At 39.0% G+C, this 144,179-nt stretch overlaps 1 protein-coding gene across 1 annotated transcript; it reads left to right on the top strand.

The window, feature by feature from the left end:
• Nucleotides 1-28,234: 28,234 nt before the first annotated feature.
• On the top strand, nucleotides 28,235-95,727 carry MLNR (motilin receptor). Its single transcript, XM_053705553.1, has 2 exons — nucleotides 28,235-29,009; nucleotides 95,417-95,727. Exons 1-2 carry the CDS (start codon nucleotides 28,235-28,237, stop codon nucleotides 95,725-95,727), a joined length of 1,086 nt encoding a protein of 361 aa, XP_053561528.1.
• The last annotated feature ends 48,452 nt before the right edge of the window (nucleotides 95,728-144,179 follow it).

Below are 144,179 nucleotides of genomic sequence, written 5' to 3' on the forward strand. Positions count from 1 at the left end.
TTTATTTTTTTTAAACTCCACAGCCGCCAACTTTAGCCCCCTAAAAAATAAAAGATGCTAGAATTTTTTTATTTTTGAAAGGGCACACTACACTTTTTTGGGGGCAGTTTGGTCACTTTTAAAAAATTAACTTTTAAAAAGCTTGTGGTAGCAATAACCATCCACTTGTAATGGCTGGTAATTTATTGCGCCTGCAAATGGTCGGATTTGCCCATGGGATCACAATGATCCTGTTAGATCACAAGACAAGTCACTACCATGGTGGCAAACTCACCTATCCTTTTTTCAGGGGCATTCTTTTCTTTACCCAGTGTAGGTGGTTGGGGTGCAGTCTGTGAGTCTTAGACAATGCAGGGAGTGTGGTCTCCTCAGGAGGTGAGGTTACCAATAAAATTTTGATGCTCTTAGCAATCTTCAGGGCTGTCTAGAGTTGGCCTGACTTCAAGCAGGAATGTTCTTCAATTCCAATCAGATAGTGTCACAGCAGTGGCTTATGTCAATCACCAAACTTGCAGTAACCTGGCAATAAAGGAAGTGTCCTGCATTATCAGTTGAGAAGAACGTTACCATTGCAGGATTGTATTTATCCACACCCTAGGTGTGATCAATTGGGAGGCAGACTTTCTCGTCTCCAGGGGAGTGATCCTCCAGGAGTTTTTCAACCAGATAGTGAGGCATTGGGCTTTGCAGAGATCAATCTCATGGTTCTCGCCTGAATCACAAACTGCCCCAGTATTGTGCCAGGTCTCGGGATCCTCATGAGGATCTTATTGATGCCCAAGGGGTTCCCCAGTATTTCAACCTGATTTACATCTTTCTTACATTTGTGTTACTATCCAGGGGGGATAGCCACAATCAAACCAAGAACAAGCTTCAGCAATTCTGATTGCTCTGATGTGGATCTTATTCAAATGCCCTTGTGCCTACATTGGTTGCTTCCTATCAATCAGAATTCTTTTTCTCAAGTGCCTTTCTTTTATTAGAATCTCAAAACTAAATTTGATGGTCTGGTGATTAAATGCCTAGTGCTGTCCCAAAGAGATTTATCTTATAAGGTTATTGATAACTTGATTCAGGCCGTTCTCCAGGTGTATTTATCATAAAGAATATAAAGCACACAATGCAGTTATGACACGCTGTAAATCCAATCACTGTCTGTGTAAAAGAGTCACTGTGTAAAGACAGGCTGTTAACGTGTACGAAACAGTACCAAGCAGGTTATAACATGTATTCAGTGAATGTAGTAAGTCTTTACTTCCTAAATATGGAATATAGCAGCAATCGAATACTGGTGATGCTGGTGTTCGGCAATTTAGTGAAACAAGTGTATAAATTGGGGCTATAAAGTAAGCCAAGTAATCTCTCCGCTCTTGCCGCTTTCAAAACTCCACCTCGGGACGTCCTATTAGCAGGTAGGGGAAGCGCTCCTCTGATTCCCGGATTCACAGGCAATGAATATAGAAGAAGATCACCTGTAATAGGACTGAACACAACCGCAGGGCTTTGGTGCAAGTAAAAAGATAGACTTTATTGTAAGTCATACAACAATTACAGGGTGTAAATAAGCTCAGAAGTAAACTGAGAACAACTGAAACGTCCGACGCGTTGGACGTTTCAGTTGTTCTCAGTTTACTTCTGAGCTTATTTACACCCTGTAATTGTTGTATGACTTACAATAAAGTCGATCTTTTTACTTGCACCAAAGCCCTGCGGTTGTGTTCAGTCCTATTACAGGTGATCTTGTTCTATATTTATCATAAAGCTTTGACAACCATTTTTTTTATCCTGTTGTGCACACAATGGATAACGTAGGAATTCTTTTATAATTCCTAGAATTCTCAAGCTCCTACAGGATGGTTTGGAGAAAAGCTTGTCAGCTAGTTCTCCTAAGGGTCAGATTTTAGCTGTATCTATTTTGTTCCAAAAGAGGTTTGCCAAAATTCCAGATATCCAAAAGAAGGAAACAACACCAACAAATTTAGGCAAGGAATCCAGGAATTGAGAATACCAAAGATATCAGCAAAAATCAGAAAGTGATTCCAGCCTCTGATTTAAAAAAGGACCTTTATTCACATATATAACTAGGTCCAAGGAAATAAAGACAATGTTTGACCAACTATTTGTCTCTTTGAGCACATATTAGTTGTATTTATACTTAATTTTAGCTCCAAAAATCACATCCTGTTTAACAATAGCAACATTTTGTAGTCATATATTACAACTACAAAAATCCTATATGTAAAATATCTCTTAAAAATGTAAGGCACTAATGTTTCTAGTTTAAAAATCCAAAATATTTCTCTCATCTTCAGAAGATGCTTGTTATCTCTTCCTCTCCTTGGACTAACAATCCTTTCTATTACTTGAAAAAATGAGAGAAGACAAACACATCCTTATTTTTAGGCCTAATTTTGCATTTGGTTGTTCAATGATCCTTTCTCTTATTTCTCTACACATCTCTTCTGAATAATTAAATCCACAAGGACATTTTATTTAATAGGATAAACGTAGATTTACATGTCAAGTACTCTTTGATCTTACATTTTGTTCCCAATGCTGGATGATAAAAACAATCCTCTTTTATCATTTAGTTACAATTGTTGCGTCCAAGACAGGGAAATATCCCGTTCTGGATGCACCAATGGTTCTCTGTATAGATATGTTATTACTTCCAAAATCTCTCAAAGAATCTCTCAAATTTACATTTCTCTTATAAACCAGCATGAGCAATTTAGAAAATGCAGTTATTTGGGGATTACACTCCGTCAACACATACCAGTGTTTCCTTAAGATATGTATAATGTTTGGCACTTCACTGTAAAATGTAACCAACACTATTTTATCCATGTTCCCTCTTGTTTTGATTTAATATCCACATTCTTTTGTTCTATCTCTTTTGTTTGCATATTTATTGTCATCTAGATAACACTATCTTTATTTATTTTTGCAATTTCTTTAAATCTCTTACTGCATTATAACTTTCTTAACCAGTGTAAGTGGGCTATTACATAAAGCTTTAAAAATACTGGGTGCATGTAAACTATATTTAAATGTTATTTATATCTGTAGATTGCACATATAAATCCGTTTTCAATTCCCCATTTTCCTTATATACCAGTGTATACATTGTCCACTAGCAGATAATTGAAAATTAAAACCCATCGCGATGAGATTGAAATCTTCTACAAGTTTTGAGACTCCCAATGCCATCAAAGCATATGCCAAAAATGTAATCTATAAATCGCCACCAGGAGGCACCATAGAGACAATACAAGGGATGAGAATACACAAATTGTTCCTCAAAGCTGTTCATAAAAATATTGGCATATGTTAGGGCAAGATTTTAGTTATTGCTGTGCCTTGTTTTTGTAAATAGAAGGCATCATGAAAAGGAAATAACTATTATCCAAGATTATCCTCAATAAATCCAATTAGCCAACCTTGGGGATTCTTAGGAAGGATATATAGCACTGGTCTTATGGAATTGTTGACTAATAATGTATTTACTTATTAATATAAGGAGAGTCCACTGCATCATTCCTTACTGTTGAGAAATACTGAACCTGGCCACCAAGAGGAGGCAAAGACACCCCAGGCAAAGGCTTAAATACCTCTCCCACTTCCTCCATCCCCCAGTAATTCTTTGCCTTTCGTCACAGGAAGATGGCAGAGTAGTGTCAGAAGATTTGGAGTAGTTCCTTAGGAAGGGTATCTGCCCTTCAATATGGGACTGGAGTTTTAAGTAATCTTGTCTTTTGCAAACCCATCCTGACTGCCTGCTAACAGCTCCTAAGCAATCAGTGTTGACGAATTTCACTGCCTGCTTGTTTCCACACTCAAGTCCATGTCAGGAGCAAAGCTACAAAACTGTCACACTTGAGAGACTGTGTTTCTGTTCCACAGCATGGATTCTGGTAAGATCGTTTAAATTTTTACTTATGTTGAAAACGCTAGAAGACAGGGTCACAGCGTGGCTCCTTTTAACTTAATAGAATTATTACTATTGCTTCTGCGTGCAGAGTATCTGAGATTGGAACTTGCAACGTGAGCCTCCTTATCTGGTGTTCCACTCTGATAAGGCTATCCTACGTACTAAGTTAGGTTTTCTTCCTAAGGTCGTGTCAGACCGCAACATAAATCAAGAGATTGTGGTTCCTTCCTTGTGTCCAAATCCTTCTTCTTCAAAGGAACGTTTGCTTCATAATCTGGATGTGGTTCGCGCCTTGAAGTTCTACCTTCAAGCTACTAAGGATTTTAGACAAACTTCGTCTTTGTTTGTTGTCTTTTCAGGGAAGTGTAAGGGACAGAAGGTCTCTTCGACTTCCTTATCTTTTTGGTTACGGAGTGTTATCCGCCTTGCTTATGAGACAGCAGAACATAAACCTCTTCAGAGAATTACAGCTCATTCTACTAGAGCAGTGGCTTCCTCTTGGGCCTTTAAGAACGAGGCCCCTATGGATCAGATTTGTAAGGCGGCTACCTGGTCTTCCTTACACACGTTTTCTAAATTTTACAGGTTTGATGTTTTTGCTTCGGCTGAAGCAGCTTTTGGGAGAAAGGTTTTCAGGCTATGGTGCCCTCAGATTAGGGTCCACCTCTCTTTTTGTCCCTCCCGTTATCATTCAGTGTCCTCTAGACTAGAGTCTAGAGCTCGGTTATAAGCTTCCCAACAGTAAAGAATGATGCAGTGGACTCTCCTTATATTAAGAAGGAAAACATAAATTATGCTTACCAGATCATTTCATTTCCTTCTGTATAAGGAGAGTCCACGACCCCGGCCCGTGTTCTCCGATGGGCAGCCCTCTAAATTATATTTTTCTTCTGGCACCATTTATACCCTGATATTTCTCCTACTGTTCCTTGTTCCCTAGGCAGAATGACTGGGGGATGGGGGAAGTGGGAGAGGTATTTAAGCCTTTGGCTGGGGTGTCTTTGACTCCTCCTGGTGGCCAGGTTCAATATTTCCCAACAGTAAGGAATGATGCCGTGGACTCTCTTTATACAGAAGGAAATTAAATTATCTGGTAAGCATAATTTATATTTTTTAAACACTTTCGAGGATTACTTTGCTTTAGTAACTACAATTCTTCAATTTCCTTTTTAATTTCTATTGTTGGATCTCTAGTTCGTTTTTGGTAAATCTTTATATCAGTTAATTGATGTAATATTTCCTTAACATAGTTTTTATTCATTATCACAGTAGCTCCACCTTATCTGATTATTTAATAACAATATATTTGACTTCTGATAGGAATTATACCAGTTATTCATCAAATTCCTCTGTAGAATCTAAATCTAGTTTTGAGGGTTTCTCAGCTTTTAGCTTTATTTCACAAACCTCCTTTCCTAATTTTTTTCCTCAGGACTAAGCTTTTCTTTGCACTAGCTATTGTATTCTTCTCAAGGTGGTATCTACAGATACTATCAACCATGAGATTGTGGTTCCATCTTTTTAAGTCCAGCTCCTAAGAATTCTAAGGAATTACTTCATAACTTGGATGTTGTGAGAGCTTTAAAATTCTAAGTTGAAGCTACAAAGGATTTTTAACTTTCATTTTCTTTGTCCATTTTTCTGGCCCTTGCAAGAGTCAGAATGCTATGGTAGAAACCTTAGCCACTTGGCTTAAGGCCTTAAAGGGACAGTGTAGGCAAAATTAAACTTTCATGATTTAGATAGGGTGTTTTTTTATGCCTCCTCCTAGTTGCCTAGAGTGTCTCATGGACTCTTGCCATCACGAAAAAAAATAATTTATAAAGTAAGCATACATTGTGTTTTCAAGCCATACTTATTCCTCAACTGCCCACACTTTTCAATTTCCTTGATGGAGGAACTTCCTTTACTCCAAATATGTTAGAAGCCCATATAACAGTGCTGCCCAAACTGGGAAGACTGCCAGATTACCCTCAAAATGTCAGACCCAATTTCCTATTAAAGTTAGATCTAAAAATGTATGCCAAGATTTCAGCCTTTCTGATATTATCCTTTGATGCAGAGAAGCTTCCCTGTCACACTTTGAATTCAGTCATAAATTTCTTACTTGAGTTTTCAAATGATATGCTTTTTGTCTTTAAGGGACAGTATACACCAATTTACATATAACTGCATGTAATAGGCACTACTATGCACAGCAGATTCTGATCTAAAATTCCAGTAAAACTTACTTAGAAGCTCTCAATTTAGCACTGTTAAAAAGCTTAGACTGGGACACCCACTGAAATGGGCTGGAAAGCAAAAAGAGCAGACACTCCCCCCCTCCCCTGCATACGAAAAGACCCTTTACACAAACAGAAGCAAGCTGGAGAAGGTAAGTCTGCTTCTAAAACTTTGGGGCATGATCTGAAAAATTTAAAAATAAGCAAAACTATAAATTGTTACAAAAAAAAAAAAAAACTTTATGGGCTATATAAATGGATTATCTACAAAACATTTATGCAAAGAAAAATCTAGTGTACAATGTCCCTTTAACTACTGAAATGTTGGCTTTAAAAAATAAGGGATAATGCAAATATAGAGAGTACTAGTGTTAAAGGCCATGTACACGGGTCAAAATGTAACTGCAGCACAGCGGTCCCATCTGCCCTCCCCAGCGATGGCCCGCCAAACCACCTCCCTCCTTACCTTCCCATGCCACCACTGCCCAATACAGAGAGGGACACAGAATGTTCCTCTCTGCTTCAGAACCTCTGCAAGACTATTTCTGCACTACCCCACTCGTGGGGCATGCAGAAATAACGCAATCTTGCTACTTATAGCGAGATTGCGGCAGAGAGAGGCCCAGGCCAGCAATGTCATACAGAGCAATGCTGGTCCTTAAGGGCTTAACGACCAGCGCTTTTCTCGCACAGTCTCTACTGCGCATCAGCGCTGGTCATTAAGGCCAGGTATGTTTGTCTTGCGCAGTCTCTAATGCGCATGACTGCATCAGACAAACATACCTGGTCTTTTATTATATAGGATATGCAACATGAAATACAAAATAACACCAGTTGCAGATGATATTCTATTAACACATTCACCTACCACCTGACCTCTGTCCTTGTACTGTTAGAATTGATAGGTAGATATGGTTCATTCTCTCATTTTTAACACATTTGCATAAGTCAGAATTACTGAATATATCTGTACCCTTTAATAACCATAGACAAGTAGAGGAGTTATCTCCTTTCTGTGTGTCTCTGAATTAAATATTTAGGAATAAAACAAACTCTACCATTGGCAATCCCATTTGTTGCTATCATGGCTGGGTTGCAAACTTGTAATAAAAATGTCAATATTACAGAATATCTTATGCCTCATACCATATCTAATCTACAAGCCATAACAAACCATTTTATATGGGGCTCAGAACAACCGTGCATTAGCAAGCAAACCTTATTTAATCAAAATAAATATGAGTTGGTAGTTCCTAACTTTTGGCCCTATTATATAGCCACATGGTCTGCATTATTCACTGGCACCACAAAACTGACCCCAAACAGTGGGTGACCATGGAGGAATGTGATACTACAATCAAATCCAATGACTAGTTCCTCTAACAGTGAGAGATTAAAGGGACACTGTACCCAAAAATTTAATTTCGTGATTCAGATTGAGCATGAAATTTTAAGCAAACTTCGAATTTACTCCTATTATCAAATTTTCTTCATTATCTTGTTATCTTTATTTGAAATGCAAGAATGAAAGTTTAGATGCCGGCCCATTTTTGGTGAACAATCTGGGTTGTCCTTGCTGATTGGTGGATAAATTCATCCACCAATAAAAAAGTGCAGTCCAGAGTACTGAAACCAAAAAAATGCTTAGATGCCTTCTTTTTCAAATAATGATAGCAAGAGAACGAAGAAAAATTGATAATAGGAGTAAATTAGAAAGTTGCTTAAAATTGCATGCTCTTTCTGAATTACAAATGAAAACATTTGGGTTCAGTGTCCCTTTAAACTCTTTTCCACACACCTGGGATATCCACTATCCCTTCACCATTCTCTTATTGTATTCCTGCTTATTTGTCTATGCCCCTCATAAAAAATGTTTAATGAATAATATAGTCTCTAACCTTTCAACCATTTTAGTATTGACCAATGAGAAACTTTAAATGTATAATGGCCTGAAATGCGATATTGGCTATGCTTTTCAAAACTTACTTCCAACACTTCACTTAATTCATTTATGAGACCACTTACAATGTTCAAAAGTATCTGCTTAAGTAGCAACATTTGTGCAACACCCCCTCCCCTTTTTAAATAGTCACCTTAATAAACATACTGTATCTACCCTAACAACTCTTCTTATATAAAAAAAATGAGAAGCCGATTTAAATACTTTACATACACAGGAACAAAAGCAAAGTATACTCACTTCTTCCTTTAAAGCCTTATTATCAATATCCACTATAGAAAAGAAGATTACAATTCTTACAAGATGGTAACTCAGAACGCAATGATCACATCAAACTTTCCCTACAGTTATCCTTCATGTTGGAGTGGCTGTGGGGGGGAGAGTGACTGTGCTACATATCTGGTGGCAATGCCCCGTGATACAGTCTTCCTGGGATAAATTATTACACAAATGGAAAAGGTCCTTACAGGGACATGAAACCCCATATTGTTATTTTGTGATTTAGATAGAGCATACCATTTTCAGCAACTTTCTAATTTACTTCTATTATCAAATGGACTTTGTTCTCTTGGTATCTTTTGCTGAAAAGCAAGGAAGTAAGCACAGGAGACTAAAGCAAAGAGGATGCAGGCACTACTGGGTGTACGTTAAAAAGCAAGAAATGGCTTTATTGTGCTATTCCAAAAATTACAGGAAAAAAGCAGACAATACAAAAAACAATACCTTCAAATACAGGGCAGACACACAGACTAGCAAGAGGGACAAACTGCCTGATGCGTTTCGCGTCCCCTAGTGGCGCTTAATCATAGGCTAACATAGAAGGAAACAGTTATCCCTTATATAGGGATTTGTTAACCCTTTCCTACAAAAACTATTGATTTAAAAACAACAGTTAAGTGTAAATAAAAATTTCTTTCAGTGGGTCAATAATAAACATAGGAAGAATCTGTAATCTGCGTAATCAATTTCATAACATTATGCAATATAATATCTATACATTTCTTACCCCTGTTAGACTTTGACAGTCTTATATGTACATATCCCAGCTGTTGGGCAGTGCTATAATAAATTATATATACTGTACATACAGCGCATGGTGGTTCATTTTTACTGGAATGTACTTATAAATAAAGCTGTAACCAATCACTATGATATTTAGAATACTCATTTGGAAATATATTGAATTATAAATGTAGTAAGCACAGGAGCCTGCACGTCTCTAAAGCACTATTTGGCAAAAGTTGTGCACAAATGTTACCCATTTGCAAGATCACTAGAATGCAGTCACTATTTCCTGCCATATAGTGTTGCAGACACCTACCCAGGTATCTCTTCAGCAAAGAATCCCATTTTCGTTTGGGTTTCATATCCTTTTAATGTCAGTTTAGATGAAGCACCCTTGGCTGTGTAATCAAATAGACCTATGCAAATGTCATGGTGATACAGGAAATCTGTATGTAAAATCATAACTAGTTGTGCCAAAAAATAATTCCCAAATATTGGATGCAAACCGCATGACTGAGTGTCCTTTACTATTTCCACCAAACGCACCATTATATTACTTACCTGCTATACCTTCTCTAGCTTTTTTTGTCTATACTGGGCATATATATATATATAATACATTGTATGGGCTAAACCTACCTTAGTTGATGTGCTAGAGTGTGTCTTGGCTATACATAGCCATTTAATATGACTCCTGAGACAATAGGTGTCACCTGCCGAGCCTCTCTTTCATTTACAAGTTATCATTTACTGTTCTGTTTTTTTTTTTTTTTTTAGGTATTTTTTGTGATTTGCTACCATAAATATTTCATTCTATTCTTTGTGTGTTTACTATTATTTAAAGAGTGCAATTAAAGATAAGTTTAACCCTTTCCTGCCACTGTTAAAGTGTCTACATCGGAACAACTGTTCAGATGTAGACAAATTGAAATCATGCACGATCGCGAGATTTCAATTATTGGATCGGGTCTGGGGGGCGTCCCTATAACCCTAGGAACGCCCTCCAGACCACGATCAAATCCAGGAAGCGCAGCGGAGGAGAGTAGGAGGCCATGAGCAGAGCGAAGGGGATGGGAGGTAGAGAATCTGGAGACAAGGTCTGAGCTATAGGGGGGAGCAGTGCAGTTGAGGGCTTTGTATGTCAGAGTGAGAATTCTGTGTTTGATCCTAGAGGCAAGAGGAAGTCAATGAAGGAATTGGCAGAGAGGTGCAGCAGATGAAGAGCGACGTGTAAGGAAGATGAGTCTGGCAGAAGCATTCATTATGGATTGTAAAGGAGCTAGGTGGCAGGTGGGGAGACCAGAGAGGACAGAGTTGCAGTAATCGAGGCGAGAAAGAATGAGAGAGTGGATTAAAATCTTTGTTGTGTCTTGTGTAAGGAAGTGTCAAATTGTTTTTAAGGTGGAAGTGGCAGGCTTTAGCCAAGGACTGAATGTGAGGAGTGAAAGAAAGATCTGAGTCAAATGTGACCCTTAGAAATCGTGCATGCAGGGTAGGGGTAATGATGGAGTTGTCGACAGAGAGGTTGGGGTTGGAGATTTTGGAAGAAGGGGGGAAAATAAGGAGCTCAGTTTTGGAGAGATTTAGCTTGAGGTAGTGAGAGGACATCCACGAAGAGATGTAAGAAAGACAGTTAGTGACACGGGTTAGCAACGAAGGAGATAGGTCTGGTGCAGAGAAGTAGATTTGGGTGTCGTCAGCATACAAATGATATATCTTGTTATTTAATCACTATATGTACCTATATCTCATCTTTACTTGTTTATATATTAATACCAGGGAATTCAGTGCAGACACTGCGGGGTGGGGGGGGGAACTTAGTAGCACAGCACTATATATCAACATCACCACAAAAGGGATATCAAACAAAAATAAAATATAACCTTTATTACTCTTATTTAAAAATGTGAAACATTATTAAAATTTAACATGTTTCCCATATTTAAATAGGAGTAATACAAATTATATTTTATTTTTGTCTGATAGCCCTTATGTGGTTATGTTGATACAGGGCTAGATTACAAGTGGAGTGCTATTTAGTATTTTTGCTTGAGCTCAAACTTCACTAGAAGTAAGCTTTTTGCGTACATCTGGTAGTGCATGTATTACAAGTTGAAAGTAAAAAGGATTGAAAACCAACACACACTAACCAAAGGACTTCTAATATAGCAACCACGTTAACTTGTTCTCCCCCATAGAGGCTTATTTATCATTGTCTGTCCGACATGATACGCTGTAGCGTATCATGTCTGACAGACATCGCTAAATGCTGACAGCATACGCTGTCGGCATTTAACATTGCACAAGCAGCTCTGGTGAACTGCTTGTGCAATGCCGCCCCCTGCAGATTTGCGACCAATCGGCCGCTAGCGGGGGGTGTCAATCAACTCGATCGTATAGGATCGGGCGGATTGCAGACCGCAGCCTCAGAGGCAGAGGACCAGTTATGGAGCAGCAGTCTTAAGACCGCTGCTTCATAACTGCTGTTTCCGGCGAGCCTGAAAGCTTGCGCGGAAACAGGGGCATCGGGGCCATTAGGCTCTTGATAAATCGACTCCATATACTTTCATGAAGAGTGCAGAAGAAAAACTAACATCTTGCATGCTAACCCAACAGGAGTTATGAATATTTTACATTACAATTTTTATTGTAAATAAATATTCCTGTATAAATATCTCTATATACCTATACCTATATAGCTATTATTATAGCTATATAGACAAAGATATCTAGTTTACATTAACATTATCAGATCTATATAGAAGTATATATTTAAAGAGACAGTCAACACCAGAATTTTTGTTGTTTAAAAAGGTAGATAATCCCTTTATTACCCATTCCCCAGTTTTGCATAACCATCACAGTTATAATAATATGTTTTACCTCTGTATTTACCTTGGATCTAAGCCTCTGCAGACTCTGTATCTAATCAGTGCTCACTCCTCGGTAAGTTCATGTGCAAGAGTTCAATGTTATTTATATGAAACACATGAACTAACGCCCTCTAATGGTGAAAAACCATACAGATTAGAGGCAGCCTTCAAAGTCTAAGAAATTAGCTTATGAACCTCCTAAGTTTAGCTTTCAACTAAGAATACCAAGAGAACAAAGCAAAATTAGTGATAAAAGTAAATTGAAAGTTGTTTAAAATGACATGCCCTATTTGAATAATTAAAGTTTTTATTGGACTTGACTGTCCCTTTAATAATTAAAATTAAAATAAATTCTATGTGAATAACATAGGAATGTAAATTATGCGTAACGCAATTTGTGTTTCGTGCTTTAGGTCTAACGGGGTGTTGGGTTAGTGCACGTAAAAATTACTAATCTTAAAGTGCGTTCTTGAAATATTAAAAATAAAATATTAAAAAATATTAATAATAAAAATTATTGTACATACTGTAAAATATATACACTCACCGACCACTTTATTAGGTACACCTGTTCAATTGCTTGGTAACACAAATTGCTAATCAACCAATCACATGGCAGCAACTCATGCATTTAGGCATCTAAACATGGTGAAGATGACTTGCTGAAGTTCAAACCTAGCATCAGAATGGGGAAGAAAGTGGATTTAAGTGATTTTGAATGTGGCATGGTTGTTAATGCCAGACGGGCTGGTTTTAGTATTTCAAAAACTGCTGATCTACTGGGATTTTCATTCACAACCATTGCTAGGGTTTACAGAGAATGGTCAACAAAGGGAAAATATCCAGTGAGCGGCCGTTGTGTGGACAAAAATACCTTGTTGATGTCAGAAGAGAATGGGCAGACTGATTCTAGATGATAGAAAGGCAATAATAACTCAAATAACCACTCGTTACAGTCAAGGTATGCAGAATATCATCTCTGAACGCACAACCCATCGAACCTTGAAGCAGATCAGCCAATAGAATGAGAGCTGCTTGAATCCTATTGGCTGATTTGAACAGCCAATAGGATTTTAGCAGCCCTAATTCCTATTGGCTGATTCAATTTTTTCAGCCAATAAGAATGTAATGGTACCCCCAGTATAAAAGGGGTACCTTGCATTTCAAGCCTCGCATGAAGAGGACCTCCACATCGAATCAATGGACCTTTGCCTGGACTTCCGGCCTTGGACCTTCGCCTGGACCTCCGCCTCCGCGCATCGCCGCTCCGCCTCCACAGGGATAAAGAAGAAGATGGAGCCGCCGGGATTAAGATGGAGCCGTTCAAGATCGTTCAAGCGGGACTTCAACAACTGTGAGTACCTAAAGAGGGGTTAGTGTTAGGTTTTTTTAAGTTTTTTTGGGTGGGATTTTTTTTAGATTAGGGTGGGCACTCTTAAAAGAGCTGACTGCCCTTTTAAGGGCAATGCCCATACAAATGCCCTTTTCAGGGCAATTGGTTGATTAGGTTTTTTAGATATTTTTTTTTATTTTGTGGGTTTGGGGGGTGGGGGTTTGTAATATTAGTAGGTCTTTGTATTTATTTCTGAGCAAAAGAGCTGTTTTACTTAGGGCAATGCCCTACAAAAGGACCTTTTAAGAACCATTGGTAGTTTATTCTAGATTAGGTTTTTTATTTTGGGGTGTTTTTTTTTTTTTAAATGGGCATTAGAATAGGAATAATCTTTATTATTTTTGATAATTCGCTTGTTACTTTGTGTAATTTTTTTTTTGTTTTGGGGTGGTTTTTTTTTTAGATTACGGTGGGCACTCTTAAAATAGGCGCTGAATGAGCTTTTAAGAACAGTAAAAGAGCTGAATATCCTTTTAAGGGCAATGCCCATACAAATGCCCTCTTCAGGGCAATGGGTAGATTAGGTTTAACTTTATTTTTATTTTGTGGGCTTGGGGGGTGGGGTGGGGGTTTGTATTGTTAGTGGGTCTTTGTTTGGGGGTTTTCTAGCAAAATAGCTGTTAACGGGACAGTCAAGTCCAAAAAAAACTTTCATGTTTCAAATAGGGCATGTAATTTTTTTTTTTATTTTTTTTTTATTTTTTTTTTATTGACAAGCATCAGGAGTTTTATTACAACATAATTTCATGTAGAGATGAGAGAAAAATAGAAATCAAAAAAGGAAAAGAAAAACATCGAGATCAGTTCTTATAATGACAGAACCTGGTCTAAACTATAAAATACATTCCTGATTTTAACTCTCATCAATTACACAACATGACACTTTAACCCTGTCTACCTGATGCCCCTTTTTTTCTTTTTACCTCTTTTTCCTTTTTCCATTTAATATCTATTAAATATCTTAAACCATAAAAACTAAAAACAAACAAACCATATAATTAAAAAAAAAAAAAAAAAAAAAAAAAGGGAAAAGGGGAAGAGAGAAAGAAACCAGGCTAGATAGACAGAGAGGATCAGAGCCTTAATGGTCCATTTGTTAACTGCAAAGATCTAACAAATTCCCAGGAGAACCAACTCCGTATTTCTAAAGGGATAAATTAAATGTTCAGTTTCATTTGTGGGCAGAGCTTTAATAAAGTCCGACCACTTAGAGAAGAAACTCCTCACCTCTTGGTCATTCTGTAGGTTGGTATCTAATTGTTCTATTATGCACTTTTTTTTCAAACAATTCTTTACCTCTAATATACTTGGAGTTTTCAGCCAACAATTCCTTATTTTTGGACAATACCAGAACATATGGATAAGGTTAGCCGAAGGGTACAAACATTTTGGACATTTATTAAAGGTAACACTTCGGCATTTAGTTCCCTTCTCTGGGGAAAAATACGTCATAAATAATAGTTTAACATGTGTCTCTCTCCACGTAGCGGAGAGAGTGGCACGTGCGATTGCTTGAATTGATAAGGTAATTACAGGAGTCTCTCCTAGATCCTCTGATAGTATGTTTGTCCACTTAGCCTGCAGATTTTCTAATATTTCTGGGCCTTTAAGAGAGGCCAGTCTCTGGTATATATAGGAATTCGATAGTAATCCGTTCTTGGCTAATATAATCCAGTTCTCAAGTAAACCTAGGGACCATTCCCAACCAAAATCATTTACTAATTTAAGGGCAAAATGTCATGCTTGCAGATAAGCGAAAACGTTTTTATTAGGAAGATGGAAGTCCTTTTTAAGAGAGTCGAAGGTTTTGATACATTTATTTTGGTAGTCAAGTCAAGTAGTTGGGAGATATTCTGAAGGCCCAGGGATTCCCATTTAGAGAAGAGAGCAGATTGTATACCAGCTTGGAAATGTGGATTATTTAAGAGAGGTAAATATCGCGAGGTTCTAGGCTGAATATGTAACATTGAACATATCTTTTTCCACATCTGGATTGGATTGTAGATAGACTTAATTTTCTTTAATATAGGCGGGATTATATTTTTATCACAATGTAATAGGGCTACCAAAGAACATGGATAGGCTATATTTTTTTCAAGATCAAGACTTGTTACATAGTTAGCATTGGTTAACCAATCTATTGCTACCCTAGTCTGAAAGACTATGTTGTACAAACGGATATCTGGCAGAGAGAGTCCTCCCTGCTCTACAGGAAGCATTAATTTAGATAAGGAGATCCTAGGTTTCTTATTCTGCCACAAAAAGGAACGAAGCGCTGAATTAAAAGATAAAATATCTTTTGTTTTTAGGATAAATGATGTATTCTGAAGTACATACAGGATTTTGGGAAGGAGAGTCATCTTATAAAGTGCAATGCGACCTGACAGAGATAAGAGGAGTTTTTGCCAATTTTTAAAGGATTCTCTGACTTTTTTAATTACCGGAGGGACGTTTAAATCGTACCAGGCATTAGGGTTGGAGGAGATCCATATACCAAGATACCTAAATGCATCTTGGACTATAGTAAATGGGATATTTGCACAAGAATCTTTGGTATGATTAAGCCAGCAAAGCTCTGATTTTAAAACATTTACTTTGTATCCAGAAAAGGAGCCAAATTGATCTATAATAGAAAGAAGTTTTGGGATATTTCTAGCCGTATTAGAAATATAAAGCAGTACATCGTCTGCATATAGTGCGATTTGCAGTTCTTTCCCCTTAATTTTGATCCCTTCGAGTTGATGGCGAATCTGGATAGCAAGTGGTTCGATAGCCAAGTCGAACAAAAGAGAGGAGAGTGGACACCCCTGCCTAGTCCCTCTCCTCAGTCTTATATCGGAGGTCATATCCCCGTTAACTAAGATTCTTGTAAATGCATTACTATATAAATTGTTAAAGGAGCGAAGAAAATTACCTCCAAGGCCAAATTGTTGTAACGTGAAACACAAATGGTCATGATGTACCGAATCAAATGCTTTTTCAGCGTCAATAGATATAATTGCTTTATCAGAAGTGTCCTCCCCCCCCCGTCCCCCCTGAATCCAGCAGGTTATGGTATTCTATTGTCATGAATACCTCTCTTATCTTAGCAGATGAGTTTTGCTTTAGGAGGAAGCCTGCCTGGTCACTGTGTATAATAGAAGAAAGCAAAGGTTGGAGTCTGTTTGATAAGATAGATGTAAAAAGTTTATAATCTGTGTTCAGGAGCGCGATGGGTCTGTATGACTCCTTTTTTTCTGGATCTTTCCCCTGTTTCAAGATAAGAGTTGTATAGGATGCAGTAAATTCCTTAGTTGGAGTATTACCTGAGATGTATATATCATTAAAAAGTGAAGTTAAGTGCTTTATTATCTCGGGTGCTAATATTTTGTAAAATTCATTTGGAAGTGCGTCAGGTCCCGATGCTTTATTAGAGGAGAGATTTTGAATCGTTGTGGCAATTTCTGCTTCGGTAAGGGGAGATTGTAACGTTTCCAGCGAGTCAGGAGTCAGGGTTGGAAAGATTATTTGATTCCAGAAGTTTTCCCTCTGTGAGATATTAGAGTTTTTAGAAGAGTACAAAGACTCATAATATTCTGCAAATATTCTGGATATTTCTTCGGGGGAGTTAAAGCTTTTATTACCACATGTTATAGTTTTTATTATAGATCAGCCTCTTTCAATCTTCACTAAATTTGCCAGGAGCTTCCCTGTTTTATTACCATAGTGATATAGTTTAGCCTTCAACCTAAGATCTCTTTGGGTACTTTTGTAGAGCAGGAGGGAATCTCTCTCCGCCAATGCCGCGCTATATCTAGACCAATTTTCAGATGTTTTAAATAAAATATAACGGTTATATGCATTCGTGACGGCCTTTAGTGCCTCGGTCTCCCTTTTTTTCATTTTCTTAGATCTAGAAATAGTATAAGCTAGTATTTCCCCACGAAGGACCGCCTTCGCAGTTTCCCAAAACAAAGCAGGTTTAGAAGTATGTTGTTGGTTAATAACTGCATACTCCCGAAATCTAGAGATAAGCCAATTTTTAAATTTTAAGTCATTTGCTAGATAACGAGGGAAAGAAAAACCAAAATTCCTGTTCCCCAACGGGATTAAGTCAAGTTCGAGAGTAATCGGGGCATGGTCCGAGATAGTAATAGGTAGAATATTGGCAGCTACTTTTGACTTACAGAATCTTTCATCAATCCGGAAAAGGTCGATTCTTGAAAGCGATTTATGTGCTTTCGAATGGCACGTAAAGTCTCTGAGATCCGGATTTTGAATCCTCCAGATATCGCAAAGCTTTAGGTTGCGGGAAAGTTTGAGAAATAATTTAGACTCTAGGTTGTCTCTTTTGGTTTTAACTGTGGCAGAGTTCTGTCTGAGCCTGTCAAGGGGATGCTGAGGAGCCATATTAAAGTCGCCAACCAGCAGTAAATAGCCTTCTGCGAATGAGAGAAGCTTGTTTTGCAGTGTTTCCCAAAATGGGAGGTTAAAAACATTTGGGGCGTATACGTTACAGAGTGTATATAGCACTTTTGAAATTTTAATTTTTACCATTAAATATCTACCTTCCTGATCCGTGTCTACCTGAATAACCTCATAGAGGAGTTTCTTCCCCAAAAGGATCGTGACCCCGCTCTTTCTTTTTACCGTGGAGGAAAAAAAACCCCATCTTTAACCCAGGAGGATTTAAGTTTTAAAATTTCTTCAGATTTTAAGTGTGTTTCCTGTAGGAAGGCTATATTGGTATTAATCTTTTTTAATTGAAGAAGTATTGCCTTCCGTTTAATCGGAGAAGTGAGACCTCCAATATTCCATGAGGTCATTTTAAGTTTGTGCCCCACAGCCATTTTTTTTTATATGAGAGAAAGAGAGGTAAAAGAAACATGAGAAAGGAAAAGAGAAAGGAGAAGAGGGGAGGAGGGGGGAAGAGAGGAGAAGAGAAGGCAAAAAAAAAAAAGGAACATCCATGTACAGTAAAAAGTAACTGTACCACCCATGGCGTTTATTACCCTAACCTGAAGAGGCCCGGACATTAATTTCTTTTAAGGGGGAGAATTCATAGAGTAGAACTTTTCTGCTTCAACAGCTGTATCAAAAAAGTGTGTTGTGTTGTCAATCACCAGTCTGAGTCTAGCAGGATGCATAATAGTAGCACGAAACCCTTGTTGTATGAATTTTGTGCACATTGGGGCCAGTTCTCTTCTTTTCTGTGCCGTTTCTGCTGCATAATCCTGAAAGATAAAGACTTTGACACCTTCAACCATTAGGGGTTGATGTTTGCGATATTGTTATAAGAACATGATTTTATCCTGGTAATTCAGGAATTTAGCTATGATAGGTCTTGCCCTCTTATTAATATTGGCAGAAGAAATTGGTCCTATCCTATGTGCACATTCTATTATTATTTTAGGATAGTTCTCGGGTATCTGTAATAAACATGGAAGAGTATGTGGAAGTAGTTTGTTAAAATCTTCTGGCTGTTTTTCCTCGGGAAGACCAATTAATCTTAGATTATTGCGCCTTGAGCGATTCTCAAGGTCTTCAACTCTATTTTGTGCTTTAGTAAGGGCCAAAGATATAGTTTCTAATTTATCATTCTGGGTTGAGACCAGGTCTTCAAGATCCGAGACTCTTTGCTCAACCTCAGAGAATCTTTCAGCGAATTGTTTGACTTCTGAAGTTAGACAGGCGGTGTCTTGTTTGAGCTCCTTTTTTAAAGAGTCAAATTTAGGGGTGAGGGCGTCAGAGATTTTAGAGACTAAAGATTGTACATCAATATGTTCTTGCAAATTTAAAGGGTCACAGGGGGGTACCTGTGTCTCTGCTTGGACCTCGGGAACAGATTTATGTTTCTTATCTCTTTGTCTGACCGACATGGCCGCTGGTGAAGTTTTACCGTGAGGGTGAAAATATTTATCGATAAACTATAAGTGAACAAAGTGAAGTGAGAATTGTTTATTATATTAAGGGGAAGAAACCCAATCGAGAAAAAAAAAAGAGGGGGGTAGGGAGTGCGGGGCAGATGTGAAGGTGAAGTGCAGATGTGAGAGAAAAAAAAAAAAAAAGGTGAGTTAAGTGTATCAGGCAGCCGTGTCAGGGAGACAGGGGAGTTTTTTCTTCAAATCTGTAAAGGTGTATAAAGCGGCCCTTTTACAATTACCCTTAAAATCTATGCAAATTTGAAATTAAAGACCCCCCCACAAAGATGTAAGGAGTTCCGTTGAGCCTGAGTATCGATTTTAAATGTATTACCAAATGTGGGATAAAGTCAAAAGTAATTTAGCCTCTAGAAAAGATGTAATAGTATAGCGGTATGTGGGGAAGTATAAGCTACTAGGGCTAAAAATATTTTGAAAAAGTTAGTTATGCAATAAAGTCCAGTTATCTTTTTGATACTATGAGAGAGAAAAAAATAAGTTTTTAGGGTACCTTCTACGTCAGTTCTTCTAAATTGTACTAAGTAGAGTGATAATGAAACCTAAATATTAGATTAACAATTAAATCATCAAAGGAAGAAAAAATCCTATGCAAAAAGCGCCTTTTACAGATATTGATCAAAAGACATGTATTTTTTTTCTCTTTTCTTCCCCCCTCCTTCCCCCTCCCCCTCCTCTCTCTCTCTCCTTTTTAAGAAGTTTACAATGCCCTGTTTTCCCTTAGTTCTCTTTAAAGTGAATTCAGTAGATATAAGGCTACTCGCTATATGACAGATTTCTACAGTGAGCTGGCCTTACAAGTGTTTTAAGAGTCAAGTGTAAAGGTATATTAGTGCAGATACTAAATAGGAATCTATTTGTCAATCCTAGTCGACCGCTTTACCCCAGTTATCTCTTAATCTGGGGTATCAGTAGCCAAAGTGAAAGCAAAAGGAATTATAACAGTTAGAATTGGTAGAACTACTTGTATAGTGTAGTTTTAGAACATGTAATATGTTTTATAAAGCTCATAGACTGGAAGCCTTTTAAAGACTAAAATAGTTTTATGGTGAGCTTTTGTCCCATCTAATGTGGTAATCCAATTCTGACTGTTAGGGTTAGTTCTATTGCTCTTTTTCTCTTTTTTTCTTTCCTCTCCTTTCTTTAAAATAAAGATTTAAGGTGGTTTATAGAAGGATTCTAGGAAAATCTATAGACTTAATATTTAAGCTCACAAACCTCCTTCTTCTCCTTGGTTTTGATAGCGGTATACTCAAGGGGGAAGAAGATAGAAATTAAGTAACAAATTTTAAAACAATTTCCCTTCTAAAAAAATAGAGCTATACAAAATGAAACATTAACTGTTTACAGTTTCTTGTACTCAGCAGAAATTAGATCTATACAGTCCTGTGTTCTCAGAATGTATTGGACTATATATTAAATATGCAATACTTGTGAGTTAATAAATTATTTTAACAAAATAGCTTTATAGTCCCCAAGTGTTGATATAGGTTGAACCAGTGCTTATGTAACTTTTCTCCTTTTTTCTTCCCCTCTGTCTTCCTCTTCTTCTTTCCTCTCTATCACTCCTCTCCTTCTCCTTCTCTTTTATATTTCCTCCAACTTAAATGGGGAACTCAGATCTTGATTCAATAGCACAACTTTCCATGTATTGGGCCTTAGAAAGAAAAAGTATTTTTGTGCCAAATTAATTGTAATCCTTAATCCAGTTAAGAAGTGTCTTTTACCCCAACCTGGTATGTCCTTGGCAGCCTTTAGCTCAAATAACAAATATAGAAGCTGTAGAGCTTACCTTTTCGCATGCCGCCCCCCTGCAGTGGTTGAGTGTCTGGCCAGGGAGTACTCACTGTGCCGCAGGCTAGTTCGAGAAGAAACAAAGCAGGCCTCCAGCTATATGCCCCTGCGTGTGACTCAGGGTGCATTCACCTCCTCTCAAGCAGATGGTATAGGTGGAGGAGGGAAAACTCGGGCAGATGTAACCCACAAAGAAAAGGTACGATTTCAAAGCCGGCCCTCCAGCCCTCTCTCAAACACTATCCAGGAGTTCACCTCCTCCCACGCAACACCAGTGGGGGGGGAGGCGAAGCAGCTGCCAAAGAAGAGTCGGACCCGGGACCAGTCACAGGAGGCATAAGAAGCCCAGGCAAAAGGCGGCCAGCGGCAATTCAAATCCTGCCGGAGCAACCAGGTGAAGCAGCCAGATGCATCAGAGAACAACTCGTATGCCAGCGATGCCGACTCACCTCCTCCCACGCAGCACCGGTGGGGGAGGAGGGGGGGGCAGATATTGAGATGCGGGCAGGTCGCGGTCCAGCCAAGAGAGCAGCAGGCAACTCAGAAAGGCAAGGCTCAGCGTCTATACCGGGGCCGGCCCAGCGAGCACAGCGGTGTTCAGGAGAAGCAAGCAGGTAAGCAAGGTAGTGGTTTGTGGCTGATCCTACAGGTGTAGCTTCGCCTCCTCCCGCGCAGCACCGGTGGGGGAGGAGGGAATTCAGGCAGCAAAAAATGAGTGGGTCCCGCTCAAGCCAGGGAAGCCTCAGGTGTCTCAGGGCTAATAAGACTTAGGGCCAGAGCCGGTTCAGCGAGCACAGCAGTAGCCAGGGGGGACAAGCAGGTAAGCTGGAGATTTATATCACTGTTATGGGTTCCCGAGATGATGTCTCAATCTGTCCAAGAAAGCAGCCCCAAACATGGGGTAAGGCGCGAGGATTCACCGCCAAGAAGCTATGGGACTGGAGTATCGAGCCAAGCAGCAGCTGCAGCACATACTTTGCTCCTCCTCCACCGGAACCAGGGCATGTAATTTTAAACAACTTTCCAATTTACTTTTATCACCAATTTTGCTTTTTTCTTTTGGTATTCTTAGTTGAAAGCTAGACCTAGGAAGGGTGATATGATAATTTCTAAGCCCTTGAAGGCCGCCTTTAATCACATGCTTTTTTATTTTTCCATTTCACAGCAGGGGAGAGCTAGTTCAGGTAAACCCTATAGATAACATTGTGAGCACGCCCGTGGATTGTAGCAGACACTGCACTAATTGGCTAAAATGAAAGTCAAAAGATAATAAATAAAATGTCATGTGATCAGGGGGCTGTCAGAAGATGTATAGATACAAGTTAATCACAGAGGTAAAAGGTATATTATTATAACTGTGTTGGTTATGCAAAACTGGGGAATGGGTAATAAAGGGATTATCTATCTTTTAAAACAACAAAAATTCTGGTGTTGACTGTCCCTTTAACTTTAGGGCAATGTCCTACAAAAGGCCCTTTTGTATTTATTTTAACTTGGTAGTTAGTAAATAGTTAATAACTATTTTTTACTTACTAGTCTACCTAGTTAAAATATCTATTAGTTATATTGTAAGCTATCTTAGGTTTTATTTCACAGGTAAGTTACTTTGTATTTAGATTTAAATAGGTATTGTTTAGTTAATAATTGAAACTTTAATATAGGTATATTTAAATTATGTTAAAGTTAGGGGGTGTTAGGTTTAGGGGCTAATATAGTTTAATTTAGATTGTTGCGATGCGGGGGCCGGTGGTTTAGGGGTTAATTAATAGATTAAGTTAGTGTTGGCGATGTGGGGGGTTGCAGTTTAGGGGTTAATAGGTTTAGTTAGTATTGGTGATGTTTGGGAATGGCGCTTTAGGGGTTAATAGGTTTAGGTAGAGTTGGTGATGTGGGGGGAAGCGGTTTATGGGTTAATAGTTTTAGTTAGTGTCAGGGAACGGCGGTTTAGGGGTTAATACTTTATTTAGTGATTTATTTAGTGTTGGCGATGTTTGGGAATGGCGGTTTAGGGTTTAATAGGTTTAGGTAGTGTTGGCGATCTAGGGGGTGCGGTTCAGGGTTTAATAGGTTTAGTTCGTGTCGGCAATGTCGGGGAACTGCGGTTTCAGGGTTAATAACTTTAGTTATTTAGTGTCGGGCGATGTGGGGGTGGCGGTTTAGGGGTTAATAGGTTTAGGTAGTGTTAGTGATGTGGGGGACGGAGATTTAGGGGTTAATACCTTTATTTAGTGGCGGCGTGGGTGGCAGCAGCGGCGGCGGTTTAACATCATTTTGTTTCGGCCATCGCCAGACCATTAGTTAGAAAAATGATTCGGTCCGTAATAAAGATTTGGTCCGACATCCTATATTATAAAAGGCCAAGTGTTTGTCTGAAGCCGTCATGCGCAGTAGAGACAAACACTTGGCCTTGAGATAGGGAGCGCGAGGTACACAGCATACAAGCAGCTGTGAGATAGGGAGCGCGAGGTACACAAACAGCTGTGAGGTCTGCTGCGTGAGAAGCGGCCACGCGCTCCCCAGACCTCACAGCTGTTTGTGGCCGACGGGAGCGTTGCGATGGGGGCGTGGGCGGGTGTCGCCGCGATGGGACGTGGCCGGGCGGGGTCCCGCGATGTGAAGACAGAGCCAGAGAGGGAGCAGGAGAGGGGAGGAGAGAGCCAAAGGGGGGGGGGAGGAGAGACAAAGGGGGGGGAGAGAAACAAAGGGGGGGGAGCCAAAGAGAAGGGGGGGAGAGAGAGAGCCAAAGAGGGGGGAAGGAGAGAGCCAAAGAGGAAAAAGAGCCAAAAAGGAGAGAAAGCCAAGAGCCAAAGAGGGGGGGGGGAGAGCCAAAGAGGGGGGGGGGGGGAGAGCCAAAGGGGGGGGGGGAGAGCCAAAGAGGGGGGGAGAGAGAGAGAGCCAAAGAGGAGAGCAAAAGAGGGGAGAGAGCCAAAGAGGGGGGGGGCAGAGCCAAAGAGGGGGGGGAGAGCCAAAGAGGGGGGGGAGAGCCAAAGAGGGGAGAGAGAGAGCAAAAGAGGGGGGGGAGAGCCAAAGAGGGGAGAGAGATAGCCAAAGAGGAAAGAGAGCCAAAGAGGAAAGAGAGCCAAAGAGGGGAGAGAGCCAAAGGGGGGGGAGAGAGCCAAAGAGGAGAGAGAGCAAAAGAGGGGAGAGAGCCAGAGGGGGGGGGGGGAGAGCCAAAGAGGGGGGAGGAGAGCCAAAGAGGGGGGGGAGAGCCAAAGAGGGGGGAGAGAACAAAAGAGGGGAGAGAGAGAGCAAAAGAGGGGAGAGAGAGAGCAAAGGAGAGGGGGGAGAGAAAGCAAAAGAGGGGAGAGAGAGAGCAAAGGAGAGGGGGGAGAGAAAGCAAAAGAGAGGGGGGAGAGAAAGCAAAAGAGAGGGGGGAGAGAAAGCAAAAGAGAGGGGGGAAGAGAGAGCAAAAGAGAGGGGGGAAGAGAGAGCAAAAGAGAGGGGGGAGAGAGCAAGGGGTGGGACCGCTGTACTGCAAAAAATGGCCCGTGTACACGGGCTTTAGTACTAGTTAATAATAATTCGGTAACGGTTTCAAATGCATCTGAATTTCAAAATTCGGAATGACACAAATAAATTACGAAACGGAATTACCGACACATACTGAATTATTATGAATGTCTCGAACCGGCCCGAAACGAAGCAAACCTAATTTTTTGATTGCGCATAAGTCTAGTATCTATAGGAATTTACAGTATATGTACAATAAAAAAAATTCCTGTATGTGAAGAACATTGGAATGTGGAATATGTACATTAAATATACAGTAAAACATAAATACATATGTACACACATATATGCACATGTAATGATTAATAGGGGAAACAAAACTAAAAAAAAACTAAAAAAAACACAAATAAAATATATATAATATAATGGTGAAGATAGAGTGTGTCTGTATACTTTCTGCTTTTAAAATTGAGTACTATATTTATTTATTAGCTCAATAGTATAGATACAGTCATGGTCTGACGTTTTTCCAGGAAGTTAACATCACACAAGTGACAAGGATACTGAAAGTCAATCAATATACAAAGGGTTAATTAGACATGTTGTTTTTAATTCATTACTTAATTGATCTCACTTATGTTGGACCTGATGTGAACACACTCCAGTCTATGATTAAGGCTGACAAGCTGAAGCGCGTCAGTCGGGTCGTGCTGTTCACCATGTCTTAGGACTTTTACCCTCTCAATGGTTTTATTGCAACCTGGAATAAATTAATGCTTTTATATTTACAGTCCAGCTCTGCGGTGTCTTTTCTTCCCTTCTGGACTGTGTTGTATTTATGTATATATACACTATAGCCCTTTACAGACAAACACCTGTCATATACAATTAAGCCCTTATAACATTTTTTTATATATATATTTATATAACTAATGTTGATCATATATTGTTTATATGAGTGTAACTGTAAATTTGAATGTATTTATGTTGTGTTTAGTGCAACTTTTTTAACGCACTACCCTTTATGCAAATTTCTCAGTTGTGCTAACCCGACGAGCTTAAATGTGATTGTGCTCTCACGATCGATTCTACTTTCAAATTGTAATACGATCGCTATTTCCACCACCAGCAGTCAGAGCACCACTTGTAATCTAGCCCATAGAGTTCTATAATATACTGTTTTTTCGCAGTGTCTACACTGAATTGTATTATAGATACAAACATTTCAAACATACTGTATGTAACCTATTCATTAATACTCCACAATACATTGCAAAATGCAAGTGATCTGCGCAGTGTCTAAATGAATGTATGACATATACCTTTGTACGTCACAATTTTCATCCAATCACAACTCAGCAACAGTTTTATCAATATCAGTAAAATCACAAACTAACAACAGATCCTAAATAAAATGCATCTGTTGTCAGTAATCACAAATAAATATATAAATAATCTTATATATAATTTATTAGAAAAATCTAAATGAAATCAATATTTAGTGTGACCACCCTGAGTTGTCAAAGCAGCATTAATGTAGGTACACTTGACACAGTTTTTAAAGGAACTCGACAAGTAGGTTGTTTAAAACATCTTGGAGAACTAACCACAGTTCTGTAGATTTAAAGGGAAAGTCTAGTCAAAATTATATTTTCATGATTCAGATAGGGCATAGAATGGATCATCAAATTTGCTTTGTTCTTTTGGTATTCTTTGTTGAAAGCTAAACCTACGTAGGCTCATATGCTAATTTCTAAGTCTTGAAGGCTGCCTCTTATGTCAGTGCATTTTGAGTTTTTCACAGCTAGACAGTGCTAGTTCATGTGTGCCATGTAGTTAAGTATGCTCACTGCTGTGGAGTTATTTATGAGTCAGCACTGATTGGCTAAAATGCAAATCTATCAAAAGAACTGAAATAAGGGGCAGTCTGCAGAGGCTTAGATATAAGGTAATCACAAAGGTAAATAGTATATTATTATAACAGTGTTGGTTATGCAAAACTGGGGAATGAGAAATAAAGGGATTATCTATCTTTTTAACAATAAAAATTCTGGAGTAGACTGTCCCTTTAAAGGGACACGGAATCCAATTTTTTTATTTCATGATTCAGATAAAGCATGAAATTTTAAGCAACTTTCTAATTTACTCCTATTATTTTTTCTTCGTTCTCTTGCTATCTTTATTTTAAAAGCAGGAATGTACATCTTAGCTGCCAGCCCATTTTAGGTTCAGCACCATGGATAGCGCTTGCTGAATGGAGGCTTACATTTACCCACCAATAAGCAAGCATAATCCAGGTTGTCAACCAAAAATAGGCCAGCTCCTATGCATCACATTCCTGCTTTTTAAATAAAGATAAAAAGAGAACAAAGAACAATTGATAATAGTAAATTAGAAAGTTGCTTAAAATTGCATGCTCTATCTGAATCATGAAAGAAAACGTTTGGGTTTAGTGTCCCTTTAAGCAGCCTAAATTGCTTCTGTCTCTTCATGAAATCCCAGACACTCTCAATGATGTTGATACCAGGGCTCTGTGGTGGACATCACTTCCAGGGCTCCTCTTTATGCTGAAGATACCTCTTAATGACTTTGGATGTACTGTATGTTTGGGGTCTCTGTGATGCTACAGATTAAATTTGGGGCCAATCAGACACCTCCCTGAAGTTATTGCATGATGGATAAATATCTATCTGCCTGTTCTTCTCAGCATTGGGAAGACCATTCATTCTGACTAAATCCCCAACTCCATTTTCAGAAATGCAGCCCTAAACTTGCAAGGAACCTCCATCTTCACTTCACTGTTGCCAGCAGACACTCATTCTTCTACCAGTCTCCAGCCTTTCAGCAAACAAACTGCCTTCTGCTACAGACAAATGTATTTAAAAAAAATGACTCAAGAATCCAGAGCATGAAATTATAATAAGGTTTATTTTAGTGCATAAGACAAGGTTTAAAATGTTACATTGCCATTAATTGCTGTTTGTCCTGGATGTGTTTATAACATTCTTATTTAATAGTTCATTTAGTCCCTATAGAATTGTAATCACTAACAATACATATGCAATATGATAAACCTATACACAAGAAAAGTTATCAAATCAACAAACATCAGTTTGATTAACACTTTAACAAATAAATATTACAATAGAATCACTATGCACCATGTAGAATACCATATGGAATTAAAAAGGAATTCTTATTGCAATGACAAATTTTAACATTCTGTAATATTTGGTGACATTATTGAAAGTGTATTACATTGCAGAGATTTAAATTATGCAAAATATCTAGCCTAAAAACCCCTCACACTGACACATTTAGAGCGCCAATAGCTGTATTCTGTGGATTGGCACCTTTATTTAAAATGAGGGGATTTTTTCTTCTACTTACTGATGCATCATGAAAACGAGAGAACTCTGACTACAAATCAATAGAAATTTCTGATACGTTTTCATCTGCAGATCATCATATTTAGCTCTACAAATTAAAAATAATAAGCAACTTGTATATTGAAGGCAGCCAATCCAATGCGCTCCTGGTTCAGCCAGTTGATGCACAGATAAGAAGCTATCAGTGGTACAACACAGTATCCTCAGTAGTGGAGTTTCCAGTAGCTGTTTGATCAGAAGCAAAATCAGATGGACTCTGCTCATTTGTATATTTCTGGTTACTGCTTGACTTGATCATCATGAAGAATAGGTCCAGCAGTGAGATCAGGTGGGGTGACTATAACTATGATCTGCCCGAGTGTGGAGAAAACATCTGCTCCTATTTCACTGTAGCTACTCTGATCCCAGTGACCGCTGTCTCCCTTGTTCTAATGATTGTTGGACTACTTGGTAACGCCATCACTATCCTCATCATCAGAAGATATAAAGAGATGAAGACAACCACTAACTTCTACCTGTCCAGCATGGCTTTGTCTGACCTGGTCATCCTGCTCTGCATGCCCTTTGACTTGTATCGCTTATGGAGATCTACACCTTGGATATTTGGAAGCTTCCTTTGCAAATTTCACACTTACATAGGGGAAGGATGCACTTATTCTACTATACTGCACATCACAGCTCTGAGCATTGAGAGGTATTTAGCAATCTGCTTCCCTCTACAAGCAAAGGTGTTTATTACTAAGGCACGGGTGAAGTTTGTCATCATCTTGCTATGGGCTATAGCTTTGCTGTCTGCAGGTCCATTTTATGTTTTGTCCGAGGTTCACCAGCCCTATAATAACACCAATTACTCTAAAACTCTCTTGGAATGTAGATATACCAGTTATGCCCTGGAATCTGGTCTCCTCAATGTCATGTACTGGGTGACTACTGTGTACTTTGTTATCCCCATGTTCTGTCTGAGCTTCCTCTATGGTTTCATTGGGAGGAAGCTGTGGAAAAACAAGGATAAAGTGAGGGGTCCAAACACAGCTAACAGAGAGAAGTGCCACAAGCAAACGGTTAGGATTCTGGGTAAGTAGTCAAATGCACAGATGTAAAACAAATGTGCACTACAAGCTGTAGAAATATGAACATTCTTCATCAGCACATTTGTTTATGACATTATTTATGAATAAAGGAGGTGATGTTTCATTTACATGTTTGAATCCAACAGTAAAAAAAAATCTGGAACACAAGTATAATTTTTCTGTTTCTAAGTGGGGTGAAAATGTTTTTGGTTAGGATTTTGCAGCAATGAAACTTGCTGACACCCTAACCTCTGCAATACCTAATTCAGTAACCCAAAATTGTTAGACATTTTCCAGATACTGACTAGAGAGTAAGATTCCATCATAAATTGCTAAGTGTTGTTTTATGCTTGTTACATTGTTTTCCATTTTACAACAATTTATCAAATAGATACAACATTGCCTCTTTTCAATGTATTCCATTTAATGTCTGTAAAATTAGGTTCCACTTAATGTGTTTCCAGTTACTTATACTAATTGCAAAGTATAATGTTTATGGCAAATAGCTGTTTTAGGTTTATTTCTTTATATGAAATAGCTCAAGGTGGGTTTGCTCTTTCAGATTACAACGCTATAAAAGGAGCTGAACCTGCAAGGAAATCAGACCTTATCTTTGTATACACTCAAATGCTTTCTGCGTATAGCATCTTACAGGCGCCTATATTTTCGTTTGCCTGTGCTTTTCTATTAGGGTTATAAATATTTTTAGTGTTTTGAGAAAATCTCGCCACCTTTTTAGTTTGCTAGAAAATTGAGATCTGTAGTGTGAAAATCTTTACAGAATTACGCTGGGAATAGAGAGACAATTTCATATACGCCCAGGGAACGCTCATGCTCAGCCCATTTTACAAAAAAACAACAATTATACTTTGTATTTATAAGTACAAATTTCTGTGTGTTTTTGTGCATCCAGCGCACTTAAATTATGATTTACGCTGTGCATGTTTAATACAATTAATTCTTGTGTAATTTACATACAAATCTTACGTTTTTGATAGATACAATTTTTGATGTACTGTACCTTAACAATAAAAAAATTTCCTGCGTATTTTTGAGTGAATAGTTAAATTATTCATTTTGTAAGATTTTTACAATAGTAATTTTATTGTGCACTTTTGTAATGTATGATATCCTCCCCATACGTAGATGCAATGTACGCCCCTTACTTAGACACCACATTTTCAGGGTAAAAAGTGGCTTTCGATCCTTCCCCAGGAAATAGAAGTACTGGCGACCATTCTTTAATAATCTTGCTAGCCTATAGACCTTTAGATCATCGTGTCCTTAGAGAAAACCATTCAAAATGATAATTTTAGCTCTTATCTCTTCCACCTCCCATTGGGAGTGTAATTTCTTCTGCTGGATGTATTTACATAGCTTTTCTCTAGCAAATTCCTAGCTATTGAAATATTCAGTATACGTGGGGAAATAACATGCAAAATCAGCTATTTCAAATGACATAATAAAGGTAAAGGAATAAACCATTTAATATGGTCCCGAGGGTATGGATCATTAGGAATACATTAAAGGGGATACATTTTTTACAGCACACTGTTACTTAAAAGGGTCATAAACATGCAAAAATCCACTGCATTTCTCTAGCGTATTATTGCTTGTATATAACTATGTGTTAAACATACAGACAGTTAAAGTCAGATCTAAAGCACTGATGCACTACTGGGAGCTAGCTGAGCAGATATGGTGAACCAAAGGCAAGAGGCACATTGTGTGGCCACTAATAATCAGCTAGCTCTCAGAAGTGCATTGCTGCCACTGAGCATATGTATATATGCTTTTCAATGAAAAATACCAAGATAACAAAGTAAAATTGGTTATTGAAGAGGATTTTAAAGCACCTAAAAAATGCATGATATATCTGAATCATGAAAGTTTAAAGTAGGGCTGTGCATTTGGATCCTTTGTGCGGATCTGAATGCGGAGGTAAACGATGACATCCTGCCCTTAAGATATTTTTGTAGCTAGATCCCCACTCTAAGATCTGTATTTTGCATTTATTTGTTTATTTATTTAAAAAAAAATAAGAACATTTACTTCCAAGTATACATATATGCACAAATACACCCATACACATATTTAGACATATATATATATATATGTATATATATATATATATAAACATATAAATTATAGCCCTTTCCAGTCAAATACCCTGTCATATACCATATCACTTTTAACCCTTATAAAAATGTGTTATTAATATTGATATTAATAATGTTTATCACAAACTGTATATATGTGAGTAGCACTTTATTTAAATGTATTTTTTTATGTGTTTGGTGCACATTTTTTTTAACTCTTATCCTTTACACAAGGTCTTCTTAACTATTGCTAACCCAACGAGTGCAGCTTTTCTTTCAACTTGAAAAACATCCGCAATATAGCACGATCATGATATTGCTTATTGTGTTCCGCACTAATAATAGCGCACCACTTGTAATCTAGCCCAATATCTTGCTCCAAATAAAAAATAAATATTGTTTTCTTAACAGTTCATCTTGACATGAAATCTAGATAAGAGATATGCTTTTCGTGTTAATTATAAATGTGAACAATTACAAGAAGCAATGTGTTATTCGTTAACATTTTCTGCATTGTGTTTTTAATTTTTGAGTGAGATTTGAGCAAGAATCAGCAAATGGCTATTTTAACAAGTTATTAATAAATCTTCATTCAGCAAATAATGTGTTGAATTTGAATATTTTATATGCTAATATATTTTAAATGGTATAGCTATACAAACCATGATACATCAACTGTTTTTCAACCTTAGTTAAAAAATGTCATTAGAGCTTTTTATTTTAACACTAGTATTGCTTGCAAACTATTTTAATACATGCAAAGTGGTTATACAGATAACTACAGTCCCCTTTGCAACAATCAAGACACCACCAGTGATTGGTGGTTACATTTGTATCAAATAATGAGTCAGTACAGCCACCAAATTTAAGGTTCAAATAAAATTCAAGCCAGTGATTGGTTGTTAATCATGACACAGTTAAGGGTCAATGGGTGGCTTGAAACGTTGTCAGTTGTAGAGGACCCAGTTAAGTGAATAAAGGCCCATTTTATTTCAAATTTAAATTTGGTGGTTGTACAGATTCATTGTTTGATGTTTATGGGGATGTGGCAGTCCCTGTATGTCTCTAGAGCAAATCAATTTGAGTTTGGTGCTGTTTCAATTTTTGTAATTTTCACATGTATGCTAATCCTAATTTGTTTACCTGCTGTGTCCTGATCAGGAGCTGCAATGTGTTGTGACATCCAATGGGTCTTTAGCTATGTTTTAACCTCTTTGCTGGTGTGAAATATACAGGGCCAGATTACAAGTGTAGCGCTAAATATCACTTTCATAAGAGCGATATTTGCGCTGCACTGTGTAATACCAGCACACACTAATGTGCCCTGGTATCACAAGTTAACAGCAATGCGAATGCGAGCTTGCATTCACATTGCTGGGGAGAATTGCGCTCGCGAGAGCGTGCTTCCATAGGTTCCAATGGGAGCCTTGTTCTGATGACGTCCTTCTGATGCAGAGAAGGAGGTAAGTAGTGCAGCGATGGCAGCAAATTTTTAAATATATATGTATATGACTATATATATATATATATATCACAAAGTGCAAAATAGTGCAATCTGGGTCCTTAGGAGCTCCCCAGCTAGCTCAGTACCAGTCACAGTCAACAGCCAAGTGCAAGAAATCCCACAGCAAATAAAAATCACCATACAAGATTTAAAAGGGCTGAAACACTTCCCAAGCTAATCCTTGGAAGTAAGTTTATTAAAAACAGATTAAAATAATTTCCTGACGCGTTTTGCAATGAAACCTGTATGGTGCTTTTTATTTGCTGTGGGATTTTCTTGCACTTGGCTGTTGACTGTGACCGGTACTGAGCTGGGTGGGGAGCTCCTACAAACCCATAATGCACTATTTTGCACTTTGTGATAAGTGCCTACAGATTGTGTGTATTCTGCACATAATGGGGATTGAACACCTGCGGGGCTCCTACCCTGAGTTACTACGCCATTGGAGCGACCTCTTTTCTTCTTTTTTCTGTATCCAGATACTCATATTCATGTAACTAAGATTATGAGTCCAAATCATGGTTTTATGAGAAACAGAACATGACAAACTAGTCTAATTAGATTATATGAGGAAGTAAGTACAAATATAGATAATAAAGGGGAATCAGTTGATGTGATATAGTTGGATTTTGCTGTTGATACAGTGCCACATGCGAGATTATTGCTGAAAATATTAGCTCATGGATAAATAAATGGATAAAAGAAATGAAGCCACGAGTAGCAGTAAAGGAATCATACTCAGATTGGACAGTGATGATTGGAGTCCCCCAGGGATCAGTACTAGGCCCTGTTCTTTTTAATATTTTTATTAATGACCTGGAGCAATGATTAAATAGCAGCCTCTCTATTTTTGTAGATGGTACAAAGTTGTGTAAGTCATTAGGTCAGTGCAGGATATAATTGCTTTTCAAGGGGTTTTACAAAAAAATGGAAGAATGGGAAGGTAAATAGAAAATGAGACTGGAAAGAAAAATGTTAACAGTCTACCTATTATTTATATGATAATAGACTTAGCAAACCAAAGTAGGAAATGTGAGTGTACTTATGATACCAAGCTAAAAATGGTGGGCAGTGGCTTCTAAGGCTAATAAGATACTATCATGTATTAACTCCTTCACTTCCGGGAATTTTAGAGAAAATCTTGCTCAGAGTACCAATGAATTTAAAGCATTTTTGCTATCACTTCATTTAAATAGAAATTAATCCTTAGTTTTGTTTTTTATTAACCTATGAAACCTAAATATATATATATATATATATATATATATATATATAGAGAGAGAGAGAGAGAGAGAGAGAGAGAGAGAGAGAGAGAGAGAGAGAGAGAGAGAGAGAGAGAGAGAGCTTTTAGTGGATAACAGTTTCCACTAGATACCTAGTCACATTATTAAGAAATTATTCTAAATTTACCCAAAAAGTATATAAAATATTAATTATCACTGGATACAGATGGAGGGCCATCTAGCTCAGACTGACCCCATGAGAGACCTCCCCTGGATTCCTAAAGAATCCAGACCTCGCATTATACAAGACAATGACTATATCAAAGCTACCTTAGATGTGTGGTATGACGTTCTCACTCACACAAAGGGAATCTCTACTGAACTTTCCCCCCTGACCCCCCTCCTTCGATATCACCTCTTTCTTTCATGTAATTAACAAGAGTCCATGAGCTAGTGACGTATGGGATATACATTCCTACCAGGAGGGGCAAAGTTTCCCAAACCTTAAAATGCCTATAAATACACCCCTCACCACACCCACAAATCAGTTTTTACAAACTTTGCCTCCAAGGGAGGTGGTGAAGTAAGTTTGTGCTAGATTCTACGTTGATATGCGCTCCGCAGCAAGTTGGAGCCCGGTTTTCCTCTCAGCGTGCAGTGAATGTCAGAGGGATGTGAGGAGAGTATTGCCTATTGAATGCAGTGATCTCCTTCTACGGGGTCTATTTCATAAGGTTCTCTGTTATCGGTCGTAGAGATTCATCTCTTACCTCCCTTTTCAGATCGACGATATACTCTTATATTTACCATTTCCTCTACTGATTCTCGTTTCAGTACTGGTTTGGCTTTCTACAAACATGTAGATGAGTGTCCTGGGGTAAGTAAGTCTTATTTTCTGTGACACTCTAAGCTATGGTTGGGCACTTTATTTATAAAGTTCTAAATATATGTATTCAAACATTTATTTGCCTTGACTCAGAATGTTCAACTTTCCTTATTTCCAGACAGTCAGTTTCATATTTGGGATTATGCTTTAAATTATCATATTTTTTCTTACCTCAAAAATTTGACTTTTTTCCCTGTGGGCTGTTAGGCTCGCGGGGGCTGAAAATGCTTCATTTTATTGCGTCATTCTTGGCGCGGACTTTTTTGGCGCAAAAATTCTTTTCCGTTTCCGGCGTCATACGTGTCGCCGGAAGTTGCGTCATTTTTTGACGTTATTTTGCGCCAAAAATTTCGGCGTTCCGGATGTGGCGTCATTTTTGGCGCCAAAAGAATTTAGGCGCCAAATAATGTGGGCGTCGCTTTTGTCTCCACATTATTTCAGTCTCATTTTTCATTTGCTTCTGGTTGCTAGAAGCTTGATGTTTGGCATTTTTTTCCCATTCCTGAAACTGTCTTATAAGGAATTTGATCTATTTTGCTTTATATGTTGTTTTTTCTCTTACATATTGCAAGATGTCTCACGTTGCATCTGAGCCAGAAGATACTACAGGAAAACCTCTGCCTGCTGGATCTACCAAAGCTAAGTGTATCTGCTGTAAATTTTTGGTAGCTATTCCTCCAGCTGTTGTTTGTAATAATTGTCATGACAAACTTGTTAAAGCAGATAATATTTCCTTTAGTGATGTACCATTGCCTGTTGCAGTTCCCTCAACATCTAAGGTGCAGAATGTTCCTGATAACATAAGAGATTTTGTTTCTGAATCCATAAAGAAGGCTTTGTCTGTTATTTCTCCTTCTAGTAAACGTAAAAAGTCTTTTAAATCTTCTCTCTCTACAGATGAATTTTTAAATGAACACCATCATTCTGATTCTTTGGACTCTTCTGGTTCAGAGGATTCTGTCTCAGAGATTGATGCTGATAAATCTTCATATTTATTTAAGATGGAATTTATTCGCTCTTTACTTAAAGAAGTACTAATTGCTTTAGAAATAGAGGATTCTAGTCCTCTTGATACTAATTCTATACGTTTGGATAAGGTTTTTAAAGCTCCTGCGGTTATTCCAGAAGTCTTTCCTGTTCCTAATGCTATTTCTGCAGTAATTGCTAAGGAATGGGATAAATTGGGTAATTCATTTACTCCTTCTAAACGTTTTAAGCAATTATATCCTGTTCCGACTGACAGGTTAGAATTTTGGGACAAAATCCCTAAAGTTGATGGGGCTATTTCTACCCTTGCTAAACGTACTACCATTCCTACGTCAGATGGTACATCGTTTAAGGATCCTTTAGATAGAAAAATTGAATCTTTTCTAAGAAAAGCTTATCTATGTTCAGGTAATCTTCTTAGACCTGCTATATCATTGGCTGATGTTGCTGCAGCTTCAACTTTTTGGTTGGAAACTCTAGCGCAACAAGTAACAAATCGTGATTCTCATGATATTATTATTCTTCTCCAGCATGCTAATAATTTTATCTGTGATGCCATTTTTGATATTATTAGAGTTGATGTTAGATTTATGTCTCTGGCTATCTTAGCCAGAAGAGCTTTATGGCTTAAGACTTGGAATGCTGATATGGCTTCTAAATCAACTCTACTTTCCATTTCTTTCCAGGGAAACAAATTATTTGGTTCTCAGTTGGATTCTATTATTTCAACTGTTACTGGTGGGAAAGGAACTTTTTTACCACAAGATAAAAAGTCTAAAGGTAAAAACAGGGCTAACAATCGTTTTCGTTCCTTTCGTTTCAACAAAGAACAAAAGCCTGATCCTTCGTCCTCAGGAGCAGTTTCAGTTTGGAAACCATCTCCAGTCTGGAATAAATCCAAGCCTGCTAGAAAGGCAAAGCCTGCTTCTAAGTTCACATGAAGGTACGGCCCTCATTCCAGTTCAGCTGGTAGGGGGCAGGTTACGTTTTTTCAAAGAAATTTGGATCAATTCTGTTCACAATCTTTGGATTCAGAACATTGTTTCAGAAGGGTACAGAATTGGTTTCAAGATGAGACCTCCTGCAAAGAGATTTTTTCTTTCCCATGTCCCAGTAAATCCAGTGAAAGCTCAAGCATTTCTGAATTGTGTTTCAGATCTAGAGTTGGCTGGAGTAATTATGCCAGTTCCAGTTCCGGAACAGGGGATGGGGTTTTATTCAAATCTCTTCATTGTACCAAAGAAGGAGAATTCCTTCAGACCAGTTCTGGATCTAAAATTATTGAATCGTTATGTAAGGATACCAACGTTCAAGATGGTAACTGTAAGGACTATATTGCCTTTTGTTCAGCAAGGGAATTATATGTCCACAATAGATTTACAGGATGCATATCTGCATATTCCGATTCATCCAGATCATTATCAGTTCCTGAGATTCTCTTTTCTAGACAAGCATTACCAATTTGTGGCTCTACCGTTTGGCCTTGCTACAGCTCCAAGAATTTTCACAAAGATTCTCGGTGCCCTTCTGTCTGTAATCAGAGAACAGGGTATTGTGGTATTTCCTTATTTGGACGATATCTTGGTACTTGCTCCGTCTTTACATTTAGCAGAGTCTCATACGAATCGACTTGTGTTGTTTCTTCAAGATCATGGTTGGAGGATCAATTTACCAAAAAGTTCTTTGATTCCTCAAACAAGGGTAACCTTTCTGGGTTTCCAGATAGATTCAGTGTCCATGACTTTGTCTTTAACAGACAAGAGACGTCTAAAATTGATTACAGCCTGTCGAAACCTTCAGTCTCAATCATTCCCTTCGGTAGCCTTATGCATGGAAATTCTAGGTCTTATGACTGCTGCATCGGACGCGATCCCCTTTGCTCGTTTTCACATGCGACCTCTTCAGCTCTGTATGCTGAACCAATGGTGCAGGGATTACACGAAGATATATCAATTAATATCTTTAAAACCGATTGTTCGGCACTCTCTAACGTGGTGGACAGATCACCATCGTTTAATTCAGGGGGCTTCTTTTGTTCTTCCGACCTGGACTGTAATTTCAACAGATGCAAGTCTCACAGGTTGGGGAGCTGTGTGGGGATCTCTGACGGCACAAGGAGTTTGGGAATCTCAGGAGGTGAGATTACCGATCAATATCTTGGAACTCCGTGCAATTTTCAGAGCTCTTCAGTTTTGGCCTCTTCTGAAGAGAGAATCGTTCATTTGTTTTCAGACAGACAATGTCACAACTGTGGCATACATCAATCATCAAGGAGGGACTCACAGTCCTCTGGCTATGAAAGAAGTATCTCGAATTCTGGTTTGGGCGGAATCCAGCTCCTGTCTAATCTCTGCGGTTCATATCCCAGGTGTAGACAATTGGGAAGCGGATTATCTCAGTCGCCAAACGTTGCATCCGGGCGAATGGTCTCTTCACCCAGAGGTATTTCTTCAGATTGTTCAAATGTGGGGGCTCCCAGAAATAGATCTGATGGCCTCTCATCTAAACAAGAAACTTCCCAGGTATCTGTCCAGATCCCGGGATCCTCAGGCGGAGGCAGTGGATGCATTATCACTTCCTTGGAAGTATCATCCTGCCTATATCTTTCCGCCTCTAGTTCTTCTTCCAAGAGTAATCTCCAAGATTCTGAGGGAATGCTCGTTTGTTCTGCTAATAGCTCCGGCATGGCCTCACAGGTTTTGGTATGCGGATCTTGTCCGGATGGCATCTTGCCAACCATGGACTCTTCCGTTAAGACCAGACCTTCTGTCACAAGGTCCTTTTTTCCATCCGGATCTGAAATCCTTAAATTTAAAGGTATGGAGATTGAACGCTTGATTCTTGGTCATAGAGGTTTCTCTGACTCCGTGATTAATACTATGTTACAGGCTCGTAAATCTGTATCTCGAGAGATATATTATAGAGTCTGGAAGACTTATATTTCTTGGTGTCTTTCTCATCATTTTTCTTGGCATTCTTTTAGAATACCGAGAATTTTACAGTTTCTTCAGGATGGTTTAGATAAGGGTTTGTCCGCGAGTTCTTTGAAAGGACAAATCTCCGCTCTTTCTGTTCTTTTTCACAGAAAGATTGCTATTCTTCCTGATATTCATTGTTTTGTACAAGCTTTGGTTCGTATAAAACCTGTCATTAAGTCAATTTCTCCTCCATGGAGTTTGAATTTGGTTCTGGGAGCTCTTCAAGCTCCTCCGTTTGAACCTATGCATTCATTGGACATTAAATTACTTTCTTGGAAAGTTTTGTTCCTTTTGGCCATCTCTTCTGCTAGAAGAGTTTCTGAATTATCTGCTCTTTCGTGTGAGTCTCCTTTTCTGATTTTTCATCAGGATAAGGCGGTGTTGCGAACTTCTTTTGAATTTTTACCTAAGGTTGTGAATTCCAACAACATTAGTAGAGAAATTGTGGTTCCTTCATTATGTCCTAATCCTAAGAATTCTAAGGAGAAATCATTGCATTCTTTGGATGTTGTTAGAGCTTTGAAATATTATGTTGAAGCTACGAAATCTTTCCGTAAGACTTCTAGTCTATTTGTTATCTTTTCCGGTTCTAGGAAAGGCCAGAAAGCTTCTGCCATTTCTTTGGCATCTTGGTTGAAATCTTTAATTCATCTTGCCTATGTTGAGTCGGGTAAAATTCCGCCTCAGAGAATTACAGCTCATTCTACTAGGTCAGTATCTACTTCCTGGGCGTTTAGGAATGAAGCTTCGGTTGACCAGATCTGCAAAGCAGCAACTTGGTCCTCTTTGCATACTTTTACTAAATTCTACCATTTTGATGTATTTTCTTCTTCTGAAGCAGTTTTTGGTAGAAAAGTTCTTCAGGCAGCGGTTTCAGTTTGAATCTTCTGCTTATGTTTTTCGTTAAACTTTATTTTGGGTGTGGATTATTTTCAGCAGGAATTGGCTGTCTTTATTTTATCCCTCCCTCTCTAGTGACTCTTGTGTGGAAAGATCCACATCTTGGGTAGTCATTATCCCATACGTCACTAGCTCATGGACTCTTGTTAATTACATGAAAGAAAACATAATTTATGTAAGAACTTACCTGATAAATTCATTTCTTTCATATTAACAAGAGTCCATGAGGCCCACCCTTTTTTGTGGTGGTTATGATTTTTTTGTATAAAGCACAATTATTCCAATTCCTTATTTTATATGCTTCGCACTTTTTTTCTTATCACCCCACTTCTTGGCTATTCGTTAAACTGATTTGTGGGTGTGGTGAGGGGTGTATTTATAGGCATTTTAAGGTTTGGGAAACTTTGCCCCTCCTGGTAGGAATGTATATCCCATACGTCACTAGCTCATGGACTCTTGTTAATATGAAAGAAATGAATTTATCAGGTAAGTTCTTACATAAATTATGTTTTCTCAAGCATGACCTATACCCTCATAACCCAACTAATAGACTTCATAGGTCCCTACCAATTTAGTGTCTGACTCCTCAGGAATCAAAGACAGACTTACCCTTAATGAAGAACTAGGCCCACCTTTCCACCGTTGGTACTCCTATCTACAGATCAGGCACGCGATCATCCACTGCCCGCACAAAAAAATGATACTTAGACCCCTGACCACTTTTGAACAGTTATGTATCAATCCGAATATAAATAGAGCACACATCTCTCTAGCGTATAGAATGCTCAGGGGCTCTTTCCCCGAAAAACGACCCACATATCTCACTAAGTGGGCAGTTGAACTCCAAAATGACCTAGATACTGAGACCTGGAGACAATGCTTTCGACACACACATTCTGCCTCTCTATCCTTGACCATATCTGAATTAAACTACAAAATACTAGCTCGGTGGTACTTAACCCCTCAGCGCCTGAGGATCATATACCCTACTGCCTCCTCCAGCTGTTGGAGACGATGTGGTGAGGAGGGTACCCTTACCCACATATGGTGGTCGTGCCCCCTCTTACACACCTTCTGGAACCAAGTAGAAAGACACATAGCTAATACTCTGGGTGTACCAATCACACTTTCCCCATCAATTATAATTCTTAATCTCATCCCTAAAATCGCTTGCGTTTATCGCAGGAAGCTACTTCTCTTAATGCTCTCTTGTGCTAAACGCTTAATCCCTAGGAAATGGAAGACATGTGAGATACCGACTGTTGCCCAATGGAAATCTGAAGTAGCTCATGTCCTCACGCTAGAAAGGATGCATTACTGTTATCTAGGTAAACAAGACACGATTTGCAATATTCAATTCATATGGGATCAAGGTTCTTATGATGACCACACTTAAACAGTTCACCCAACACTTTATACCCAGACTTTAGAGAAGATAGACCAGACGGGACACTATCTCCCCCTCTATTCCCCCTCTTAACCCCTATCTTCCTAACCCCCGCTTACTTTCACCCTCTATATTCTTTTATATCTTCCAATGATATGTTATGACTCTTTTCTTCCTCCAAAAAATTTCAAAAATTCCTATGGAAATTGGATTAATCATTAATGATGATTGTCTTTGCAGTGAACTGCTATGATGCTATTGTTATGTAACTGAAATTATATATCTTGTTCATTTTCAATGTACCAATTTTCAATAAAAATCATTTAAACAAAAAAAAAAAAAATATTAATTATCACATGCCCCAAAAATCTGTAGCTTTATAACTAGAAAATAATGTGATCATTGGCATCCTCTGATTCAGCTAAGACCACACACATATATATATATTTTGCATTATTATTCTCACTGAAATTATTTACACGACATGTGCAGCCATAAGACAATTGCTTGCAAAAGCTATTCTAGGATTCACTGTGTTCAGAATTAGCAGACATGTATGGGTTTACAATTGCTTTTGGTAATCAGAAGGCCACTAATTGCAGCTGCGCACCGCACTTCTGAAAGAGGATTTTTAGAGATGCTGGGCTCCATTACATATGCGTTGTCGCCCGCAAAAGCCGCCGCCGCCGGTTTTTACGCAATTTTGGTATCCTGTATACAGCGCCGCATATAAATGCGACACGTATATTTCAGCCGTCGTCCACAATTTTCACTCCCATAAGATAACATGGGGCCGCGTCGCAAATCGGTATCCAATATTCAGCGCAAGAACTTACATGGCGAAAATGGAGACATTTTACTCCATTTTCACCTCGTCACACAAAGGCAGTATGAGTATGTGAGCACCGTAACTCCCGTAACTGCATGAAAATATAAACTAACACCTAACGCATGCGCAATATCTAGCTACCTGTCAACCTCCAGCCCCCACCGCAATAACTAATAAAGTATATTAACCCCTATATCCGCCATCAAACCCACACCGCAAGTAATAACTAAAGTATTAACCCCTATATCCGCAACATTGCAAACTACCTAATAAAACTATTAACCCCTAATCCGCCATTAACCCACAATGCAATAAACCTATTAAAATATTAACCCCTAACCTGCCATACCCACACAACGCAATGCTAATAAACCTATTGACCCACAACGCAAATAAATAATTAAATTACTAAGCCCCCTAACCTAACACCCCCTAACCTAACACTCCCTGCATTAACCCAGATTACCTACTAAAGTTACTAACTATTAAAATAAAAAACCTAACCTTACTTTAAAAATAAAAAAACTAAGTTTAAATTAATCTAAAATGACGGAAAATAAAAAAATCTAATATTACAGAAAATAATAAACAAATTATCAAAAATTAAAAAATTAAAACCAAAATAAAAACACCCCCTAATCTAATGCTAAACTACCAATAGCCCTTAAAAGGGCTTTTTGTATGGCATTGCCCTAAGTTAAGCAGCTCTTTTACATTCAAAATAAACAAAATAAACAAGGGCGTTTAGCTATTTTACAAAGTGCCCACCCTAATCTAAATTAAAAAAAACCTAAGTCTAACCTCCAGGTTGGTACTCACCGTTCCGGAAGTCCGGCGGAGAAGGTCCTGTTTCATGTGGTGAAGTCTTCTTCCAAGCGGTGACCTCTTCTTTCTTCCTCCAGGAACAATCCGGTAGCGGAGGGCGGAGCTGAAAACCGATGACCGCGGAGCTGAATACCGGGGACCCTGGAACTGAAGACCGGCGACCGTGGAGCCATGAAGCGTGGAGGATCCTCTTCGTATGATCTCCGCCGTACACTGAATAGTGAACTCAAAGTATGCGATAAAAGATGGTGTCCCTTTAATTCCTATTGGCTGATTTGACTCTTCAAATTCAAATCAGCCAATAGGATGAGAGCTACTGAAATCCTATTTGCTGTTCAAATCAGCCAATAGGATGAGAGCTACTGAAATTACATTGGCGGATTTGAATTGGCTGATTTGCCAACAGCCAGATTTTTCACTCATATTACAAGTTGAAAGTAAACGCAATTGGTTGAGCGCAATTGAAGTTAATGCATGTCGGAGAACTGCATGATCGATACATAGTAAATTGGTTAGGAAGATGAAGCATATGAAAAAAAATCTTTAGACATAAAAAGCATTGGGCGGCTGGCGTTAACTCACTGCAAGTAAGGTTAGCGGACAGTTTTTTTGAAAATTTATATATTAGAAATAGTTTTTAATTGTGAAATGCAGCTAGATTGTGAAAGTTGCATGAATCATTTTGAAAAATTAAATGAAAAAAACTATGTTTACTGTCTCTTTAAATCAGTCACCTTTTTAATGGCATATATTTAACTCAATTGGAGCTTATTTTTTCTTTTTTTGCAAATCAAGTAGGATCTGTATAGATTGAACTTGATGGACTTTTGTCTTTTTTCTTAAAAATATATGAAAGTTAGATGCGTCTAAAAAAAGTGTCAAGAAGTGTGATAATTACACTTGTGTGGAAATAAAACTGATTATATCGTTAACATAAAAGATATATAATAATACTAATGATACAGTGCAATAAAACAAGTGAAAAATTAATACTAAAGCCGTATCAATAGTCTACGGCTATAATATAACAGGTATCACAGCAAAAAGTTGAGCTATGAATGTTCTCAGACCATAAGGGATCTATTAAACGGCAGTGAGGAAATCACGCACCTGTGGTGATTTCCAACATTATAGATTCACCCTAAAGTCCTACAACTCTGCGCTCAGCCTGGCCAAACAAGTCTATTTCTCCTCCCTTGTGTCATCTCACGCATCCAACCCCAGAAAACTGTTCTCAACCTTTAACTCCCTTCTACATCCGCCTGCCCCCCCACCCACTACCAACCTCACTGCTCAAATTATTGCTGATCACTTCAAAAATAAAATTGACACCAGCGATCCTACCCCCCTTCTATTAACAAAAATCTATGCTACTTCCCTCCTGTAACAGAGGAAGAAGTCTCTGCACTCCTATCCTTGGCTCATCTCACAACCTGCCCACTTGACCCTACTCCTTCACAACTTCTTTCCTCTCTCTCTGCTTTACTAACCCCTACCCTAACTCATCTCTTTAACCAATCTCTCACTGCTGGCACATTTCCTGACACATTCAAGCATGCGTCAACCATACCATCCTAAAAAAGCCCTCGCTTGACCCCTCCATGCCTTCTAACTATTGACCGGTCTCCTTACTTCCCTTTGCTTCAAAATTATTGGAACGACTAGTCTATAATCGGCTAACTCAATTTCTCACAACTAACTCCTTACTTGATCCACTACAATCTGGTTTCCGCCCTCAACACTCTACAGAAACCGCTCTTCCTAAAGTAACAAATTACCTGTTATCAGCTAAAGTAAAAGGCCATTACTCCTTACTAATTCTTCTTGACCTGTCCACAGCTTTTGACACAGTTGACCATCCTCTTTCCTAAAAATACTACATTCATTTGGCATCCGAGACACAGCCCTCTCCTGGTTTGCATCATATCTTTCAAACTGCTCATTTTCAGTTTCCTTTAACAAAATATCTTGTGATCCTATGCCTCTCTCAGTTGGAGTACCGCAAGGCTCTGTCTTGGGCCCCTTGCTTTTCTCTCTTTATACATCCTACCTTGGAAAACTTATAGCCTCCTTTGGATTCCAGTACCACCTATATGCTGATGATACCCAAATCTATCTTTCCTCTCCTGATATCTCTAGCTCTTTACTCAACCAGATTTCTGACTGCCTCTCTGCAATTTTCCCTTGGATGTCTTCACACTACCTCCAACTCAATCTGTCCAAAACTGAGCTGCTTCTTATCCCCCCCCCCCCCTCTTTGAGACATCCAACACCTGACATTTCTCTGATGGTTGGAGACTCTATTCTCAACACCTCACCCCAGGTCCGCTGCCTTGGGGTCACACTAGACTCAGAACTCACATTCAACCCACATATTTATTTATTTATAAAATATTTTACCAGGAAGGATACATTGAGATTTCTCTCGTTTTCAAGTATGTCCTGGTACAACAAAACATTGCATTGATACAATAGTGTACAATAAAATACAAAAGCAATAATAATACACAATATATGCAAACATTTAACATAGAACTGGTAGGACATATTTAATCAACCATGACAGGCACATTCTGTTTTGAGATATGTAGATAGGGATCTCTTAAAGGATATTAGGCTTGGGGAAGTTTTTAAAGTATGCGGGAGGCCGTTCTATAATTGTGCTGCTCTGTTGGAAAAGGAGGATCGAGCTGCTTTCTTTTTGTATTGAGGCAAGCTAAATAATGTGCTGTTATTGGATCGGAGGTTATAGGAGGTGGGAATAGCAGGGCAGAGCATTCTGCTCAGGTAGGGTGGGAGCTTCACAGAAAGGCTCTTAAACACAAGGCAGGAAAGATGGAGGGTGCGTCTGGATTCCAGCGACAGCCAGTTTAGTTCTTTTAGCATGTCACAATGGTGGGTCCTGTAGTTACATTGTAGCACAAAGCGGCAGAACGAGTTATGCAATGTATTAAGTTTATTAAGGTGAGTTTGCGGTGCAGGTGCATATACTACGTCGCCATAATCCATGATAGGTATCAACATTTGCTGTACAATCTTTTCCTTAACTGTAGGGCTGAGGCAGGATTTGTTTCTGTACAGGGCACCTAGTTTTGGATAAAGTTTAGATGCAAGTTTTTCTATGTGGAGGCCAAAAGATAGATTGGGGTCTAATAACATACCCAAGAATTTAAAAGAGTGGACTGCGGTCAGCGTGGAATTGGATTTTGGGGGGTGTGAATCAACCCGATCGTACTCGATCGGGTTGAATTGCGGCGATGTCTGTCCGCCTGCTCAGAGCAGGCGGACAGGTTATGGAGCAGCAGTCTTTGTGACCGCTGCTTCATAACTGCTGTTTCTGGCTCGCCAGAAACACCGGGCATCAAGCTCCATTCGGAGCTTGATACATATGCCCCTGTATGTTTGAATTTTGACCACAATGAATACCGAAACTGGTACATTTGAATGAGGTCAGCTGTGATCCAATTTTGGTGTGCTCCTTTTACTCTCACCTTACACAGCGGGGCATGTAAATTCCAAACTTGTAGAAGTTCAGACTGAAAGAATTCAACTGCAGAGTCTAGATCAGGGATTAAGTTTAATCTGTGCCAGGGTAGGTTCTGGATGTCAATTAGAAAAGATTGAAGATTAAATTTTTTGAAGGATCTGGTGATTTTAACCTTGGGATAGGATTTAGTTGCCTTTATTTTGCACACGCAGTACACTAAGCAGTGATCACTGAAATTGTTAGGGAGAACACCTGCCTCCTGGATTCGGTCGGGAGAAGTGGAGAGAATCCAGTCGAGCAGGGTGTGATTATGGCTTTTGATGTTTATGCGAGTTGGTGAGGAGATTAATTGCGTTAGCTGCAAAGATTTAAACAGCGAGCAACAACTATTATTTTTTGGACTCAGCCAATCAATATTAAAATCTCCAAAAACCAAAATTTCACTTTTTGGGTTTTGAGCTATGGTTTCACTATGTGCTATGTAAGAAATGGAATGCACAGGGGAGTTAGGTGGGCGGTAGATTCCTGCAACAATGATTGATTTACTGCACGGGATCTCAATTTTGCCAGAAAGGAAATCAAAGGTGGCAGAAGAGCTATATTTTTGTAAGGGGGTGTACTTTATGGAAATGTCAGCATAAATTACAATGCCGCCTCCTCTCTTTGCTCTATCATTTCTATGGCATGAATACCCATGTATTTCAATGGCAGAGTCAGGTATTTTTGTGGTTAGCCACGATTCAGAGATCACAATGATTTTAGGCTTGTAATGTGAACACAAAGCTTGCAGTGCATCGATTTTTGGTAGTAACCTGCAAATATTACAGTGCACAAAGGCGAGGCCTTTTTTAGCTGGAAGGCTAGAATTGGAATTTGTTGCTGGACCAGGGTTAGGCTCTACATCATTTGCAAGGGCAAGTAACATAAGGAAAAGGAATTTGGAAATCATTTTTGTTTGGCCATATTGTGAATGTGATACTTTATAATTTTGTGAGGTGGGGGTAGGAGGGTTATTTTTAATAACCCTCCACCAGCACTCAGCAGATAAGTTACAGCAACAGAGCAGGCCATGGTGTATGATAATGTGTTTTCCAGTTTGAGGTGTGTGTTTATGGCGGTAATGATAGGAACAAAATTGGAGTGAGAAAAGAGTTATCATGAATAACAGTATGGTCATATTTGGATTCATGTTAGTGGTATAAGGTGTGTAGATGGGGAGGGAAAAAAGTATATACTATTGTTGTGTGATATGTAGCTATTTGTAGGAAGAGAGGGTATGTATTCTAAAGGGTTAAGTAAAAGGAAGGATGTGTTGATTAGTGTTTGCACCTGTCATTTAATGAGAAATAAAGTAGTGTGGGAGACTATCTATAAATGAATAAATGAGCCTGGGGTGGGTGGGTTGAGGGGCAGAGTGGGAAGGAAACTATCTTCCATAGGCTACCTGTTTGCATAGCAGTGGTACAGCTGAGGTGAATATCTGTATTTTCTTATTAAGACTGGGGTGCTTTTAAAATCCGGCTGAAGGAGAGAGATATATTAGTGTCAGATTGTCCTGCAAAAGTTTAAAGGAATGGGGAGGTACTATGTCTATGGATATTTGAGCTAAGGGTCATTTAAGCAAACACAGGGAAAGTTGAAAATTACAGAGATAAGACAGAGGTATTCATGCAGGGGAATAAACCATTAAACAAAGTATAAAAAGATATATATACATATATAAGCACTTACCAAATCCTGCCATTCACACCTACGCAACATTTCCAGAATTCGTCCCTTCCTTACTCAAAAAACTACAAAAATACTTATTCATTCCCTCATTTTGTCACGCATTGATTATTGCAATCTACTCCTAAATGGACTTCCAAAACACCGCCTCTCCTCCCTCCAATCTATTATGAATGCTTCTGCTAGACTGATTCACCTAAGTTGACGATCTACATCAGCTGCTCCACTCTGCCAGTCTCTACACTGGCTCTCCATACACTCCAGAATACAATTTAAAGTATTAGCCCTAACCTACAAAGCACTCAATAGTCTAACTCCCAACTATATTTACTCTCATCGTGAAATATTCCCCATCCCGTCCTCTTCGATCAACCTCTTACCTACGTCTCTACACTCCTGTTATCTCTACATCCCTCTCCCGCCTCCAAGACCTTGCACGTGCTGCTCCAGTCCTCAGGAACTCTCTACCCCACTCCATTAGACTGTCTCCAACCTTGTATAGCTTCAGACAATTGAAAACCCACCTATTCAGAGAGGTTTACCATCTCTCCTCCATATCCGAACGAAACTAATACATGTACATGAACTGCCTGACTCACTGCTGCAAATACAACCGATGTAACAAGCAACCCCAACCTTATGTCTCTGCACCCTAAACCTGTAGACTGTGAGCTCTCCGGAGCAGGGCCCTCTTCCTCCTGTACTAGATTTGTTTTGTTTTGTTATGTTTTGTATTGTATCACAAATCTTTGTCATTGTATACCCCTATCATAGTACCCAGCGCGGAATTTGGTGGCGCTATACAAATAAATGATAATAATAATAATATTAAATGCCTGATGTGTCAAAAGAACCCAGGATAAGGAGAAAATGAATGTATCAACATATATAACACATAGATACTAATAACAAATTGCAACAAAGTAAAAACCCAAGAGCAACGATGTTACTTGTAGAAGAATAGTTCATATATGTTGAACAGATCTGTAGACTGGATGTAAAGTCCTCCCACCTGATCAACAGATCAATCAGACCCAAGGCTGCAATCTTCTTCCAAACACTTGAAGGCAATTCAAGTACAACGGATCTATAGAAAGGAAAGAGCAGAAGAAGGCGCCACAATAGTGCACGTCAGTGTGACTAGGTCTCCACGCACGCAGTAGATAATCGTAATTACAAAGTGAAAAGCACTTGATAAGTGCCACAAATGCCTCCTGGACCTTTAGCAGCTGTCCAGATAACTGTCCTCACGAAGTATAGCAGGTCTCCCATGAAACAGTGCAGCCTGGATACAGGTGTATCACGTCCTTAAGCGGCTTCCTCCACTGTAAGCGTTTGGGATAATTCTGAAGCACGCTATGAAAATGTGCAGTTGGAATAGTAACACACCAGCATTAAATGTCCAGCATATAATTCAAATGATTTAAAAAGTCATGAAGTCGAATGACTAAAAGTGATATAAACTTTAATAAAAACAAATAAAATACACAACTTGTTTCCCGGTCACACTGACCGCTTCATCAGGTGTATAATAAAACACTGGACATTCACAACTTATAATGGCCCCACTCGGCGTCTAATGCCGCTCAGGGTGCATGCGTACAAATTTACTCTTGGCCAATGAGTTTTAGGGTATATGCCGGCTTATACCTGATAGCTCAAAAGCTGAGGAGTGTCAAAAATACAACGGATCTTAACAGGTAATATTGTAATAGAAAAGCCAATAACAATAATAATAAATAGTACAACACTTGAACTGCTTAGCGCAAACAGTGAACACAAGTGAAAAGCTACTCTACAGGGTACTATCAATACAAAATATAGCCAGCAATAAATAATCATTCGCAAACATATATATGTTTACTGTCCGCAATGAAGTTTCTTACATTTATATAAACAATTTCATAGTCGTAATTCAGCAAGGCCGGATATTATAACCAAACCACTCACAAAAAGCCAGAGAATTTGTAGGCATTTAACAAAGAAATATATATATCAAATCATTGAACTATAACCAAACCTCATAACAAATGTTAAATCTTAATCATCAAAAATAAACCATAAATATGTAAATCCCTTTATAGGTAAATATACAATATATGATACTACATTGATAAAATAGGTTATAGCACAAAACATACTCCAAATATTCAAAAATAAATAACGATGTGACATAAAGACCTAATAAAATTTTCAAAGTTTACTTGTCATAATATTCACTCTGAAATATGCACTGGATATAGGGAACAGAGATAAACAACTATCAGGTATAAGCCGGCATATACCCTAAAACTCATTGGCCAAGAGTAAATTTGTACGCATGCACCCTGAGCGGCATTAGACGCTGAGTGGGGCCATTATATGTCGTGAATGTCCAGTGTTTTATTATACACCTGATGAAGCGGTCAGTGTGACCGGGAAACAAGTTGTGTATTTTATTTGTTTTTATTAAAGTTTATATCACTTTTAGTCATTCGACTTCATGACTTTTTAAATAATTTGCATTATATGCTGGACATTTAATGCTGGTGTGTTACTATTCCAACTGCACATTTTCATAGCGTGCTTCAGAATTATCTCAAACGTTTACAGTGGAGGAAGCCGCTTAAGGACGTGATATACCTGTATCCAGGCTGCACTGTTTCGTGGGAGACCTGCTATACTTCATGAGGACAGTTATCTGGACAGCTGCTAAAGGTCCAGGAGGCATTTGTGGCATTTATCAAGTGCTTTTCACTTTGTAAGTACGATTATCTACTGCGTGCGTGCGTGCGTGGAGACCTAGTCACACTGACGTGCACTATTGTGGCGCCTTCTTTTGCTTTTGTCTTCTTTCAACTTCATCTACTATGTTACTATGTAAACTAAAAAAGCCTCATCCAGTGGGGCACTGTATTTAGTTTTTAATATTTTGGTTGATCATATAATTATTCATTATGGGTTCAGGATAAATTTCATTTCTTACCTACACTTTCTTCACACACAATGACAGATGTTTCCATGGTTGCCAAAGTTTGCCTCCTCCATTTTCAGTTCATCTAACAACAAAGACGTTTATCTGCACTTGTATTTATACATCTGTTTTATATTGTTATTACTAAAAGGGAAACTGATAAAGGTTACAGTGACAAGCTTGGCTGCTTAAGTAAAGTGCATAGCTAACAAAATCACTGCCTATCATTTTCAGATTAAAGGGACATAAAAATGCCAGGCACAGCTATTGTACCAGGGTTACTACTCATCTGAATCTTTATACTGAGCGTCTCAATTTTGTTACACACGTATTGTTGCATCCTGTGACAGAAGTGCTGTGCTTTTACAGATCAGTGATTTTTCTGGCTTTTTGACAGCTGTACCTTAAAGGGACATTGTACACTTGATTTTTCTTTGCATAATGTTTTGTAGATTATCCATTTGTATAGCCCATCTGGGAGTGTTTTTGTAACAATGTATATTTTTGCTTTTTTTTTTAATAAAATAACAATGTGCTGATGGCTAAGTACACCTTGATGCTTTTGAGTTCACCTAGAATTATTTTTTAACAAAGGATACCAGGAGAACTAAGCAAAATTGATAACAGAAGTAAATTAGAAAGTTGTTTAAAATTGCATGCTCTCAGAAGAGGAGATAGAGGAGGAGTCTGTGTATAGATCGTGCTGTACAGGCTTTTTCCCCCTGCAGATAATCCAGTGGCGGTTTTTCGCGCCAGGAACCCTAACATTCAAGGGAAAACTCTGCAGCCGGTTTGGATACACCTTGAGAGGCCTCCTACAGTGTAAGCTTCCATCTACGCTGTGAAAGAACTTTCCTACCCAGAGTCAGTCACGGATTGCTGTGTATTTTTAAACTCCTTTAAGGGTTAAGAATCATCTAGGTCTACTCCCTCTTCACACTCCCCACCATGATGGGGGCAGACAGTCAGATCTGCTAGCAACAAACCAACAACTTACTGGTGAGCAACACACTCACCCTAATACGTTTTCTGTGTGGTATTTTGGGCTGACCCCCCAGAGGCACCTGTGGGTCTTGCTCCATTGACTGTCCCCCCCACCCACCGGTGCTGCGTGTGGGGAGCCGACAGTGGTGCGGGACTGACAGGGTCAGGGGTGCTGGAATCACTCTCCTTGATACTAGTCTCTCTTCCCTACCGGTGCTGCGAAGAGGAGCCAACTGTCACTGACGCGGAACCAGAGAGAGCAGGAACGCAAGGGCAGCTTGGGCACAACAGAGTCGGTTGGACCTTTCACATCGCAGCACAACAACTTTAATATGATATAATGAAAGCTGCGCTAGGTTAACATTATCGACAGAGTAGAGGTAAAATCGCCTCTGCTCCTAATCATATTGGGTACAGGACAGTTCCTGACGAAACACATCGTTGGAGCGGTGAATGTGAGGCAGCTCCTGAGCTGACTATATCCATTAATATAAACTATAAAAAATTGAATAGGCTTGGTTATACCGAGACTTTGACTTATTAAGCAGAGGAGCTTTCCTTGATAGCCCTATTCGTAACTGCCACAAAGGGATTAAACACACGCCCCACACAATTCACATAACTCAACGGGTGCTTTCTCCCTGCGGCTGTTTGCTGCTTTTTAAGAAAGAGTGAAAGAACCTCAAGCAATTCAAGATTCATATGTGAAAGCGTTTGACCTTTGAAAATCACATTACTGGAACTCTGTGAACTTAACCCTAATCTTTGCATGCTGGCAAGATAACACTTTTGCCTGCTCCGAGTCCTGAACTTTTTTCCGCTTGATTATTGCTTGATGCTCATAGTTGTCTTATTGTTTACATTATTTTCGCAAATAACCATGTGCTTTCTAGGAACAAATGAGCATAGGAATTATACATTTTGACTTGCTATTACATGAAAGTCTTATTATTAACTTTATAAGGGAATTGTGTGAAGCCCTATGGTTACAAGTAACAAAATAACCATATTAGTCTTACAATTAAATACCAATGGAAGTCCCAGGCTAAGCTATTAAAATCTTGAGATTATAAAGAGAGCTTCTCATTAACGGGATGTTGCAAGTAAATGGATACTCTAATTTAAAGAAAACATATAGTTTACTAGGCTCCCTTAAGTCACTATTATAATTGGCATATATCTCTGCAGGTGAACTATCCTTTTCTGGAGCCTAGCTTAATTTTGCTCCCCAAATATTTGTGGAAATCTTTTCCTGCAAAGCTTATATACTTTTAAAAGTGGATCTTTATTTTTTTGTTGTTGCTTAAATTCAAATATAATGGGGATACCCATATGTCTCCTAGGAATTAAGGTCTCAGTTGCACTCTCTTATGTGTCAGTTCAGTTTTAAAGGGATAGAGAAAGGTGAAAGACCACGAGTTGTCTTTTCCTGGAACCTAGCTAAATTAGGACTCTCAACTATATACAGAAAATTTTGCCCCGAAAAAGTTTTTAAATCTTAGGGGTGAAATATTATTGAGGCCCTGGTAAACGCATCACAGCTGAGTGTATCTTGGGAATATTCCTATAAGCTTCTCAGAAACCTGGGTTTCAGTTGCAATATTATCTGTGTTAGTCTATTACTAACAAAGCTTGGTCCCTACTTCAACAACTGCAGCTGAGATGCTCCTCCCTGGAGCTTAGCCTATATATTGACTCGTAGCTATATATAGGATTATTCTCCTAGTAAAGTTTTTTACAGGCAAGACATCATTGAAATTTTGGTAATTACAACATCTTGGGCTTAATTTTTAAATTTCTCACAACCCAAGTTTCAGGTGTAACATTAGATGGGCAATTGTATTTGAGGTGCTTCGGTCCTAGGCTTCTGCGGTCGCATAATTCTGCTAGTATTAGCTGCCATATTCTGATCTTAATTTTCTCATGGTATTTTTCTCCTACACAGAACAATAGATAAATAATCCCCCCTATTTTCTCACCCCCCTTTTCTTTCTTTTTTTTATCTTGGTTCACTCACTCGAATTTTTTCTTGGCTCATCACAATTTCCATAATTGCACTTCTTTTCATGAATAAGTACATCACTTCACCATCTTTCACTTTAAAAAATAATCCAAGCATGGCAACTAAGAATAGGGAGCGCAGAGGCCTCCGCAGAAACCCACACCAAAACCACCCCAACAAACTGTCAAAATCTCCTGATTACCCAAGATGCTCAAGCCCTAGTATCTAGTATACTAGAAGCCATATCTCCTAAGTTTCATCTTTTAAAAAATGAAATCAAGCAAGATATTCAATCACTAACAACAGAGATAAGGCAATTTTCCAAAAGGCTCCAGGAAGCAGAACAACGAATTTCAGATTTAGAAGACATAACAAATGCTTATATTCCCAAGATTGAGGGCGACCAGAGTGAGATATCCAAAATTCAGGCCAAGGTAGATGACCTAGAAAATAGATCGAGAAGGAATAACCTTAGAATTGTTGGGTATCCAGAATCGCCCAACCAAGAAGATATTATGAAATTCATGACACACACTCTGCCCCAAATGCTAAATATTCCTCCACCTCAGGTACCTGTCCTTATTGAAAGAGTACACAGATTGGGGAGATTCGTGGACAGCTCTGTCAACTTGGCTAAGCCTAGACCAATTATTGCAAGGTTCCTGAATTTCCAGGATAAAATGCTTTTTTTACAATACTATCGCAAAAATCAACCTATTCTCCATAATGGCACTAAAATTTTGCTCTTTCAAGATATCTCTATTGAGACTTCCTCGAAAAGGAGGGAACTCTACCCAATCTGTGGCCGAATGTTAAAAGCCGGGTGGCAGGCCACGGTCATTTACCCTGCCAGACTTAAATTGGCACTTGGGGGCCAAATTTTATTTTTAGACTCTGCAGAGGAGGCAGAGAAAAAGTTAGCTGAACACGGGATCAAATGACATTAAACCAGAGTTCAGCTAGGTCATTGTCCCAAATATCATTTTGATATCATTAATAGTTAAAGAAGCTCAAATAATGAAAATTCTCTTTTTTTATCTACTCCTTCTTCTCCCTTCTCATTCATTTATCCCTCTTATCCTTCCGGGTAGCAATATATGAATAAAGATATTAAATTCACCTCCTGGAACATAGGGGGCATTGTGCCCCTATTAAACAAAAAATGATTTTAACACAGCTTCAGAAACTTAATACCTCTATTGCTTTATTGCAAGAAACACACTTAAACACTGAGGAATCACTGAAATTAAAAACTTCCTGGTGGCAGAGATACTATTTACCCCCTTGCAAAATAGAAAAGAGGGTGTTGCTATCCTTTTGGGGAAGAAATTATCTTATGTTAAATTACTTACATTAGCTGACCCTGATAGCAGATATTTAATATTAAAATTGAAAATTGCGAATTCAACATATACCATCTGTAATCTCGATGCTCCTAATATAATTGATCTTGGTTTCTGGGATTTTCTCCAGGCAAAAATTCTACAGGTAGCAGAGGGAGATTTTAATATGTCCCCTCGATGCCCCTAGACAGGCTCAGACGTGGAGCATCTCAAAAGAAAAGTAAAAAAGATAACTTAGAAACAAAACAATTTAACTCTATTTTTCAAAATCTTGCAGTCAGAGACATATAGAGAGCACAGAACCCGGACATTAGGAACTACACCTGTTATTCAAAAGTATTTAAATCATTGTCAAGAATTGATCTCATGTTAACAAGTGATAGTCTTTATCATACTGGTGCTATAGCGTCAATTTCAGAAATTTGCATCTCGGATCACGCCCCCATAATGCTGGATATCACAAGTGAGAATGCTTACCCAAGAGGGTCACGTTTTTTTTTACCCAAAATATCTTAGCAAAAATTTAAAATTCAGAAAATGGTTAAAAAATAAAATGGAGGGATTTTTTCAATTTAACAGTGGCTCAGCCCCTAGTCTTCTGATCATCTGGGAGACGGAGGAAGCAGTATTAAGGGGAGACATTATAGCTTATATAGCAAAAGTTAAGTGAGACTCCCGATTAAAGGAGAGACAGGTAATAGCCGCAGTAGTTAACGCATATAACAGATATTTATGCTCTCCCGGTGAGGAAAACGGGAAAAGATACATTAGCGCAAAGAGTTAAATTAAATTCAGCAATAAATCGGGCAAACTACTATCCAAGCTGGTGAAAAATTCTAGGCAATCTTTGACAATTGAATCCTTACAGGTCAATAAGAAGCTACTTTTTACACCCAAGGAAATCTCTGAATCCCTATATCAGTATTATAAAACAATTTACTCCTCTTTTTCTCCGGACAGGGCTGCATGCGAGATATTCTGGGAGGACACTCCTATCACAAGATGTAGCCCTGAATTTAAACTTACTCTAAACTCTCCAATATCAGAGCCAAGCTATTCAATCACAAAAATTGGACAAAGCTCCAGGCCTGGGCGCATTACCAAATTAATTTTATAAGAATATGGAGTCATCACTCACTCCTCACTTAACTAAACTCTTTAATTATTTTTACAGTGAGAATGCCCAAATTCCTGCTAAGTTTGTAGCATCGCATACAATTCTTATACTTAAGCCAGGTAAAGATTTGCGCAATAGAGAATCTTATAGGCCTATTGCTCTCCTAAATTCTGACTACAAGATATTCACTTCCATTTTGGCCAAGAGACTGCAGGAGGGGCTTTCAGAGATCATCCATAGAGATCAAGTGGGGTTTCTTCTTAATCGCACTTCAACATCTAAAATCAGACAACTTCTCTTGCTTATTGATTATTTAAAAAATACTGAGGGGAATTTACTGAAAGATCATCCGGATGCCGCAGTATTAACCATCTACGCTGAGAAAGCGTTCGATCGCATCAGTCATAACTACCTGCTAGACACATTAGATCGGTTTGGGCTTAGGAATAACTTTTTGAATCTAGTGAAAAATATCTGTACCCACTCTTTTACTAGTTTAGTCATACAAGGGCAGGAGTCAAATAAAATTAGATTAGAAAAAGGTACTCGGCAAGGTTATCCGCTCTCGCCGCTACTGTTTGACCTTGCAATTGAACCTTTAGCTGTTAAAATCAGAGAACAGATCGAAGGCATTAAAATTTATAAAAAAGAGGTGAAGATGGCTTTATACGCTGATGACTTACTAATATACATGTCCAACACCTCTTCTAATATTCCAAAGCTCCTGGACATAATCAAATTATTTGGTAAATTTTCAGGATTTAAAGTGAACAAACTGAAATCTGAACTGCTATGGCTAAGAAAACAGAGAACTCTTGTACAGATAACCATTTCAAGACATATCTAGGGATTATTGTGTAGGCTAACCCTCAAGATAGGTATGCCTTGAACATTTCTCCAATTTTACTTCAAGCCACTACCTATATGAGAAATTGGCAGAATCTCCCTCTTTCGCTATCAGGACATATTGCTCTCTTAAAATGGTGATCCTACCCAAAATTCTTTATATATTCCAAAACCTCCCTATTTTGTTGAAGTCCTATGATATTAAGAAATTCAACACTGCACTTCGCTGTTTTATATGGCAGTCAAAGAAACCTAGAATATCTCTTCAGAAACTGTCTCTCCCTAAGCAATTTGCTGGCCTTACTCTCCCTGATCTATACCTTTATAATCGATTGGGCCATGGAGTCAGACCATTTTACAGATATTGGACTAGAGTCCAATATGATATACCCATTTTTGCCAGCTTCTTTGCTCCACATTCCTTTCCACTCAATCCCTAAGCAGGTGAAATCACTCAAAACAATATTCACGATAATTCAGGCATGGAGTAGGATCGGAGCATGGGTTGAAGTAAATACCAATATACCTAGACTTCAAACCTTTCTAGGAAATCCAGAATATCAAGAGGGAACACAATCTTTATTACTGCAGAATTGGCATAGGCAAGGGCTCTACTTGGTATCCCAGCTCTTCAACTTAGAGGCAGGTAATATTAAATCTTTTGAAGAGCTGAAACAAGAGTTTGACTTTAACAATCACAACTTTTTTGCATACTTGCAAGCTAGACATTATGCCATGCAGCTAGTCAGTAAATTTTCCTGGAGATGGTCATGGGGCAAGCTTGATAACTGGCCAGTTTTGATTAAAGCAGGTCATCTCTCTATTTGTCCTTGGTACTCTTATCTCGTTTCATATAATGGATCTAATTTGGAGAATTTAGCTCAAAAATGGACAAACCTTATCAACAGTAGCATTGACCAAGAGCTTCATGTGGCATGCTCCCTATCTTCGCTTTTCTGTGCTACTATAGCTGAGACTTGGAGGGAGTCCCACATAAAACTAATACATCAAACTTATTACACACCAGATAGAGGTTATAGATGGTATAATAAAAACTTCAATAAATGCCCAAAATGCAGCTTACCAGCCGCAGATATAATACATATAATTTGGCTTGTCCTAAATTACAGCAATTTTGGAGCAAAATAGATTTTTAGAATTGAGGAATGCATATACACTCCCCTCGAGCTTCTGTTGACAGACATTATCTTTTTGATAAATAGCATCCTATCTTCAGAAAAAAACAATACTTAGTTGAACAGTTAGCTACAGATTTGAACTCAGATCGAGAAATAATATTTTTCTTTAAAAAATGGGCTAAATTTATAAAAATATATTTTCACCTAGCGAAATCAATTTTTTAATATCACCATTTAGAAATACCGAAATAGTTCTACTTAGGTATTTGGTAGCTAGATTGAGGAATGCATATACACATACTCCCTTCATATATTCTCCTTCACATATTCTTTTTCAATTTTCTCTAAAGGGGAGGGGAGAGGGAGGGGAGGGAGGGTTTTTTTTTTTTTTTTCTCTCTCTTTTCTTCTTTTCCTTTTATGTTTTTTGTCCACTTTTTCGGGATCAACCACCGGTTTTGTGATAACCATATTATAAATCACCAGTTTTTTGTTGCTACCAGGTTATAATTATAAAACTCCCAACAATGTACTTAGTAAAGCTTAAGAGCAGTTATCTCAGGATATTTATTTAAATGATATATTTTGCTATACTGATGTAATTTTCAGCTTCCCCTGGCTTACATGGACTTGTGTGAAATTAACATTGTGCTGTTTTTTCAAGGTATTGTTTCTTTTATTTAAATTTCACCACTATTTTTCTTGCATTGTTGGTACAAAATAAAATATAAAATAAAATAAAAAATTGCATGCTCTATCTGAATTATGAAAGTTTAAGTTTGACTTTACTGTCCCTTTAATACAGTTTAAAAGTTACTTAACAAACATAAAAAGCCTACTGGAATAATATAGCAATGCAGCCTCTGCAAAATCATAAAGCTCCCTCTCTGTAGTGTACAATTAAACTAAAGTGCATGATACAGCTTGTCAAGCAGACAACAATATCTGTAAATGTGCACTACTTCTGTCACAGTGTGTGAGAATACTTCAAATCCAAGATGGCGGCACTCAGCATGAAGATGCAGAGCTTCATTAACCAGCACTTTTAAAGAGTCAAAATAAAAGACAGCTTTAAAGAGAGATGCAGGCACAAGGGGAGACACAACAGAATAGTGAGCAGTTTAATGTGCCTTTAATTAATTTGGCTGCTAACAGGTGTGGATTTGTAAATACCTTAACAGTTCTATTTTTCTAGTGTAGATTCTTGTAAAATAATTGATACACTCGTGTATGATTTCTAACCATGCTCTCTGGACCCAGCTGTTTATATGTTTATGGGATGTGCCTGACCCATCACAGGCTTTAAAATTGGACCAGGAGGGACTGTCGAACAGAGGCTGATTAGAAAAGGGGTGCACAGAGGGAGAGCATATTCTGGCTAATAGTATTTCTCTCATATGGGATCTATCAGCTGGGTGTGAACTATAGACATGTGCAACACTAAAAAATTTGTTTAGTTTCGTTTTCATTAGTTAAATAAATAATTTGGTTTCGGCAAATTAGTTTAGTTAAGTTTAAAAAAAATATATATATATTTCGGCAAATTAGTTATGTTATTTCATTTTTTCGGATCCGTTCGTTATTTCTAAACATCAGAATAGAATAATGCATATGAATAAAGAATGGATCCGAAAAAACGAAAGGATCCGAAAAAAACTATTTAACTTAGCATAACTAATTTGCCGCCGATTGCCGAAACAAAATGATCTAAAACCACCACTCCCCCACATCGCCAACACTAACTAAACCTATTAACCCCTAAACCGCTGTACCCCCACATCACCAACACTAACTAAACCTATTAACCTCTAAAGCGCCGTTCCTCGACATTGCGACACTAAATAAAACATTAAATAAAGCTATTAACCCATAAACCCCCGTACCCCCACATCACCAACACTAACTAAACCTATTAACCTCTAAAGCGCCGTAGCCCCACATCGCCAACACTAACTAACTATATTAACCCTTAAACCTAAAACCCCTAACTTTAACATAATTAACATAATTAAAATAGACCTAAATTAAAGTTACAATTATTAACTAACTACCTATTTAAAGTGAAAGTAAATCCTAGCGTTTTACAAATGCTAGGATTTACTATTGAAACAAATAAAGGGCACTTTCATTCATGAAGTATACGATACTTCATGTAGAAAGCTCTTTTATTTGATTCAATCGATTGCCGCTCTTAGCTCCTACAGCAGAGCACGGCTAAAAAACTTTTTGGCTAAGAGGTGACGTTTTCACCTCTTAGCCAATAGCAGTGCGGTAAATCCGGCTCCCATGGGCGATGAAAACGTCACCTCTTAGCCAAAATTTTTTTTAGCCGTGGGCTGCTGTAGGAGCTAAGAGCAGCGACCGATTGAATCAAATAAAGGAGCTTTCTACATGAAGTATCTTATACTTTATGAATGAAAGTGCCCTTTATTTGTTTCAATAGTAAATCCTAGCGTTTGTAAAATGCTAGGATTTACTTTCACTTTAAAAATAAATACAAACTTACCTGTGAAATAAAAATAAATCCTAAGCTTAAACTAAAAAAACCTTACATTACTAAAAATAAAAAAACTAACATTTAAAAAAAATTAAAACTACAATTACAAAAAATAATAAACACTAAAATTACAACAAAAAAACTACCATTAAAAAAAATAACAAACGAAATTATCCAAAATAATAAAATTATTCATATTCTAATACCCCATATAAAAAAAACCCTAATCTATAATAAACTACCAAGGGCTCTTAAAAGGGCCTTTTGTAGGGCATTGCCCTAAAGTTAACAGCTCTTTTGCAAAAAAATAAAAACAAACACCTCCTAACTTTACAACCCCCCCAAAACCCACAAAATAAAAAAAACCTAACTAAAAAAAAACTAATCTAGCTATTGCACTGAAAAGGGCATTTGTATGGGCATTGCCCTTAAAAGGGCATTCAGCTCTTTTACTGCCCTAAAAAAAGCCCTAATCTAAAAAAAAACACCCAAGAAAAACAAAAAAAAACTAATACTCACCCCAATATCGGAAGTCATAATTGCTGATGTCCGGCGAAAGATCTTCATCCCATCAGCGAAGCATCTTCATCCAGGCTGCTCCATCTTCATCCATCGCGAGACCGGCATCTTCTATCTTCTTCATCTCTGCAAAGGCGGAACGGTCAGTGGATGCGCGGGGGTGGAGACGGAGGGGAGACGGAGATGCAGTGGATGCACGGGGGTGGAGACGGAGGTCTATCGGTCTGACGTGAAGGTCCTCTACATGCGATCGTCTGCTGCACACTGAGGATTCAATGCAAGGTACCCCTTTTATATTGGGGTACCGTTGCATTCCTATTGGCTGAAAAACAAAATTTATGCTTACCTGATAAATGTATTTCTTTCTTGACACGGTGAGTCCAAGGATCATCATCAATAACTGTTGGGAATATCCCTCCATGCCAGCAGGAGGAGGCAAAGAACACCACAGCAAAGCTGTTAAATATCACTCCCCTACCCACAATCTCCCAGTCATTCGACCAAAGGGAAAGGAGAGAAAGGAAGTAACACAAGGTGCCTGAGGTTTATATAAAAAGAAACTGTCTGAATACAGGGCGGGCCGTGGACTCACCGTGTCAATAAAGAAATACATTTATCAGGTAAGCATACATTTCATTTTCTTTCTAATGACACGGTGAGTCCACGGATCATCATCAATTACTGTTGGGAACCAATACCAAAACCAAAGGACACAGATGATAAGGGAGGGACAAGACAGGAACCTAAACAGAAGGCACCACTGCTTGAAGAACCTTTCTCCCAAAAGAAGCCTCAGCCGAGGCAAAAGTATCGAATTTATAGAATTTGGAAAAAGTGTGCAAAGATGACCAAGTTGCAGCCTTGCAAATCTGTTCCACAGAAGCTTTATTTTTGAAGGCCCAGGAAGAAGAAACAGTCCTTGTGGAATGAGCTGTGATTTTCTACGGAGGTTGCTGTCCAGCACTCTCATATGCCAAGCGAATAACGCTCTTCAGCCAAAGGGAAAGTGAAGTAGCCGTAGCTTACTGACCCTTGCATTTCCCAGAAGAAGCAAACAAACAATGCAGAAGACTGATGAAATTCCTTAGTTGCCTGCAAATAAAATTTTAGCGCTCGCACAACATCCAGATTATGTAACAAGCGTTCTTTGTGAGCAGAAGGATTAGGACACAAAGAAGGTACAACGATTTCCTGATTAATATTCTTGACCGAAACAACCTTGGGAAGGAAACCAAACTTAGTATGCAGAACCACCTTATCAGAGTGAAATATAAGATAAGGGGAATCACACTGTAAAGCAGAGAGTTCAGAAACTCTCTGAGCAGAGGAAATAGCAACAAGAAACAAAACTTTCCAAGATTACATCTTAATATCTAAAGAATGCATAGGCTCAAACGGAGCCTGTTGTAAAAATGTAAGAACAAGGTTAAGACTCCATGGAAGAGTAAAAGGTTTAAACACAGGCTGAATTCTAACCAAGGCCTGACAAAACGATTGCACGTCTGGCACATCCCCCAAGCACTTATGTAACAAAATAGACAATTCCCGAAATCTGACCCTTTAGAGTACTTGCCGACAAACCCTTCTCCAGACCATCCTGGAGATAGGACAAAATCCTAGGAATCCTTACTCTACTCCAAGAGTATCCTTTGGATTCACACCAATACAAGTATTTACGCCAGATCTTAAGGTAAATCCTGCGAGTCACAGGCTTATGAGTCTGAATCAAGGTCTCAATGACCGACTCTGAAAATCCACGCTTAGATAAAACTAAACATTCAATCTCCAAGCAGTCAGCTTCAGAGAAACGAGATTTGGATGAAGGAAGGGAGCCTGAAGTAGAAGGTCCTTCCTCAGAGGCAGTCTCCAAGGTGGAATGGATGACATTTCCACTAGGTCTGCATACCAAATCCTGCGAGGCCACGCCAGGGCTATGAGAATTATAGATGCCCTCTCCTGCTTGATTCGAGCAATTACTCTTGGAAGGAGAGTGAACGGAGGAAACAGGTATGCTAGACTGAAGTTCCAAGGAACTGCTAGAGCAACGATCAGAAATGACTGCAGATCTCTTGACCTCGAGCCGTATCTCGGAAGTTTGACATTCTGATGAGAAGCCATGAGATCCAACTCCGGCTGCCCCCACTTGAGGGTCAAGCTGGAAAACACATCTGAATTAAGTTCCCACTCCCCGGGATGAAAAGTCTGTCTGCTCAGAAAATCCACTTCCCAATTGTCCACTCCTGGGATGTGGATCGCAGAAAGACGGCAGTTGTGTGTCTCTGACCACTGAATAATTCGGGCCACCTCTGTCATGACCAAGGAACTCCGAGTTCCCCCCTGGTGGTTGATGTAGGCCACCGAGGTTATGTTGTTCAACTGGAATCTGATAAACCGGCCTAAGGCTAACTGAGGCCAGGCCAGAAGAGCATTGAAGATTGCTCTCAGCTCCAAGATGTTTATGGGCAGGACTGACTCCTCCTGGGTTCATAAGCCCTGAGCCTTCAATGAGCCGCATACTCCTCCCCAACTTAGAAGGCTGGCATCCGTGGTCACAATCACCCAGGAGTGTCTGCGGAAGCAAGTACCCTGGGAGAGATGATCCTGAGAAAGCCACCATGGAAGAGAATCTTTTGACGCCTGATCTAGATCTACACACGGAGACAGGTCAGTATAGTCCCCGTTCCATTGTCTGAGCATGCATAACTGCAGAGGTCTGACATGGATCCGAGCAAACGGAATGATGTCCATAGAAGCCACCATCAGACCGATTACCTCCATACATTGAGCCACTGACGGCCATGGAGAGGACTGAAGGGCAAAACAAGAGTAAAAAATCTTTCTTTTTCTGACCTCCATCAGAAAAATCTTCATTAACAAGGAGTCTATTATGGTCCCCATTAATACAACCCTTGCAGCTAGAACCAGAGAACCTTTTTCCCGATTCACCTTCCATCCGTGGGATCAAAGAAAAGACAACAAGATCTCCATATGAGATTCTGCTTGTTGAAAAGATGGCGCCTGAACCAGAATGTCATCCACATAAGGTGCCACTTCAATGCCCCAAGATTGAAGCACAGCTAAAAGAGCCCCAAGAACCTTTGAAAAAATTCTGGGAGCTGTGGCAAGGCTGAATGGAAGGGCCATGAACTGGAAATGATTGTCCATAAAGGCAAAGCTCAGAAACCTGTGATGGTCCCTGTGAATGGGAACATGAAGGCATGCATCCTTTAGGTCTATGGTTGTCATGAACTGAGCCTCTTGTACCAAGGGAAGAATGGAGCGTATAGTCTCCATCTTGAAGGATGGCACTCTGAGACACTTGTTTAGATCTAGGATTGGTCGAAAAGTTCCCTCCTTTTTGGGAACTACGAACAGATTTAAGTAAAATTCCAGACCCCTTTCCTGAAAGGGAACAGGAACTATTACCCCCAGGGCGGCAAGGTCCTTGACACAATGTAAGAATGCCTCTCTTTTTATCTGGTCTTGTAATGCTTCCATCATAGCCTGTCATAAATGACATCATGGCCCCTCCTATTTTTCAGCCTATTTAAACTGCACATCTCTAGATATCATTGCTTGATAATTTTGTTCACACAGATTGTAGTTGTTACTGCCCCTGCTTGCTCTAGGACAACTTCCTGTGATTACTTCCTGTTTCCAGTTCAAGTCAAGCCTCTGCTGCATCAGGATCTTTTCACTAACTGAAGCTGCTTTTCCATTCACTACATCCAGCTCACAGCTCTTCTGCATGTTTCCTCTCACAGTAGCTGCTTGTTCCCTGCATTTCCAAGGATTACAACTAATCGCAAGTATTTTCATTTCATACAATGAACTGTGCTAACATTGGGCGCGATCACATATACGGCGCAGGTTTCGGCGCAAGCGTGGGAACCTGCACCGCCCGTAATTTCACCTCGCACATCGGGGTATTACATATAATGCGCTGTTAGATGCTAAACTGGCGTAAGTAGGACAAACTGGCTATCCTCTGAAATGTGCGCAAATACACATTTTAGTCGTTGCAAGTAACTTACGCCAGTATTTTATCCACGGAAAGTGTCAATAAAGAGTAGTTTTATGCAAATTAGGCTAACACTCATAAAAATGAACCGCGATTTCATATAAAAATGCGACACGTAATTATGCTATTCAAAATTCATATATAAACCCATATATAAAGAGATGAAGATTTGAAGTCTATTTTGTATCCCTGGGAGACAATGTCCACCGCCCAGGGATCCGGTACATCTCTTATCAGAGCCTGGGAAAAAAGAGAGAGTCTGCCCCATACAAGATCTGCTCCCAGATCGGGGGCCAACCCTTCATGCTGACTTGGAATCAGCTGAAGGCTTTTTAGATTGCTTTCCCTTATTCCAGGACTGGTTGGGCTTCCAGGAAGGCTTGGCTTGATCTTGCTTGGAGGCGGGGGAGGAAGACTTGCCTTTATAGGTACAAAAGGAACAAAAATTACTGTGATGTCCCTTCTGCTTATTCTTTTTATCTTGAGGAAGAAAATAACCCTTCCCGCCAGTAATATTTGAGATAATTTCCACCAAAACAGGTCCAAACAAGGTCTTACCCTTGTAAGGAATAGCCATGAGCTTAAATTTAGATAAGACATCCGCAGACCAGGACTTCAACCACAAGGCCCTGCGGGCTAGGACCGCAAAACCAGAAATTTTGGCTCCCAGTTTAATAACCTGTAAGGAAGCATCTGTAATGAAGGAATTGGCTAACTTGAGAGCCTTAATCCTGTCCTGGATCTCATCAAAAGGGGTATCCATCTGAAGAGATTCAGACAACGCATCAAACCAGTAAGCCGCAGCGCTGGTAACAGTGGCGATACTACTGAGCTGCTTAAATCCTATTGGCTGTTTAAATCAACCAATAGGACTTAAGCAGCTCTCATTCTTCTGCTGGGATGAAGATCTTTCGCCGGACTTCAGGGTTAGTGTTAGGGGGTTTTTTTGGCCGGAAAAAGAGCTGAATGCCCTGTTTTTTTTAGTTAGTTTTTTTTTTATTTTGTGGGTTGGGGGGTTGTAATGTTAGGGGGTGTTTGTTTTAATTTTTTGCAAAAGAGCTGTTAACTTTAGGGCAATGCCCTACAAAATGCCCTTTTAAAGGGACAGTCTATACCCAGTACAACATTGTGTTTCCTTATTAGTGCATACCAGAGAAACATCCTTCAACTGGTCACACAGCTATAAACTTTCATGAAGGATATGAAATATTGAAATAATCATCATTTTTTAAGATCCTAAAATGACCCCCAAGCTCCGCCCACTATCCACATATATATTTTGGTGATTGCCTTTCTCCAATAACGATCGACTCGTACATAACTTTCCCTGCTCACATACGTTGATTGGCACATGCACAGTTTATGCATAGGAGTGTTACAGGCTAATCGTTGCCCAATTCTGTTCCTCCTGATTTTCGTTCCAGATCTTTTTATTATTGTGCACAGCTCTGCATAGCAGTATGTCATTATATATATATATATATATATATATATATATGTACCTGTATATGAAATACAATAACTAAATTATATAGCAGCCATCTTTAATCTCCCTCCGCTCTTCTGCCTGTCTGCCAGTGGCTGCTTTTCTATATAAGTGCAGGGGCAAGCGGGGCTTCTCTGCCATCAACCCGGCACTGGAGAAGAAGAGGACATACAAACAAGGAGCCACAGTCCAAGTGAGCAGTGCCACTGGTTTTTGTGATGACAAAGCATGTTCCATGACAGTGGCAGAACATCCATGGCTGCTGAGATTATTTTTTTTGGAACTGTTAATTAAATAAAACATGTTTTTTACACTAACATTGGCATCTAGCTCTCTGGGTAAGGAGAAAGAAAGAAAGAAAAAAAGAGAAAGAAAGAGAGAGAGAGAGAGAGAGCGAGAAAGAGTGAGTGAAAGAGAGAGAGGAAGAAAGAGAAAAAGAGTGAGAGAAAGAAAGATAGAGAGGGAGAGATAAAGAGAACAAGAAAGAGAGAGAGAGAGAGAAAAAAGAGAGAGAAAGATGAATGGTGAGATAGAGGGAAAGAAAGAAAAAGGAAAAAGATAGAGAGAAAGAGAGTGAGAGAAAAAAAAAGAGAAAGAAAGAGAGAAAACAGAGAGAGAGAGAAAAGAGGGAGAGAGAGAAAAAGACACAGAGAGAGTAAGAGAGAGAAAGAGAGAAAAGAGAGAGAGCGAGAAAGAAAGAGAAAAAGAGAGAGAGGAAGAAAGAGAAAAAGAGAGAGAAGAGATACAGAGAAGGAAAGCACAAGAAAAAGAGATAGAGAGTGAGAGAGAAAGAGAGAAAAGATAGAGAAAGAGAGGGAGTGAGAGAGAAAGAGAGAGAGAAAGAGAAAGAGAGAGAGAGAGAGAGAGAGAGAGAGAGAGAGAGAGAGAGAGAGAGATTGAGTGTGTTTGTGTCACATCCAGCCAGTGTGTGTGTCACTGCCAGCCAGTGTGTGTATCTCACAGCTAGCCAGTTTGTATATGTCTGTGTGTGTCACATCCAGCCAATGTGTATGTTACAGCCAACCAGTGAGTGTGTGTGTGTGTGTGTGTGTGTGTGTGTCACAGCTAGCCAGTGTGTGTATGTGAGTGTGTGTGTGTGTCACAGCCAGCCAGTTTGTGTGTATCACAGCCAGCCAGTGTGTGTGTGTGTGTGTGTCACAGCAAGTCAGTATGTGTATGTGTGTGTGTGTCACAGCCAGACAGTTTGTGTGTGTCACAGCCAGCCAGTCTGTGTGTGTCAAAGACACCCAGTGTGTGTCACATCTAGTCAGTGTGGCTGTGTGTCACATCCAGCCAGTGTGTGTGTGTGTGTGTGTGTGTCACAGCAAGTCAGTGTGTGTGTGTCACAGCAAGTCAGTGTGTGTGTGTGTCACAGCCAGCCAGTTTGTGTGTCATAGCCAGCCAGTGTGTGTGTGTCACAGCAAGTCAGTGTGTGTATGTGTGTGTGTCACAGCCAGCCAGTTTGTGTGTGTCCCAGCCAGTCAGTGTGTGTGTGTTTCACAGCAAGTCAGTGTGTGTATGTGTGTGTCACAGCCAGCCAGTTTGTGTGTCACAGCAAGTCAGTGTGTGTATGTGTGCGTTTGTCACAGCAAGCCAGTTTGTGTGTGTCACAACCAGCAGCCTGTGTGTGTCAAAGACAGCCAGTGTGTGTCACATCTAGCCAGTGTGGCTGTGTGTCACATCCAGCCAGTATGTGTGTGTGTGTCACAGCAAGTCAGTGTGTGTGTGTGTCACAGCCAGCCAGTTTGTGTGTGTCATAGCCAGCCAGTGTGTGTGTGTCACAGCAAGTCAGTGTGTGTGTGTCACAGCCAGCCAGTTTATGTGTGTCACAGCCAGCCAGTGTGTGTGTGTGTGTGTCACAGCCAGCCAGTGTGTGTCTCACAGCCAGCCAGTGTGTGTGTGTCACAGTTAGCCAGTTTGTGTGTGTCATAGCCAGCCAGTGTGTGTGTGTCGCAGCCAGCCAGTGTGTATGTGTGTGTGTGTCACAGCTAGCCAGTTTGTGTTTGTCACAGCCAGCCAGTGTGTGTGTGTGTGTGTGTATGTGTGTGTCACAGTTAGCCAGTGCATGTGTCACAGCCAGTCATCCAGTTTGTGTATGAGTGTGTGTTTGTGTCACAGCCAGCCAATATGTGTGTGTGTCACAGTCAGCCAGTGAGTGTGTCACTAGCAACGTGTTTGTGTGTCACAACCAGCTGGTGTGTGTGTGTGTATATCAGCCAGTAAACTTTATGTACCAGCCAGTTTCTGTGTGTATTTGGATCTAAGATTCAACTCAGCAGGTCAATTCTGAAGATGTACAGCTCATGTAGCACATAGAGCACACATGAAGAAGTGGATTCTACTTGCTAGCGGTAGTGCCTGGTTGAGTTCTTCAGATGCATGCAAACTACATCTCTTTCTGCATATAAGGTAGGTTTCAGGCTCAGCAGAAGAACCCTATACTCCAAAGTGTTTAACTGCATACTGTATTAACATTATATGGTAAGTCTCTCCCTACAGGTGGTCCCCTTAATGTATCCAGGGGTGTAGTACACCTGAGTACCTTAACCTGTAGGGAGAGACTGTGTACATAATGTTAACACAAAATGCACTAAAAAATGATTTAAAAAAAAAACATGTCTCCCACATTTTTTTTAGAGTTTACAATAAAGTTTAAAGGGACAGTCTAGGCCAAAAAAACTTTCGTGATTCAGAAAGAGCATGTCATTTTAAACAATTTTCCAATTTACTTTTATAACCAATTTTGCTTTGTTCTCTTGGTATTCTTAGTTGAAAGCTTAACCTAGGAGGTTCATATGCTAATTTCTTAGACCTTGAAGGCCACCTCTTTTCAGAATGCGTTTTAACAGTTTTTCACCACTAGAGGGTGTTAGTTCACGTATTTCATATAGATAACACTGTGCTCGTGCACGTGAAGTTATCTGGGAGCAGACACTGATTGGCTAAACTGCAAGTCTGTCAAAAGAACTGAAATAAAGGGGCAGTTTGCAGAGGTTTAGATACAAGATAATCACAGAGGTTAAAAGTATATTAATATAACTGTGTTGGTTATGAAAAACTGGGGAATGGGTAATAAAGGGATTATCTATCTTTTAAAACAATAAAAATCCTGGTGTAGACTGTCCTTTTAATTTACATGCCTCAATTTACAGATACCCAAATGCCTTTATGTTTCTCACCTCCCTCCCTTCATTCTCTCTTTCTCTACTCTCCTTCCCTTCTCTCTCTCTCTCCCTTTCTTTCTTCTCTTCCTTCTCCCCCTTCCTTCTCTATTTGCCTCCCTAGTCTCCCTTCTTCCTCTCCTTTTCTCCTCTTCCCTCATTCCTTTCTCTCCCTTTTCTCTCACGCAGAAAAACCCACTCATGTCTTCTTACTTTGCATCTCTATCCTCACATAACCTTTAAGAGCATATCTGCCTAAACTGAGAAAAAGGAGAGGTGTACCCTTCAGATCCACATCCATTTTTGTCAGGTCCATGCATTTAGTTTTCTATTCTATTTACATAAAAAAAATAATTAAAAAAAAAATATATATATATATATATATATATATATATATATATGTGTGTGTGTGTGTGTGTGTGTGTGTCTATAAATACATATATACACATCTATATATATAACACACATCTATATATATATATATATATATATATATATATATATATATGTGTGTGTGTGTGTGTGTGTGTGTGTCTATAAATACATATATACACATCTATATATATATATATAACACACATCTATATATATATATATATATATATATATAAATAAATTATATACAAAACACGGAAGGGGACTGCACTTTCAAACTGGACTGGGTACACATCCTATGACCCTGCAACATGCGCAGCCCTGGGTGCTCACTGGCACTCACAGGAAGCTGTGCTGTCCCCAGAGTCAGTTAACCCCAGACTGGTCTGGGTGCAAGAACCATAGGCTAAATTACGAAACAAATTTATACAACACACAAAGAAAGTCCAGCTCTCAGACCTGTCTAGGGTTAACTGCCTGTGACTCTGGGGACAGCACAGCTTCCTGTGAGTGCCAGTGAGCACCCAGGGCTGAGCATGTTGTTGGGTTAGGGGATGTGTACCCAGTCCAGTCTGAGAGTGCAGTCCCCTTCCGTGTTTTGTATATGTCTAGGATGATTACATAAGCCTGTGCACCCTTTACTTGTTTTGAGTTTTGTTGGATTGAGAGCTTGCATTGTGTGGCTGTTTTAGGGTCCCAGGTTTTGGAAGGAACATTGACGTGGTAACTGGGCTTGTCCCATTTAGCCAGATGCAGTAACTAACCCTTTCATTTTTGCTTTTAATCTTAGCTGAGAGCTTGTACGTGAGTATAGAATCAGTATGCAGGTGAAGGAGAGCCTCCAACAGGCTTAAGTATATATACTTAAGTGGAAGATTCATCACTATTATTAGGTGTTGTGTTATATCACAAGAGTAGTTAAGAAATTAAAACAGTATCCTAGTATAAGAGATAATACGAAGAATAATAATGCTGATAGAAAATGACTCAATGTGACACAATTATATTAATTGAACGGGTAAACAAAAGATACTAGAATGTGTAACAATATAGCCAACGTTGCTAAAATATGTTGCTAAAATATATATAGCAGGAGTATATAGCAACGTGTATTATGGAAATACAAAAAACACTATTCCCATAGGGGGCGCTTCCTCCAAACAAATCTTGATAGAAATAAAACCCAAAAGCAATATATTGAAACACCTATCACATTGGTGTGAGCTACCACAAGACCTCAACAAGGGTATGATAAACAGCATAAAATGAAATACAATACAATACAAAGTCCTTATAATCCAACATCCAATGGAGGGCAGCACTCTGCCAGAAGGATGGTCAGTCCCTGGTGATGATGAATCTAGAAAGAAGGAGACACAGAGGCGCCAACATGGCCTAGTAACGTCTATACACTAGAGAAACAATTTGGATTAGAATGATACTCACAAACATAAAGCACCCAAAGGTGCCAATCACGCAGACTGGTTCAATTAGCAGTGGTCCAGCTCACTGAATGCTCACAGGAGAGATGCTCAGAAGAAAAACAGCAGGCAGCAAACAGAAATCCTATTCCTGTGAGTGACATAAGACAATATCCATAGCTTCGTACAGTCTGGGTATGCAAAATGTACAATTATTGGTCAGGCTTACAGAAAGCAGCGCACCCCCAGGTGCAATAGAGGCAAGCTGGAACCTCTCTGTCGCCCAGCAGACTGTGCTCAGGAATAGATGGTGTCCGTTCACCAGCCACACGGTATAGATCCAAGAGATAAGTCCAAAATAAATGCAGCAAGTGTATCAAATAAAAGAATATATCTATTAAAAATAAAGCAATGCGTTTCTCAGCCCACAAGGGCTGTTTCCTCAGGCTAAACAATAAAAATATAACATTGATACACTTGCTATATACACTTACAAACCATATCATTGGTTAATTGATGCACCCACCCTCTTCCCTTTACCTAATTAATCAATGTACACCTGTTTGTAACCTCTTCTATACTAGCAGAAAAACAGCTGATGGTAAATGTTGCTATTTGTATCAGCAATGTCATTGATAAAACAACATACTAGCACCATTCATTTTATAAAAGAGGGCATGGCCCTAACTACTAAATAAAATAATTAATTAGATGTTCTACAAACTACCTCAATCTAAGAAACATTGTGGCATGTGTTCTTACATCTCACACCATATATCCACATTTACTTCTCAGACAATGGGTGAATCATTTTTTATTAAAAACTCCATGACCTGCGAGTCCACTTTCGTGGTCTATCTGCTAAATTGCAAATGTGGGATCCAATATGTGGGCCGCACATGTCGCAAAGTAAAAAAGAGATGGGGCGAACACTCCACTAATATTAAAAATAAATCCAAAAGTCACAGTGTCTCAAGACACTGCCAAAATGCCCATGGGACACAAAAGAACCCCATGAGAATATTGCCTATTGAACATGTGCCTAGAACCCAAGCCAATGCATTTATGACCCTTAGGAGACGTGAATGCTATTGGGTCACTAAATTACAGACTCTTCAGCCTAATGGTCGGAATGAACATCTTGACTTGGCAGCATTCATCTAAAACTAGTTCAAACATTCCATTATTGAATTATATTTGGAGACAAGATATTGGTTGTCATCCGGTGTATCCTTGTTAGCAGTTTTTGTTTGGGTATACATTAAGTCCACTATTTTTCACCAATTATACTCCACACCACTTCTCAGCTATATAAAGATAAGATAATATCATACATCACATTCAGATGTATACAAGATCTCCACTCTGGACCACTGACTGGGCTCACAGGTATTTGGTCTGATTGAGACATAGCCCCTCCCATTTTGGAGAGATAAAAAATACACAGTTGTTACAGAGGGAATTTCAAATTGATCGGTTTGGAGATATAGCTCCTCCCATTTTGGAGAGATAAAACATATACAGCTGTCACCGAGGGAATCTCAAATATTAATATTGGTGACACTTGATATTGAATTATATTACTTTATTCTTTTAGATATACACACACACACATATTTAAGTAATTCTTTAGGGTCATTGTAGGGATGGGGCACACTAGAATTATGTATATTTTATACTACAATTATCATTATATCCTTTTTTTCTTAGTAGTAGGAAACTTCCAGATAAAGGTATATATAGGTATTTATTGTGTCCATTTTTAGGGCCATTTATGCGACTTGAGATACATTTACAAGCCTATTTGCCAATCACTAAGTGGCCAAATATCAATGGATAATAATATGAGCACTTTTACACCAGGCAGTCACGCATTGAATACACTAATATTTCACCCCTTTTTCTTACAGATTTATTCATTGTTTATTCACCTTCACCATTAGGGGCTATACACCCCTTTATTACCACTGTAGGGGAATTTGATGCCCTGTTACATCCCCCTAACTAGGTAGACACCCATACACATATCATTCATATTAGGACATGTCTAACAATTGTTCTCATTATGTCCTGTATCACATTTACCCTATTATCTATGTAATCATTAGTATCTGTATCATATTTGTGTTACACCACCCCCAGATTTTTGTTTTTATTGAACAACACTTTTTATTATTATTCAGTAATGTTTATATGCCCCTTCCATTATTGGATATGCCCACCATATTGGTCTGATTAGTATTTCCAAGTTTTGGCTACATGGGTATGTGTTAGCATTTATCCTATATTATTTATATCATCACTTGTTACATCATGAGTTCACGTACTCTATTTTATCATTCACAATTGCACCAGGTACCCTTTGAGCATGGCCATACACATCACAATAGTCCCTTTTTGAGCACATTTCCATTCATTACACTAGTTATCTTTTTTTCTATTGTCATCACATACAGTCTTGGCCTCTGTGTTATCAACGTCCACTTGGTAACACAGACGTTAGGAATAGCTGACACCATCTTATCACGACCAGTCCTGATTCTGGATCTCTACGTTAATAGTTATTTTATGGTATATTGGTTATATGCTGATGTCTCCATTATATTCTTGTCCTGGTATTAGTGGATGCACGGAGCTCATCACACATGATATATTTTACATCATGGACACACGTCAGTGTACACACCCCCTTAGAGCAACATTGGACATTAGGCAGGTCCAGACACGCACTATCCTGACGCCATTGACAACGTTTACATACACGCCCCTTTAGAGACACAAATCACCTGGCACACCATTGACCTTTCGTATTTACACACACCCCTGACGTCATGGGTTATGTCATGAGTCGCGACCTGCAAATATTTTCTTCACATTTGAACGGTATTTGTCAGATTTAGCACTATTATACATAACTTATGAAGATCATTAAAGATTCGCTATGATTCCATAATAGAATCAGATAAGGCCAATGTTGCCATGACGACCAGTTTCACTAGGCCAAAGGGCATATTACACCTATAGCCAATATAAAATTGATTTTTTAGGCCCAATTTTATGGTTTTAAATTATATATACTATTTTTAGATTGAGGTAGTTTGTAGAACATCTAATTAATTATTTTATTTAGTAGTTAGGGCCATGCCCTCTTTTATAAAATGAATGGTGCTAGTATGTTGTTTTATCAATAACATTGCTGATACAAATAGCAACATTTACCATCAGCTGTTTTTCTGCTAGTATACAAGAGGTTACCAACAGGTGTACATTGATTAATTAGGTTTAGGAAAGAGGGTGGGTGCATCAATTAACCAATGATATGGTTTGTAAGTGTATATAGCAAGTGTATCAATGTTATATTTTTATTGTTTAGCCTGAGAAAACAGCCCTTGTGGGCTGAGAAATGCGTTGCTTTGTTTTTAATAAATATATTCTTTTATCTGATACACTTGCTGCATTTATTTTGGACTTATCTCTTGGATCTATACCGTGTGGCTGGTGAACGGACGCCATCTATTCCTGAGCACAGTCTGCTGGGCGACTGAGAGGTTCCATCTTGCCTCTATTGCACCTGGGGGTGCGCTGCTTTCTGTAAGCCTGACCAATAATTGTACATTTTGCATACCCAAACTGTACTAGGCTATGGATATTGTCTCATGTCACTCACAGGAATAGGATTTCTGTTTGCTGCCTGCTGTTTTTCTTCTGAGCTGTTTTTCCTGTGAGCATTCAGTGAGCTGGACCACTGCTAATTGATCCAGTCTGCGTGATTGGCACCTTTGGGTGCTTTATGTTTGTGAGTATCATTCTACTCCATATTGTTTCTCTAGTGTATAGACGTTACTAGGCCATGTTGGCGCCTCTGTGTCTCCTTCTTTCTAAAGTTACAATTTTAACTGCGACTTTATTATATGCAATGGTAGAACAGCTTAGGTGTTTAAAATATACATATTTAATAAAATGCGAAAAAAATTAAGCTAATGGTATTGTCAGGCTCAACCTTAATATCTCTAAAAGAATTTAGAATGTTTGGGCCATGTTAGACAAGTGAACCACAACTGCTGGGATTTAGCTAGATAAAGTTGTGTATGTTGCTGAGGTGGTTAATGGACGCAGCATAGAGAAATCTGGCAGCATAGTTGAGTCCATAAAACCATACAGCAGGATATAATATATTGAAGGCGTTTGTTAGTAGTTCCTATAGCCACCACATGTGTATATTGATACACTGAATAGGTGTGGCAGGAAAACTAGCAAACAGTTCAAATGTGAAATACAAAACCAAAATCAGTATTACTGAAAACTGCAGTCTGAAATAGAGTAGTTATAACAGCCCTTTATATCTAAGAAATATTACAAGCTGTCAGCTTAACTATAATGAAGCGCCAAGAGTGCTTTTTGTAGTGTGCACAAAATGGATTTTAAATTTAGAGAGATTGTTTGCAGAGATTCTGATAACAGTCCTTGTAATATATGCATATATTTTTATCCAAGCGCTTATAAGTTCATATATGGCAGCTTAACACTTTCCACAAGAAATGTATACATGTAGCAGATGTTCTTACCGGTATAAACTTAAGTGTAAGTTGCGGCCATTGCAAGAAGGAGAATGCTGCAGCTCAGAGTGAGGCGTGGAGGTTGTGAGGATGAAGCAGTAGGTGCTTTGTGAACAGCGTTCACAAAATAAGCTGGATCAAGAGGGAGCTTGTAAAATAGCTCTTCAGGTAGAGGATGGCTGTAAGGATACTATCTGTCTCCAATACTAAGCAATGAGAATAAGGTAGGTGAGCCTTATAAAGCTGTTGAGAGTAAGCTGCTGGGTCCTAAAGTGAGACAAGTTTGTTATGTTGTATACATAGAGAGGATGACAACCTGACAGGTATATAACATCAAAAAAAATGAACACTGATAATAAACAGATATTACTATGGTTGTATATTAGAACCTAAAACAAAAATGAGATTGGCCAATCTTAAAATGTGTACATGAAAAATATGTGCACAGGGGATATGTGAATATCAAAAGAGATTAGCTATAAAAAGAGGTGGAAAAATATATTAGTGAAGTGTCCCAAAGTTAATGAAGAATATATATACTTCAAGATGTCCAAAAAAATAATTCAGAATTTGGTGTCCCAGATGAGGGAAGTGTGGTCGGATCCTAAGTGAAATGTGAGTTTGTGGACAAAAAGTGGAAATAAGTGCAGTCCGTTTCAGGGGTGAAAAAATGAATGGGATATCCAAAGTGCAACGAATAGTTCTTAGTATGGGTCCAATAAAGCTATATTAATATATAATTGTATTGCTTTTGAACAATCTTTTATTCTGATATACAAATGCCTGTTCTAAACCTGTATTCAAATTTGAATAAACCCAACTACTTGTATAAGTTATAAACACGCCAGGTATTGTGTGATACGTAATGACATGGAATGATGACACCCCCCCCCCCCTCACACGGTATTGGTTAAACAAGCTTTTAAATATTGAGAACACTCTTAGCTGGTATAGTCTTGATAAAGGCCTTGTTGCAGGCTGAAACGCGTAGACCGCTTTTGAGAACGACGTACCAGCCCAAGTTTTTCTTTAATACGGTGAGCACATTTTCAATTGTATGTTATTATTGTGTTTGTTTTGTGCAGCCCTCTGTTCTTTTTCTTTACAGGTTACCTTTTATTGGACCCATAATAAGAAACGGACTGCACTTATCTCCACTTTTTGTCCGCAAACTCAGATTTCACTTTGGATCCGACCACACTTCCCTCATCTGGGACACCAAATTCGGATTTTTTTTGGACATCTTATATATATTCTTCATTAACTTTGGGACACTTCACTAATATATTTTTTCACCTCTTTTTAGCTAATCTCTTTGGATATTCGCATATCCCCTGTGCACATATTTTTTATGTACACTTTTTAAGATAAGCCAATCTCGTTTTTGTTTTAGGTTCTAATATACGACCATAGTAATATTTGTTTATTATCAGTGTTCAATTTTTTTGATGTTATATACCATTAGCTTAATTTTTTTCGCATTTTATTAAATATATATTTTTTAAACACCTAAGCTGTTCTACCATTGCATATAATAAAGTCGCAGTTAAAATTGTAACTTTGTTATCATAATACACATTGCTAAATACTCCTGCTATTCTGCTATATATATTTTAGCAACATATTTTAGCAACGTTGGCTATATTGTTATACTTTCTAGTATCTTTTGTTTACCCACTCAACTAATATAATTGTGTCACATTGAGTAATTTTCTATCAGCATTATTATTCTTCGTATTATCTCTTATACTAGGATACTGTTTTAATTTCTTAACTACTCTTGTGATATAACGCAACACCCAATAATAGTGTTGAATCTTCTACTTAAGTATACTTAAAGGGACATGAAACCCAACATTTTTCTTTCATGATTCAGATAGAGAATACAATTTCAAACAACTTTCCAATTTAATTCTATTATTTAATTTGCTTCTTTCTCCTGTTATCCTGCTGAAATGTTTATCTAGGCAAGTTCATGTGCAGCAGAGAACCTAGGTTCTAGCTGTTGATTGGTCGCTGCATATATAAACTGATTGTCATTGGCTCACCCATGTGTTTAGTTAGAAACCAGTAGTGCATTGCTGCTCCTTCAACAAATGATACCAAGAGAATAAAACAGATTAGATAATAGAAGTAAATTAGAAAGTTGTTTAAAATTGTATTCTCTACCTGAATCCTGAAAGAAATTGTTTGGGTTTCATGTCCCTTTAAGCCTCTGTTGGAGGCGTTCCTTCACCTATATACTGATTCTATATAAACTAGAACCATTTAGTTAGGCTATCGTTCCTTCCTGAAGTGAGCCTGTATTCTTTATTTTACTTTTGGCGCTGTCCTCTATATATATTTCTTACGTCCAAAGCTTGTAAGTGCTGGACTTTCTGTGTGTTATATATATATATATATATATATATATATATATATACAGTATATACAGTATATATATATATATATATATATATATACACACATATCTCAAAGGCTCGGAAAATAAAAATGCCTAGCCAAAGATATTGTGTATGTATAAATATGGACTGTACTGGGGCCCGTATATGCTAAGATTTGCCTTAAATCTATCACAGTAGTCTTGAATCCTCCTCTTCTGTATGACTGACAGTGGCTGATATCTCTCACAGCTCCTTCCTCGCAATATCTTTGGCTAGGCATTTTTATATTCCAAGCCTTTGAGATATACTGCTTCTCGTTGAAGAACACATTGTGAATTAAAAAAAAAAAAAAACACAGCAAGATTAAATTTAATTGTTTGCTCTATTGAGTGCCACTATATTGAACTCTATAAATGGGTTAAACACAAAGTTGAAATCTGCTTTGCAGTGGCAATGTACTTCCACTCCTGAGCCATTCATGGATAGTATTGCGTGTAACTGCTAATCCCTTTCCTTGGGCGTTGCCACGCTAAACCCGACTTTAAAGGGACAGTCAACCCAAATTTTCAAATATGTAATTCCTATAAAGTTGCTAACGGTGTTTAGTTTGCACTGTAGCCTAATGTATTAGCCTAAATTGTTTATAAGCATTTCTACTTACTTGTTTCTTCTTTGCAGTTTAAAATGGCTGCCTGCCCCCTCCCATATTTCGTCATCATGATCCTCAGGTTGCTCAGTCTCCAGCTCTAAGTCGGCTACTTCTCGTAATTCCACGCTCCTGTTTTTTTGCGCATGCGCATTGCGCCGCTAACAGGTGTGCACGTCTGTCAGTGAGCAGCTGTGTTTAGTGCCGTCTCTTGTTTATTGCAGGGTTGGAGCTGGAGCATACGAGCAGGTGGTGATCAAGCACTAACAAATACACTACAGGGTATTCTGGTGCAGGATCCACCCTGGATTGTCGCAGAACCACAAAACTGTGTCCCAGTGGGAATTTGTGACATCCAGAGTGGCACTGCCCTGATTGGAACTTTGACAGCTCCGTAGAGGAGTTTTAGATCAGATGGGCTCTCTGTCCTGTTAGAAAAGGGCAACACTCATTTTTCTGGATGGGACGTGATCTGAGTTGTAACACAGTAATATTGCTCCAGTGGGCGACGCAATGCACACAACTTCCTGTTACACTGGGCTTCCTGAGATAATCACTAATAATCTTACAAACCAGGGTCTTAATTTCAGGGTGCTGCTTTTATTTATTTTTTTATATTACTTGGGGACCATATACACAATCATTAAATTCAGATGTCCAGGAAAGCCATATTCTGCCTGAGGAACATCTCCGTTTGGTACCTTAATATGTAATTCCTGCATCGTGCAGAACATAACTTGCTATGGGGTAGTATTTGTGACAGCCCAGCGTGACACTGGCAACTTGCACACTCTGGCACGGCCCTCTGTAGCTTATTCAGCTAATGCAAGAATCGTATCTCACTCTAATTGTATCACATACACCTACAGTATTGGACAATAAGTGATAGATTTTGTACCTTAACTAACTGGGGCGAATGGGTGTATGTGATACAATTAGAGTGAGATACGATTCTTGCAGCAGTTTGAACCACTAGTTCATAAATATCCGTTGCCGGCTCAAATGAGAGATTCTGCAACCAATGGAGCATTCCCAGTGTCAGTAAGTGTTTTCCAACGCCGCCTATTTGTGGCAAGTATTGGTTCATTCCTCTACATGTGATTACGGGGGTGTTAATGGCTTCACCAATCAGGTGAAGGCATAACAATTTGTTAAATAGCCAATCGTATCAACCTTGCGGAGCCTGTGCAGAAGCACTATTTTAGCTTAACGTGGACAGCACCACTCTTGAATCGTTCAAATAAAATGTATAGGATGTCTTTTAAGATTGCGATGTGTGCTCTCACGTAAGAATGAGGAAAAAACGATCTGTCAATGTTTACTGTTTACGTCAAGAGCAAATATCGTAACATGAGCCATTCGAATACAACATGTCTTGTGAATATAGTATGATCACTGTAGTATGTTGTCATATCCCCAAAGGATGTTCCCCCCCAATTGGAGATATGACTACACCCTTGTATCTGCTAAAATAAATTGGTATACATTACGACTAAATAGGAATCCCCTTTGGAGATACCTTTCATATCTTTTACCTCACTCTAATTGTATCACATACACCCATTCGCCCCAGTTAGTTAAGGTACAAAATCTATCACTTATTGTCCAATACTGTAGGTGTATGTGATACAATTAGAGTGAGATACGATTCTTGCATTAGCTGAATAAGCTACAGAGGGCCGTGCCAGAGTGTGCAAGTTGCCAGTGTCATGCAGGGCTGTCACAAATACTACCCCATAGCAAGTTATGTTCTGCACGATGCAGGAATGACATATTAAGGTACCAAACGGAGATGTTCCTCAGGCAGAATATGGCTTTCCTGGACATCTGAATTTAATGATTGTGTATATGGTCCCCAAGTAATATTAAAAAATAAATAAAAGCAGCACCCTGAAATTAAGACCCTGGTTTGTAAGATTATTAGTGATTATCTCAGGAAGCCCAGTGTAACAGGAAGTTGTGTGCATTGCGTCGCCCACTGGAGCAATATTACTGTGTTACAACTCAGATCACGTCCCGTCCAGAAAAATGAGTGTTGCCCTTTTCTAACAGGACAGAGAGCCCATCTGATCTAAAACTCCTCTACGGAGCTGTCAAAGTTCCAATCAGGGCAGTGCCACTCTGGATGTCACAAATTCCCACTGGGACACAGTTTTGTGGTTCTGCGACAATCCAGGGTGGATCCTGCACCAGAATACCCTGTAGTGTATTTGTTAGTGCTTGATCACCACCTGCTCGTATGCTCCAGCTCCAACCCTGCAATAAACAAGAGACGGCACTAAACACAGCTGCTCACTGACAGACGTGCACACCTGTTAGCGGCGCAATGCGCATGCGCAAAAAAAGAGGAGCGTGGAATTACGAGAAGTAGCCGACTTAGAGCTGGAGACTGAGCAACCTGAGGATCATGATGACGAAATATGGGAGGGGGCAGGCAGCCATTTTAAACTGCAAAGAAGAAACAAGTAAGTAGAAATGCTTATAAACGATTTAGGCTAATACATTAGGCTACAGTGCAAACTAAACACCGTTAGCAACTTTATAGGAATTACATATTTGAAAATTTGGGTTGACTGTCCCTTTAACTAAACAATTAACCCCTTAGTGGGTGTCAAACACATAGAAGCATGCAGTAGAGCAAATACAAAAACCTGTCGCATTAGAACTTTTTACTAGAATTTAAAGCATTTGTTTTAATTAATAATTGTTTGAACCATTGTTAATGGAACGATCGTCTGGGGTTGCCATGTTCCTTGTTCAGATTGGGATTACCTGGTATTTTGGGGCTGGACTAACTTTGTTAGGCAGGATCAGACTGATATACTTCTGGAAAGTTATTCTCTATAAAAAGCATTATTGTGCTAAAAGAAGCTCCATGAGGGTGGTAAATCGCCATATAACAATAATTAATCATAAGTAATAAGGAACTAAACTTCATAAGACTTTATTAAGAATAACATAAATCAATAATTGAAGAAAATGCATTTTCTTACCACAAGATTGCAAAGATTATTTATATTATAATAATCACTCGCAGAAGAAAAAATTCACAAGTAAAAAGCAAACAGAACTAACACTAGAAAGCCACAATAACTATTACTAGTTGTAGGAACTGATGCTGGTCCGCGTTTAATAAATGTCCCCTGTATTTCTGGCTGAAGTAAAAAAACTGCACGTTTTATTTGAAATAGATAACTGAAAAATATTAAACGTGCACTGCCAAACTGTCAAACAAGAAAATGGCTAACTGGACAAGAAGAAAGCTGTGGGCGGAGCATAGTGGCCATTTTAGGCTGTTAACAAACGACAATTATTTAAAAATGTCATGTTCTTCTTACAAGCTTATAGATGTGGAACCTGTTGCAAGATACTTGTCTGGTATGTAACAATAAATAAGTATTGGGTCTAGACTGTCCCTTTAAGGGCTATTGGTGATTTATTATAGATTAGGGTTTTTTTATTTTGGGGTGGGTTTTTATTTTTTAAATGGGGTATTAGAATTGGAATAAGTATTATTATTTTGGATAATTTTGATTGTTTTTTTTGTAATAGTAGTTTTTTATTTTTATTTTTGTAATTTTAGTGTTTACTATTTTTTGTAATTGTAGTTTAATTTTTTTGTAATGTTAGGGTTTTTATTTTTAGTAATCATACGCCTAGATTTAGAGTTTGGCGTTAGCCGTCAAAACCAGCGTTAGAGGCTCCTAACGCTGGTTTTGGGCTACCGCTGGTATTTAGAGTCAGTCAGGAAAGGGTCTAACGCTCACTTTCCAGCCGCGATTTTTCCATACCGCAGATCCCCCTATGCCATTTGCGTATCCTATCTTTTCAATGGGATCTTTCTAACGCCGGTATTTAGAGTCGTGGCTGAAGTGAGCGTTAGAAATCTAACGACAAAACTCCAGCCGCAGCAAAAAGCCAGGAGTTAAGAGCTTTCTGGGCTAACGCCGGTTCATAAAGCTCTTAACTACTGTGCTCTAAAGTACACTAACACCCATAAACTACCTATGTACCCCTAAACCGAGGTCCCCCCACATCGCCGCCACTCTAATTTTTTTTAACCCCTAATCTGCCGACCGCACACCGCCGTCACCTACATTACCCCTATGTACCCCTAATCTGCTGCCCCTAACACCGCCGACCCCTATATTATATTTATTAACCCCTAATCTGCTGCCCCCAACGTCGCCTCCACCTACCTACAATTATTAACCCCTAATCTGCCGACCGGACCTCACCGCTACTCTAATAAATGTATTAATACCTAAAGCTAAGTCTAACCCTAACCCTAACACCCCCCTAAGTTAAATATAATTTTAATCTAATGAAATAAATTAACTCTTATTAAATAAATTATTCCTATTTAAAGCTAAATACTTAACTGTAAAATAAATCCTAATATAGCTACAATATAAATTATAATTATATTGTAGATATTTTAGGATTAATATTTATTTTACAGGCAACTTTGTATTTATTTTAACCAGGTACAATAGCTATTAAATAGTTAATAACTATTTAATAGTTACCTGTATCGGAACAGCCAATAGAATGCGAGCTCAATCTGATTGGCTGATTGGATCAGCCAATCGGATTGAACTTGAATCTGATTGGCTGATTCCATCAGCCAATCAGAATTTTCCTACCTTAATTCCGATTGGCTGATAGAATCCTATCAGCCAATCGGAATTCGAGGGACGCCATCTTGGATGACGTCCCTTAAAGGAACCTTCATTCTGTTTTAGGACGTCAGAAGAAGACGATGGATCCGCGCCGGAGGTCTTAAAGATGGAGCCGCTCGTCATCGGATGGAAGAAGATAGAAGATGCCGCTTGGATGAAGATGTCTACCGGTCCGGATCTCCTCTTCTGCCCGGATAGGATGAAGACTTCAGCCGGAGGATGGACTTCTTCAGCCGCCGCTTGGATCAAGACTTCAGCCGGAAGATGGACGTCTTCAGCCCCCGCTTGGGCTTGGATCAAGACATCGGAGCCTGGACGGATCGGTGATACTCGGCGTGGTGAAGATAAGGTAGGAAGATCTTCAGGGGCTTAGTCTTAGGTTTATTTAAGGGGGGTTTGGGTTAGATTAGGGGTATGTGGGTGGTGGGTTGTAATGTTGGGGGGGGTATTGTATGTTTTTTTTTCCAGGCAAAAGAGCTGAATTCTTTGGGGCATGCCCCGCAAAAGGCCCTTTTATGGGCTGGTAAGGAGCTTTTCTATTTTAATTTTAGAATAGGGTAGGGCATTTTTTTATTTTGGGGGGCTTTGTTATTTTATTAGGGGGCTTAGAGTAGGTGTAATTAGCTTAAAATTGTTGTAATATTTTTCTAATGTTTGTAAATATTTTTTTATTTTTTGTAACTTAGTTCTTTTTTATTTTTTGTACTTTAGTTAGTTTATTTAATTGTATTTATTTGTAGGTATTGTATTTAATTAATTTATTGATAGTAAACACCCAACCCTACTCTAAAACCCACCCAATCCCCCCTTAATAAAACCTAACACTACCCCCTTGAAGATAACCCTACCTTGAGCCGTCTTCACCCAGCCGGGCACAAGTGGTCCTCCAGAGGGGCAGAAGTCTTCATCTGATCCGGGCAGAAGAGGACCTCCAGATGGGCAGAAGGCTTCATCCAGGCGGCATCTTCTATCTTCATCCATCCGGAGCGGAGCAGGTCCATCTTCAATCCAGCCGACGCGGAGCATCCTCATCAAACGAAGTCCAAGCGATGAATGAAGGTTCCTTTAAATTATGTCATTTAGAAGATGCCGCCTGGATGAAGCCTTCTGCCCGTCTGGAGGTCCTTTTCTGCCCGGATCGGATGAAGACTTCTGCCCCTCTGGAGGACCACTTGTGCCCGGCTGGGTGAAGATGGCTCAAGGTAGGGTGATCTTCAAGGGGGTAGTGTTAGGTTTTATTAAGGGGGGATTGGGTGGGTTTTAGAGTAGGGTTGGGTGTGTGGGTGGTGGGTTTTAATGTGGTGGGGTATTGTATTTTTTTTTACAGGTAAAAGAGCTGATTACTTTGGGGCAATGCCCCGCAAAAGGCCCTTTTAAGGGCTATTTGTAATTTAGTATAGGGTAGGGATTTTTATTATTTTGGGGGGCTTTTTTATTTTATTAGGGGGATTAGAGTAGGTGTAATTAGTTTTAAAAAATTGTAATTATTTTTTTATTTTCTGTAATTTAGTGTTTGTTGTTTTTCGAACTTGTAGTTTATTTAATTTAATTGTAATTAATTGTAGGTAGTTTAGGTAATTAATTAAATGATATTGTAGTGTTAGGTGTAATTGTAACTTAGGTTAGGATTTATTTTACATGTAAATTTGTTTTTATTTTAACAAGGTAGTTATTAAATATTTAATAACTATTTAATAACTATTGTACCTAGTTAAAATAAATACAAAGTTGCCTGTAAAATAAAAAATAAACCCTGAGATAGCTACAATGCAACTATTAGTTATGTTGTAGCTATCTTAGGGTTTATTTTACAGTTAAGTATTTAGTTTTAAACAGGAATAATTTATTTAATTGTAGAAATTTTATTTAGATTATTTTAAATTATATTTAAGTTGGGGGGGGTGTTAGGGTTAGGTTTAGACTTAGGTTTAGGGGTTAATACCTTTAATATAGTAGCGGCAACGTTGGGGGTGGCAGATTAGGGGTCAATAAATGTAGGTAGGTGTCGGCGATGTTAGGGACGGCAGATTAGGGGTTAATAAAATGTAACGTGTTTGCGAGGCGGAAGTGCGGCAGTTTAGGGGTTAATATATTTATTAAAGTGGCGGCGATGTCCGGTTGGCAGATTAGGGGTTAAACTTTTCATTTAAGTGTTTCCGATGTGGGGGGGGGCTCGGTTTAGGGGTTAATAGGTAGTTTATGGTTGTTAGTGTACTTAGCACTTTAGTTAAGAGTTTTATGTTACGGCGTTAGCCCATAAAACTCTTAACTACTGACTTTTAAATGCGGTAGGAGTCTTGACAGGAGAGGGTCTACCGCTCACTTCTTACAAGACTCATAATACCGGTGTTAGGCAAGTCCCATTGAAAAGATAGAATACGCAATTTATGTAAGGGGATTTGCGGTAAGCTTGAGTCGCAGAAGAAAAGTGAGCGGTACACTTGTACCTGCCTGACTCGTAATACCAGCGGGCGTTAAAAGGCTGTGTTGGGACCTCTCAATGCTGCTTTTTAAGGCTAACGCAAGACTCGTAATCTAGTCGATAGTCTTCAAAAAATAAATTCTTCTACACCTGCACAAAGTCAGTGATTTTATAGGCATATAGTCAGGTGCATGATTAAACAATTTTACTAAACAGGTGCTAATGATTATCAATTTAATATGTAGGTTGAAATACAATCATAACCTGGAACCGCTGTGGAACCGCTGTGTAGGAGGAATAAAACTGGGTGCGGAACAGCCAAACTCTCTAACAATAGATGACGAGTTATGCGGTACGGCTATTCCGCTGAAAAATTGGCCATTGCGCATAAAATGGCCGGTAACGCATATTTGAGTTGCAGTGGTATAGCTATACCACAATAATTTTAGCCTGTAACGCAACGTCCATCCTGCACTCAAAAAATGAGTGCAGGCTTTTCCATAGCGCTGAATTACAGGTTGTGCGATCCATCTTAAATGCTTACATTACAGCCTATGCCGACACAAGCCATTCCGCCATTGATCGTATGAAGAGGACGCTCCACGCTGGATGTCATCGCCGGACCTGGACAGCTCCGCTCCATGCCTCCACAGCTTCGCACCACCGGGATGTAGATAAAAGATGATCCTGCAATGGAGGAAGATGTCGCCGATGAAGAATTCTCGCTGCCTGGATGAAGATGGTAGTTTTTGTTATTTTATTAGAATAGTAATTTCAGGTTAATTTATAGTTTAATGTTAGTTGTTTTTTTATTTCACAGGTAAGTTTTTATTTATTTTAAGATAGATATATTGTAATTTTTAATTTAAAGTTAAGGGGTGTTAGGTTTAGGGGTTAATAGATTCATTTAGTGTTTTGCGATGTGGGGGCTGGCGGTTTAGGGGTTAATATGTTTATTTATTAGTTGAGATGTGGAGGGCCGGTGGTTTAGGAGTTAATAGGTTTATTTAGTCGGGGAGCGCCAGATTAGCGGTTAATCACTTTATTTAGCTTTGGCAATATCGGGGAGCAGCGGATTAGGGGTTAATAACTTTATTTAGGTGTTGGCGATGTTGGGAGGTGGTGGTTTAGGGATTAATAGTTTTATTGTAGTAGTAGCGATGTAGGGGGCCGGCGGTTTAGGGGTTAAAAGGATTATTTAGGTGTTAGCAATGCGGGGGCAGTGATTTAGGGGTTAATCACTTTATTTAGTGTTAGCGATGTCGGGGGGGCAGAGGACTAGGGGTGTTTATGTTAGGGTGTTGCGTAACAGCGATTTGCCATTCCGCGGTCGCAGGTGTTAGTTTTTTTTCTAACACTCCCTCCCCATTGATGTCTATGGGGGAAAGCATGCACGAGCACATAAACTCAGCCCTTGGCTTTTGTGCGGTATGGAGCTTCACGCACTATAACGCTCAGCACAAGGAGGTTTTTCAGTAACTCGTAATGGCAGGGCTATGAAAAGTGTGGTATCGCTCATTTTATTGTGTTATTTACGCACCCGGTATAGTGCAAAACTCGTAATCTAGCCGAATGTGAGGTTGTTTTTAATGTCAAAACTCATTCACCATTACAAGACAGAGTACAGCAACAAGACTTAAAATTTCTGCCTGGGAGAGAGCTTACTGATGCAAGTTGTCTCCGAGGTAGAGATTTTAAGGCAGGCAAGGGTTTCCAGATATGCTGTTCAAGCTCTTCTGAGGAAGCACAAAGAAACAGCAATGGTAAGTACAGTTTAGTTGGCCAAGAAAACAGTGCAGCAGATAAAAGACAAGTCATGCTTACTTCCCTTCACAATCAGAGGATGTCCAGAAGCTCAGATTTGGACAAAAACAGTGAGTCCCTGGTAGAACAATCCGTTATCTGGAGAAGTCTGGTCAGAATTCATGGAAGACTTGCAGCCAAATATCTATATGTCCGACATTCAAACAAGTTCAAGAAACTCAACTATGCACGAAGGGATGGAGAGCAACACCAGAATGTATGTCTACAGGCAAAAGTGAAGCATGATGGAGGTTCCTTGCAAGTTTTGGGCTGAATTTCTGCAAATGGAGTTGGGGTTTTGGTCAGAATTAATGGTCTCCTCAATGCTGAGAAGTACAGGCAGATGCTTATCCATCATGCCGTACCATCAGTGAGGCATCTGATTGGCCCCAAACTTATTCTGCAGCATAACAACATTCACAAACATACAGCCAAAATCATTAAGCACTATCTTTAGTGTAAAAAAGAACAAAGAGTCCTGAAAGTTTATGGTATTACCAGGGGTGGACTGAGAGCAACCAGGCCCCGGGCAAAAGTGTGGCAGGGCCCCCCACCTACTCTTTGCTCCACCTACCTACCTCACACAAACATAAATACACAGAGATACACACACACATACATACATACACAGAAATACACACATATCCATACACAGACACACACATCCATACACATACACACACAGATACACACACACACATACACAGAGATACACACGCACACACACATACACAGAGACACATACACACACACATACATACTCAGAGATACACACACATAGATAGGCACCAACACATGCACACACAGATATAGGCAGACATACACATATATGCAGGGACATGCATGGTAATATATTTTTTTTAAATACTTTTGGGACTTTTTCTTAATCTAAACTTGAGGTCCAGTCCACCTCATTTAAAATGTCCATAACGGTGGAAGTGTATTAATAATCTGAGTAAAAACCTTCTTTGTGCATTGTGCCACAGTACATACTGTGGGGCCTAGTTATCAAGCCGTCAACCTCAAATACGCTGGAATCCCGCAGCGTATTTGTGGCGAGGCTGATTCGCCTTAGTTATCAAAGGCTAGAGACCGGCAAAAGTAGAATTTTGTGACGTAAACTTCGATCCACCGGACTCAGTCCGACACAGATCGATTCTTACGTCACTCCAGATGTTCCGCACACAAGTGCGGCACAATCTGACTACTTTTGCTAGTTATCAAAAAACTAGCAGGTACGCTCGGCACTTTTCCGGCCCAGCGTACCTGGTTTTCAAACTGCCACCCTGGAGGCGGCGGATCCCATAGGAATCAATGGGAGTCTGACCATAGCAAAAGTACAAGTTCGCTGCTGCCAGACATCCCATTGATTCCTATGGGAGATGTCTGCACCTAACACCCTAACATGTACCCCGAGTCTAAACACCACTAATCTGTCCCCCCTACACCGCCGCAACTAAATAAAGTTATTACCCCCTAAACCGCCGCCCCTGGAGCCCACCGCAAGCTACTCTATACATATTAACCCCTAAACCGCCGCTCCCGGAGCCCACCGCAACTATAATATATGTATTAACCCCTAAACCGCCGCTCCCGGAGCCCACCGCAACTTTAATATATGTATTAACCCCTAAACCGCCGCTCCCGGAGCCCACCGCAAGCTACTCTATACATATTAACCCCTAAACCGCCGCTCCCGGAGCCCACCGCAACTATAATATATGTATTAACCCCTAAACTGCCACTCCCGGAGACCACCGCAACTATAATATATGTATTAACCCCTAAACCGCCGCTCCCAGAGCCCACCGCAAGCTACTCTATACATATTAACCCCTAAACCGCCGCTCCCTGACCCCGCCGCCACCTACATTATACCTAGTAACCCCTATCCTGCCCCCCCCTACACCGTCGCCACCTATAATACATTTATTAACCCCTATCCTGCCCCCCACTACACCGCCGCCACTGTAATAAATTTATTAACCTCTAAACCTAAGTCTAACACTAACCCTAACACCCCCCTAACTTAAATATTAATTAAATAAATCTAAATAATATTTCTATTATGAACTAAATTAATCCTATTTAAAACTAAATACTTACCTATAAAATAAACCCTAATATAGCTACAATATAAATAATAATTATATTGTAGCTATTTTAGGATTTATTTTTTATTTTACAGGCAAATTTCAATTTATTTTAACCAGGTACAATAGCTATTAAATAGTTATTAACTATTTAATAGCTTACCTAGCTAAAATAAGGAGAAATTAACCTGTAAAATAAAAACTAACCTAAGTTACAATTACACGTAACACTACACTATACTTAAATAAATTATTCCTATTTTAAACTAAATACTTACCTCTAAAATAAACCCTAAGATAGCTACAATGTAATTCATAATTACATTGTAGCTATCTTAGGATTTATATTTATTTTACAGGTAACTTTGTATTTATTTTAGCTAGTTAGAATAGTTATTAAATAGTTATTAACTATTTAATAACTACCTAGCTAAAAGAAATACAAAATTACCTGTAAAATAAATCCTAATCTAAGTTACAATTAAACCTAACACTACACTATCATTAAATTAATTAAATAAATTAACTACAAATAACTACAATTAAATACAAATACATAAACTAACTAAAGTACAAAAAATAAAAAAAGCTAAGTTACAAAAAAAAAAAAAAATGTTACAAACATTTTAAAAATATTACAACAATTTTAAGCTACTTACACCTAATCTAAGCCCCCTAATAAAATAGCAAACCCCCCCAAAATAAAAAAATGCCCTACCCTATTCTGCATTAAAAAAGTTAAAAGCTCTTTTACCTTACCAGCCCTTAAAAGGGCTTTTTGTGGGGCATGCCCCAAAGAATTTAGCTCTTTTGCCTGTAAAAGAAAAATACAACCCCCCCAACATTAAAACCCACCACCCACATACCCCTAATCTAACCCAAACCCCCCTTAAAATAACCTAACACTAATCCCCTGAAGATCATCCTACCTTGAGTCGTCTTCACTCAGCCGAGCAGCGATGGAACCGAAGAGGAGACCCGAAGCGGCAGAAGTTATCCTCCAAGCGGCGCTGAAGAAATCTATCTTCCATCCGATGAAGTGATCCTCCAGTCGGCGCTGAAGAAGTCTTCCATCCGGGCGATGTCATCTTCCAAGAGGCGCTGAAGAAGTCTTCTATTCGGGCGATGTCATCTTCCAAGAGGTGCTGAAGAAGTCTTCTATCCGGGCGACCTCATCTTCCAAGCGGGGTCTTCAATCTTCATCCCGCCGACGCGGAACATCCTTCTTTACCGACGGACTACCGACGAATGAAGGCTCCTTTAAGGGACGTCATCCAAGATGGCGTCCCTTTAATTCCAATTGGCTGATAGGATTCTATCAGCCAATCGGAATTAAGGTAGGAAAAATCTGATTGGCTGATTAAATCAGCCAATCAGATTCAAGTTCAATCCGATTGGCTGATCAGATTGAGCTTGCATTCTATTGGCTGATCGGAACAGCGGGATGAAGATTGAAGACCCCGCTTGGAAGATGACATCGCCCGGATAGAAGACTTCTTCAGCGCCTCTTGGAAGATGACATCGCCCGGATGGAAGACTTCTTCAGCGCCGCTTGGAGGATCACTTCATCGGATGGAAGATTTCTTCAGCGCCGCTTGGAGGATAACTTCTGCCGCTCCGGGTCTCCTCTTCGGTTCCATCGCTGCTCGGCTGAGTGAAGACGACTCAAGGTAGGATGATCTTCAGGAGATTAGTGTTAGGTTATTTTAAGGGGGGTTTGGGTTAGATTAGGGGTATGTGGGTGGTGGGTTTTAATGTTGGGGGAGGTTGTATTTTTCTATTACAGGCAAAAGAGCTGAATTCTTTGGGGCATGCCCCACAAAAAGCCCTTTTAAGGGCCGGTAAGGTAAAAGAGCTTTGAACTTTTTTAATGTAGAATAGGGTAGGGCATTTTTTTATTTTGGGGGGGTTTGTTATTTTATTAGGGGGCTTAGATTAGGTGTAAGTAGCTTAAAATTGTTGTAATATTTTTAAAATATTTGTAACTTATTTTTTTTATTTTTTGTAACTTAGCTTTTTTTATTTTTTGTACTTTAGTTAGTTTATGTAATTGTATTTAATTGTAGTTATTTGCAGTTAATGTATTTAATTAATTTAATGATAGTGTAGTGTTAGGTTTAATTGTAACTTAGGTTAGGATTTATTTTACAGGTAATTTTGTATTTCTTTTAGCTAGGTAGTTATTCAATAGTTAATAACTATTTAATAACTATTCTAACTAGCTAAAATAAATACAAAGTTACCTGTAAAATAAATATAAATCCTAAGATAGCTACAATGTAATTATTAATTACATTGTAGCTATCTTAGGGTTTATTTTACAGGTAAGTATTTAGTTTTAAATAGGAATAATTTATTTAAGTATAGTATAGTGTTAGGTGTAATTGTAACTTAGGTTAGTTTTTATTTTACAGGTTAATTTCTCTTTATTTTAGCTAGGTAAGCTATTAAATAGTTAATAACTATTTAATAGCTATTGTACCTAGTTAAAATAAATTGAAATTTGCCTGTAAAATAAAAATAAATCCTAAGATAGCTATAATATAATTATTATTTATATTGTAGCTATATTAGGGTTTATTTTAAAGGTAAGTATTTAGTTTTAAATAGGATTAATTTAGTTCATAATAGAAATATTATTTAGATTTATTTAATTAATATTTAAGTTAGGGGGGGTGTTAGGGTTAGTGTTAGACTTAGGTTTAGGGGTTAATAATTTTATTACAGTGGCGGCGGTGTAGTGGGGGGCAGGATAGGGGTTAATAAATTTATTATAGGTGGCGACGGTGTAGGGGGGGCAGGATAGGGGTTAATAAATTTAATATAGGTTGCGGCGGGGTCAGGGAGCGGCGGTTTAGGGGTTAAACTATTTATTTAGTTGCGGCGAGGTGCGGGATCAGCAGGATAGGGGTTAATAACTTTATTATAGAGGGCGACGGTATAGGGGGGCAGGATAGGGGTTACTAGGTATAATGTAGGTGGCAGCGGTGTCCGGGAGCGGCGGTTTAGGGGATAATACATTTATAAGAGTTGCGGCGGGGTCTAGGAGCGGCGGTTTAGGGGTTAATACATTTATAAGAGTTGCGGCGGGGTCTAGGAGTGGCGGTTTAGGGGTTAATACATTTATAAGAGTTGCGGCGGGGTCTAGGAGCAGCGTTTTAGGGGTTAACAACCTTATTTAGTTGCGGGGGGCTCCGGGGGCGCCAGTATAGGGGGTAGAACAGTGTAGTTTAGTGTGGGTGTTTAGTGACAGGCTAGCAAGAAAGCTGTAAAAAAAACGAAGAGCAGCGAGATCGGATGAGTGATAACTCTCACAGTCCGCTGCTCATCGCCCCGTACTTGGTGCGCGGCTTTTTGACAGCTTTTTTGATAACTTAGGCGAATTTTTGCAGGTCCGCAGCGGCGATGTGGGGTGAGCTTAGGCGGGCATATTGGGCCGGAGAAGACAGGTAAAATAGACACGTTGATATCTACCCCCCTGTATATTTAGTATTTTTAGCAACTCAGGCTGACCTCTATCACATAGTTGCTGCTTCAAGCGCTGCGCAGGAGAGTTGTAAATTTCAACTGGAGATCTCCTCTCCCTCATGACCTCCTGCCCTGCAGCATAGGACATCACTGATTTACAATTTAACCCCATGGCTACCAAAAAGGGCTGCAATACACTGCTTAGGAATAAACTGCAGTCCTTTCTGGGAGCCAGGGAGTTAATTTGTGTTCAGCAATTTTAGTATGTTAGGGAGTGAGTCTGTCTGTCTATTAGGTTATTCAAGGAGAATTGTTTACCGGGTCCCATTTAACATCTCCACGCTATCCCTGGCAGTGACAGGCTCAGCTTATCCGGGAGGTAGGAGACAGCCTTAGAAAAAGTAAGACGCACAGTCACAGACACGCTGTTATTGTGTAGGCTGTAGCAGTTACTTTACAGCATTGTTCCAGTCCCTAAAATAAATAGGAGCAGCACAAACAATGGTGCATTAGATTAGTGCATGTTTCCTATCCCTATTGCTTTGCTTACTTCCGGCCGGCTCCTTCTCTCGCTAACTTAGTCAGTCCTGAGTCCTCCTTCCTTCAGCACAGTCAGTCAGCTTCACCCACATGTGGCAAGTGTAGTGCACAAATGCTAGTGCCGCCAAGTTAAAATTGTGTGCGCATGGCTGGCGGTAGGTGGAGCTAGGAGGCAGAGCCACAGGGTATTGAGAAAAACTGTATCTGTGTCACTCACTAGGCAGTTACCTAACTGCCACGCATCTTACTTCTCCAACTCCAAGTCTCCTCGCTCCAGCCACGTCCACGCTGATACATTTAAATGCTAGGTCAGGGCTGCACTAATACGGCCGCACACGTTAGAGGGCCTGCCACCAGTACAAATATCATACAACCAAAAAGCTGGGTTGGAAAAATTACATTTAAATCCTGCTCTAAGTCTGCACAGTATGATGCATGGGGATGATGGGGCCCCCCTAGATGAAGGGCCCTCGGGCAAGGGCCGATTTGCCCGACTTGTTAGTCCGCCCCTGGGTATTACATAAAGACACAGAAGCATCTAAGGCTGCCTAAGAGTCTGCAGTGGGCGGCGTTGCACCACCAGCTCTTGTGAGCTGCTGGTGCAATGCTGAATACGGCGAGAGTATTGCTCGCCGTATTCAGCGAGGTCTGGCGGACCTGATCCGCACTGTCGGATCAGGTCCGCCAGACTTTCTTAAATAGGGGCCTAGATATTAAATTGATTCGTTTTCTGTGAACTCACTTTGAATTTTGTTTATTGATAAAAGCATTTTTTCATACCTGCCTAAAACTTTTGCATGGTAATATATATATATAAAATCATCATGAATATCAGTTATACCATTCTTTGTTCTTAAAACGAGTAATTTACATTTTCCAGTAAAAATATGACCTTTAAACCTACAAGCTTTTCCATAGTGTATAACCAAAATGACATTCTGCAGAGAAAGTCAAGTAATACATGAATACAAATGTAACTTTCAATAGATATTCAATAATAAATGTGCTAGATACTGTTTTGATTACAGCTCTATTATTGCTTTGTTTGTGTTTTTATTTGTTAGTTTTTTTAATTAATAGTTAATTTGGGGACTGAATTGTTATTTTTCTCCTTTCTTTAAGTGCTGGTCGTTTTGGCTTTCATTATCTGCTGGCTTCCTTTTCACACTGGAAGGATCATTTTTGTGAATTCAGATATCAAGATGGTAAAAGTTTCACAGTATTTCAATGTGGTTGCCATGCTGCTTTTTTACCTGAGTGCATCCATTAACCCGATCCTCTACAATCTCATCTCCAAGAAATATCGAACCGCTGCCTACAAACTTCTTAGACAAAGGCCTGATGAAAAGGCCTGTAACATTATCAAGGAAAATACTGGAGGCGCCACCGAGATCAGTGCATTTATCCAAAATGAATCCATCACTCTGAACTGATAGTAAACAGCCTGGGATGAATCAATATATGGTTTACCTGTTCTGCTGATTCCTTCATTGTTATAATTTATTACCTAGGTAACAAAATTGATTTATTAACATGCAGTGCCAATTTCATGATCACGTCTTACCAAGATTTACAAAAAACATGTTGATACACTATAGTATAGAAATCTAATTTTACTAAGAAAATGAATAACTAATGAAATAAAACAAAGACAACCCATAGATATTGTATTGATATGTTAGTTATCATTCTGCAACTGTAGCTACAGTTATTTGTATACCTGTAACCTGACACAAAACTTATTTCTTTGCATTGCTTTTCTGGCAAAGTGCTGTGGTTTTCTTTGCATATTGAGTACAAATAACATAATAATACAAATTGTCAGAAAGCAACAATGTATTTTATGCAAAAAAAAAAGTGCTAAAATTTTTTGTCATAGATGAATCTTTCATTACAAATAGGCTTCTTATATTTATATTTGTATTTATTATGTCATATATGTAAAATATAAAGGGCTGACATGATTCAATACATAGCAAACACAGCAAAACATGAGTCATTAATAATATATAATAGTTCCATAACATTGGTTGCTTAACATTTCTTTAACTTTTTTAACTTATTTAAATTTTTATGAAGAACTGATTTTCTGAATTCAGAATGGTGCATGTTGTTTAGTAAATGTCATTATTTATTGATTCTCTCCAGGACCTTTCTGTACTGCTCACTGCTAACACTGCTTGATTTTCATTCCCCACATGTGATTGTATATTAATACAGTTTCCTATAAGTATCTCACTTCTCCTATAGTTTTTCAAATGTAAAACATTACACAGTGCACAAGAACAATTTTTTTTTTGATTATTTAATCCGCTATATGAAACTAATAATTGAATGTCTGGATGTAATTCCTTATCAATGCATTATTTGCTTTTTTCCAGCTTTATTAAAGTAAATAAACATCACAAAAAAAGAGTACAATACAATTACATACAGTAGGTAGAGCTATGCATATAGAAAATAAAAATAAAATCACTTAAATAGCAAATGATTCAAAGTTGTATCACTTCTTAATAATTGCATTATATCTAAGCTGACAAATAAAGCAAAAAAAAAACACTAGTTTTTCTGTATTTTTTGTATTTGTTTCAAAATACTCAATGAGGAGCCCCTTTAACAAATGAATGATGGTGCAGCAAAAATCTGTTCCTTCATTCATGTGGTTAAAACTAGATATGTGCACTTGGTGCTTTGTTAGCTGCCGAATACGGAAGAAGGAGGTCGCTTGCAGCATCAGGATTTGCACAGATCTTAGTTTGTTGCACTTTTACGGAATCCGGCTCCTTAAATAGCCGAATGCTGCAAATGGCCTACTTCTTCATCATTCTGCAGCTGACGGAGCACATATCTTATTATTATTATAGTTTAGATTTGCACTAACATGTTTATACTTACTACTAGTTGACTGATTCCTGTGTCAGCCAACAAGTATCTATGCTTCACATTTGTTCTTTGGCAGTCCTGACCCCATTAAATACATTCAGCTGCCCTGAATACATTCTCCATAAGAAATAAGGGTTAACAAATTTAATTTAACAAATGTATAATGTTATCAAAGTTTGGCCAAACTGAACTATCTCATGCACTAATTTTGGGCAAAATGAATTTTTTTTTTTCACAACCAACAATATAAATATATTATTTTTTTTGTGCTCATGTAATACACATTATATATATATATATATTATTATTATTTTGTGCTCATGTAATAAACACCATATTTGTTCCCCATATGTCCAATTTGATAAATTGGTCTTAGAAAGTCTAATCAACTATTGGTCAGAAATATAAAATTGTGTAGGTAAGCTCAGCATCCTCCATATTAAGAATGATAAATGCTGGTGTGCCACTAAAATGTGGGAATTTAACTTGACAAAGTAATAACTCTTATTTTATCCAAAAAGTGCCTATTTCCCAGGCACGTGCTGTTGCAGTAAAAAACTAAGATGGTAACATTGAGCCACTAAATAAATTAAAGCATTAAAAGAGCAAATATAGTCAAAAATGGCTAACACTGATCCATTAGAGCATGCAATTATAAGACTATCGACCCTGCAATACTGTGTGTTTAACCCATGCAATGGGGAACTTGCCACTGATCCAATCAGCAATGCTAGTCGCACAACTCAGATATGCAACTAACACTGCTGATTGGATCAGCAGCAGGTTCCACTTGGGACTAGAAGTGCTCCGCAGGTCCTGAGCAGAATATTGACTCTATTTATGAGATTAAACACACAGGCCTAGATTTGGAGTTTGGCGGTAAAAGGGCTGTTAACGCTCCGCGGGCTTTTTTCTGGCCGCACCATAAAATTAACTCTGGTATCGAGAGTTCAAACAAATGCTGCGTTAGGCTCCAAAAAAGGAGCGTAGAGCATTTTTACCGCAAATGCAACTCTCGATACCAGCGGTGCTTACGGACGCGGCCAGCCTCAAAAACGTGCTCGTGCACGATTCCCCCATAGGAAACAATGGGGCTGTTTGAGCTGAAAAAAAACCTAACACCTGCAAAAAAGCAGCGTTCAGCTCCTAACGCAGCCCCATTGTTTCCTATGGGGAAACACTTCCTACGTCTGCACCTAACACTCTAACATGTACCCCGAGTCTAAACACCCCTAGCCTTACACTTATTAACCCCTAATCTGCCGCCCCCGCTATCGCTGACACCTGCATATTTTTTTTAACCCCTAATCTGCCGCTCCGTAAACCGCCGCAACCTACGTTATCCCTGTGTACCCCTAATCTGCTGCCCTAACATCGCCGACCCCTATATTATATTTATTAACCCCTAATCTGCCCCCCTCAACGTCGCCGACACCTGCCTACACTTATTAACCCCTAATCTGCCGAGCGGACCTGAGCGCTACTATAATAAAGTTATGAACCCCTAACCCGCCTCACTAACCCTATCATAAATAGTATTAACCCCTAATCTGCCCTCCCTAACATCGCCGACACCTACCTTCAATTATTAACCCCTAATCTTCCGAGCGGAGCTCACCGCTATTCTAATAAATGTATTAACCCCTAACGCTAAGTCTAACCCTAACACTAACACCCCCATAACTTAAATATAATTTACATCTAACGAAATTAATTAACTCTTATTAAATAAATGATTCCTATTTAAAGCTAAATACTTACCTGTAAAATAAACCCTAATATAGCTACAATATAAATTATAATTACATTGTAGCTATTTTAGGATTAATATTTATTTTACAGGCAACTTTGTAATTATTTTAACTAGGTACAATAGCTATTAAATAGTTAAGAACTATTTAATAGCTACCTAGTTAAAATAATAACAAAATTACCTGTAAAATAAATCCTAACCTAAGTTATAATTAAACCTAACACTACCCTATCAATAAAATAATTAAATAAACTACCTACAATTACCTACAATTAACCTAACACTACACTATCAATAAATTAATTAAACACAATTGCTACAAATAAATACAATTAAATAAACTAGCTAAAGTACAAAAAATAAAAAAGAACTAAGTTACAAAAAATAAAAAAATATTTACAAACATAAGAAAAATATTACAACAATTTTAAACTAATTACACCTACTCTAAGCCCCCTAATAAAATAACAAAGCCCCCCAAAATAAAAAATTCCCTACCCTATTCTAAATTTAAAAAGTTACAAGCTCTTTTACCTTACCAGCCCTGAACAGGGCCCTTTGCGGGGCATGCCCCAAGAATTTCAGCTCTTTTGCCTGTAAAAGAATAAATACAATACCCCCCCCCCCAACATTACAACCCACCACCCACATACCCCTAATCTAACCCAAACCCCCCTTAAATAAACCTAACACTAAGCCCCTGAAGATCTTCCTACCTTGTCTTCACCATACCAGGTTCACCGATCCGTCCTGGCTCCAACATCTTCATCCAACCCAAGCGGGGGTTGGCGATCCATCATCCGGTGCTGAAGAGGTCCAGAAGAGGCTCCAAAGTCTTCCTCCTATCCGGCAAGAAGAGGACATCCGGACCGGCAAACATCTTCTCCAAGCGGCATCTTCGATCTTCTTCCATCCGGTGCGGAGCGGGTCCATCTTGAATCAGGCGACGCGGATCCATCCTCTTCTTCCGTTGTCTCCCGACTAATGATGGTTCCTTTAAGGGACGTCATCCAAGATGGCGTCCCTCGAATTCCGATTGGCTGATAGGATTCTATCAGCCAATCGGAATTAAGGTAGGAATTTTCTGATTGGCTGATGGAATCAGCCAATCAGAATCAAGTTCAATCCGATTGGCTGATCCAATCAGCCAATCAGATTGAGCTCGCATTCTATTGGCTGTTCCGATCAGCCAATAGAATGCGAGCTCAATCTGATTGGCTGATTGGATCAGCCAATCGGATTGAACTTGATTCTGATTGGCTGATTCCATCAGCCAATCAGAAAATTCCTACCTTAATTCCGATTGGCTGATAGAATCCTATCAGCCAATCGGAATTCGAGGGACGCCATCTTGGATGACGTCCCTTAAAGGAACCGTCATTCGTCGGGAGACAACGGAAGAAGAGGATGGATCCGCGTCGCCTGCTTCAAGATGGACCCGCTCCGCACCGGATGGAAGAAGATCGAAGATGCCGCTTGGAGAAGATGTTTGCCGGTCCGGATGTCCTCTTCTTGCCGGATAGGAGGAAGACTTTGGAGCCTCTTCTGGACCTCTTCAGCACCGGATGATGGATCGCCAACCCCCGCTTGGGTTGGATGAAGATGTTGGAGCCAGGACGGATCGGTGAACCTGGTATGGTGAAGACAAGGTAGGAAGATCTTCAGGGGCTTAGTGTTAGGTTTATTTAAGGGGGGTTTGGGTTAGATTAGGGGTATGTGGGTGGTGGGTTGTAATGTTGGGGGGGGGGGGTATTGTATTTATTCTTTTACAGGCAAAAGAGCTGAAATTCTTGGGGCATGCCCCGCAAAGGGCCCTGTTCAGGGCTGGTAAGGTAAAAGAGCTTGTAACTTTTTTAATTTAGAATAGGGTAGGGAATTTTTTATTTTGGGGGGCTTTGTTATTTTATTAGGGGGCTTAGAGTAGGTGTAATTAGTTTAAAATTGTTGTAATATTTTTCTTATGTTTGTAAATATTTTTTTATTTTTTGTAACTTAGTTCTTTTTTATTTTTTGTACTTTAGCTAGTTTATTTAATTGTATTTTTTTTTAGCAATTGTGTTTAATTAATTTATTGATAGTGTAGTGTTAGGTTAATTGTAGGTAATTGTAGGTAGTTTATTTAATTAATTTATTGATAGGGTAGTGTTAGGTTTAATTATATCTTAGGTTAGGATTTATTTTACAGGTAAATTTGTTATTATTTTAACTAGGTAGCTATTAAATAGTTCTTAACTATTTAATAGCTATTGTACCTAGTTAAAATAAATACCAAGTTGCCTGTAAAATAAATATTAATCCTAAAATAGCTACAATATAATTATAATTTATATTGTAGCTATATTAGGATTTATTTTACAGGTAAGTATTTAGCTTTAAATAGGAATCATTTATTTAATAAGAGTTAATTAATTTCGTTAGATGTAAATTATATTTAAGTTAGGGGGGTGTTAGTGTTAGGGTTAGACTTAGCTTTAGGGTTAATCAATTTATTAGAATAGCGGTGAGCTCCGGTCGTCAGATTAGGGGTTAATAATTGAAGGTAGGTGTCGGCGATGTTAGGGAGGGCAGATTAGGGGGTTAATACTATTTATGATAGGGTTAGTGAGGCGGGTTAGGGGTTAATAACTTTATTATAGTAGCGCTCAGGTCCGCTCGGCAGATTAGGGGTTAATAAGTGTAGGCAGGTGTCGGCGACGTTGAGGGGGGCAGATTAGGGGTTAATAAATATAATATAGGGGTCGGCGGTGTTAGGGGTAGCAGATTAGGGGTACATAGGGATAACGTAGGTGGCGGTCGGCAGATTAGGGGTTAAAAATTTTAATCGAGTGGCGGCGATGTGGGGGGAGCTCGGTTTAGGGGTACATAGGTAGTTTATGGGTGTTAGTGTACTTTAGGGTACAGTAGTTAAGAGCTTTATGAACCGGCGTTAGCCAGAAAGCTCTTAACTCCTGCTATTTTCAGGCGGCTGGAATTTTGTCGTTAGAGCTCTAACGCTCACTTCAGAAACGACTCTAAATACCAGCGTTAGAAAGATCCCATTGAAAAGATAGGATACGCAATTGACGTAAGGGGATCTGCGGTATGGAAAAGTCGCGGCTGAAAAGTGAGCGTTAGACCCTTTAATCACTGACTCCAAATACCAGCGGGCGGCCAAAACCAGCGTTAGGAGCCTCTAACGCTGGTTTTGACGGCTACCGCCGAACTCCAAATCTAGGCCACAGTAAAGCAGGGTCGATAGTTGGAAAATTACATGCTCTAATTCTAATTGATACATTAACCCCCTCTGTACCAGGAATTTCAAAGAAAAACTTTTTTGCTATCACTTCATTTAAACAGAAATAGAGCTTTGATTTTTTTTGATTTACACCCATCAAAACTATATATGTATGTTTATAGGTAGACAACCCAAGGTATTGATCTAGGCCCATTTTGGTATATTTCATGCCATTATTTCGCTGCCGAATGTGATCATATTAAAAAAAAATATCTTCCCCCCACCCACACTGCTCACCACCATCTTTTTTTTGTTATTATTCAATAAAAAGGCATAATTATACAAAGATGCAAGAAACATAACAATAACATAAGAAGGTTATCAAATTCAATAATACCTTAATTACAGGCATAATGTCAAAGATTGTACCGTTAAGCTAACAAGAAAGACAAAAGAAGAAAAAAAACATAAATCCTCTAAGTGTAGATTTATAATTCCTTCCAGTAATATAACTTCAATCCTTCTGGAAAGGTAACAGATATACCAATTTGTTGGGGTTTTAACTATTATAAGAAGAAAAAAAAAAAAAAAAAAAAACACTCTACACATATGCTTTCATTCCACCGGATACCAATCCGTATAAAAAACCGCAGAGATGAATTCTGACGATTGTCTCAGAGGATGAAGAATTTGGAGTTGGCATTCTGACGGGAAGGATATAAGAACCCTATCCCATTTATTCAAAAAGGATTTCACTTTATTCTCAGAGATAGACAGAGCGTTGTATTGCTCTACCGCTATTTGTAGTCTAATTTCTTTTAAAAGGAGATTGAAACTGGGGTTATGCATCTCCTTCCAAGATCTAAGGATAAGCTGTCTAGCAATGAGAATGGCTCTATTAATCAGGTGTCTGTTTTAAAATTTTAATTTATCAAATAAGAAAAAAACATGATATTGATTTAACGTAACTTTAGTATCCATTAACTTATTCAGCCAGAACCCAATACGGGACCATAATTTTTGTATCTTAGGACATTTCCAAAAACAGTGAAGAAGGTCCGCTTCCCGTGAACCACATCTAGAGCAAAGAATTCAATCCGAAGGATTCCATTTTGATCTCATAAGAGGGGTTATATATGATCTATTTACTAATTTCATATGGGCCTCTTTCAAAGTAATTGATACTGTATACTGGTTAATTCTACTAAAAGCATATTTGAAATCCTCAAATTGTAGATTCTGTAAATCCTTAATCCATTTAGAATATAGTCCTTAGATCTTTTTTGCCCTGTTTTGATATATACGTATTATATAACAGAACCGTAGAGTGAAGACCTGATTGGTACGCTTTAATCAACGCCTCTAATACACCTAGATAACACTGTTCTTTTTTACATATCTTCCTAGCTGTAAGAAAGTGTCTCACTTGAAGATAGGCAAAGAAATCTTTATTACTCAAATTAAAATCCTGGACCAATTGATTAAGTAATTTAATCATGTTTGTATCTTCATCTAACAATTGGATAACAGATTTAAGACCCCTTCGAGCCCATTTATGAAAGGTTTTAGAATCTAAATTGTGGGTTCCCTTGTATAGGCAGGAAGGGAGAAGACACATTGAGGCCGAATTATCAAGCCGTCAACTATGCTGCATTCAACGGCACCAATACGCTCGCCTAACATTGCTTAACATTTCGGCCGCGCTCTCCTTATTTATAAAAAAGCTGTCAAAAACCCGCACACCAAGTACGGGGCAATGAGCATCGGACTGTTGTTAACTAACAGTCATCGATCTCACTGCTATTCAGCTTTTTCCCAACTTTATTTATACCCTGTCACTAAACACCGCCACTATACTAAAATGTTTAACCCCTATCCCTCCGCTCCCGGACCCAGCCGCAACTAAATAAAGTTATTAACCCACATCCTGCTGCTCCCAGAGCCCACCGCAACTCTAATAAAGTTATTAACCCCTATCCCTCCGCTCCCGGAGCCCACCGCAACTCTAATAAAGTTATTAACCCCTATCCCTCCGCTCCTGGAACCCATCGCAACTCTAATAAAGTTATTAACCCCTATCCCTCTGCTCCCGGAGCCCACCACAACTCTAATAAAGTTATTAACCCCTATCCCTCTGCTCCTGGAGCCCACCGCAACTCTAATAAAGTAATTAACTCCTATCCCTCCGCTCCCGGAGCCCACCGCAATTCTAATAAAGTTATTAACCCTTATCTCTCTGCTCCCGGAGCCCACCGCAACTCTAATAAAGTTATTAACCCCTATTCCGCCGCTCCCGGACCCCTCCGCAACTAAATAAATGTATTAACCCCTGGCCTCCCACATCACTACCACTTACTAAACCTATTAAGCCCTAAACCGCCAGCCCCCCACATCGCCATAAACTAAATTAAGCTACTAACCCCTAAACCTAACAATCCGCTAACTTTACATTAAATATTAACTCATCCCTATCTTATAATAAATGTAATCTTACCTTTAGAATTAAAATAAACTATATTAAACTATTAATTAACCTACCCTAACTATTATACTAAAATTACATTCAACTATATTAAACTATTAATTAACCTACCCTAACTATTATACTAAAATTACATTAAACTATATTAAACTACTAAATAACCTACCCTAACTATTATCCTACAATTACATTAAACTATATTAAACTAATAATTAACCTACCCTAACTATTATACTAAAATTACATTAAACTAAAAATAAATTAACTATATTACATTTCTAAAAACCTAACCATACTCAAGTTATTTAAATCTACTATTAAATTACTAAGTTACAAAAATAACAACTAAGTTACACAAAATAAAATACACTAAGTTACACAAAATAAAAAATAAATTATCAAATATTTAAACTAATAACATCTAATCTAATAGCCCTATCAAAATAAAAAAGACCCCAAAAATAAAAAAAAAACCTAGCCTACACTAAACTATCAATGGCCCTTAAAAGGGCCTTTTAAGGGGCATTGCCCTAAAGAAATCAGCTCTTTTACCTGTTAAAAAAAATACAAATACCCCCCCAACAGTAAAACCCACCACCCACACAACCCCCCCCCCCAAATAAACACCTATCTAAAAAACCTAAGCTCCCCATTGCCCTGAAAAGGGCATTTGTATGGGCATTGCCCTTAAAAGGGCATTCAGCTCTTTTACTGCCCAAAGTCCCTAACCTAAAATTAAAACCCACCCAATAAACCCTTAAAAAAACCTAACACTAACCCCCCGAAGATCCACTTACAGTTTTCGAAGACCGGACATCCATCCTCATCCAAGCGGCAGAATTCCTCAGCGAAGCCGGCAGAAGTCTTCATCCAGACGGCATCTTTTATCTTCATCCATCCTGGCCGGAGCGGCTCCATCTTCAAGACATTTGGCTCCTCTTCTTACGACGTCTCTTGAAGAATAAAGTTTCCTTTAAATGACGTCATCCTTAAATCAACCAATTGGATTGAGCTTGCATTCTATTGGCTATTCCAATCAGCCAATAGAATGCAAGCTCAATCCTATTGGCTGATTGGATCAGCCAATAGGATGAAAGCTCAATTCTATTGGCTGATTGCAAAAGCCAATAGGATTTTTTCCCCTTTAATTCCGATTGGCTGATAGAATTCTATCAGCCAATCGGAATGTAAGAGACGCCATCTTGGATGACGTCATTTAAAGGAAACTTCATTCTTCAAGAGACGTTGTAAGAAGAGGATGCTCCGTGCCGGATGTCTTGAAAATGGAGCCGCTCCGCGCCGGATGGATGAAGATAGAAGATACCGTCTGGATGAAGACTTCGGCCCGCTTAGATGAAGACTTCTGCCAGCTTCTCTGAGAACTTCTGCCGCTTGGATGAGGATGGATGTCCGGTCTTCAAAAACTGTAAGTGGATTTTCGGGGGTTAGTGTTAGGTTTTTTTAAGGGTTTATTGGGTGGGTTTTATTTTTAGCTTAGGGACTTTGGGCAGTAAAAGAGCTGAATGCCCTTTTAAGGGCAATGCCAATACAAATGCCCTTTTCTTAGGGCAATGGGGAGCTTAGGTTTTTTTAGATAGGTTTTTATTTGGGGGTTTGGTTGTGTGGGTGGGTTTTACTGTTGGGGGGGTATTTGTATTTTTTTTAACAGGTAAAAGAGAAGATTTCTTTGGGGCAATGCCCCGCAAAAGGCCCTTTTAAGGGCCATTGGTGGTTTAGTTTATTTTTTTTATTTTTGGGGGGGCTTTTTTTATTTTGATTAGGTTATTAGATTAGGTGTAATTAGTTTAAATATTTGATCATTTATTTTTTTATTTTGTGTAACTTAGTATTTTTTATTTCGTGTAACTTAGTGTTTTTTAACCCCTTAAGGACAAGGCCATTTTTCAATTTCTTTCCCTGAAGGACCAGGGCTATTTTTACATTTCTGCAGTGTTTGTGTTTAGCTGTAATTTTCCCCTTACTCATTTACTCTACCCACACATATTATATACCGTTTTTCTCGCCATTAAATTGAATTTTTAAAGATACCATTATTTTTATCATATCTTATCATTTACTATAAATAAATTTATAACATATGAGGACAAAATGGAAAAAAAAACAGACTTTTTCTAACTTTGACCCCCACAATCTGTTACACATCTACAATCACCAAAAAACACCCATGCTAAATAGTTTCTAAATTTTGTCCCGAGTTTAGAAATACCCAATGTTTACATGTTCTTTTTTTTTTTTTGCAAGTTATAGGGCAATAAATACAAGTAGCACTTTGCTATTTCCAAACCACTTTTTTTCAAAATTAGCGCTAGTTACATTGGAACACTGATATCTTTCAGGAATCCCTGAATATCCATTGACATGTATATATTTTTTTTTAGAAGACATCCCAAAGTATTGATGTAGACCCATTTTGATATATTTCATGCCACCATTTCACCGCCAAATGCGATCAAATAAAAAAAATTGTTCACTTTTTCACAAATATTTTCACAAACTTTAGGTTTCTCACTGAAATTATTTACAAACAACTTGTGCAATTATGGCATAAATGGTTGTAAATGCTTCTCTGGGATCCCCTTTGTTCAGAAATAGCAGACATATATGACTTTGGCTTTGCTTTTTGGTAATTAGAAGGCCGCTAAATGCCACTGCGCATCACACGTGTATTATGCCCAGCAGTGAAGGGGTTAATTAGGGAGGATGTAGGGAGCGTCTAAGGTTAATTTTAGCTTTAGTGTAGTGTAGTAGACAACCCCAAGTATTGATCTAGGCCCATCTTGGTATATTTCATGCTACCATTTCACCGCTAAATGCGATCAAATTAAAAAAAATGTAAAATATTTCACAATTTTAGGTTTCTCACTGAAATTATTTAAAAACAACTTTTGCAAGTATGGCATAAATGATTGTAAATGCTTCTCTGGGATCCCCTTTGTTTAGAAATAGCAGACATATATGGCTTTGGCGTTGCTTTTTGGTAATTATAAGGCCGCTAAATGCCGCTGCACACCACACATGTATTATGCCCAGCAGTGCAGGGGTTAATTAGGTAGCTTGTAGGGTTAATTTTAGCTTTAGTGTAGAGATCAGCCTCCCACCTGACACATCACACCCTAGGATCCCTCCCAAACAGCTCTCTTCCCTCTCCCATCCCACAATTGTCCCCGCCATCTTAAGTACTGGCAGAAAGTCTGCCAGTACTAAAATAAAAGGTATATTTAAAAATAAAATAAAATTTTTTATAGCATATTTACATATGCTGCTGTGTAGGATCCCCCCTTAGCCCACAACCTCCCTGATCCCCCCAAACAGCTCTCTAACCCTCCCCCTCTACCTTACTGGGAGCCATCTTGGGTACTGGCAGCTGTCTGCCAGTACCCAGTTTAGAAAAAATTCCTTTCTTATATATATTTTTTTTTTTTTCTGTAGTGTAGCTCCCCCCCCATAGACAAACCACCGCCCCCTCCCAGATCCCTTACAATTAACATTTTCTGCTGCCCCCCCCGTCTCCCACTTAACAATCCACATTTTTCTGTAGTATAGCGGTTCCCACCCACTCCCTCCCCGTGCACACGCCTGTCCGCTGCTCCCTGTGCACGCATGCATGCCCGTGCGCGCTCCCGACAACCCCGCCCCTGATCCCGCCCCCCCCCTCTTCAATCTTCCATCGATGGCCGCCCACCCGCCTCCCACGTCGGCTCCCACCCACCAATGAATACGGCCATCGATGCCGGTGCAGAGAAGGCTACAGAGTGGCTCTCTCTGCATCGGATGGGGGAAAAATGTTTTTGCAGGATGCCTCGATATCGAGGCATCACTGCAATAACCGTAAAGTGGCTGGAAGCGATCAGGATCGCTTCCAGCCGCTTTAATCCCCAACGTCGTACAGGGTACGTCGCTGGTCTTTTAAAGACCAGGTTTTGTGCGACGTACCCTGTACGACGTGTCGTTAAGGGGTTAATTTGTGTAACTTAGTGTTTTTTATTTTTTTTAACTTAGTTGTTTTTTTCTGTAACTTAGTAATTTCTAATAGTAGATTTAAATAACTTGAGTAGGGTTAGGTTTTTTAAATATGTAATATAGTTATTTTAATTGCTAGTTTAATGTAATTTTAGTATAATAGTTAGGGTAGGTTAATTAATAGTTTAATATAGTTAGGGTAGGTTAATTAGTAGTTTAATATACTTTATTTTAATTCTAAAGGTGAGTTTAAATTTATTATAAGATTATAAGATAGGGATGAGTTAATATTTAATGTAAAGTTAGCGGGTTGTTAGGTTTAGGGCTTAATAGCTTAATTTAGTTTATGGCGATGTGGGGGGCTGGCAGTTTAGGGGTTAATAGGTTTAGTAAGTGGTAGTGATGTGGGAGGCAAGGGGTTTGGGGTTAATACATTTATTTAATTGCGGAGGGGTCCAGGAGTGGCGGGATAGTGGTTAATAACTTTATTAGAGTTGCGGTGGGCTCCGGGAGCGGAGGGATAGATGTTAATACATGTATTTAGTTGCGGTGGGCTCCAGGAGCGGCAGGATAGGGGTTAATAATTTTATTTAGTTGCGGGCTCCGGGAGCGGAGGGATAGGGGTTAATACATGTATTTAGTTGCGGTGGGCTCCAGGAGCGGCAGGATAGGGGTTAATAATTGTATTTAGTTGCGGTGGGCTCCGGGAGCGGAGGGATAGGGGTTAATACATTTATTTAGTTGCCGTGGGCTCCGGGAGCGGCGGGATAAGGGTTAATAACATTATGTAGGTGGCGGCGATGTCAGGGCGGCAGATTAGGGATGTTAGACTCGGAGAACATGTTAGGGTGTTAGGTGTAAACGTAATTTGTTTTCTAGCATAGAAATCAATGGGATATCTGGCAGCATCGAACATAAGTTTTAGCTGCTTTCAGACTCCCATTGATTCCTATTGCATCCGCGGCCTCCAGGGTGGCGGATTTAAAACCAGGTACGCTGGGCCGGAATAGTGGCGAGCGTACCTGTTAGAAGTTTAATAAATGGCAAAAGGTGTCAGATAGTGCCGAATTTGTATTCGGAACATCTGTAATGACGTAAGCATCAATCTGTGTCGGATTGAGACAGACGGATCATATGTTATGTCACAAATTTCAACTTTTGCCGGTCTGTATGCTTTGATAAATGGGTCAAATCTGGCTCGCCACAATTACGCTTCAGAATTCCATCGCATTTGCGGTTGACGGCTTGATAAATATCCCTCATTATCTATATCTAGACCTTTGCAAATTTTATTTCATGCCTTAACTATGTTAAGAAATGAATACTTTCAACTCTAGGGATGTGAAGAATAGCTTTAAGAGAATATGGAAAAATCATATTTTCTTCTGCTTGTTTATAATATAGTCTGAACCTGCCAACCAATCTAAAGCAATTTTAGCCATACTTGCCCAATTATATAGTTTAATGTCAGGCAGTGCCATACCACCGTCTTCTTTAGCTTGGGTGAGACTATAGATAGAAATGCGGGGTTTCCCTTTACCCCATAAAAGTTTTTGAACATTGTGAATAGAATTTCCTTAAATCTTTATTATGGTTAAATACTGGGATATTTTGATGAGAAAAAAGATTTTGGGGAATTAAATTGTTTTTACTAAAGATATTTTTGCCAAAAGAGATATAGGAAGCCTTGACCATAGACGTAGGGAAGCTAAGATTTTAGTCCATAGTTGCGAGTAGTTCAATTCATACCAGCGATTAGGATCCTTGGAAAGCACAATTCCAAGATATTTTATCTTTTCTGTTGCAAGGACAAAGGGATTTTCTAATAAGCTGTTCTTGTGTTTGACAATCCAGAGAATTTCTGACTTGTTAGTATGTATTTTATAGCCTGTAAAAGAACTGTAGATTTTCAAAATATCAACGGCTAGATTACGAGTCTTGCGTTAGCCTTAAAAAGCAGCGTTGAGAGGTCCCAACGCTGCTTTTTTCCTAACGCTGGTATTACGAGTCTGGCAGGTACAGGTTTACCGCTCACTTTTTTTCCGAGACTCAAGCATACCGCAAATCCACTTACGTCAATTGCGTATCCTATCTTTTTAATGGGATTTGCCTAACGCCGGTATTACGAGTCTTGGAAAAAGTGAACGGTACACCCTCTCCTGTCAAGACTGATACCGCATTTAAAAGTCAGAAGTTAAGAGTTTTATGGTACAACTATCCCCTTGAAGATCAACCTAACACTATCCCCTTGAAGATCAACCTACCTTGAGAGGTCTTCACCCAACCGTGCAGAAGTGGACCTCCAGATGGGCAGAAGTCTTCATCCGATCCGGGCAGAAGAGGACCTCCAGACAGCCAGAAGTCTTCATCCAGGCGGCATCTTCTATCTTCATCCATCCGGAGCGGAGCGGAGCGGGTCCATCAATCAGCCAACAGGATTGAGCTTGCATTCTATTGGTTCATTGGAACAGCCAATAGAATGTGAGCTCAATCCTATTGGCTGATTGGATCAGCCAATAGGATTGAACTTCAATCCTATTGGCTGATTGCATCAGCCAATATGATTTTTCCCACCTTAATTCCGATTGGCTGAATCAGCCAATCAGAATTCAAGGGACGCCATCTTGGATGACATCATTTAAAGGAACCTTCATTCTTCATTTGGATGTCGTTGGAAGAGGATGCTCTGCGTCGGCTGGATTGAAGATGGACCCGCTCTGCTCCGGATGGATGAAGATAGAAGATGCTGCCTGGATGAAGACTTCTGGCAGTCTGGAGGTCCTCTTCTGCCCAGATCGGATGAAGACTTCTGCCTGTCTGGAGGTCCACTTCTGCCCGGTTGGGTGAAGATGTCTCAAGGTAGGGTGATCTTCAAGGGGGTAGTGTTAGGTTTTATTAAGGGGGTATTGGGTGGGTTTCAGAGTAGGGTTGGTTGTGTGGGTGGTGGGTTTTAATGTTGGAGGGGGTATTGTATTTTTTTTTACAGGTAAAAGAGCTGATTACTTTGGGGGAATGCCCTGCAAAAGGCCCTTTTAAGGGCTATTTGTAATTTAGTATAGGGTAGGGCTTTTTTTTTATTTTGGGGGATTTTTTATTTTATTAGGGGGATTAAAGTAGGTGTAATTAGTTTAAAATTTGTGTAATTAGTTTATTATTTTTTGTAATTTAGTGTTTTGTTTTTATTGTACTTTAGTTTATTTTATTTTATTGTAATTAGTTTAATTTAATAATTTATAGTGTAGTGTTAGGTGTAATTGTAACTTAGGTTAGGGTTTATTTTACAGGTAAATTTGTAATTATTTTAGCTAGGTAGCTATTAAATAGTTAATAACTATTTAATAACTATTGTACCTAGTTAAAATAAATACAAACTTGCCTGTAAACTAAAAATAAATCCTTAGCTAGCTACAATGTAACTATTAGTTATATTTTAGCTATCTTAGGGTTTATTTTATAAGTAAGTATTTAGTTTTAAATAGGACTAATTTAGTTAATTGTAGTTATTTTGTTTCAAATTATTTAAATTATATTTCAGTTAGGGGGGTTAGGTTTAGGGTTAGACATAGATTTAGAGGTTAATAACTTTATTATAGTTGTGGCGACGTTGGCGGGGGCAGATTAGGGGTTAATAAATGTAGTTAGGTTGCAGCGACATTGGGGGTGGCAGATTAGGGGTTAATAAATACAATGTAGGTATTGGCGATGTTGGGGGCAGCAGATTAGGGGTTCATAGGTATAATGTAGGCTGCGGCGGTGTACGGAGCAGCAGATTAGGGGTTAATAATATAATGCAGGTCTCAGCGATGTCGGGGCGGAAGATTAGGTGTTAATAAGTGTAATATTAGGGGTGTTTAGACTCGGGGTTCATGTTAGGGTGTTAGGTGTAGACATTAAAAGTATTTCCCCATAGGAAACAACGGTGCTGCGTTAGGAGCTGAACGCTGCTTTTTTGCAGGTGTTAGGTTTTTTTTCAGCCGGCTCAGCCCAATTGTTTCCTATGGGGAAATTGCGCACAAGCATGTTTAGCCAGCTTACCGCTGACTTAAGCAGCGCTGGTATTGAGGTGAGATGTGGAGCTAAATTTTGCTCTTTGCTCATTTTTCTGCGGCTAACGCCGGGTTTGTAAAAATCAGTAATACCAGCGTTGTCTTAAGTGAGCTGAGAAAAAAAGGCTCGTTAACACCGCACACCATTACCGACAAAAACGCGTAATCTCGCCGCAAGTAATTTAGGTACAGAATCTTTAGTGTTTCTCATATATAGTAGAATATCATCCGCATATAAAGATAGTACATGACCGCTGCTCCATAACCCTGTCCGCCTGCTCTGAGCCGGACATCGCAGGAATTCAACCTGATCGAGTACGATCGGGTTGATTGACACCCCCTGCTGATGGCCCATCGGCCGTGAGTCTGCAAGGGTGCAAGGGACGCCGTTGCACCAGCAGCTCTTGTGAGCTGCTGGTGCAATGCTGAATACGGAGAGCCTATTGCTCTCTGCATTCAGCAATGTCTGTCGGACCTGATCCGCACTGTCGGATCAGGTCCGACAGACATTTGTTAAATATGCCTCTTTATCTCAATAATTTGTCCGATGGCCTTGCTATGTCTTTGGCGATGCGCCTAGGTATACTTTTACCTAACACTCCTCGTTCATTAAAAATACTCCTTTGTATTCCTTCATTTTAATGAAGTTTTTTTTTCCAAGCATACTGTGTAAGATGGTGTAGCTATGATTACGTCATTGTTTAACCCCATATACTGTAACCATTGTCTATAAAAGTATGTGATGCCTTATAATAAACAGAACAGTGATTAGAATCTACTTGCTGGCTGTCTGATTGTTGTTCCCGAGATATCTCGTCAAGGTGACCCATTCAGTTCCAGGTGAAGGTGTAGAATACTGCTAATTGTAGAGTGATACCCCCGGTTATAAGATAACGCCTAATATACAGGAAGAAAGAAGCGTAACCATGTTTGGCTGAAAAGAGAAGAATCACACTCACAATTTGTGATAAATAGGTGCTAAAAAAAGCGGGCTGAAACTCTCAGCAGTCAACTTGCTGGGACCCCATAGTAATGGTTCAAACCCAGAAATCTAGTTTTGAGTGTGTGTGGATGGTCGGATAGGATCTCCTATGTGGTAGATGGTTTGGTTAAAAACTGCAAAAACAGCGAGCAGCTTGCAGTATGAGTCTGCAGACAGGACCGACCGGCACAAACTTCAAATGGAAACCAAATGATCATCAAAGAAACAAGGGTGAGCGCAAACACCCTAATGATAAGCAGTGGTATCAGATAAAATCAAAGTCTTTCTCAAGTGTGCTAACCCAACATGAAATATTAATATTTCACATTCCAATGTTTTTCACATAGCAAAATATGTTCTATTTATTTATAAATACACATATATATATATATATATATATATATATATATATATATTAGATATGTGCATGATCGAAAAATTCAGTTCGGTTCGGATCGATTCAGAGGTTTTCGAATTTCATTTCGGATCAGTTCGAATTCGGAAAACTTCGAATGAATTAGTTTCAGATTCGTTTCGGATTCATTCGGATTCGAAAAAATTCGGCTGGATTCGATTCAATTCGGTTCGGAAATTCGGAATTTCGGTATGTGTGCTGTGTATTAGACTAGTAATATGTACTGTATATTAGGTGTAACCCATAGCAGAGTGATATAACCTAATATAATGTACAATACTAGTGTAATCCATGTCCATCCGAATTTACTGAATAAATCCGAACTAATTCGGATTTATTCTGTAAATTCAGCAGTATTTTAATTCGGAAATTCGGTTCGATACGAATTTCCGAATTTGCCGAATTTCCAAATCGAATCGAACCGAATTGCACATGTCTAATATATATGACTTTTTTGGTAATATATATATATATATAATTATATATAGGTATAGATATATACAGCTATAAATAGGAATATCTATTTATAAATACTTGGAATATATTTTCTTATGTGAAGAAGGAATGTGAAATATTTACAGTAAATACACAGTTAAACACTTTATTACATATGAATACTGCATAAATATGTGTTTTCATGTTTTCAGCTACTTGCCTTCAAAGGGCTCCACTGCACACATACATATTCATATTTAGACATGTGCATGTTTGTATGTATGTGTATGTTTGTATGTATGTGTATGTTTGTATGTATGTGTATGTTTGTATGTATGTGTGTGTATGTTTGTATGTATGTGTGTGTATGTTTGTATGTATGTGTATGTTTGTATGTGTGTGTGTATGTTTGTATGTATGTGTATGTTTGTATGTATGTGTATGTTTGTATGTATGTATATGTTTGTATGTATGTGTATGTTTGTATGTATGTGTATGTTTGTATGTATGTGTATGTGTGTATGTATGTGTATGTTTGTATGTATGTGTATGTGTGTATGTATGTGTATGTTTGTATGTATGTGTATGTTTGTATGTATGTGTATGTTTGTATGTATGTGTATGTTTGTATGTATGTGTGTGTATGTTTGTATGTATGTGTATGTTTGTATGTATGTGTATGTTTGTATGTATGTATATGTTTGTATGTATGTGTATGTTTGTATGTATGTGTATGTTTGTATGTATGTGTATGTTTGTATGTATGTGTATGTTTGTATGTATGTGTATGTGTGTATGTATGTGTATGTGTGTATGTATGTGTATGTTTGTATGTATGTGTATGTTTGTATGTATGTGTATGTTAAGTCCTTTGCTAACACCTGAGACCTTATAACTTTTTTTTTTTTTTTAATAACTTTATTTATGTAGTTACTGGCTCCATCACAACATGAGAACGTCATATACAGAGACACTATTACATATACACAGATTGAGAAGCGAATGTTGCTAACAGCAAGATTGGTTCCACATTGCTACAGAGTCCAGCATTTTTCTATTATAACAAACATAAAACAAACATTAACTTAACACATAACAAGGGTGAGAAAACCCTTGAGCAAACCCTCCACTCCGGGGGATAGAAGTGGGGGGGGGGGGTACTCGCACCCCGGCACACAGGGGGAGAAAGGGTCAATGTATCAGGGCCGGATGAAACTTAAGGTCAAAGGTGAGATATGGCATAGCTCTCAAGATGTGGATGTTGGGGGAGGGAGGCACCATCTGCCATGAAGGTTTTCTTCCAACATGAACAAAGAGTTACGGAAGGGGTAGATTATCCTATTTCGCACCTGAGGGGATACATGTAAAAGATAGGGTTCCCATTTATGTATGAAGAGTTTAATTCTTTTCTCTAAATCCCCCTGTACATCTGATTGTTCTATAAGCACTTGGTTGTGTATGGCATGTAGGAGCTTTCTAAAAGGGGGGGGCTTATTAGACGCCCAAAATTGCAAGATTAGTCTCCTAGTAAGGAGTACCACAGAGTAGAGAAATTTTCGGTATTTCGATATTACCTCAAAATCGTGTAAAAATATAATGTTGGTGGACGTCAAGGTGACTCTGTCGCCCAAAACCCTATGTAGCCAATAGCTAAGTCTGCCCCACAGTCCAACAAGTTTGGGACAGTCCCAAAGGAGGTGTATAATGTCAGGGGATGGGAAAGAACACTTACTACAGCTGTCAACTGCCTGTGGTACCATCTTAGCTCGAAGCTTCGGGAGAATATATGCCTGGTGGATGAGTTTAGTGTGGGATTCCCTCGAGTACGCCGAGAGAGTGGCCATATGGACCCTGGAGAAGCTATCAATTAGGTCAGGCATGGTGATAGATATTGCTCTTGTTCTCTGCCATTTATCATGTATTGTCTGTAAAGCCTGTTGCTCTAAATGGGCCACTATCTCGTTGTATATGCTGGTAATTGAGTGTGAACCTCGTAGCGTAGCGCGGTATAATCTATCTATACAGGAACTAGTGTTCGTGAGCTGGTTAGTAGTAATGAGGGTCCTAACATAGTGTCTACATTGGAAGTAGGCAAACATGGTGCCCGGTGGAAGGTTGTGCGTCTCTCTCAGAGCCTGGAAAGGAAGGATTTGCAATGTAGTGGGGTTAAGAAGTTGCGCAATGGATGTCAGCCCAAGGGTCTCCCATATGTGGAAGGCCCGTGTAGTATATCCCGGGATGAATTTGGGGTTCCCCTGGAGAGGTAAATATCTAGTGGTCTCATGGTCAATTTTCCAGAACCTGCACACGTTGCGCCACGCTCTAAGGGGGTCTCGAAAGAGTATGCTTTGAGAGATGTGGGAGGGGAGGGAGGATAGCTTAGCGTGTGGTAGATAAGCTGCATTGAGAGGTGCAATTAAGTCCAGTTCTACAGCGGGGCTAAAGTAAGTAGATTTAGTGAGCCACCCCATGGTTAGTTTAGCTAGTGTCGCCCAATTATACCATTGGATATTTGGGAACTTAAGGCCCCCCGCATTCACTAACATAGAGAGTTTAGATTTACTAATCCTATGCTTCCTCTGACTCCAAACAAATGAGGTAAATATAGTAGTAATATTTTGAATGTCTTTATTGTGGAGTAGGAGAGGGAGCATCTGCAAGGGATACAGTATTTTAGGGAGGATGATCATTTTGAGAAGGTGAATTCTACCATGTAAAGTCAAGGGGAGCCCCCTCCAGCTTCTGATTAGAGCCTGGGTACTAGTTATAATTTTAGGAATATTGAGGTTGTATAGGAGCATAGGGTCAACATGGAGTTGGATGCCCAGATACTTAAAAGACCCAGCCGTGACATGAACGTTGATGTCGCTAAGTGTGCTATTTTTATTGTTTTGGAGCCACGTGACTTCTGATTTGTCAATATTTATTTTATAACCAGTGAATTTACCAAAGGCTGACAGAATTTCCAACAGCCCAGGCAGGTTCATGGCAGGTTCGCTCACATAAAGTAGCAAGTCATCTGCAAAGAGAGATAAGTGAAGGAGTTGTGAGTGAATCCGGAGGCCAGGACAGTGTTGGCGTATGTAACAGGCTAGTGGCTCAATTGCCAGATCGAATAGGAGCGGGGACAATGGGCAACCTTGCCTGGTTCCCCTGCCCAGTTCGAAGGAGGGAGACAAACCGTTATTTATGATTATGGATGCCGAGGGAGAGTCGTACAGTCTTTGTATGACCTCTAGGAAATGCCCCGTTATTCCAAATTTGGCCAGCGCTGTATAGAGATGGTCCCACTCTACCCTATCAAACGCCTTTTCAGCGTCTACAGCGAAAAGGCAAGCATCAGGCAGTGAATTATCTGTGGAGGATGCTTGGGCTTTGTGGTAGTGGTCAATGACCGCAAGCGTTTTCCTCAGGTTGAATACCGAGGAACGATGCTTGACGAAGCCCGTTTGATCGGGGTGCACCAGAAAGTGGAGCACCTCCGCCAACCTATTAGCCAGAATTTTAGTTAGTAGTTTATAGTCTCCATTTAGTAAGGAGATCGGCCTGTAAGAGGAGGGCACCATAGGGTCTTTGTCAGGTTTGAGTATTACACAGATGTTTGCGTCAGAAAATCTGGGGTCAGGGACAGAGGCCCCCGAAAGATATGAAGAGAAAAGGGTCGCTAGAGTGGGGGCTATGTCAGGGGCTAAAAGTTTTTAGTACTCTGCGGGGAGACCATCAGGTCCCGCCGCTTTGCCAAGTTTGATGCGTTTAATGGTGTCTATTACCTCCCTCGGCTGAATGGGGGCATTAAGAGAGGACAACTGGTCTTGCGTCAAAGAAGGGACATCCACATTATTCCAGAATGAGCATTTGTCAAATTCTGATATCTCTTGCCTAGAGTACAGTCTAGTGTAGTAAGAGACAAATTCCCGCATGATTGTCGGGGTGTCAGTGCATGACTTCCCCTCAGCAGTTAGCGCTGGGATATATGTTTTAGGTGTAACCACCTTGACCATAGAGGCCATGGTTCTACCAGCCTTGTTCCCATATCTGTAAAACTTCCCCTGTCTATGAATAGCATACGCGTTATCTACCATTTGAATATGGGTATCTCTCTCCTTTTTAAGGTCGTAGTACTGTTGTCTAGTTTGGGGTGAGGGATGGGAGAGATAGTTGTTATAGGCCGTTGCAAGCTTTGTTAACATCTCATCTGTGATTTTTTTGCTCTTGCGGTTATGATGTGAGGTATAGGCTGTAATTCTTCCTCTCATAACAGCCTTAGAGGCATGCCAGAAGAGGTCTGAATTATCTCTGTGTTGTGCATTATCTGCATTGTAATCTATCCAGAAAGAGCGTAGTTGTTGCCGAAAGTCGGCGTTATTGTAAAGAAAAGAGGGGAATCGCCAAGTTTTCTGTAGGTTGGTTGGTGGGGTGAAGTCCAGAAGGAGTAGGATAGGTGCGTGGTCTGATATGGTCACAGGAAAGATCTTAGTGAGAGGGACATATGGTGTGAGGGCGGGAGTAGTCAGGAAATAGTCGATCCTAGACATGGTATGATGTGTTTTAGAAATGCAGGTATAGTCCCTGTCTGTTGGGTTGCGTAATCTCCACAAGTCTACCAGTCCCAAGTCAGTTTTAAGTCTATCAATGAGTTTTACCTCGGCTTTCTGTCTACGTGATACAGTTCGTAGGGGCGGTCCAGTCGAGAGTTCCACAAATCTGTCAAGCGGTAAGAGTTGCGTCATGTTAAAGTCGCCCCCTACGATTATTGGGAGCTCACCTCTCCTCGCTAAACAAAGCTGTAAGTGTTGCCAAAAGTGGGGCGAGAGATTATTCGGGCCATACACGTTGCAGAGTAGATATGATTTTGATGCAATACTGAGAGTAGTAACTATGTAGCGTCCCCTAGGATCTAACTGTGTATCCTTGAAAGTGGCAGAAAGACCTTTTCTGATCAAGATAGCTACTCCCCTCCTCCGTCCCTCCGTTGGAGTATTAATAACCTGCCCCACCCATCTAATTTTAAGCTTGTCATGTTCCTCCTGAGTTAAGCGGGTTTCCTGTATGAGGGCTATGTCAGCATGTATAGAGTTTAAGAAGTGCAATATTTTACTACGTTTAGCGGGGGATGTAATGCCCCCCACGTTCCACGAGACTATATTACATCGTACTGCCATACAATAAGTAGTAAGGGAGACATTAGTTGGGGCATGGTGAAATAAGCAAGGAAAAGGGGAAGTAGGGAGGTGGCCTCTCTCTCCAATGTTGTCAGGCAGTGGAGAAGTGTGTCAGAAAGTCTGGTAATGTGTGCCAGGGTGCAGTACTTACATAAACAGAGAGGCGGGAGAAACCATGGCAACAGTTCACAAGACCACCAAAGCTCGGATATTCTCAGCAGTTGGCGTCCCCCGGAGTGGAGGCAAGAATTCTGATGGAGGCAGAGAGAGAAAAGCATCAACAGGGCACAGAACCACATTCCCAAACCCTCACCAGATCCCCATCCCATTCCACCGGTGCTACCAGCCATTTCGCCCATGTGGGAAGGAGAGATCAAGGTCACCTCTCGGTTAATGCTATTGAGTGGAGCACCAGGGGAATGGTAGACATATTGCTGTAACAATGTAGTTAAGGACATACAGGCATAGAGAAGTAATATCCAAGCCCCACATTTCAAAATATACAGTTCAGGGGTATTTCCGTTATCCTGGTCTATAACTATATCTAGGCCTGGGCCAGATGAAGTACAGGGCGTAGGAGTTTTCAAGTGCAGGCCGGGAGGCTCTCGTGCACTGGGAGATAAGATGGTGGCTGAAACCTTATCAAGGATGTCTTTTTTAATTAAGAAGAAATACGCCCAAAATAGGTAAGGGAATCGTGGCAAGTGCATGGTTAGGCAACGGGTGCTAGGGTATACAGATGCATAGAGTTTCCAGACAAGAAAAAGGGCCATATGAATTAAAATGATCAGTAGGCGATAGGAGGGTCTCTGCGATAAAGTGCAGTCGGCCGAGGCCAGACTAGGTGGGATATGTGAGATAAGAGGGGAGCCTTTATCAGGAGCGAAATGTAACAGGCCACCTACAGTACCAGTGGTACCTACGTACGGGATTGGACATGTGCTATACTTAGGGCCCCAAACCCCAGGATTTAGAGGTAAAGGCATTGAAACAGTGGGAACAGTGGCAATAACAATTTTGTTAACTTTCAAGAACATAAAATAACAGGTAACACAATAGATCTCAACCATTGATAAAACGAGTACATTGTCAACATGGGCCACCTCCTTGTCCCGGCAACCTTGGGAAACTGCGGCAGGGGTATGTTGCTGCAATGGTAGGAGTAGTAGCCAATAAATCAGAATCATTTGAGGAGGAGGACCTCTCACTTGGTCCGCTTCTAGAGTGTTTCCAAAGGCGAAGAATATCACACTTCCTTGGATCCTCATAGGAAGACAGAAAAAGAGGGGAGAAAGGTGCAAGAAATTCGGTCGCCCAAAATCAGTGCACATCATCTTGCATGTCCTTGTCCAGGAATGATTGCAGTTCCTTTGGGTTGTTGAAATATTTAGGCCCAGCAGGGGTCTGCAGCCTCAACTTAGCTGGGTACAGTAGTGTAGCTTGCTTCCCTTCTTTATGTAGCCTAGAGCAAAGTGGGGCGAAATCTCTTCGCATCTTAGATACTTCTGCAGAGAAGTCTTGAAAAATCAGGAGTTGTTTTCCTTCAAATTGTAATTGTCCGGTGTGGGCCCGGTATGCTCTCAACAGAGCCAACTTTTCCTGATAATTCAGGCATTTGAAAATTACCTGACGTGGACGAGAGTTCAGTGTTTCAAGTCCCTTGTCCGGGCCCAGACGGTGTGCACGCTCCACATCCAAGGGTAAGTGGTCCGGATTCATCTTTAGAAGCTTGGGCAGGGTTAAAGCAGTGAATTCTAGCAGATCTTTGCTTTTTATCGTTTCTGGAACCCCCACTACCCGCAAGTTGTTCCTGCGACTCCTATTTTCGAGGTCGTCTACTTTCTCCTGCAGCGCTCTATTCTGTCGCTGAAGTTGTCTTACTGAGGTGGATGTAGACGCCTGCATATCCTCCACATCAGAGATGCGTTGCTCAGCGTGTGTGAGCCTGGATGAAAATTGGCGCACTTCACTAGTGAGTGTGTCAACCCCTGCCTGGAGAGTGTCCATTTTGGGGAGGAAGAATGATTTTAGTTCCTGAAGAAGTGCAGACGAATCTGTCGTGATGACCTGGGAGGCCCTGGGGGAGGGCGGAGGGTCAGGGTGTATATCTGTGGCTGGTCGCTTCTTCTCTGTATGCTTGCCTCTGGAAGTCATTATTTCCGCAGCTTTGCTGGTGATAGGTGCGAAATAATGGTCAAGCTTCATGCAAACAGTGTACTGATAGTTGCAGAGTTCAGATGGTAAATGCTTGTAAAACTGTGTATGACCTCCAGGAGGCAGTGCAGAACAGTAAATGCTGATGGCAGAAACAGCTTCAGAGAAAAGCAGCAGAGGTTGTTCACCAGAATCTCACAATTGAGCTGTGCAAATAAAAAGATTTCACCTAGTGGTGTTATAAACGGTAAATACCAATCCAAAAAGATAGTGAGAGACCAAAAACAGCCAAAGTATCAAGTTGAATAGAATGTTGAGCTGGTGTTGTTATTCACAATATAAGCACAGGCAGTAAGCTTCTGTTATGCAGCTCCACAGCTTCTTTAGCAAGGTTTCACATGGGACTAGCAAGTAGATCATAGAAGGAGCGTGGCGTTACACTGTATGCTGTCAGTACTGTCAAAGAGTCTGTCTCCCAATGGCTGTGCGGGGGTTTTATAGGGTAAGAATGTGTAGAAAGACACTGCGGGGAGGGCTGTGTGCTGTGAGCCGGGAGATATATGATAGCAAAATCCCACGTGGCAGTTGTTAGATGTAAGGCTGTGGACCTAAAAGTTTCCCATTTTTGCTCTCTTACTAGGGACACCAATGCTAGATGTTGCAGCATGAAGTTTAGTGGTTCCCAAGCTACACAGGCCCTCTCCCTCCTCAGGCACAGTCTCTATTTCTCCCCCTATAATGCTCTTTTAGCAAATTTAGCGGTACTCTCACCAATGAGTCTTTGTGTGTTGTTGCAGCCACCTCACTCTTACCGCTCCTCTGCAGTGCCGGGTATGTTCTCCGGTGCTCTGTCCCGTCCAGCAGGTGAAGGAGAAAAAAGGCCGCAGGCCAAGATGGCTCCTGAACTTAGCGCTCCGTTGCGCACTTCTATCGTTCCGGGGGCAAGGGCGGTGTGGTAGCCCTTCACACGGCGTCGCCAGCTGAGGTGGGGTATCAGAGTTTCCCAGCAAGGCTATCTTGTGTGGGTTTTGGTCCGGCAGCAAACTTTTTGTATGTTTTAGGGAGCTGAATATGCGGAGCTCCTTTCGTTTGCTGCCAGTCCGTTGCGCCGCCCACCGGAAGTCCAGAGACCTTATAACTTTTTATTGTATTTTTTTTTCAAATAATTTTTATTAGATAGTGTTATTATGAGTGTAACTATTTTTAAATGTAATTTGAATGTTTTTTTTGTATACCTTTTTAGTCAAGTGTAACAATTAACCAGACCTCTGAAGTCACACTATTGCTCATTTCCTTTGAACTTGTAATACACGCATTGTTTCCGACACGTGCAAAGAGACACAATAAATCCCTCATTGTTAGCGCTCCACTTGTAACCTAGTCCCTTGTATTTCAGAGTTGAGTGTTTAGGGGACTTCATGTTACAGTGCAAAGTCACATGGAGCTGTCCTTTACATATGGTGCTGAAATGAGTAGGGAGAACATGAAATCTTTATTTTTTTCCCCCTTTTATTATTCAAATAGAGCCAATAATTGTAAAAAAAGCCTTTTCAATTTATTTCTATTCTAAAATATGCTTTGTTCTTTTGGTATCCTGTGTTGAAAAGCATACCTAGGTATACTCAGGAGCAATAACCCACTACTAGGAGCTTGCTGCTGATTGGTGGCTGGCTGCAAACATATACATTAGCTAACCCAATGTGTTCAGCTAGCTCCCTGTGTATTGCTGCTCATTCAACACAGCATATTTAGAGAATGAAGCAAATTTGATAATGGAAGTAAACTAGAAAGTTGTTTGAAACTGTTTGTTATATCTAAATAATGAAAGAAAAATTTAGGGTTTAATTTCCTTTTAATAATACAAAGTTTTTGCATCAAACCAGACCTCCAGCCAAATGACTCTTCATAGCCAGATGTAATTATAGGCTGTTAAAGTATTTTTTTGTGGGGATAAGGGAGTTTGATAATTAAACAAAATCTTAGTATTTCCTCATGCTACCATTCTAGAAATACTATTATTTTATGTCATCATTTAAATAATTATAGGTGAAGACATTTGACAAGTCAAAATGGGTCAGGAATCAGGATTAAAAAATGTATAGATTTCAAGATATGAACAGTACTAAATTGAATAAAATATAGGTTGAACATAACATGCCTTGACAAAACATTAATTGACCAGTCTAGCAGCAATAACATAATAAGAATAACCCATTAGCATTAAAAAGTGTTTACTCTTCCAAGTGTGTTTATACTAGTGTAAATATTTGCAAGGGGTTTTGTGCTCACAGAAATAAAGCTCATTGATATTGTGCTGCTATGAAAAGCAACAGTGAAATCCTAACATCTCTTTTATGTATTAACAAAAACAGAAGTAATAGACGAGTCAATGTTTAGCCTCTGTAGTGTTCCTGGAATAGAATCCCAGCAACAGACTATGTTGTATTCTTTTGTTTTAACATAGATATCATTGTCCATGCATTGTATCAGATCGGATGAAAGTTCATAAACATAATACAATAATACATTCTATTTGTATTCATAATACCATGGTACAGTCATTTTCTGCTGAGATTATTCATTAATCTGCAGCATTTAAAGGGCACCGTTAGTTCTGAAGATCCTATAAATGAATAAAAGAAACACCTTCTCTATGGTATTTATATGGTATCTCTTTATAGGTTAAAATAATACAATATAAAACCATAGAGCACTCACATTTAACATAGTATATGTAACCATAGTACTTCTTAAAATTTCCAACACTCTCAGTTCTCTGGTCTACAACCAGGGCCAGGAGCCAATGCCCAAAATGTTATGCAGCACACATCTGAACCGTTAGTTGCAAATGTTTCTATTAACAACTTATACACTTTTTTACACCAATACCAAGGCCTAGGTCAGTAATAGTTGTCTCATAAACAGCTCTAGCATTAGAAAAATTATTTAACAGATTTCTGTCTTATAGGGATATGAAACCCAAAATATTTATTTCATGATTCAGATAGAGCATGCCATTTTCAACAATTTTCTAAGGTAAGTTCCATTTCTTGAGCATTATATGGAGGCAGTTTTGCAAGAGCGCTAGATGGCAGAATCACTATTTCCTGTGAAAAAAGGGGTAGTTAATCCGGACCTATATCTTAAAACTCTATGCCAACTCTAAAAAATATACTGCGATCTCTCTAACGCAGTTGCATAAAAAGTGTATGTAAAAAGGGGTAGAGTGGCGCTCTGGGAGGAGCTAGAGGAGTGTATGTGTAGATAGATATACGATTAAGTCAGTAAGCTGATAATTCAAAGAAAGAAGAAAGTCTAAAGTGATAAGCAGATATGAATATTTATTTCATCTCTAAAATTCATAAAACTAATAAATCTGAAAAATCAATCCAATGTCAACACTTAAAAGATTCTAAAAAAATGAATTCATCATAGATCAAGATGTGGCCACATCACTTTAAAAAAACCTCTTAAAATGGTATCCAAAGTAGATAAAATTGAATTCTATGAGAGGGCTATAAGAATTAAATAAATACTACATATGTCACTAAAATTCGTTACTCGTACATAATTATAAAATACAAATGATAAGACGTAAAAATACTTTTTGTGCAATATTTAGCAATGATCCGTTATTAAAGGGACACTAAACCCAAAAAAATCTTTCATGATTCAGATAGAGCATGCAATTTTAAGCAACTTTCTAATTTACACCTATTATCATTTTTTCTTTGTTCTCTTGATATCTTTATTTAAAAAGCAGGAATGTGATGCATAGGAGCCGGACCATTTTTGGTTGAGAACCTGGGTTATCCTTGATTATTGGTGGGTAAATGCAAGCCTCCAATAAGCAAACGCTATCCATGGTGCTGAACCTAATATGGGCTGGCTGCTAAAATTTACATTCCTGCTTTTAAAATAAAGATAGCAAGAGAACGAAGAAAAATTGATAATAGGAGTAAATTAGAAAGTTGCTTAATATTGCATGTTCTGTCTGAATCATGAAAGAAAAAATTGGGTTCAGTGTCCCTTTAATGAACAGCTGTTTTTATTCCAACACTGATAATGTGTAAGTCTTTATAAGTCACTTTGAAAAAGGCAAAGATGTATCCCTTTCATGTATCGGTCTTTGATGATCACTTTTGAAAAAGGCAAATATATGCCCTTTTCAGGTCCGTTTTCTGGACTTATATATTTGAGTTGTAATTTTCAAAAAGTATTTCCAATGTGGTTAGTGTATAGTTCACAAAAGAAGGACAAAGTTTGATATATATGCAAAGATCTATATGTTGGATCTGTCTTAGATCTGTCCTCAGACAACAAAGTTTCAGTACTGACCGGTCAGTTAAACGTTATATTATTTGTGATATTGTTTCTTACCGGACCTCTGACGGCAGCATTTGTGACAGACTTAGGGGCTGTGAGTCTTACCATGCTGGGTTCTCAGTAACTCCTTGGTGTGTACATAGCGTCTTCAACGCCAGCGTTGTTTTCCCAGTCACCTGACCTAATCCGTCAATCAGGAAGCCGGTAGATCGCTCCAAGTTTAGAAAAGCAAAGATATAGTTTAAATCGTACTTCTTCGGGATCCAAATTTTGTTAGAAAACTGACCCAGGAAGCGCAGAGAAGAAGCAAGAGAAAGTCTCTAGGACTAGTCACGGTCAATTGCCAGGAAATCGGTTCAAATCAAAGCTACAGTGCCAAGGGGATAATCCAGCAGAAAAGTCACAAACAAATCAGAAGTCAGGCACCAGGAAATCCAACAGATAAGCAGACAAGGTAACTGGATCAGACGCTCAGACAGAGTAGAACTCCTAATGTCTGGGCCTTTGGATACCATTTTAAGAGGTTTTTTAAAGTGATGTGGCCACATCTTGATCTATGATTAATTCGTTTTTTAGAATGTTTTAAGTGTTGACATTGGATTGATTTATCAGATTTATTAGTTTTATGAATTTTAGAGATTAAATAAATGTTCATATCTGCTTCTCACATTAGACTTTCCTCTTTCTTTGACATCAGATTACTGACTTAATCGTATATCTATTTACACATACACTCCTCTAGCTCCTCCCAGAGCGCCACTCTACCCCTTTTTACATCACTATTTCCTGTAGTGCACCAGATGGTGCACCAGATGCCTACCTAGGTATCTCTTCAACACAGAATATCATGGGAATGAAGCAAATCTGATAATAGAAATAAATGGTATGCTCTGTCTTAAAGGGATAGTCTACACTATAAAGGTATTTACATTATTTTAATCCTTAGCCAGTGACCACACAGCCTAACCGTATCACCAGGAACATGTTTTTTTCCCATGCACACAAAAAGTGTGTTTGGAAGCTTTGGCTGTTTTGAAATGGCGGCCTGATCCCACCTACATGTGGCGTCACTATTTCCCATGGTGACTGGGGGCTGTGAGTCGTGCACAATGACTCATGCTCGTGTACAGTGTTTCGTGCATGTGCATTGTGTTCTATGTAACATTGCAGACCTGAACAGGAAGTGAAGAGGACAAATGAAAGAAACGGACCGTCTGCAAGCAAGGATACTTCCGGTGTATTTGATTTTATCATTTCTGAGAGTGGCAGCAGCTTATTAGTTATTGCATCGTTGAGTGGCAATGATCGCTTCCATCCGATTTCAAGGTATTGCAGTGATGCCTGGATCACTTCCTGATCCGGTGCGCGCAAGTTGTTGGGAGCGCACGGGGGGGGCGGGCCGGGGTAGTGGGTGTGCGTACTTGAATAAAAAACGGTCCTGGGATGGAGGGAGAAGGAAAGGGGACGGGGTAATTTTATAAAAAGAAAGGGATCTGGGAGGGGGAGGTAGACTATTGGGGGGGGGGGCAGCTACACTACAGAACATTGACTTTTATGCCAAAAAAAATAATAAAAAAAAACGTGTTTTTTTTTGCAAACTGCCCCCAAGATGGCCACAAGTAGGAAGAGGGGGTCGGTAAGAGAGCTGTTTGGGGGGACCGTGGAGGTTGGGGGGTTAGGGGGGAACCTACACTGCAGAAACTATTAATATATATTTAAAAAAAATGCTAAAAAAAGTTTTTATTTTAGTACTGGCAGACTTTCTGCCCGTACTTAAGATGGTGGTGACAATTGTGAGGTGGGGGAGGGAAGAGAGCTGTTAGAGGGGGGACAAGGAGGAATCAGGGGGTGGGATATGTAAGGTGGGAGGCTGATCTCTACACTAAAGCTAAAATTAACCCTACAAGCTACTTAATTAACCCCTTAACTGCTGGGCATAATACAAGTGTGGTGCGCAGTGGCATTTAGCGGCCTTCTAATTACCAAAAAACAATGCCAAAGCCATATATGTCTGCTATTTCTGAACAAAGGGGATCCCAGAGAAGCATTTACAACCATTTGTGCCATAATTGCACAAGCTGTTTGTAAATAATTTCAGTGAGAAACCTAAAGTTTGTGAAGAAGTGAACGATTTTTTTTATTTGATCGCATTTGGCGGTGAAATGGTGGCATGAAATATACCAAAATGGGCCTAGATCAATACTTACGGTTGTCTACTACACTACACTAAAGCTAAAATTAACCCTACACGCTCCCTAATTAACCCCTTCACTGCTGGGCATAATACATGTGTGGTGCACAGCAGCATTTAGCGGCCTTCTAATTACCATAAAGCAATACCAAAGCCATATATGGCTGCAATTTCTGAACTGTTTGCAAATAATTTCAGTGAGAAACCAAAAGTTTGTGAAAAAGTTTGTGAAAAGGTGAACGTTTTTTCTTTATTTGATCGTATTTGGCGGTGAAATGGTGGCATGAAATATACCAATATGGGCTTAGATCAATACTTGTCTACTAAAAAAAAAATATATACATGTCAAGGGATATTCAGGGATTCCTGACAGATATCAGTGTTCCAATGTAACTATGGCTAATTTTTGAGAGAAAAAAATGGTTTGGAAATAGCAAAGTGCTACTTGTATTTAGTGCCCTATAACATGCAAAAAAAGCAAAGAACATGTAAACATTGGGTATTTCTAAACTCAGGACAAAATTTAGAAACTATTTAGCATGGGTGTTTTTTGGTGGTTGTAGATGTGTAACAGATTTTGGGGGTCAAAGTTAGAAAAGTGTTTTTTTCCATTTTTTCATCATATTTTATAAAAAAAATTATAGTAAATTATAAGATATGATGAAAATAATCGAATCTTTAGAAAGTCCATTTAATGGTGAGAAAAGCGGTATATAATATGTGTGGGTACAGTAAATGAGTAAGAGGAAAATTACAGCTAAACACAAACACTGCAGAAATGTAAAAATAGCCCTGGTCCCAGATGGTCAACAAATGGAAAAGTGGTCTGGTCATGAAGGGGTTAAAGGGACTGTCTGGTCAAAATTAAACTTTCATGATTCAGATAGGGCATGCAATTTTAAACAACTTTCTAATTTATTTTTATCATCAAATTTGCTTTGTTCTCCTGGTATTCTTTGTTGAAAGCTAAACCTAGGTAGGCTCATATGCTAAATTTTAAGCCCTTGAAGGTCATCTCTTATCTCAGTGCATGTTGACAGTTTTTCCCAGCAAGACAGTGCTAGTTCATGTGTGTCATATAGATAACATTGTGGTCACTCCCGTGGAATTATTCATGAGTCAGTACTGATTGGCTAAAATGCAAGTCTGTCAAAAGAACTAAAATAAGGGGGCAGTCTGCAGAGGCTTAGATACAAGGTTATCACAAAGGTAAACAGTGTATTAATATAACCGTGTTGGTTATGCAAAACTGGGGAATAGGTAATAAAGGGATTATCTATATAATATATAGGGCAATTTTACACTTAAATAATAATCAAAAAAGTGCTGTTGAACAATGAAAAATGAAAGAAACAATGAAAATGGCCGACTGTGATCAAACAGTAAATTGTGATCAAGCCGTTAGTGTTTAATTCTGATATATATTATGCACATGCAAAGTATAATTTTATGCACAGCTGTGAGCTAGCTGAACCCACAGGGTGAGACTATGGGGTCAATTTATTATTGGCCGAATTGGGCCAAATCACCCTGTTTCCACGCAATCCTTTACTGGAAACAAAAGTTAAGAAGCAGCGGTCTATAGACCGCCGCTCCTTAACTCATATGCCACCTCTAAGGCTGCGTACAGCAATCCGCCCGATCCTATACAATCAGGCTAATTGACACCCTCTGCTAGTGGCCGATTGACCGTGAATCTGCAGGGAGTGGTATTGCACAAGCAGTTCACTATAACTGCTTGTGTAATGCTGAATACGGAAAGCGTATGCTGTCCGCAATCTGCGGTGTCTGGTGGACATTATATGCTACATCATGTCCGCCAGACTTTAATAAATTGACCACAATAACAAGAGGCATACATTTGCTGTCACCAATTAGCAGCTAGCTCCTAATAGTGCACTGCTGCTCCTAAGCCTCCTCTGCACTTCAGCAACACGGAGAATGGTCCCATCCTCCCTACACGTCTGATCCAATATGATTATGTAATACTACACAATGTAGATTGTGAGCCATATGGCTAAGATTTTGATTTGGTGCTGGGGGGGGGGGGGGGAGCAGGGTAACAAGGGGGGGGGCAGAGGAACGTGAGACATGCAAGATTATGAAGTAGAGAGATTTATCACTTACAGATACTTTTCAAAAAATAAAAAGACACCATTAGATTATTATTTGGATGAACTTTATGTTAAGACAGTCTCTTACTTTGTAGCTTACCATCACTTTAAATGAGAACTTAAACATTATCATAAATGTATGGTTTTGCAATTCAGTTTTTCTGTGTTTTTTAAGAGACATAAGAAAACAAATATTTACCTCTTTGGTTGCACCAGCTTTCAAACCAAAACTTATTCAGATGCCACATAAACTAATACATACCTGAGTAGGAATATTTTACATGTTTAGGATATTCCTTTTGAGCTCTGATACATTAAAATAAATAATTAATGAAAATACTAACTGCATTCGCTGGAACACTTTAGTATACTCCATTGCCAAATCTATTTGTCTTGGGACCAACTTTATAGCAAGTTCCCACTTCTATTTCTACATACGATAAATAAAACACTTAGAGGCAGATTTATCAAAGGCGGAATGAGCTGATATTTATGAAGTAGTATTTTTAGACCACTGCTTTGGAAATCCTAAATAATATTTTAATTAAGTTTTAATTAGCTTAAAAATATTTTAAGATTTTCTCTTTTTAATCATTTCTAGACTGGGATTTAAACAAATAAAGTCTTTCCCACCCTTTTCTTTCTCTTTTCTCTCATCAGAGACATGAGTTTATGTCTTAAAATAATGTCTTTTACATGTAACTCTAAAAATAGGATAGATATTAGATAGCAAATGTTAAAAAAAAAAAGCTTTAGTATTAAAACATTTTATTAATGCACTGTTGCTTGCATAAAACATAGTATAAAGCTACATACATATGCCTCTCTTCATTGGTTCACTGGCTGTGCTCTGAAGCTGACTTTAAGTATGTGTTTAACCTGTTTGTATTGTTATACTCAAACAATAGTGCAATAAGCAAATGCTTTAACAAAAACATTTTAATGTCCCTTTAACTCAGTTTATAATCTCCAAAACTGAGTCAGGACATTTTGCAGACATTATTTAAATATATTTCTTACATGATATGCTCATTAGTCTAACAGGAATCTAGTTAAAAAGAGATATATAGCTGAAGTTAAACATCTGAGCTATAATGTGATACTACAGCTGCAGAACACTTTTCTTTCTGTTTTTCTTTACTATTAATATGCTATTATTATACTGCTCTCTAGTGTCCAAAAACAAGCAGTGTAGTACATTAGAAAAAGCAGTTTATAAAGTGATTGTAAAGTTTCTTATTTTAGTGAACAGTATATAAACTTAGCGTTCAAAACAGGGGCACTTTCATTGATGAATTTATTTTAAGACCTTTCATTTGTAAAATATTTACCATCTAGTGATGGTAAATATTGCGCCTTTCCTACGCCCGTACCTCATACTTCATTTAGCTGAGTGATTACGAATCCGGCTTCTTCCAATCATTGCATGCCCCACGAGCCCGAGTTGCAGGTCATGGGTCCTCCACCAGGATAATGACCTGAAACATACCTCAAAAAGCACCCAAGAATGGATGAGAATAAAACTTGGCCTTCTATGAGTCCAGATCTGAATCACATTGAACATCTGTAGAAAGAGCTGAAAGTCACAGTTGGGAAAAGACACCCATCAAACCTGAGAGAACTGGGGCAGTTTGCTCAAGAAGAGTGAGCCAAAATCCCAGTCGAAAAATGTAGAAATCTTATTCAGAGTTACAGAAAGCGCTTGATTGCAAGTTATTGTCTCCAAATGCTGTGCTACCAAATATTAGGTTAAGAGTACCCATATTTTAGTCTATGCCATTCTCATTTGTTTTCACTCATATAAGTGAAATGTGAAGTCGTAAATAAAAAGTGAAGTTTCTGTTCTGGATACCAAATACTTTTTGTCAATTTTTACTTAGTTCAGAGTTCATTTTCCTTAAAAAGTGAAAAGTATCAATACTTTTGGCTACATCTGCAATAACCTTCCAAGAGACCTCAAGGTATCAGTCTCATCATCAAATATACCTCCCTTGTTACAATTGGTGCTGGGAATTCCTCTGAGTACTTGGGTTACTTGTGGAGGATAATAATGGGTGCTGGGGCCCCTTGGATATTGACAGTTTCTAAAATAGATTATAACTAAAGCTCCCAATGTTCATATGGGAGTTATTACTGGCGCTGGGAGGTTCCTTCATACTTTAGGTGAACATATGAATAATATAGGGTACTATGGAGGTTGGTATTGTGGGGTGTTTGAAGTAAGGGTAAATTGCACTGGTGGTAAATTACTATATCTTTGTTTGCAACTGTAAGGGGTTAAATGAAAAATGTAATGTATTCCATATAATAGGCTTATAGACATTAAAGGGATAGAAAACACCAGAAGTATTATTGTTTAAAAAGATAGATTATCCCTTTATTTACCATTCCCCGGTTTAGCATAATCAACACTGTTATAGAAATATACTTTTTATCTCTGTAATTACCTTGTATCTAAGCTTCTGCAGACTGTCTCCTTATATAGAAACATAGAAACATAGATATTGACGGCAGATAAGAGCCATAGGCCCAGCAAGTCTGCCCGACCTTACCTAACAGTATAAACCTATCTAGTTCGTAGGATAGCCCTATGCTTGTCTCATGCATTTTTAAAGTCCCCCACAGTGTTTGTTGCTACTACCTCTTGAGGAAGTTTATTCCATAAATCAATCACTCTTTCTGTAAAGAAGTGCTTCCTCAAATTACTCCTGAATCTACTACCCTTTAGCTTCAGCTCATGACCCCTTGTTCTTGAATTTTCCATTTTATGTAAAATACCCACAGCCTCAGTTTTACTAAACCCTTTAATGTACTTGAAAGTTGCTATCATATCCCCTCTTTCCCTTCTCTCCTCTAAGCTATACATATTTAGGTCATTGAGCCTATCCTGGTAAGTTTTATTTTTTAGACCATGTACCATTTTGGTAGCCCTCCTTTGCACAGATTCAAGTTTGTTAATATCCTTCTGAAGATATGGCCTCCAGAACTGCACACAATACTCAAGATGAGGCCTAACTAATGATCTATAAAGTGGCATAAGAACCTTACTATTTCTGCTGCAAATACCTCTACCAATACATCCAAGCATTCTGCTAGCCTTACTCGCTGCATTACTACATTGTTTACTAAGTTTTAAATCATCTGAAATAATAATTCCCAAGTCCTGTTCCTCGTCTGTAACAGTCAGTAAAGTGTCATTGAGTCTGTAATTAACATTTGGATTTTTCAGATATCAGATATTTCTTTCATGTAATTGGCAAGAGTCCATGAGCTAGTGACGTATGGGATATACAATCCTACCAGGAGGGGCAAAGTTTCCCAAACCTCAAAATGCCTATAAATACACCCCTCACCACACCCATAATTCAGTTTTACAAACTGTTTTTATTACTTAAGACACCTCAGCTATGGTTTGGCACTTTATGCATTTATATAAAGTTCTAAATATATGTATTGTACTTATATTTGCCATGAGTCAGGTTCATGTATTTCCTTTTTGCAGACTGTCAGTTTCATATTTGGGGAAAGTTAATATTAAGAAATATTTTTCTTACCTGGGGTTTAGTCTTTTTTTTTTTTAATTGACTACTTTGTTTCAAATTGCGGGCTGACAGGCTCGCGGGTGCACCAAATGCACTTTATTGCGTCATTCTTGGCGCGATCATTTTTTTGGCGCGTAAGGCACGTCCGTTGACGCAAGTTCGTCATTTCCAGCATCGTAATTGACGCAGAGGTTCACACAGGGTTGCGTTGTTAGTGACGCGAGTGTGTCATTTCCGGACATGGTTGGCGGCAAAATTTTTTCCAGTTACGTTGTGCGGCATATTTGGCGCTAAATTTTTTTCATTATTTATTTGCCCCATTGCTTTTGCCTCTTGCCTTTTTCTATGACAGAGGGCTATGCTATTTGCATTTTTTTACCATTCCTGAAACTGTCATATATAAGGAAATTGACAAATTTTGCTTTATATGTTGTTTTTTATTTTACATTTTGCAAGGTGTCTCAATCTGATCCTGCCTCAGAAGTATCTGTTGGAACTTTGCTGCCTGATGTCGGTTCTACTAAAGCTAAGTGCATTATATTTCTGAATGTCATTGTATGATAAACTTTTTACATGCAGATATTGTATCCATCAGTTAATAGTGCATTTCCTGTTGTTGTTCCTTCAACTTTTAATGTACATGTTATAACTATGAAATTTAAAGAATTTGTTTATGATTCTGTTCAGAAGGCTTTGTCTGCTATTCTGCCTTCTAATTAATATAAAGGTCTTTTAAAACTTCTCATAAGGTTGAGAAATTTCAAATGACCGACAACATGAATTATCCTTTTCTGATGAGGATCTATCTGATTCAGAAGATCTTTCCTCAGATATTGACACTAACAAATCTACTTATTTATTTAAAATGAAGTATTTTCGTTCTTTGTTAAAGAAGTGTTTATTATTTTGGATATCATGGAAACTAGTCCTTTTGATATTAGATCTAGTAAATTCTGTTTTTAAACCTCCTGTGGTTGCTCCAGAGGTTTTTTTTCAGCTCCTGTTGTTATTTCTCTTATGATTTCTTGGGAATGGAATTAGCCGGGTACTTATTTTATTCCTTCTTCAAGGTATAAAAAATTGTATCCTTTTACCAGCAATTTCTATAGAGTTTTGGAAAAGATCCTCAACTTGTTGGGGCTATTTCTACTCTTGCTGAACGTACCTCTATTCCTATTGAAGATAGTACTTAAAGGGACATGAAACCCAATTTTTGTATTGCATGAATTAGAAAGAGCATACAATTATAAACAACTTTCTAATTTACTTCTATTATCTAATTTGCTTCATTCTCTTGATATTCTTTGCTGAAAAGCATATCTAGATATACTTAGTAGCTGCTGATTGGTCGCTGCACATAGATGCCTCCTGTGATTGGCTCACCATGTGCATTGCTATTTCTTAATTAAAGGATATCTAAAGAATTAAGCAAATTAGATAATAGAAGTAAATTGGAATGTTGTTTAAAAATGTATTATCTACCTTAATCATGAAATATTTTTTTGGGGTATAGTGTCCCTTTAAGTTCTTTTAGATAGGAGACTTGAATCTTATCTAAGGAAAGCTAATTTATATTCAGGTCGTCTCAGGCCTGCATTTTCTTTGGCTGATGTTGCAGCTGCATCAAGTTTTTTGTTGGAGATTTAGCGCAACAAGAATTGGATTCTGATTTATCTAGTATAGTTTGCTTTCTGCAACATACTAATCAGTTCTGATGCCATTTTTTTATATCATCAAGATTGATGTTAGAGCTATGTCTTTAGCTATTTTTAGCTACAAGAGTTTTGAGGCTTAAATCTTGGAATGCTGATATGACTTTTTAAGTCTAGATTGCTATCTCTTTTTTCCAAGGTAATAACCTAAGGGTAAATATTAAGCTTCTAAATCGTTTTCTTTCTTTTTTTCAAATAAGGAACAAAAACCTAATCCTTCCCTATAGAATCTGTTTCCAATTAGAAACCTTCTTTAAATGGAATAAATCCAACCCATTTAAGAAACCAAAAAGCCAGCCCCTAAGTCAGCATGAAGGTGCGACTCTCATTCCAGCTCAGCTGGTAGGGGGCAGATTAAGGTTTTTTTCAAGAATGTTTTGGATAATTCGGTCCAAATCAATGGTTTCAGAGTATTGTCTCTCAGGGTTTTCGAATAGGATTCTGAGTAAATCCTCCTGTGAGAAGATTTTTTCTCTCACGTATCCCAGCAAATCCAGTTAAAGCTCAGGCTTTCCTGAAATGTGTTTCAGACCTGGAGTTTCAGGGGTAGGGACAAGGTCTGGGGTTTTTATTCAAATCTATTCATTGGGGCCTAGTTATCAAGCCATCAACCTCAAATACGCAGGAATTCCGCAGCGTATTTGTGGCGAGGCTGATTCGCCTTAGTTATCAAAGGCTAGAGACCGACAAAAGTAGAATTTTGTGACGTAAGCTTCGATCCGCCGGACTCAGTCCGACACAGATCGATACTTACGTCACTCCAGATGTTCTGCACACAAGTGCGGCACAATCTGACTACTTTTGCTAGTTATCAAAAAACTAGCAGGTACGCTCGGCACTTTTCCGGCCCAGCGTACCTGGTTTTCAATCCGCCGCCCTGGAGGTGGCGGATCCCATAGGAATCAATGGGAGTCTGACCATAGTGAAAGTACAAGTTCGCTGCTGACAGACATCCCATTGATTCCTATGGGAGATGTCTACACCTAACACCCTAACATGTACCCCGAGTCTAAACACCCCTAATCTGTCCCCCCCCCCTACACCGCTGCAACTAAATAAAGTTATTACCCCTAAACCGCCGCTCCCGGAGCCCACCGCCACTATAATAAATATGTTAACCCCTAAACCGCCGCTCCCGGAGCCCACCGCAAGCTACTCTATACATATTAACCCCTAAACCGCCGCTCCCTGACCCCGCCACAACTATAATAAATGTATTAACCCCTAAACCGCTGCTCCCGGACCCTGCCGCAACCTATATTAAATTTATTAACCCCTAATCTGCCCCCCCTACACCGTCGCCACCTATAATACATTTATTAACCCCTATCCTGCCCCCCACTACACCGCCGCCACTGTAATAAATTTATTAACCCCTAAACCTAAGTCTAACACTAACCCTAACACCCCCCTAACTTAAATATTAATTAAATAAATCTAAAAAATATTTCTATTATTAACTAAATTAATCCTATTTAAAACTAAATACTTACCTTTAAAATAAACCCTAATATAGCTACAATATAAATTATAATTTTATTGTAGCTATTTTAGGATTTATTTTTATTTTATAGGTAACTTTCAATTTATTTTAACTAGGTACAATAGCTATTAAATAGTTATTAACTATTTAATAGCTACCTAGCTAAAATAAAGAGAAATTTAAATGTAAAATAAAAACTAACCTAAGTTACAATTACACCTAACACTACACTATACTTAAATAAATTATTCCTATTTAAAACTAAATACTTACCTGTAAAATAAACCCTAAGATAGCTACAATGTAATTAATAATTACATTGTACCTATTTTAGGATTTATATTTATTTTACAGGCAACTTTGTATTTATTTTAGCTAGTTAGAATAGTTATTAAATAGTTATTAACTATTTAATAACTACCTAGCTAAAAGAAATACAAAATTACCTGTAAAATAAATCCTAACCTAAGTTACAATTAAACCTAACACTACACTATCATTAAATAAATTAAATAAATTAAATACAAATAACTACAATTAAATACAATTACATAAACTAACTAAAGTACAAAAAATAAAAAAATCTAAGTTACAAAAAATAAAAAAATAGGTTACAAACATTTTAAAAATATTACAACAATTTTAAGCTAATTACACCTAATCTAAGCCCCCTAATAAAATAACAAAGCCCCCCAAAATAAAAAAATTCCCTACCCTATTCTACATTAAAAAAGTTCAAAGCTCTTTTACCTTACTAGCCCTTAAAATGGCCTTTTGTGGGGCATGCCCCAAAGAATTCAGCTCTTTTGCCTGTAAAAGAAAAATACAACCCCCCCAACATTAAAACCCACCACCCACATACCCCTAATCTAACCCAAACCCCCCTTAAAATAACCTAACACTAATCCCCTGAAGATCATCCTATTTTTAGTCGTCTTCACTCAGCCGAGCCACCGATGGAACTGAAGAGGAGATCCGGAGCGGCAGAAGTGATCCTCCAAGGGGCGCTGAAGAAATATTCCATCCGATGAAGTGATCCTCCAGGCGGCGCTGAAGAAGTCTTCTATCCGGGTAAGTAGTTTTAAATAGAAATAATTTAGTATAGTGTAGTGTTAGGTGTAATTGTAACTTAGGTTAGTTTTTATTTTACAGGTAAATTTCTCTTTATTTTAGCTAGGTAAGCTATTAAATAGTTAATAACTATTTAATAGCTATTGTACCTAGTTAAAATAAATTGAAAGTTACCTGTAAAATAAAAATAAATCCTAACATAGCTACAATATAATTATTATTTAGGGGGTGTTTGGGTTAGTGTTAGACTTAGGTTTAGGGGTTAATAATTTTATTACAGTGGCGGCGGTGTAGTGGGGAGCAGGATAGGGGTTAATAAATTTATTATAGGTGGCAACGGTGTAGGGGGGGCAGGATAGGGGTTAATAAATTCAATATAGGTTGCGGCGGGGTCCGGGAGCAGCGGTTTAGGGGTTAATACATATATTATAGTTGCGGCGGGGTCAAGGAGCGGCGGTTTAGGGGTTAAACTATTTATTTAGTTGCGGCGAGGTGCGGGTTCAGCAGGATAGGGGTTAATAACTTTATTATAGAGGGCGACGGTATAGGGGGTCAGGATAGGGGTTACTAGGTATAATGTAGGTGGCGGCGGTGTCCGGGAGCGGCGGTTTAGGGGTTAATACATTTATAAGAGTTGCAGCGGGGTCTAGGAGCGGCGGTTTAGGGGTTAATAACTTTATTTAGTTGCGGGGGCTCCGGGGGCGCCGGTATAGGGGGTAGAACAGTGTAGTTTAGTGTGGGTGCTTAGTGACAGGCTAGCAATAAAGCTGTAAAAAATCCGAAGAGCAGCGAGATCGGATGAGTGATAACTCTCACAATCCGCTGCTCATCGCACCGTACTTGGTGCGTGGCTTTTTGACAGCTTTTTTGATAACTTATTTGCTATGGAGTTATCCATTACAGCCGTTAATTGTTGCATGGTAATAAGCATTGGCGCACTAGAGGCGAATTTTTGCAGGTCTGCGGCGGCGATGTGAGGCGAGCTTAGGCGGGCGTATTGGGCCAGCGAAGACAGGTAAAATAGACACGTTGATAACTACCCCCCATTGTCTTAAAGAAGGAAATTTCATTCAGATCAATTCTGGATCTGAAAATTTTGAATCGTTATATAAGAGTACCAATTTTCAAATGGTGACTTTAAGGACTGTTCTGCCTTTTATTCAGCAAGGACATTTTAGGTCCATAATGGATTGCAGGATGTATACCTTCATATTCTGATTCATTCAGATCATTATCAGTTCCTGAGATTCTCTTTTCTAGACAAGCGTTACCAATTCGTTGCTTTTCCATTTTTGGATTAGCAACCGCTCAAAGAATCCTTTTTAAAGGTTTTGGTGCCCTCCTTTATGGAAACCAGAGAGCAGGGTATTGCAGCTTTCCAGGGTCGGCTCCAAGGGGGGGCATTGGGGGGCAATGCCCACCCAAATGGTATGCTGTGCCCCCCAGGGCAAAAAAAAAAAAAGTGATTTAAATTTTTTTTTTTACATTTTAAAAGTGACGGGTCCCCCAGGGTCCAAAATGTCGCATAAACCATTTGCGGCTACTGGACCCTGGAGATCCCCAACTTAGGAGGGCCCAGCTAATCTCTTTACTCTCCTCTATTTACAACCAGATAACAAATAAAATTGCATTTCCCTGCTGGTGCTCTTACAGTTAACCTAGAGCTTGCAATGCCCATCCTTCTGCTAGCCCACTTACTACGGAGCTGAAATGAGATGATGACATCATCAGACCTCTGCAGGAGGTGCTGGGAGAAGCTAACAGTCAGTGAGAGGGAAGGCAGAAGTAATTTTGTGAAAACACAGCCGTATTACCAATGTGTGTGCGAGAGTAGTATCCCTTCCCTATTGTGCTTTATATCCTGGCAGCCACAGATAAAGAAGCAAATAGGGAATTCTTTGGTTTCCCCACTGCAGGTCACACAAAACAAGTGTGCCTGCTTTATCTGCAGTGATCAGTGTAAAATGTGTGTCAGATTATAGGTGCTCACATACACACACTTCAAATGTAGCTGTGGGACAATGAGTGAAATAGCCATATGTTTATTATTTACATGTTTCAAAATGTCTCCTATTTGTCCCCAAGGTTGTTTTATTATATATATATATATATATATATATATATATATATATATATATATATATATACATACTTACATACACTGTGTGTATATATATATATATATATATATATATATATATTGTTTGTGTGTATATATATATATATATATATATATATACACTCCTCCTGTAAGTAAATCCGTCCTCCTGGTTCAACAGCCTGGGTGCTAGCATGAAAAGGTATATCTCAGTAAATGAAAGCACTCTCAGGACTTCTCAATAGTGGGTAAAAAAACAGTGTTTATTAACGTTTTGGGGTTCACACAGAGTTCTTCATCTGATGAAGGGGCCTGTGTGAACCCCGAAACGTTAATAAACACTGTTTTTTTACCCACTATTGAGAAGTCCTGAGAGTGCTTTCATTTACTGAGATATACCTTTTGTGTGTGTGTATATATATATATATATATATATATATATATATATATAATCTTCTCCAAAAAGCAGGCAACCCACTGGTCTTTGTAGTAAAACTTAGAATTTATTATGTCAGTTTAAATAAATTCTAAGTTTTACTACAAAGACCAGTGGGTTGCCTGCTTTTTGGAGAAGATTGTTATGTTTGTAGCAGAGCACCGTGGCATTACTTCAGTAAGATTGTGCTATCCTTTCTAGGACTTTATATATATATATATATATATATATACACACACACAGTGTGTGTGTATATATATGTGTATATATATATATATATATTTGTGTGTATATACATACTGTATATACTGTGTGTGTGCTGGTAAATATAATTAATAATATCTGTACAAGTAATGTACTGCTTGGCACTCAAACATATTGTAACATAAAAGCTTATTTGATCATTAGTAGGGTCATTGGTAGAGCTACACATGCAAACAGTGTCCACTGGCTGTGTCATATGTGGGAGACATTCCTGAGATATGACAAATGTAACCCCTGCACTGCCATAAATCTGGTAAATGTAACTGCTGCAGCACTGCCATACATCTTATAAATGTAACCCCTATTCTTCTTGAGATATGACACATGTAACCACTGCACTTCCAGAAATATAAACAAATCTAACTCCTGCACAGCCAGAGATCTGATAAATGCTTTTTAAATGCGTGCCCCTTTGTGGAAAAAAAATGCCCCCCCCCCCCCCATTTCATTCGTTCTGGAGCCGACCCTGGGCGTTTCCTTATTTGGACGATATTTTGGTACTAGCTCAGTCCTTCCGTTCTGCAGAATCTCACACTAATCAACTAGTGTTGTTTCTTCGGAAACACGGTTGGAGGATCAATTTACCAAAAAGTTTCTTGATTCCTCAGACAAGGGTCAACTTTTTAGGTTTCCTGATAGATTCAGTGTCTCTAACAGACAAGAGACGTTTGAAAGTGGTTGCAGCCTGTCGGCACCTTCAGTCTCAGTCATTCCCTTCAGTGGTTATGCGCATGGAAAATTTAGGTCTCATGACTGCAGCATTGGACGCATTTTCCTTTGCCCATTCTCACATGAGACCTCTTCAGCTTTGTTTGCTGAATCCATGGTGCAGGAATTATACTAAGATATCACAATTAATATCCTTAAATCCCAATGTTTGACACTCTCTGACGTGGTGGTTAATCACCAGTGTTTAGTTCAAGGGGCTTCTTTGTTCGGCTAACCTGGACTATGATCTCTACAGATACAAGACTTTCAGGTTGGGGAGTTGTTTGGGGATCTCTGACAGCACTAGGGGTTTTGGAAATCTCAAGAGGCGAGATTACCAATCAATATTTTAGATCTCCGTGCTATTCTCAGAGCTCTTCAGTTTTGGCCTTTGTTGAAGAGAGAACTGTTCATTTATTTTCAAACAGACAATATCACATTCAGTGGCATTTGTCAATCAGCAGGGTGGCACTCACTGTCCACAAGCTATGAAAAAGTATCTCGGATACTTGCTTGGGCGGAACCCAGCTCCTGTCTAATTTCTGCGGTGCATATCCCAGGTATAGACATTGGGAGGCGGATGATCTCAGCCGTCAGACTTTACATCCTGCGGAGTGGTTCCTCCATCCAGATGTGTTTTCTCAGATTGTTCAAGATATGGGGTCTTTTACAGATAGATCTGATGGCCTCTCATCTAAACAAGAGACTTCCCAGATGCCTATCCAGGTTCAGGTATTTTTAGGCGGAAGCAGTGGGTGCGCTGACACTTCTTTGGTGTTATCAACCTGCTTATATTTTCCCACCTCTAGTTCTTCTTCCAGGAGTGATTTACAGAATCATCATTGAACAATCATTTGTGTTGCTGGTGGCTCCAGCATGGCCCCACAGGTTTTGGTATGCGGATCTTGTTCGGATGTCCAGTTGCCAACCTTGGCCACTTCCGTTAAGGCCGGACCTACTGTTTCAAGGTCCGTTTTTCCATCAGGATCTCAAATCATTAAATTTGAAGGTATGGAAATTGAACGCTTAGTGCTAAGTCATAGAGGTTTCTCTGACTCAGTGATTAATACTATGTTACAAGCTCGTAAATCTGTCTCTAGAAAGATTTATTATCGAGTTTGGAAGACCTACATTTTATGGTGTTCTTCTCATAAATTCTCTTGGCATTCTTTTAGAGTTGCAATAATTTTACAGTTTCTTCAGGATGGTTTGGATAAGGTTTTGTCTGCAAGTTCCTTGAAGAGACAAATTTCTGCTCTTTCTGTTTTATTCTCAGAAAGATTGCTAAACTTCCTGATATTCACTGTTTTGTACAGTCTTTAGTTCATGTTTAAGCCTGTCATTAAATCAATCTATCCTCCTTGGAGTCTTAATTTGGTTTTGAAGGCTTTACAGGTTCCTCCATATTGAGCCTATGCATTCTTTGGACATTTAACTACTTTCTTGGAAAGTTTTGTTCCTTTTGGCCATCTCTTCTGCTAGAAGAGTTTCTGAGCTATCTGCTTTTTCTTGTGAATCTCCTTTTCTGATTTTTCATCAGGATAAGGCGGTTTTGCGGACTTCATTTCAATTTTTTCCTAAGGTTGTGAATTCTAACAACATTAGTAGAGAAATTGTTGTTCCTTCCTTGTGTCCTAATCCTAAGAATTCTTTGGAAAATCTTTACATTCTTTGGATGTGGTGAGAGCTTTGAAATATTATATTGAAGCTACTAATATTTCAGGAAGACTTTTAGTCTATTTGTTATATTTTTTGGTCCTAGGAAAGGTCACAAAAACTTCTGCTATTTCCTTGGTTTGTTGATTAAAGCTTTTGATTCTTCAAGCTTATTGGAGTTGGGTTAGACCCCGCTTCAGAGAATTACAGCTCATTCTACTAGATCAGTCGCCACTTCATGGGCTTTTAAGAATGAAGCTTCAGTTGATCAAATTTGCAAGCGGCAATTTGGTCCTCTTTACATACATTTACTTAATTCTACCATTTTGATGTATTTGCTTCTTCAGAAGCAGTTTTTGGTAGAAAAGTTCTTCAGGCAGCGGTTTCAGTTTGATTCTTCTGCTGATGTTTTTCTTTTCTTTGTAAGAATAACTTATATTTTGGGTTGTGGATTATTTTTTCAGCATATGGCTGTTGTTTATTTTTATCCCTCCCTCTCTAGTGACTCTTGCTTGGAGTTCCACATCTTGGGTATTTGATATCCCATAAGTCACTAGCTCATGGACTCTTGCCAATTACATGAAAGAAAACATAATTTATGTAAGAACTTACCTTATAAATTCATTTCTTTCATATTGGCAAGAGTCCATGAGGCCCACCCTTTTTATGGTGGTTATTATTTTTTTGTATAAAGCACAATTATTTCCAGATTCCTCTGTTGATGCTTTTTACTCCTTTCTTTATCACCCCACTACTTGGCTATTCGTTAAACTGAAT

Source organism: Bombina bombina, chromosome 3 (assembly GCF_027579735.1).
Source record: "Bombina bombina isolate aBomBom1 chromosome 3, aBomBom1.pri, whole genome shotgun sequence".
NCBI lineage: Eukaryota > Metazoa > Chordata > Amphibia > Anura > Bombinatoridae > Bombina > Bombina bombina.

What these genes read in the sequence shown, in the direction of transcription:
- MLNR (XM_053705553.1), top strand. Translation starts at nt 28,235, where the DNA reads ATGAAGAATAGGTCCAGCAGTGAGATCAGGTGGGGTGACTATAACTAT. An exon ending in GCAAACGGTTAGGATTCTGG is followed by an intron (nt 29,010 to 95,416) that starts GTAAGTAGTCAA and finishes CCTTTCTTTAAG; the next exon opens with TGCTGGTCGTTTTGGCTTTC.